This window comes from Dermacentor andersoni, chromosome 8, assembly GCF_023375885.2.
Source record: "Dermacentor andersoni chromosome 8, qqDerAnde1_hic_scaffold, whole genome shotgun sequence".
NCBI classification, from domain to species: domain Eukaryota; kingdom Metazoa; phylum Arthropoda; class Arachnida; order Ixodida; family Ixodidae; genus Dermacentor; species Dermacentor andersoni.
The window spans coordinates 55,838,593-55,982,771 of record NC_092821.1 but is presented as its reverse complement, the minus strand read 5'-3'; the positions used below and the strand labels follow the sequence as shown (position 1 = coordinate 55,982,771).

The window sequence follows — 144,179 nt, the reverse complement described above, 5'->3', positions numbered from 1 at the left end:
ATAATGTCTCCTGTTTTAGGCAGGCACTCGGGTTCCTGTCCTGGTTGTAATGCAGTGTATCATTCTTTCGTCCTTGCCATCTTCTACAATTACATCGAACTCTAAATATTGATTTTCCTTCAACATGTTTGTTAATATCTCAAACGCTAAAGCGATAGCTAGCTTCCTATGATAAGCAAGACCCGGAATTGTCACACTGGATTCTGACCATAAGTAAATCTAAAAAAAAAAAAGCATTGGCTACTAAAGAGAGCACAGCAACGAGATAACAAGTTCAGTAGGCGCACTCAAGTGTCGATTGTAAATGTAATTGCGCTACATGAAATTAAGTCTTGATGATTTAGGTTCCAAAATGAAGATCTTGTTATGAGGCGCACGGTAATGGAAAACTGCAGATTTATTTTCAGCAGCTCGGGTTATTTCACGTCCACGGAATGCACAGTATACGCGCGTTTTCGCATTCTGCCCCCATTGGAATGCAACTGCTGCGGTTGTGATTGGACCCGTGACCACGAGCTCAGCAGCGCAACACCAAAGCCACTGGGCTACCGCAGTGCATTGGGTTCCACGACCAGAAACAAACGTCAGTGTACGCAGCACTGCTTTTGAACCCCCTAGAAATGTAAAAACAAAAATGTAGCAGTTTCCCCCCAATGCTGCATGGACCACTGCACGAACAACTGCACGAACCAAGGTTCGTAGTTTTATCGCCTGAATAAACTACAGTAAACATACACTTACTCCGCAAATTAGCAAGGACGGGGTCACGCGCGCACGTGGAAACATGAACAGATCTCATTCAATGACCGCGAACACTCGCTGTCACAGCGTCGGCGTGATGAACGGCGCGAACAGAGCGGACAGAACGCTTCTGCTGCCTCGTCCTTCAAAGCGTCTCCGAAACTTGAAATCAATAGCCGAGGACATCAATAGCATGACGCCATTTTGCAGTTGCGCTGCATCACGCGCGAATATGTTGTTGTTGAGTGGTTCTGAAATCGCTGCGTTAGGGGCGATTGCAACCAGGCGTTGCGACAAGTTACGGTGGGAACTTCTGGCCGTGCTTTGTGACTGCGACGAGGGGGGCCGCCGCCAGCAGCAGCGTGTCGCCGATTTCGTCTTTGCCACATCGAGCAAGTGCAGCTCGCCGGACCGTCACAAGCGCCCGAAGTGTTCTGCTTCTTTCATTGTGATATTGGAGATCGCAACGGACAGAGACGACCAGATGCATACGAACGACTACCAGCGGGGAGTGACCTGTGCCATATTTTTCTTAACGTCTCAGGTAAGCATATCAGCTTTTGTTCCGCGTTTACCAACGGTGCGTACTCGGCCCTTCCGGTATGGCTACATTTTGCGCTACGTTTCTCTTTGCAGTTCACAGACGTTTCTCAGGCATGCGTGCGCGTATGTATGCTAAAATACTACTGGCAGACGGTAGCCTCAGGAAAGCATCTGAAATTGTTCCAAAGCTGTACTGCCAGGAGAAACACCGTTCTTAACGACTCTAGTGACGAGTGGCCTGTCGCATCGAAAAATTCCTAGAATATCAAGTACTGCGTAACTTGAAGTGTAGATACAATACTAGCACTAGTGTGACTTTCGCTGGTGAAGACAGGTAGTCGAAAAAACAGCTTGTGTATTCTGAAGATTTACTAGCGCTTTAGGTATATTACCGCGAATAATAAAAGCGCTACAACGCTGTACGGCAGTGTCAACCGATGTGGCAGCACATATATTTTAAGAGCGGTAAAGCGGTTGCATGCACAAGCGAACAGACACAGCGCTATAAAAGCGCTGAAACAGAAAAAATTTTATGTGCATTTGGCTGTAAGTAGAAAACACATTAGCTCACAATCTTACCCTATATATAATGTATTATTTTTTACGTAATCATTATTTTCACGGTTGTAAATATTGAAAAGCATGAATTTGCTGCAACATATATATAGTAAATCCTACTAGGCTTACAAAACCTGGGTATGTTATGTGGTGAAATTGTAATATTGCTACTGGATTTTATATTGAGCCCGGTGTTTTATGAGAAAAAGGACCTTTTATATGTAGTTTTATGTTAGTGCGTATATTTGCCAAGCAGAAATGAGTTGATTGCAAAGTTGTGCCTTCCTGTATGCTGCATATGAACCCAAGTTTATCCTGTCTTGGCTATTGTAATGTGCATACAATTTTTGACATATACAGCTGTAGTTGGCTCAGTCGCTGCAGCATATTTTTAAAAGTAGAAGGCTGTTTATTATTTTGCTGTTTCCACGCTGACGTATCGGTGCTGGGGTTTCGGCGCGAAATTCAAATACTGATGCTTGGACCTTCATTTTCTCATCTAATAATCAAACAATTTTTTTTAAATGACTGCCTGCAGGGTTCTCAAACAATGCTTGATTAGTCTAGACTGATTTATTGTTTCGGTTTAGTGTCCCTTTAAGTGCCGTTTCTGTTTCGTCGGGGTTCTAGCTTTGTCGTAGGACCTAACTGTCTGCCTTTATTTGTATTGGTAGCCATGTAACACTGGCAGCTAAATTTTTATTGTACATTGTGACATGGTAGGACTAAGAACATTTGTGCAAATTTGTTGCAGGTACACTCTGGCGGCTCCTACCCCTGCGTCCTACCACCACCCTGTCCTGACTATGTCCACTAGGGAGTTGGGAGCCTATGGTGGCTTCTGCCACTGCATCCTGCCACCACCATGTCCCGACCACGTCCACAAGGGAGTTGGCCGCCTTAGTGATCATGCCAAGTAGACTGACAGCCGACAGAAAGATTCAGGTAGATACCTGTAATTAAGCGGCGTCTTTTTGAGTGAAGTGGCTTGTAGCCGCTCAGCAATGAAAGAAGTAACTTCGAAGCAGCTTAGACTCCCTACTATCTGTGCAGGGATGCTCAAGTCCATGCATGTTGTTTTAGCTACCAAGAGGCTATGTGTATTAGACGAAACGCGATGTGAATTTTGAAACTACAAGAGACCACTTGTACAATTTCTTTCTTGCTTAACACAAAAACTACTTTGATAAAGCTTTACCAATTTCAGAACAATACAATGTACTCTCATACATGGTATTTGGCATAAATTTACTAGGGCTGCCTCAATGGTAAGTCGGCCGATAAACGTACACCAAAACTGACTTCTTTTCCAAGTTCATCCTCCTCTCTGCACTGCTGCATAATGTATCTTTCTGAAACCAGTTCTTGCACACAGCACAAGTCCTAAACACGCGGATTACATAAATTTGCAGCTTTTGCTGTAGGTCACTTCTGTGAAAATTACTTAATAAGCCATTTTGTCCATTTTTAATCAGATATATTAAACAGCAGTGGCTAATCAGCAGTTTTTGGTGTAAGGCCTTTCTTCATTGTCATTAAAATTTGGCCCTCTTAATGAAGGAACCAACTTTTTGGCTATGCCATTTTATGACGCTTAGTTTGGTGCGTTACACAAAATTTGACATAGTGTTTACGCCAGTAAATTTGTTTTTTGCTTTAAGTATTGCGTGAAATTGAGATTTGTTCTATATTGAAGGGCCCCCAGTATTCAAAAAGAAATTACAAGTGGTCAAGTGCCAGGTTGAAACAGGTGGCATGGAATAGCCTACTTACACAAATAGGGAGGGTCATGTACACTTGACTTTATGTTAATATACTATTATTGATCCACAAAAGACAAAATGAAGGATTCCATTCTATAGGCAGATCTTCACATTCATTTACACTTTTGCCCATTTATATACCTTGAGTCTGGTGACTTGTGTCTGTTTTCATTATCTGCTATGTGCAGATGGTAAACTTCAGATTTGCCCTATGGTGCAGAATATTTTTGTGCTTATATATTTGGATCCATGTTTTTCAGGTTGCCTCAAAATTTTACCCAAGCCATCCCACACACTCGGGCCAGGCCTCTTGCGAACGACGTATAACCAGGCTCAACGCATCAGTGTCGAGTGAGTCCAGTTGCACCTGCTGTGCAACAAGCGCGCCACACTTGGTGACCCCTCTACGTGTTCCATCAATTTCACAGCTGCACCTCAGCTTCTATCTATTCAAACAGCATCAGCAGCTGTGGTCACTTATCGAACCATGGATCAATGTTGGGGTGGAATGATTTGAACAGACATTCTATTTGTCTCTTCAAATTTTTTGCAAATACTTCTGTTATTATAATTCATATGTTTCTTTAGTACCTAGTTTTAATAGTTCCTTTCTCTTAGAGTTCTCACCAGCAACTCCTGCTGTTATAATGTACACCTGTCTTTATGCCCCCTTTATCATAGTTCTTTTGTACCTGTGGATATAATTGATAGGTTCTTAGTTCTTGTTGTACAGAAGGCTAAAATGCAAACTTACGGCATTTTTTCTTCCTTTGGTAACTTACAGCACTGCAATGTGTTCAAGAAATGTAACATAACTCGGGCTCTGGTATAGGATAAATTTAAGAGCAATATACAGTACTTATTTCAAGCACCCAGTATTCTTGAAAAACTCAAGGTTATAGGAGCACAAGAAAGAAAATATTAAACTAGAGAAACATGGGTTCCCCTCATAAGTCTGGTAACAATGTGACTTCCTTTCACTGCAAAAATACCAGTGGTACTCACATACGAAGTTTGAGACATGAAAGCTGTGATACCCTTGGCATTTCTCCGTGCTTATTTGTCACACTGAGGAATGTCAAAAGCAGCATAGGTTTCATGCACACATTGGTTGTATTACACCTTTTGAGTATTGCATTTCTCAACCACACAAGTTTACAGCAGTGCTTTAAATAGCACATGTATTTCCTAATTTTGAGAATTTGTAAATCAAAGATTAACGCTACAGATCATGTAAAAATAATTTTACTGACTATACGTCCATAAATGCATGCTTCTTCTGATGACCTAGCAGTGGCATGTGGTCGGGGGATGAATGTCTTTATTTCATACTTGAATATTGGCTTCCAGGTCTGGGTTAGTCTCCTACACTGAGTATTCTAGGTCAGAGCCCATTTACTAGAGGAAAGTGAATTAAACTAGGAATTATAAACATCAAAAGATCTTGTTTGGGACAATAATGTGAAAATCAGCAAGGTTCTTTGTGCATTCATTTCCAAATTTGTGAGATTATATTTTGACTGGTTTCACTAATGCGAGAATATTTGTTTATTCTCACACTACAGTTGGCTGCTCCCACTGGCATACAACCCCTTTAGAGGCTAAAAATTCGGTGTAATAATAGGCTGTTTTTTGGTTTTGCGCAATCAGTGTTAAGGGATCGAAACGGTGACATAAAACAGAATACAGAAAAATGACTAAGGAATACGAGCAGGGCGTGGGGCTTTTTAGGCAGATGCGTGCGTGTGCTATTTATAAAGCTCCCTATGGTATGCCTGAAGGCATCTTCTAACCCTTTTGTAGAAACACTGACACCCACTTATTGGGGAAATGCTCCTCGAAACAACTTTTTTTGATTACTTGTACTAGAGATTTCAATATACTGCCATTCATAGGGAGTTTTATGTAGATTTGAATTGTAATTGGTTTTGTGTAGCTGGTGTTTTTAGTTATGTCCTACAAAGTGGCAAAATATTTTTATGGGCACTTTCTTGTGTATAAAAGTTTCGCAAACAGTTTCATGCTGTATCTTATTTAGCTAGTTATATACCGCAAAGTGGCGATACCTATCCAGACAGCTTGTACAATTACTGGAAGTAGGCAAAACATATTACGCCGCTCTAAATAACTTTTACAGATTGCAATTTCAATTAGATATCAGTATTCTCCATATCTTGAAGAGTATGTATTCCAAATTTAATTTGTGTAGAACAATTATAAGTGCACAAGATCATTCTCATGGTACTGTGAGAAAAAATTGTTGAAGTATTCTCAATAATTTTTTTCACAGTACATGAGATGCATGCAAGATTAGTAGGCAGGCCGGCCTGCCAGCCTGCCTACTAATCTTGCATACTTCTAGTGACTGTGCATGCTGTTTGAATAGATATCGGTACTTTGCCGTCTACACGGAGCTGAGTTAGCTGCAGCACACTGCTTTTCGTGAAAATTTTATACACACGAAAGTGCCCGCAAATATCACTATGTATTTTGCCATTGTGTAGGACATAACTCAAGAAGCAGCTAAACAAAAACTAATGGAATATATGAAATCAACATGAAGAAATCTACAATTGGCTCTCTTTTCAAACCTCTAGTACAAATAAAAATATTTTGAGTAATATTCAATCAGCAAAACGTTCCCCTTGCTACAGTGACCTACAATACAGCGACGCAAAGTTTAAGGCAAGTCCTCTTGTCGAAGCGAATCTGGGCTGTCTTCCCAAGGGCTTGTGTTAAAGACGGTGAATTTTCCTGCATTTGTGAGAAGTGCAATACTAAAATGCTTGTGAATGTGCAATTGGCATTGGCATTCCAACAGAAAAAAGACAGTTCTGTGAAATGTAGGATTGATTATAACTTTGTTTGACATTTACATTTTGACTTCATATATTTACTTTGTGTTTTGTACTGATTGTTGCAGCGGTGACTGTCACTAATTATTCATCATAACTGCTTCATGACACTGCGACGATTTTCACTAACAGAAATTTATAGCAGTTGCAGTCGTTAGAATTACAGTACTCAATAGCGTCTATTTTGTAAGAACTCAGAATAGCACCAGTTCTGAGATACACATACCCAAAAAGTAATGATCAAATAGATTTCTCTTCCACACAGAATTGTCCCACAAGGCTTACAGAACTCATTGTTCGTCATTTTCTACAAGGCGATTATGCGCCAGATGTAATTTATGCTCAGTAAATGCATAAATGAGTCATGTGAGGTGTCTGACTTTAGGTTGCAAGTTCGAACTTCTTGTAATCTTGCTTGTTTTTATTTTGTTTCCTTTGTGAGCATGAGTGACTTGGTTGCCTTGACACATATTGTCAAAACTGTTTCTTCACCACTGGGAATTACAAAAGTTCATTTACACATAAAATTCCCAGGTACTGATATGGTAGGCTTCGAGCCTAATTCTCTTATCTTTGTCCCCCTAACAAGAGTTTCGCTTAGAATTTGAAAAAAAAATTCACATCCTGCTATGGTGTGAGAGTTGTTTTGGGCAACAAGTGAACTACGCAGCACCTGTCCTAGAGTGCGCAACAAGGCAGAATGTGACGCCACATCGCAGTGGTAAGTTAAGCACAGATGTTTTATTTCACGCACCATTAATGTGGCTTATCATCTGCTCCTGTTTTGTTTTGTGGGAAGACATTTTTTTGCACCAATCTCACCTTAGCGTGACACCAGAGAAAGGTAGAAATCAGGAACTGGTATTCACACTTTGTTGCCCACAGTGTATTATCTGGATGTGTTTCACTCTACAAAAGACTACTGTGGTAGATAATCATAAAGACAAAGACAAAAGAATATAAAAGAGGTATTTGTCAGTCATCCTTCCATGACCTCCAGTGTTTGTAGAAACACTTCTTTCTCTATATGTGCCAAGCCGTAGGGAGGCTTTACGTAACTCAGTCATGCTTTCCAAGTTAAAAATCGAAATAAGGACAATGACAAGAACATTGTATGAGTGATTTGTAAATGTGGCACCTAATGTAACTTATTTATGTATGTGCTGAGTGTAGATTACAGCCAGTGCATAATCTGCTCTTACAGGATGACATGTGATGAGTAAAGGAAGCCTTCCTCACATCTACCTCTTTGTTTCTTTTGGATCTTGGTGCACCTTGTGTATTGTTACAGCTGCGTGCATGCAGCTGGGTATAGTTTGTTGATGTGTTCTGCTTGCTCCCGTGTCCTCATCATTCATGTGCTCTCTTTGCCGTAAACAAAATACAGCTACCTGTGCTACATATTTTGTCAGCGTGTTTGCATTATGGCAAGTTTTGTATTAGTGGTTATTGCAATCTGTAAAATTGTCTGTGTCAGCTATTATATTTCGTTTTGGAAAAGTATGGTTGTCAACATAAACGATTAGTATAAATGTTGCTGTATTTATTTTTGTAATATTGTCAGTTATGAAGTTTTTATACACTGTTGGATGTTGTATGACAGAATAAGATTGATGCGCAACTTTTTATTGTGGTATTTTTCAGATCAATTTTCAACTGACGCTAACACGCACAAGTTGCGTGGGAAAAGTGCCAACAAGAGTACCATGAGGTAAGACAGCTGTTTTTACTGTTAGATTGGATTATCTATTACCAACCAGTTGCTTTCAGCAAGCATAGTATGATGGATAGATTATGTAATCTAAGCTGGAATATTGTTTTTATTGCACTTCATTATCGGGGTCTCCTTTATACATAAGTGCAGCCGTTTTTATTTGTTATGTGTAGCTTACTTGCTTAGGATGTTAAATCGTGAGTTCCAAATAAAAACACGTCTCGAAGGACAGTGAAATAGGTTTAACTTATAAATCTTTTGACATATTATAAGAGACTTGTGCAGTGGTGAATTGAACTTCTACATGAGTTACATACTAGTTTGGGCTCTCATTCTGCTTCTGAGTGGCATTGCAGTGTCATGCATATGCACCTGCAGGCTACATATCCTCCTGAGACCCCGCTATGGGGATTTGTCCAATATATTGGACATTCAGAAGTGAGACAGTACTCCTGTGACGAGGCTTTCATCCTCCTAAAACCGCGCTGTCCAACTTATTGGACGCCTGCTTGCGCCATCTATGCAGCATTTATGAAAATACATCGTACAAATTCCCACCGAAACAGTTCCACAATGGCGGCATTCAGCAGCGCGGCGTATTACGGCAGCTGCCGGAGAAGTAAGCACTATTTCTCGTATTTCTACCAGCTTTCAAGGCATATCTTTGATTTTATATTAAAGTTAATACAACAGCGTACGCGCGGAATACGAAATTTAAACTGTTAACGCGCTTACTTTTTTTTACGCTTCCTTTGATTTCGCGTGTCCATTACGTTGGACGCTAGGACTCAACCCGGTTATTTTGACCGCGCTTTTGCGATGGCCTTGTTATGAAAAGCAGGCGAGTACTGTTAGCATTTAGCCGCTTGTCGACGAAATCGCGTCTCTTTTTTGGGGGGAGGAGACCGGCCTCGCGTGTCTGATGAATTAAGCCGACAACTTTTCTTTTTTCAGTCTATGGCTAGGACCCGCAAGGCAGCTGTGGCAGGCCGTCTCGTAAGAGAAAAAAAAAACATATCGATATCCCTCAATCAGATGTTGTGTGCATGTACAACGTCAAGATGGGTGGTGTCGACAAGGCAGACCGAATGATAAATTACTACAGGATAAAAGCACGCGTTAACAAGTGGACAATCAGAGCCTTCTTTCACCTCTTCGACATTGCCCTCAGCAACTCCTGGGTGCAGTACACGCGGGACATACGCTCACTAAAGAAATCGCGGAAAGAAATACTCAAATATATGCAGTTCCGCCAATCTGTTGCTGAGACTCTCGTGGCTCAAGGGAAGCAGGATGAAACGGAGAGTGAGAACGAAGCCGAGTGGCATCTCCCATCAAAGCAGGCTCGACTGTCTCCTCGAGAACCCCAAGAAAAGAGCACTACCCACTGCTCAATGCAGGCAGACACTGCAAACGCTGCCCGTTGCAGACTACAGGGTTGCGACATGAAAACAAAAATCTTTTGCACCAAATGTCGGCTCTTCTTCTGCATCACAAAGGAAAAAAAGGCGTTTTGAAAATACCCACATGAAGTGAACACAAGAGAAAAATTTTTGTTGAGACGAGGAATGCTCTTTTTTATGTACTTCATTCACTACTTTCTCTTTCGAGTTATTAAAATATTTTTGCACGCGAGTTTGAGCGCAATATCTGCGGTACGTCATTACGTGCGCGCTGGGTGAAAAAAGACCGGGTAGCATCCCAGTGTCCAATATATTGGACATCGCGCTGTGCTGAAACTATCAGGGCTATTGAAAAAACATTTAACACTTTTCACCTTCATAACCCTACTGACCTATTCTGAAAGTTTGGGAAAAATCTGTGCACCCAAATACATCCCGGGTCTCAGGAGGATATTGGACGTTTATTTAAGACTGTTCTGCTTGGTTGGCTATTGATTCCAGTTTAATAGTAATGAGAACTGTCTTGCTTTCATAGTGATTCTGTGCTGACAGATACATTTGAATTTTTCAGAAGACAATAACAAAGGGTGATGAAATATTACCTTTTTGTTGCTAACCTGCCATGTCCTTTTTGGCAAGTTTGCTATGGATTCTTTCGTATATGTTGTCTTTTCACAGTACTCATCTTGAGAACTAGCCATAGTCGTGTGTACTTACAGCAAGAGTTGGTGACACATTTTGAAAAGCGGCTCGACACTGCCAACCGTGAGTCAAACGACTTGCATGGATTAGTTATTTTACTCTATTTGCAAGAGTCCTGCACCACGCACTAAGGTTAGCTTGACACACACTGCTGGGGTCATCGGATTCATCAAGAATAGTTACCCGAATCCTTCAGCAGTGGTCATGTGACCCTTTATGTTGAGTCGTCTGACTCATGTAGAATAGTTACCGGGCTCCCTCAGCACTAGTCGTGTAACCCTTTTGAGAGGGTTAGGAGACTACTACAATAGAGTGTGCATGACTATTGTGTGTGGAGTCACGTGACCACCTTGTATCGAGCACAGATAGCCTGGGGACTCTCTGCCAAAAGAGAGTTCGGGCGTCTGTCACAAAGTGCGTCGTATACTTGGCGAGTCCAGACTCTCCGAAAAGAGTAAGAGACACTCTTTTTTTTTTCTTAGTGTGTAGGTCCATGCACCAACACGCCTGTCGAGTTTTCCAGAAAAAGCACGACTTACCAAGTCAAGCAGATGCTCGAGGGTGGGATTAAGGAATCTTACATTAGTCTGTGCTCATCACCGGCTGCGCTGCTAAAAAAGAAAGACGGCAGCCTGAGGTTTTGCGTTGATTGCGGGAAACTCAACCACGCCACAAGAAAAACGTAATGCCGCATATATCATTGCTTATATCGCATTCAGCACGCTTCTTATTTTTCGTCCATGGACGTGCGCAGAGGCTACAGGCAGATTGAAGTGGATGAGCGCGATCACGAAAATACTGCCTTTATTACACCGAACAGCCTGTATGAGTTTAAGGCTCTCGGCTTGTTTTCTACGCAGGCTTTTCAGCTACTGATCGAGATGATTTTGGTCTAATTTATTATTCAAAATTCCCTAAAGTGGCAATCTTGTCTCGTGTAGTTAGATGACGTCGTAGTCATCTCTACGACGTTTGAACAACAGATGGAGCGTCTTAAAACGGTCTCTCAGGCCATCGGCACGGCTGGTCTCTCTTTAAAACCTGAAAAATGTGACTTCGTCTATGACGAACTGAAATTACTTCGCCACATTGCTAGTAATGCTGGCACTTGACCTGGCCAATAGAAAATTACGGTTGTTGCCTATTTCCCGACACCTATAAACAAGCCCGAAGTCCGACACTCTCTAGGGATTTGCCCCCACAACCGCCGCTTCTTTCAGAATTTTTCACACTTCGCTTAACAAAAACCTCGGCTTACAAAGGCCGACGTCCCTTTTGTTTTGGCACGAGATGTACAAGACGGCATCCGCGAGCTCTAGACTCGCCTGCAGTCTTCTCTATTTGTGGACCACTTGACGCGGATGCCAAAACAGAACTACGCACGGAAGCAAGCAACGTTGCCATAAGTGATATTCTTGTGCAGCTAGAGCAAGGTGTTGAACGAGCTATTGCACACACCAGGCGCACTTTATCATCTGCGGAGCGAAATTATTGTACTAGTGAGAAGTTTGGCCATCGTGTGCGCCATCAGGAAGTTTCGACCTTACTTGTACAGCCGGCCTTCCGTATGGTAAGCGACCAGAATTCTCTGTGTTGGCTTGATAGAGTGTTCGATTGTAAGACTTCGATTTTGTAATTGTGCCTAAGTCAGGGCAGAAACATAGCAAAGCTGACTGTCGGTCTAGCACCCCCATCAGCTCTGGCAGCACCGATCTCGAACAGGACTGCGGTTTTCATGCTGCTCTGGCCGTATCTCATCATCATCATCATCATCATCATCATCATCATCATCATCATCATCATCATCATCATCATCATCAGCCTGGTTACGCCCACTGCAGGGCAAAGGCCTCTCCCATACTTCTGCAACTACCCCGGTCCTGTACTAATTGTAGCCATCTTGTCCCTGCAAACTTGTTAATCTCATCCGCCCACCTAACTTTCTGCCGCCCCCTGCTACGCTTCCCTTCCCTTGGAATCCAGTCCGTAACCCTTAATGACCATCGGTTATCTTCCCTCCTCATTACATGTCCTGCCCATGCCCATTTCTCTTCCTTGATTTCAACTCAGATATCATTAACTCGCGTTTGTTCCCACAACCAACCTGCTCTTTTCTTATCCCTTAACGTTACACTTATCATTGTTTTTTCCATAGCTCGTTGCGTCTTCCTCAATTTAAGTAGAACCCTTTTCGTAAGCCTCCAGGTTTCTGCCCGTGCGTGAGTACTGGTAAGATACAGCTGTTATACACTTTTCTCTTGAGAGATAATGGCAACTTGCTGTTCATGATCTGAGAATGCCTGCCAAGCGCACCCCAGCCCATTCTTATTCTTCTGATTATATCAGTCTCATGATCTGGATCTGCAGTCACTACCTGTCCTAAGTAGATGTATTTCCTTACCACTTCCAATGCCTCGCTACCTATCGTAAACTGATGTTCTCTTTCGAGAGTGTTAAACATTAGTTTTCTGCAGATTAATTTTTAGACCCACCCTTCGGCTTTGCCTCTCCAGGTCAGTGAACATGCATTGCAGTTGGTCCCCTGAGTTACTAAGCAAGGCAACATCATCAGCGTATCTCAAGTTACTAAGGTATTCGCCATTAGCTCTTATCCCCGATTCTTCCCCATCCAGGTCTCTAAATACCTCTGTAATCATGCTGTGAATAACATTGGAGAGATCGTATCTCCCTGCCTGACGCCTTCCTTTATTGGGATTTTGTTGCTTTCTTTATGGAGGACTACGGTGGCTGTGGAGCAGCTTTAGATATATTTCAGTATTTTTACATACGGCTCGTCTACACCCTGATTCCGCAATGCCTCCATGACTGCTGAGGATTCGACTGAATCAAACGCTTTCTCGTAATCAATGAAAGCTATATATAAGGGTCGCTTATATTCCGCGCATTTATCTATCACCTTATTGATAGTGTGAATATGGTCTATTGTTGAGTAGCCTTTACGGAATCCTGCCTGGTCCTTTGGTTGACACAAGTCTAAGGTGTTCCCGATTCTATTTCCGATTACCTTAGTAAATACCTTGTACGCTACGGACAGTAAGCTGATCGGTCTATAATTTTTCAAGTCTTTGGCGTCCCCTTTCGTATGTATTCGGATTATGTTATCGATTTTCCAAGATTCCCGTACGCTCGAAGTCATGAGGCATTGCGTATACAGGGTGGCCAGTTTTTCTAGAACAATCGGTCCACCATCCTTCAACAAATCTGCTGTTACCTGATCCGCCCCAGCTGCCTTCCCCCTTTGCATAGCTCCCATGCCTTTCTTTACTTCTTCCGGCGTTACTTGTGGTATTTTAAATTCCTCTGGACTATTCTCTCTTCCATTATCGTCGGGGGTGCCGCTCGTACTGTATAAATCTCTATAGAACTCCTCAGCAACTTGAACGATCTCACCCATATCAGTAATGATACTGCCGGCTTTATTCATGCCTATTCCTAGTTTCTTCTTCACTGCTTTTAGGCTTCCTCTGTTCCTGAGAGCATGTTCAATTCTATCCATATTGTACTTCCTTATGTCAGCTGTTTTACGCTTGTTGATTAACTTGGAAATTCTGCCAGTTCTATTTTAGCTGTAGGGTTAGAGGCTTTCATAGATTGGCGTTTCTTGATCAGATCTTTGGTCTCCTGCGATAGGTTACTGGTATCCTGTCTAACGGAGTTGCCACCGACTTCTTTTGCAGACTCCTTAATGATGGCCATAAGATTGCCGTTCATTGCTTCAACACTGAGGTCCTCTTCTTGTGTTAAAGCCGAATACCTGTTCTGTAGCTTGATCCAGAATTCCTCTATTTTCCCTCTTACCGCTAACTCATGGATAGGCTTCTTATGTACCAGTTTATTCTGCTCCCTCCTCAAGTCTAGGCTAATTCGATTTCTTACTTTCCTATGGTCACTGCAGCGCACCTTTCCGAGCACGTCCACATCTTGTATGATGCCAGGGTTAGCGCAGAATATAAAGTCTATTTCATTTCTAGTCTCGCCGTTAGGACTCCTCCACGTCCACTTCCGGCTATCCCTCTTGCGGAAGAAGGTATTCATTATCGGCATATTATTCTGTTCCGCGAAGTCCGCTAATAGCTCTCCCCTGCTATTCCTAGTGCCTATGCCATATTCCCCTACTGCCTTGTCTCCAGCCTGCTTCTCTCCTACCTTGGCATTGAAGTCGCCCATCAGTACAGTTTATTGTGTTTTGACCTTACCCATCGCCGATTCCACGTCTTCATAGAAGCTTTCGACTTCCTCGTCATCATGATTTGATGTAGGGGCGTACACCTGTACGACATTCAATTGGTACCGCTTATTAAGCTTCCCAACAAAACCTGCCACTGGTGGGTGGCCGTATCTGAACTAGCCCAAAAGCAGCGAGAAGACATACAGCTGCGACCTCTCGTCGCCCAGCTTGAGGAACGCACCTGAGGACCTCGTCGAGAATTCGCACGTCACATGTCATCATGCTGCCTCTGCAACGGCGTACTCAAGTACAATGTCCAGTCAAATGACAGCAGCTACGTTCGTGTTGTCTAGGGCTCTGCGTGGAGATCCTGCGCGCCTGTCACGACGACCCTTCCTTCGTCTGGCCACTTGGGCTTTACACGCAGATTTACATGAATTCACCAGAAGTAGTGCTGGACTAAATTACGGAATACTGTGAAGCACGATGTGAAGACGTGCCGTGATTATCAACGCCGCAATGTTCCCCTTATGTGATCATCCAGTATTCTGCAGTCTCTTATTACTCCAAAAGTTCCCTTTGATCAGGTTGGTATCCACTTACGGGGTCAATTTCCGGCGTCTTCCGCTGCCAACCGATGGATTGTGGTCGCCACCAACTACGTTACCTGGTACTGCGAAACCAATGTAGTTCAGTGCGCTACCACCTCCGAGATTGCGTTATTATTGTGTAGTCATTACGGATCGCGGCATAGCCTGCACAGTACAGCTTGTACACGAAGTCATGCAATAAAGTGACCCTCTGCATCGAAAAGCTAATGCATACCTTCCGCAAACACATGCCTAACCAAGCGCTTAAACACGACAGTTGCTGACATGCTGCCCATGTACGTCGCCGATGACCACAAGAATTGGGACGATGAACTTCCATTCATCACATTCGCTTACAATACGTCGCTTCAGGAAACCACAAGATTTGTCCCTTTTCGTCTACTGTACGGACGCGAAGGCACCGCTACCTTGGACGCAATTAGTTTGCCTGATACAAACATACGTCCTCTTCCAGATGCAGACACGTTCTCCGAACTCGCAGAAGAAGCTCATCAGCTTGCGCCACCGTGTTTTCACCGTAAGCAAAGTTGTGATGCCCACCGTTACAACCTAGGCCCCAGGCCCCAGGGGGTCCTGTACATCCCCGGTGATCACGTATGGGCGTGTAGCCCTATACGTCAACGAGGTCACTCGGGAAAAAAGCCTCATTCCATTGCTTTGATCCATCCGTATTTTTACAAAGCCTCAACGATGTCGAAAACAGATTGATCCCAGCAGACTCTTCACGGCGCTCCCACCGTAAGCCTGTGGCCGAAATTGTGCACGTAGTCCGGATGAAGTCCTATTGCTTGCGATGACTTACTTGTTCTGCACTCTCTCGTGTTGACACTTCGTATGTGCTTCTTTCCGTAGTTTTTTTTCTTCTCCACTTTTTTCTGACCTGGCTCAGCCCTGTTTTAGCATCGCGATGATGCATTTTCAGGGGAGAGAACATTGCCACGCGTGTTTTGCATGTTCATTCCATAAACATCATCATCAGTAGCACACCCATTACTTCGGTTGTATTGCATGTTCACTTCATAATCATCGTCATCAGATCGGGCGCCCATTTTCGATCTGGTTGTGGGCGGAAGACAGCGGATGGACGGATGGAAAAAAACTTTAATGGGAAAAGGACCTGCGAGGTTGCAAGTCCGGGCTCAGGCCACCCGGGCATTATGTCCGGTGAGGCATAGCCTTTCCACCGCTTCGCGGGCCCGCTGGAGAGCACATAGTTGATCGTCTACTTCCGAGCTACTCAGAGCGCTTAGCCATCGCTCCTCGAGAAGGTCCGCTTCTACGTTGTCCCCTACATATATTGATGTGATCTCTGTGCATTTCCATAAGATGTGTGCCATGTCTGCGTTTTTGTGAGTGCAGAGCTTGCCGCTCGCGTCTGGGTATTGTGTTGAATTTACTCTGTTTAAGTGTACTGGGTTTCGCAACGTTCTGGTTTGCAACCTTCTCCAATCTCTTTCTTGAGACCTGTCGAGTTGTTTGTGGTGTTGTGGGTATGCTTGTCTTTATTTCGTGTAGTTTGTCAGTATGTCGTGGTACGCGACCAGTCTGTCCCTGTCGTCTTTTATCGCTTCTTAGTCGTCGTCACCTCCTCCGTCTTCTCCATCGGCTCCGCCGCAGTCCTTCCCCCTTCCCCGGTTGCGGGGTGTTGGGCCATGACTGTCCGTGCCGCGGTGGCTTAGCTTTCGCGTGCCTCGGTGGTGGACCTTCTCGTTGAGGTTGGGAGGGGAATTCATGGTTACATCTGCCATATGTTCCGGGATCCATTTGAGGTATTCGAGTGCAATATTGCCATTCTTGAAATTTTCTGTTCTGCGGTTCAGGATTTTGGCGGCCTCGGTGGTGACCCAGCCCTTTGTGAAGTTCCTAATAGCCGTGTTGGAGTCGCTGAATATTGTTGATTTTGATTACCTGATGGCGCAAGAGCTGGGAGATTGTGGGGTTTTCAAATTTCATAGCTAGCATAATTTATTTAGGTGTATATGATTGCTAATACATTCAAGATGGGGGCCTCTTGCCAGCTGACGTAGCCAAAAAGTAGGCTCGTAGAGCTACCCACATGTACTTATAAATTTCTTGAAGTGAACCTCATGCAGAACCATGAACATCACGCTGTCCTGATGGTCGATGAAATTAAGCTCCCTGCGGGCCTCTCATGTGACCAAACTACTATTATTGTCACCGGTAAAGCCACAATACTCTTGACAGATGGGACTCTTTCACCTGTTGCAATTGCCACGCACGGCTTGTTTTCAAGTTGTGGGTGTGGCACAATTTTGGAAACAGACTATTGGTATCATTTGAAGGGAAATTCGTTGAGTACTGGTACTGTCAAGACAATTATTATTGAAATAATACAAGATTGTGAGACAGAAGGTGTGAGAGTGGACGCAGTAGTAAGCAACATGAGCGGGGAAAGCATGCCACTGTGGAGGCAGTTCGAAGTTGTTGGCAAACACTCGCCTCCTACAATATCTTATGCTTATTCATGTGATGCAAGCCGTAAAATCTATTTTATAGCAGATGTTTCCCACCTCTTGAAAAACCTGAGGAATCATTTGACCCGAGGGCTGTCCATTTTTATATCCCCTTACACAGTGCTGAAATACAAACTGCATTGTAACGAGGTCAGCCTTGACCACTTCTAGCCTCTGGTTGAGGTTGATCCCAAGCATCAGTTAAACATTCCGCCCCACTTGAAGGCAACTTTCTTACACCTTGGCATATTTAAAAGAAATCACAGCGGATCTAGCGTTCACACGTTTGAACCATGGCACCACAGGTGCTTTATGTTTTCTTGTGCAAATAAAGAGACTTGCCTCAAATTGCACTGACAACAGTATGGTATTGTGAACTAATTTTCAAAATCCTGAAGATAATGTCGTCTTGAACCACCAAGCTTGTAATTAGTAAGCTAGATGGCCAGAAGTCTTAGGATACAGTGACTTTTCTGACAGAAGCAATTTAATTTTTTGGAGAAATCAATAGGGTGGGCTGAGAAAGCTGCATGGAAACCAGTGCAAGCAGGTGCAATTTTGGTTTGCAATGTTTCCCTTGAATCGTAGGATTACAAGCTTAATGTTAAAGGTTTTTTTTGTCCTCTTTAGCCGGTTTCGTCAAGATGCACTTGAAAATTTGCTTTTTGCCGTACGGTCGAAAAGCCCACTGCCAAAGCCAATTCAGTTTCGCCATGCAATCAATTCTGCTGCACTGTCACATTTCTGTAAGCCAAGCAAGCGTGGCTGCTGCACTGAAGGCAACGCACATTTCATTCTTTAGCTAGGGGCTGCGCTGACCAATACAGGAAGAAATGTTAAAACGCGCTTGGCACCTTCCCTGATGAGGTTGTCGACCTGAGTTGTTTCTAACAGCAGTCTTTTGATTACCTCGCAGGGTATGTTGTGTACAATGTGATAAAACACTACTTTCTGCGATCAGCGCAGACAAGCCATAACATGTGATAAGATCAGCATATTTACTCAAGTCGTACACTGAAACTACCCATCTTTCGTCACCCTACGCATGCTGTTACTGAGCTACCGCAAGTGGCAGAAAGCTTCTTTCGAGGAAACACCGACAAAGTTTTGCTCAATGTAGTAAGCATTCCCCAGCTTTAGGTTTCAGTTCGAGCAAGTGTCGCATCCAAGAAGTGTTTTCCTGTATGCTACAAAATTGAAGAAAGGTTATTCAAGATGTTTTTCCTAACAAGGAGTCGTATTGTTTGGTAGAAAAAAAAAAGAACCAGTTTAGAACTGAAAACAACACTACAAAGTACGGTAGTCACAGCATTGGCAAGCAAGCTGCTACTACTAACGCTAAATAATTCCAGTAAAAAGGTGCTTAGGGGGAGGGCACATTCATTTGATTGGTAAAATGAGTTGGTGCTTTATTGTGGGCGCAAGCTTGTCCAACAAAGAGTTTATCAGCGTACTGCTGCATCTGCTTTCACTACATTGCAAAAGTTAGGGCTGGTTAATTCACAATCTCCAGAAGATGTCATGCGCATGTTTACACTGTATTTATCTTGCAATGTATGAAGCCAGTGTAGGAAAATATGTGTGTTCGCCGTCCTTGCAGTGGTCGCCTTGTACTTTAATTACTAGTGTTTTTTTAAACAATGACAGTTCACTGCACATGGTATCCGCCATGGTTGTCATTTAACAAATGATTCTTACAACAAAAGGACATGTGCCTTTCGTGTGTTATAACTCTGTGTGTTCATTTTTAGTCATTGTATTTGTATTTGCACTAAAAGACTTCTACAGATCATTCAGTTAGTCCTGGTTTGCTTTTGCAAAGGTAGTTTTGCTATTGTATGGTCTCATGGCTATTTGTGTCCTTATTGCATGAGTTTTCGTTATCTTCGCAGTGACATTGTTTACAACCTATTTATTTGTTCTGAATCATCGTTTCTGTTCTTCAGTAGCGTTTCGAAGAATATAAAAGTACCCGCTGCCTACGATGCGCCCATTCTTTGTTCAAAAAGACTTTTAGAGGCTCAATTTCATTTTTGCTGTACTTATTGTATATCTCGTGTTGCATAAAAGTATGGAAATAAAACATCTTATGGAAACGCATGCTCGTTGAGTGGGATCTTTATTCTTCATCGCACTGCAGCCACTGCATGCTCGCAGTATGTGTTCGGAACACAGCACTGAAATAGAATGACCGTGTGCATGGTTGAGGCTTTGGGAGACAATGTTTGCAGATCTTGTGCTACATTGTTTTAGTAATAAAAAGGTTTTAATAGCTCATTTGTTTAAAGACACTTAAAGTTTAAGCGCCATGCATGCAGCTTTCTAGGGCTATTATAACCATCTCTTATATATGCCTTGTTAAAACGTGGTAGCGAACTCTGCCCTGAAGGTAAGCATAGGTATGCATATAGCTTTCGTGGTGCGTACCTTTATTTTTTTATTGAAATGATTTATCTTTAAAAAGCTGGTTTTCGTTTTGAAGTTCAAGCGTTAACTTTGCTGTCCGTAGGCATAGCCTTATTGTTCAACCCCTTGCCCAACAACTTATGTATGTGCTCCGTTTGTATTCTTCAACCATAGTCGCCTAAATTGAACTTCCATGTGGGAATAGTTACGACGATGCACAGCTATTTTTCAATGTGTGAAGCTTTTGCTGTGAGCGTAACAAGCAAGTCGCGGGTCGGAGCGTCAGTGGAAAACACCGCAGTTTAAATTGGAGTTGTTTTGAGAGCACTGAGCGCGAACGAGCGATATTTCCGGCACTAGCAGTGACGGGAAAGTGAATAAGCAGTCGTACGGGTCTCTACTTTCACAACACAATAGCTAGGTCGTTTTGCAGCGAATGCTTTTCATGAATATCAACTATCACGATCATCAACAATCGCGGAAAGGCCCATCAAGGTTCTCGGAGCCGCACGATATGAGTGCAAGCTTCGCCGTACAGCCGAAAATGGTGAACGGGGTGCACACATTGTTCCGTGGAAGGGCGAAAAGAGGTTACATAAGTGTGAATTCTCCTTTTAGTTCCTTAAAAAAGAAAATGCATCGAAGGTCGAAAGTGCAAATTAGTGGAACCATTCCACTATTTTTTCCAGTCCGTCGCAGTCAGTAACCCGAGTAGCCGCGAACACTGAAGCGACGCGGCTTAACACCACCGCAGCCACGCAAATGTTTGTGGGTGGCGCAGTAGCCAGCATGGAGTCTCCGCACATTTTAATTTTAAACTACTTTTGATGAACTATGCGACATCCGCGCCATATACAATGAATCGCTGCGCTTGAAGCGACAAGAAAGGACGCGATAAGAAACGAAATGGCATTTCAGGGACGCTCCGAATCGTGCGTGGCTTGCCGCAAGTCTTGCAACGTCATGTAGCGGTACGGAAATGAGCCGATTTGCACCGGCTGATTCTGCGCCACAGCTGAGGGGAAACTGCATCAATTTATAGCGAAGCGTTCCACGCAGCCACATGTGGAAAAACAGCCATGGACGGAATGAGCAGCAGAGGCGGCACGCTCCCGGCCTGAAAGCTCCAACGGCCACTATCAAGGGGGCGTGACCGTCGACTTGTTTTCGCAAGAAAAAGGTAAAAAAACAAAAAAGAACTGTTTAGGAGAGCCGGTGGCAGTGGAGAGAGAAATGGCGGTACTTATCGGAAGGTATAGGAACTTTAGGATGCTATAGGATGCTCGCGTGCGCGGCTGGGATTCTGGCAACACTAAAACGTGGCGCTTGCCTCCGCGCATCCTGGTCAGCGCCTCCGCGGGCTCGGATGTATAGTTTTTGCGTATGGCACGTGCTGTGTTTGCTGCACTATGCGACAAAAGTGCAGCTGCTGGGCTGTCGAGGTCACCTGTTTGCCAATGATAGTTTAAAGTTTGCAATCGTGCATACCGTGAAGGCAACGCTTGGAGATGGCGTCTCTACAGCGTGCTGCCACGTATGCGAATAAAGCACATATAATTGCGTCAGAAAATTGACTCCAAAACGTGCGCTCACCGTCGAGGACACCCAGGATCGAAATGAGGTGCAGACGGTGAATGTATGTACAGATTGTGTACAAACAAATATATTAGTTATATTACGTACAGCCTCGCAATTCACAAAACTTACACTATCGCCACGATGCGATGTGCCATGTGCGGCCACCATAATGCTCAACCCTCTCAGGCATTATGAGCAATGGCGCACAACAACGCCCCATTTAAACAGGTGCCCCTTTGTGTTCTGCGGACTAGGCAGAAAAGCAGCAGTGGTGCGTGTAAGGTAGCGTGTAACATCAACTCACCACTCTCGTATTCGACTTAAAATTACACGTTTGCTGACAACATCACCGCTAATTAATGTCAATCAAAGCAAAGAGCACACTGAGCTTCGGTTACGTCAATTTTCACAGTATGTGGGATCCGTCCATATCTTTTTGTACAACCCCGTACACTTTCCATCCTCGCGGCTGAACTTTGTTTAAACATACATTTATCAATATTTTGATGCCACACAAATGTGACCAGACCTGTCAGGCTTGTTTGTTTTTTGCAAGGGCTCAGTGTATACAACGTGGCAGAAATTGATAACCAGCACCATCGATTGTTCTAGAAAAATGTCTAACCCTTACATAGTAGAATTGCGTGCATCATACACAGATCTATGACCTAAGACACGTGTCAAAACAAATGAGTCTCATGAACCTACGGCACATTTTTGGCGTCCAGTAGGCAAGTGCATGGAATAAATTTGAAACGGTGTAGTTACCAGGAGGTCGAGCGTTTTGTTTAGGAGCTTTTGTGAACGCGGACGCACACCCGTCATGAACGATTGCTGCAGGAGCAGCTTGACGCATGATGCGCATAAAATAAATATGCTACTCTCAATGCTCTCGCACTTTTAAAATAATAAAGAACAGTTTTCAGCACAAGTGATTCGGACGTCCTAATCAAGTAGGTAGACGCAATAATTAGTGTTCCCTGCCGAGGATACCACACTACCTGCATTTCAATGGGAAAGGGAGCACAAGCACACCAATTAAATCACCGTGTGCAATATATAAATTTGTAGAGAAACGTCATAGATGTTTCCGGCACACCCAGTGAATCCGAGACTCATCGGGACAAATAATTCCAAGCAATGTGCCTCAGTTCGGCAGATTCATGCACGGAGGCGATACTAACATGGAGACATTCTTGAATACCGGGGATGTGTGTGAAATCCCAATTATAATCGGCAGGTAGCCAGGTAACCCCTTTTATTGTTTTTCACAATGTTTTACGTCACATATATTTCGTACATTGATAGGCGCTTTCCAAGTGTGGCAGACAAAGAATAGTTGGTGTCCTTCTATTTAATCCTTTCGTGGAGCAGTTCTATGCAATGTGCGGCCCACGAGCAAACTTTAGAGGCCCGTGGCCACGCTTTTACGTTTTGCTGGTGCGGCCATCAGGTGGTCGTTGTGTGATTCGAAAAACTACCGTTTCGTCACTAAGCACAATACACAACTTTAAGGTCTGGAAGCGTAAGCCACAATAAAAAAAAGCGTGGAAGTGGACATCGTTTGTCGGGTGCCGACTATACCAGATGGACCACCACCATATATATTCTTAAGGTTACTGACTCTTGCGCCGCACTAACTGGGTAGCGTCCATAATTTTTATTGTTATGTATTCTACTTTCTAAAAAAAAGCAAGCAAGCGTTCTGCCCAACTCAGAGGCAGCTGCCATCGCCTTTTGTGTATTTTCTATATGTGCCTAAACCTAATAATATTGTTATAATACTATCATTAGCTTAATTCAATATCTAATTTCTTACTATGTTGCCAATAAATATTCTCCGACAACAGGGCGAAAAAAGTAAATGCGTTTTATAGCATGTGCCCTTTAGGAAAAACGTAATGCTTGCGACGAACCAAATAAAACTACAATCAGCTACACAACCTCGCACGAAGGACGTTCTAAAAATGATATGGTTTGCTTTTCAGCAGTTGCTGAAACGTCGTCTAAAGAGGAAAAAAGAATATTGTTTACGCTATATACATTCAAATACGAAATATGGATTCATTTTTACACAGATATAGTGCTTACACCAATGGGGGTATTATTGCATGTTACAAAAAGCCAGAAGATTTAACTAAGAGTGTAAATTATATCAGTATTCCCACAACGGGGACAATGGGGAGGCTACTGGGGTCGCTTTTGTTGAAGAAGAGTAAAGATAAACAGAGTGCACAGTTTGACACCGAGGCATGATCGTCTTTTGTGTCAAAGTTCAAACGCTCGACTTGGGTTTCGAGAATTTTTCTGTAGCGTTGCTTATGCGTGCTAAGATACTTTTTCGCGTTCTAGGTGGGGGATGAGTGGTAGTCGACACGTTGCGCTGATGTAGTCTCGAGTTGAATGCGAGCAAACGTTGTTTGTGACAGCATCTAGCAAAACTCTCAACAGCACAAGGAAGCTTTCCTAAAAATGCCGGGTCTCCCACTGAACTTGTACCAACATTTAAAAGAACCACAATAGCTCTAGAGAAATCATATCGACAGCATAGGAGCGGCAGTCGTGTGTACTTACAACCGGGATTTTTTTCATTACGCAGTATTATTTTTCCTGTTACTTGTCAAATTTTTACTTATTGCTTGAATGGCAAACATGTCAATTACAAAGTTTAGGGCACCATAAGTAACCTCTGAATCAAGCATTCATTCGTGCTGATGTGCGCCTTGTTGTCTTTTCCAAGAAAAACCCGCGATACACACGAAATATGAAATAGATGCGCGCTCGCGCGCCGCTACTCAAGCGCCTCCAAGCAACCTTGGAAAGAAATTCGGCTGTGTTCGCTTATTGTCACATCGTAAAGGCTTCGTCATGTAGGATAGCTCGAGAGGTTTCGCGACCTGACCAGCGTGGTGCGATAAGCGTGAGCATCTGCGGGCGCAAGAACGTTGTGCTCTTTTGACATGACATCTCGTTACACAATATGACATCTCGTTACAAATGACATCTCGTTACACAATAAAGAAAACAACACTCTTATTCCTAACAGTGAGTGTGCTGAAGTTTTTAATAAATTTTTCTAATCCGTATTCACGGAAGAAAGTGTCACTAATTTGCCCATTGTTGCAGACCTAGATTACCGGTACATGGAACCTATTGACATTACTATTGATGCTATTGTTCAGCTTATTAATAACTAGAAAGTTTTGTGTTCAGCAGGTATTGACAATAGTAATTATAAATTACTAAAAAATGCAGTATCAGTATCTAGCAAGTTTTTCTTTCACATTTTTCATCAATCTTTAATGACAGGTCAGGTAGCCCAAGATTGGAAAACAGCCAAAGTCATACCCACTTTCAAAGACGCTGACAAAAACTTAGCCGAGAACTGCTGACCGATATCACTAACATGCATATGCTGTAAAATGATGGAACATATTATTGCATCTCATGTTTACCAACATCTAGAATCGGACAACTTTTTTTTTCATAATCAACATAATTTCAGGAGAGGTTTGTCGTGTGAAACGCAACTGCTTGAATTTATGCCAGATTTACATTTTAACATTGACTCAAACCTTCAAACTGACAGCATCCTTCTGGATTTTTCTAAAGCTTTTGACCGCGTAGCTCATTGTCACCTGTTTTTGAAGTTATCACCATTAAAACTTGATTCACTAACTCTATCCAAGCTTCGAAATTTTCTGTCTAAGAGGCAGCAGTTTACTTTCGCTAATAGCTTCTCGCCCCTTTCAGATGTTTCATCCGGCGTACCACAAGGAAGCGTTCTTGGTCCCTTACTTTTTCTGATATACATTAATGACATACCCAATAACTTATCATCATGCATGCGCATTTTCGCTGACGATTGCATTATCTATCGTTCTATTAACACCTCCGATGACCACCTGATCCTCCAAAAATGATCTTAACCAAATTATTTATTGGTGACACCTGGCTAATGACTCTAAATTATTCAAAATGTAAAGTGATGTCCTTCACCCGCAAACGCATTTACTTGGACTATTCTTACTGTTTTAAAAATGTCCCAATATCTCGGACCTCATCATTTAAATATCTAGGCGTAAATCTTTCAACAAACCTCTCCTGGACTTCTCACATTACCACCATCTGTTCCAGTGCTTCTCGATTACTGGGTCACCTGCGGCGTAACTTTCGGAACTCACCTCCACTTATCCGCAAGCTCGCATTTCAAACATTTGTTCGCCCTCGACTTGAGTTCGCCGCTCCAGTCTAGTCTCCCCACTAAAATTACTTAATTACCATGCTGGAATCAATCCAAAATAGAGCCGCACGTTTCATTTCCCGGAATAATGACTACCCTTCTAGCGTAACTCAAATAACGATTCACCTTTCACTTCAGCTGCTGATGAGTAATCGTCGCGACATAGCCCTTTTGTCATTATCTAATAAATACGCCCACCACACTAACAAACGTTCCCTACACCTAGAAACGTCAACGCACACGTCGCACAGATTATACAATCATCATAGCTTCACGCGCATCTACGGTAAAACAGAAGCATTTAACTCGTCTGCAATCCCCCGTGCCATTCGGCTATGGAAGAACCTCCCCGACAACATAGTTGCGGAAACTGATCGTGAAAAATTCAAGCACTCACTGAACTCGCTTAACCCTTGTTAATCATAAATATCACACTCACTGTTCTGTGTTATTTTTTCTGCATTTTTCTTGCACTGTTATACGTTTGTTACAAACTTACAGAGCTCCTTTTCATTGTACTCATATGCAGCTTTATGTAGCTAATATGTTTCTCTAACTTTTAGGCTCTGCACTTGGCTGCTGTTTTTTTTTTTTATTATTGTTGTTACTGGATTGTATGTACTTGATTGTATGCCCCCTGTTACGTTTCGCCTACGACGCGCGGTATAGCCGGCGCGGATGCAACGGATGCCGGGGCTTCGTTCAAAGCGGCGGACATTTTGGCCCGTTCAGCGCCGCCGATACGCCTCCCCGCCAAGCGCGTCCAGGCATGTTTCAGTGCTACGTGTCTTCAAGTGTGCGTGTGTGTGTGTGTGTGCATGTTCGTGCCCACGCATGTCAAAGCGCGGCAGCCGGGGAGAGGAGCTCCCCAAGTGTGAAGCGAGGAGGTCTGACCGGCGCCGGCTCGGCGGATGCGTCACTACACTCGTCCAACATGCCTCTCCGCCTGTCCGTGCCTAGTCACGTGCGCCTCTATCGAGGCGTTCCCTCTTGCCCTCAACTCGGAGAGTATAAGAGCAGCTGCCCCCGGACGTCAAGGGAGAGGCTCCGATTTCTTCTGTAGAGTAACGTGCTCTCCCGTCTCTCCACTTCGGTCGACCTGACCGCCCGCTCTTTTGCGATGCTAGAATAAACAAGTTGTTCTGTTACCAGTCGACTCATGCTTTGCCGGGACCTTCGGATGCTTCCAGTTGTGCCCCAGGCCGCCAGGCCAACGCTACCCTTGGGGCTTGCGACCCATTTGCAACAACACGTGCCAGCGGTGCGATAGCAATAACGGGAGTCAGCGCTGAGGTTGCAACAACTGTCTGCCAGCGGTGAGATCGCGACAACGGAGGCCAGCAGCGAACATATGCAGTTGACTGTATGCTGAGCAGCACAACGACCATCCGGGAGCAGTGCAACGAGCCCTGTGCGATGACTGGTTGCCTGCAGCGGAACGACTGCGTTCAATTCCTGGCTGCGAGGTTTGGTGAGTGCGGGACTTTCTTCTTCTGAGTTTTGCCAGGCTTTTCTTAGTGTCAGAAACAGAGCTGGTAATTGTGGTTGTCGTTGCTGCCGGGTTAGTTTGCGGCAAGACAAAGGGAGGCAGTAGAGAAAGCAGCATTCAGAGCAGCCATGGATTTGAAGTCGTTGCGCAAACCGAAATTGCTGGAGCTTGCAAGAGAGTTGGGTCTGGATGTCTCAGACAAACTCAGAAAACCAGAACTGCTAAGGGCTATTCTTGAGTTAGAAGCTGAGGATGACGAGCTGTCGGAATGCCTTGAAACCATTCAGGAGAGGGAGACGGCAAAAAGACAGGAGCGCGAACGAAAAGAGCAAAAAGAGAAAGAAAAAGAGGAGCGCGACCGTCAACACGCTTTGGAAATGAAGCGTCTCGAGGTAGAGATGGAACGCGCTCGTAATGGAAGTCAGGCACACGGTGCAGGAGAACGAGTATTGTTCAATATGACTGACCTGATGCGGCCGTTTAAGCTTGGAGAGGACATTGGTTTGTTCCTGGTTAACTTTGAGCGAACGTGCGAGAAGCAGGGGTTCTCTCGGGAAACGTGGCCACAGCGCTTGCTCACTTTGTTACCCGGCGAGGCGGCCGACGTAGTCGCTCGCTTGAAGAGAGAGGAGGCAGAGGATTTCGACTAAGTGAAATCGAGTCTGCTAAAAAAGTACAGGCTGTCAGCGGAGGCGTTCCGTCGAAAGTTTCGGGAAAATGAGAAAGGCAAAAGTGAGTCATATACAGAGTTTGCCTACAGGCTTATGTCAAACATGCAGGAGTGGCTCAAAGAAGAGAAAGCGTTTGGTGACCACGAGAAAGTTCTGCAGTGTTTCGGGCTGGAACAGTTTTATAGTCGGTTACCTGAGAACGTGCGTTACTGGGTCTTGGATAGGCCAGACGTTAGTAGGGTGGCTAGAGCCGCTGAGCTAGCCGAGGAGTTTGTGACGCGTCGGGCTCGCGGAGCTAAGGACGGTCACAAGGGTGAATTTGGCTCCAAGTTTGAGAGGCCAAAGTTCACGCCCATGAGAGCAAGGGGGGACACACGTAGTTCGGATGCGAGTGAAAACAGTCCGACTGAACGTAAGGAGACGGCGGCAACCGAAGCCGAACGCAGAAAGCGGTTCGAGGCGAGGCAAGCGCGCGTGTGTAATACGTGCCAGAAGCCGGGTCACTTTTCGGCGCAGTGTCCAGAAACAAAAACAAAAGTCTTGTTTTTGTCATTATGCAGCACTGACGAGAACATGAAGCTTCTCGAGCCTTACATGTGAGACCTCCTCGTGAACGGGAAAGAGTGCCGAGTGCTTCGCGATTCCGCAGCTACAATGGATGTAGTTCACCCCTCTTACGTAGAACCCGATATGTTCACGGGCGAGTGCGCATGGATCAAGCAAGCCGTGGAAGCTCATAGCGTGTGTCTGCCCGTAGCAAAAGTGCTTATTGAAGGACCTTTCGGAGCACTTGAGACGGAGGCGGCAGTGTCATCTATGCTGCCCCCCCCCCCCCCCCAGTACCCGTACCTATTTTCGAACAGGTCCGATCACCTCCTGCGCGAGAAGGGGCTTTTGTTTGGTGAGGCTAGCCTTCAGGCCTTAACCAGATCGAATGTTCGGGAGCTCGCTGCAAAGGCGGTAGTTGCGGGGCCGACGGTGTCGAACAATGAGAAAGGGTCAGAGGCGCAGCAAGCTGATATTCAGAGCACGCCCGAACTGAATAAAATTGAGCCTGTAGCGTTAAAGGCACCAGATACTGGAGAGGAAATGCCCGACACGGGAAAGTTAGAAGAGCTATCTGCAGATTTGCTCATCGCGCTTACGTCAGATGGACTCAATAGGTTGCTAAAAGTCAGCCGGTCGGCTTTGATAGCCGAGCAGAAAAAGGATGGCAGCCTAGAAAACATACGCTGCAATGTCAAGGAAGGTACGTATCGCCAAGAAAAATGCTCGTTTTGTGGAAAGAGGTGGGATCCTGTACCGGAAGTATCTAGACCGCAGGGGAGTGGAGTTCGATCAGCTGATCGTGCCTCAGTGCTACCGTCAATATCTGTTGCGCTTGTCGCATGGGAGTTCGCGGTCCGGACACCTAGGAGTTAAGAAAACTAAGGACCGTCTCTTGCAAGAGTACTATTGGCCAGGGTGTTTTCGGGACGCAGACCACTTTGTGAGGACATGTGACACCTGTCAGCGGGTGGGCAAACCAGGGGACAAATCGAGGGCGCCGTTGAAGTTGGTACCTATCATTACGGAGCCTTTTAGACGGCTCGTTATTGATACAGTAGGACCTCTGCCGGTAACAACCACGGGGCACAGACACATTTTGACTGTGATCTGCCCAGCGACAAAGTTCCCTGAAGCAGTGCCGCTTAAAGAACTCGGCTCAGTTGAGATAGTCAATGCACTGCTGTCGATATTTGCGCGAGTTGGTTTTCCTGCGGAAATCCAATCAGATCAGGACACAGTGTTTGCTAGCCCTTTGACGACAGCCTTTCTCGAAAGGTGTGGGGTGAAGCTGTTAGACAGCTCAGTGTACCACCCACAGTCGAATTCCGTTGAGAAGCTCCACTCCATCATGAAGCGCGTGTTGAGAGCATTGTGGTTTGAACAACAAACTGACTGGGAGCTGTGCCTGCCTGGGGTGATGTTGGCATTAAAGACCGCGCCGCATGCGGCTACGGAGTTTTCGCCAGCTGAGCTAGTGTACGGTCGCTCGCTGCGTTCTCCGCTTCGCATGCTTCGAGACGGATCACTGCCCTCTCCAATGGCTGCAGACCATCTCTCCCAAAAATGGCCGCCTCCTGCGCTGGAGCCTCGCTTTGCAACAATATTCCTTTGAGGTGCGTTACAAAAAGGGGAGTCTCAACGGTAACGCCGATGGCTTAAGTCGAAGCCCCTAACGTAAGAATCAGCCTCAAAGTTATTTGTTACTGATGTTTTTCTTCCTGAGGCAGGATTTTTAACATATTGCTTTTGTGTAGTGTTTCAAAGTGATGACGTGCTTTCTAGTGCAATTTTCCAATTTGTGGACGCGTTCTGAGTGCTGCTAGACTACTGTAAGGAACTAGGCAGTAGTATAAAAGGGGAAAGAGCCTGGCAGGACTTGGTGAGGGTTGTGCCGTGCTTGCTGACGGAGCGGTTGAGTTTCGGCGTAGTTCTAACGCTTGCCGGGAACGAGAGAAAAATGGCAACTCTCCCGAAGTCACTTTGCAGTGTCCTGTGTGAACCTGAACGTGAGAACGAGGCCTTCTCTGTGCGCTGCGCTCAAGAAACGCCGAGGGACGACCGACTTCGGTTATGAGCATCATCGAGCGACATCCCTCCGGACAGCGGATTCAGTCCCCTGACCATCGGGATCTCCTTCCCCCGGCGGGGCGGTCTGTTACGTTTCGCCTACGACGCGCGGTATAGCCGGCGCGGATGCAACGGATGCCGGGGCTTCGTTCAAAGCGGCGGACATTTTGGCCCGTTCAGCGCCGCCGATACGCCTCCCCGCCAAGCGCGTCCAGGCATGTTTCAGTGCTACGTGTCTTCAAGTGTGCGTGTGTGTGTGTGTGCATGTTCGTGCCCACGCTTGTCAAAGCGCGGCAGCCGGGGAGAGGAGCTCCCCAAATGTGAAGCGAGGAGGCCTGACCGGCGCCGGCTCGGCGGATGCGTCACTACACTCGTCTCAACATGTCTCTCCGCGTGTCCGTGCCCAGTCACGTGCGCCTCTATCGAGGCGTTCCCTCTTGCCCTCAACTCGGAGAGTATAAGAGCAGCTGCCCCCGGACGTCAAGGGAGAGGCTCCGATTTCTTCTGTCGAGTAACGTGCTCTCCCGTCTCTCCACTTCGGTCGACCACGACCGCCCGCTCTTTTGCGATGCTAGAATAAACAAGTTGTTCTGTTACCAGTCGACTCATGCTTTGCCGGGACCTTCGGATGTTTCCAGTTGTGCCCCAGGCCGCCAGGCCAACGCTGCCCTTCGGGCTTGCGACCCATTTGCAACAACTCGTGCCAGCGGTGCGATTGCAATAACGGGAGTCATCGCTGAGATTCCAACACCCCCTTACTCAATCCCCATGTAGGGGCCTTTTAAGGTATATTACAAATAAATAAATAAATAAATAAATAATGAGGCACTTGGGATTTAGTTAACCTTCGCGTATCATGAAACAAAGCTACAAAAGAAAGTCGACCAATGTTAAAATAGGCGGTGCGGAAAAAAGCACAAAAAAAGAAAAAAAGAGGCAGCTATCGGTACAAAACAAAAAAGAGCTACTCAGGCACTTATTTAAATAAGAAAGTGTACCAATAGCACAAAAGCTGCCTCAGCGGCCCACAAGCAAACATCCAAAGGTACAACTGGTTTAGTCATTTACCCTTTCTATCTTGAATTCCGGCGAATAGGAAAAACAAAGCAGTTTTTTGCCTATATTTATCTTTATGGAAAGGTTTCTTTTTTATGTAAGGACAGGGAGACATTATGAAGGTGCTATTAGATCTTGCCGTTGCATACGTTGAGTAGGTTGAGGAGTATTTTGCGAACTGAATGTTTATATACATTAGTTAAAGTGATAACACGAAGTAAAAAACAGTCGTGAAATAGTTGACGGCCGGCAGCAAATCGGACGCTGCGGCCCGTGGCAAGAAGAACGAACTCTTCTCCCTGTCTCTCTCTTTTACCTCCTTCGGTGTCTCGGGGTCACGTCATTTACGGTCAATCGTCGAGCCAGCTCACGTGTCATCATTTTCCTCCAATGGTAGGTGCCCGTGCAACTGCCGTCACATTCGGCCAATGGGGACGCACCAAGGGCTCCATTGTCCGAAGGTTTACTTGCCTCCGGCGTCGCCTCCTCGCCTGGAAGCGCTCAGCTGGAGGAGACGAGTTGTTCCCAAACGACTTTCTAGAGTCGCAAAACAGCTTTTCTCGGGACCAAGATCAACTACCTGGAACCGTGCCAGCCTCCCGTTGCACTTTCGAGAAGAGTCAAGCAGGGGGGGGGGGGGGGAAGACAATAGCTCGACGTGCGGTGCCTGAGGTGGGGGTCGCCAACCTGTCTTATGGGTCCGGTAACGTGGTAAAAGCAACACGGCGCACCATAACTGGAATGCGAGGGCGAGTGGATGTGGTCGCGGAACTTTAGTGATGCCAGGAAAAAGGTCCGCATCCAACAGCTCCTCCTCGCCCCGGAATTTCGGAATGGCCAGTGAACTCAATTCGCTGCCCATGAGGAATGCTGATGGAACATGTAGTGTACTGGTGACGAGCCTAGTGTGACGAATTTCTGGATCCTGGGCCTTGGAGAACGTACGAAAAACAAATGAAACAACATAGGGCTGCACCACCTGCAAGCGGAGGCTTTTTACCCTTGACTCGCCAGGCTATTACTATGTCGAAATCAACCCTGGGTTTTCTTTTTCCCAAGTTTGATAAAGCAGTTCCAACCACCTTTCTAAACAGCTTTCCATATCTCCCCAAACGCCGACAAGGACAGAGTAGTATTGTCGTTGCAAAAGAAACGGGAAAAGGTAAACAATTATGAAAATAAGTTTTATAGCTATACAGAAGCAACGTTTTAAACCAGTATGGCTTCCAACCAATAATAACACTTCCTACCTCGTTAGAGAAAGAAAGGAAGGTAATATGTCGGTTTACCGAAACAACCGGCTCAAACATCCGCGTTCCCATTTAACTTGCGCCTTTTGTAATTGACGGTGAAGTTATTTTCCTGGAAAATACGACTCCATCTGAGCAAACGCCCGTTCTTAGAGGACATGCGTCTGAGCCAGGTCAGAGCACAGTGGTCGGTCTCGAAAGTGAATTTCGCTCCAAACAGATAACACGATAATTTCTGGACCACCCAAACTAAGCAGCGTAATTCTTTTTCGGAAGTGCTGCACTCCTCCTCTCTGCACGTAAATTTTCGGCTTGCATACAGTACCGGATGCTCCTCCGCGTCTTTGCCTACCTGGATGAGGACGGCTCCGAACCATCTGTCACCAGCGTCACACTGCACGATACTATATGGTGCCCCGATGTAGCGCGTCGCCGTACGGCGGCGCGCTACATTGAGGCACCTTCCTTTGAATAAGCGGGGGTCCGAAGCACTGCTCCTGAGCTCAGAACCTGTTTCAGGTCCTGAAATGCGCTTTCTTCGGCCTCATTTCGTCGAACTTTTTCGGGCTCTGCCTTTCGGAGGGTGTCGGTCAGGGGGACTTGCTACCCGCGAGAAATTTGGGATGTATTGCTGGTCATATCCCACGAGCGCCAGAAAGGCTCTGACATTTGTCTCAGTTCGCGGTTAAGGAACGTTATAGTGATAGGCCCTATCTTTTGTTCGGAGGGCTGCCGCGTTCCTTGTCCTACATCATTCCCTAGGTAGGTATCTTGCGAAAACCCGAAGTTGCACTGTTCAGTCTTTACCGTGAGACCCGCGTCTCGTAGACTTGCCAGCACTTTCCTTAAGTGCTCCATGTGATCGTTGCAGCTGGTATAAAAAATGGCCACATCACCTAAGTAGGCGATCGCGTAATCTTGTAGGTCTTTCAAAACAATACCCATCAGCTTGGAAAAGCTAAATTGTGCGTTCTTAAGCCCGAAACATAACATTAGTGCTCGAAATATGCCAAGCGGGGAAGTGAATGCCGCATAGCGACTTGAGCGTTCTGACATGGGCACCTGCCAGTACGCCGTAACTAAGTCGATTATTAAAATGTACCGGGCTCCACCCACCCGTTTAACTCGTTCTCCTATGTTAGCTATAGGATAAAGTTGATCCCTTGTAATCGAATTAAATTTCCTATAGTCCACACATTGACGCGGCTCTTTCCCGCTCGCCTATACGAGAATAATCGGGGAAGTGTAATCACTGTTTACTGGTTCAATGATTCCCAACTCAAGAATTCTGTGGATTTCTACTTCCATTATTTCTCGCTGACGAGGTGAGACCCGGTACGGCTTGGATTGGATGGGCTAGTCTGATGTCGCCCTAATCTCATGAGTAATGAATGTCGTTCTCCCCGACGAGTTACTGAAACATTGGCGAAATTCCTCAAAGAGTATCCGTAGGTCACTTACTCGATCGGCATCGAGAGCCAGTCGATTTACAGACAGATTCAGGTTTTCCTCTATGGAGCGTTCCGCATCTGTCATTGTCGCTAAAACTGGAAGTTAGAACGCTACTTCTTCAGACGGGTTTACCACGATCTTCGCAACCTCTTCCCTTGCACAATAAGATTTCATTAAATTGCAGTGATAAATGACTCCTTTATTCCTCTTTCCGGGAACTTCTAGGGTGTAGTTAGTCTCCGATATCTTCTGGATAACTTTTACGGGTCCGTCCCACTGTACCTGAAGTTTGTTTTTTCATGATGGCCTTAGGATAATGACTCTGTCGCCTACATTAAATGTTCGCTTATGCGCATTTCTCTCATAGTACGCCATGGCGGTTTCCTGGGCCTCTTTTAGGTTTGTTTCAACCAGTTCGCGTGAAACACTTAGGCGATCCAGCAATCTTAAAACGTAACTCACCACCGTCTGGCTTTCACCTATTCCTTCCCACATTTCTCTTACATTCTGAGGGGGGGCACGGATCGTACGATCGTACGACCATACACCAGCTCGGAAAGAGTGAACCCCGTGGCGTTATGTGGGACCGTTCTCAACGCGAACAGGGTTGCGGGCGAACAGTCCTCCCAGACGGCACAATGCACGTATAGCACAATGTACGTAACACTCTCTTAAGCACTGAGTGCATCTTCTCACCGCTGTTTTACAGTGGATGGTACACATAGTTTTGTATCAGCCGCACTCTACACCTTACTAGGAACGTCGTGGTTAAATTACTTGTGTATACCGTCCCCTGGTCTGCCTGAATCTCTGCAGGAAAGTTAATTCGCGAAAACGCGGACAACAAGGTGTCGACTATCTCGGCGTAGCTCATTTTTTTCAAAGGAAACGCTTTAGGACACTTCGTGGCGGGACAGAGCCTTGTCAAAAGGTAGTTGCACCCTGATCTGCTCGGCTGCAAAGGCCCGACTGTGTCGATCGCCAGCCGACTGAATGGCTCTGTTATTAAGGGAACCAACTTTAAAAGTGCCTTTCGTTTATCTCCCGCCTTCCCCACTTGCTGACACGTGTCACAGGACCTTACATAACGTTCCACATCTTCAAAGCATTCTCGCCAGTAATAATCTAACAAGAGCCTCTCCTTCGTTTTGTTGATTCCTAGATGGCCCGACCAGCCAGTTGCGTGACACAAAGTCAGGAGATCCGCCCGATAACTGTACGGAATGATTAACTGATCGAGGATACGGCCTCTACGATCTCGGTAGTGTCTATACTGCAGTCCTCCCTTTTCGTGGACGGTAACGATGCGCCTAGCTGTGCTCTCTTTCGCGTTGTAGTGTAAACGTGTCAGGGTCTGGTCGCTCTGGTGCTCCGCGCTGAGCGACTCCCTCTCCACCTGGAGAAGCCTGTCAAAGCCCCCAGAGGCAGGTGAAAGCACATAGCTGCTCTCCCTTTCTGTTACTTCCACTGACGATCTTTCTTCGCTACGCGAGTTTTGCACGGGGATCATTTTAATTGCACCTCTGCTGTCTCACTGTTTTCTTTTTCCTCCGTTGTCCGAGGTTTTACTAGGAAAGGCGCTTCCTTGCGTTCCGCCACCGCTGCGCTGGAATCCTCGGTCAGCTGAGCGGCGATTTGGTGTGCTCGCGAGCGGGTTAATGCCTGCACCCTTCCTTCTCCGAAGTCCTGACCGCACTCCAGTAAGAAACGCTCCGAAGGGTTTTAAAAGAGATAAAGGTAGTCCATTGGTAGCGCCTTCAAAACACCTGCCTCGCTGTCTACTTCTACGAAAGGGCCGGAAATTGTCACTCGTGCTATTGGCAGACACACGCTGTGTTCCTCTAGCACTCACTTGATCCAAGTTACCTTCCCTGTATAGTCCCTGGCGTTTATGAACTAGGTCCATAATTGCTCCACTGTCCCTTAATACATTACAAGATTCTCCGCTAATCTGTAGCTCCTGGTGGTGTGGACGGAGAAGCTCCAAGCTTTCGTCGCGTCCGACCACGTAGGAAAGCACTACCGGCTTATTTTGCAATCCGAGGCATAGTGACCTAGGCCCTGGCACAGATAACATCTGACCGGTCGCCTCTTCTCGAACTCTCCCATATCAGCCCTCTTTGTCTCCTCCTCCGGAGAGCTCCTAACTCCTTCACCGTTGTTCCCTTCCTGAGTTTTTTTCATCGACTCGGCCCAGTCGGTAGCGTTTACCTGTGTCTGTTTTTTGTGGTGGATATACTTTCTCGGATTATCCCTTTGATTTGAACGCTCGTCGTCGGTAGTGAGTTTTCGTCCCATCACATATGCATCGGGTAGCAGAGCCGCCTTATCTACCGTGTCTACGGCATCTCTATCCTGCACCCAAAACCTCACTGACTGTGGAATGCTGCGGTAGAATTGTTCGAGGCAAATACACACTATAATTGTGTCTCTACTTTCGTAGACTTCTACGAAAATTGTGTCTCTACTTTCGTAGGCCACTCAACAAGGTTTCTTTTCAACCCGTACGCAACTCTGAATAGCACTCGTCGCTGTTTTTGCTCTCTTCTCTGAAAAGTTGCCTAAAAGCTTCCAAGGAGATTCGGTACCCCCTCAGCAGCGCTGCCTTTACTTTGCCGTAGTCTTCTGCGTCATTCGCCGTTAACCTTGCCACTACGTTTGCTGCCTCACAAGGCAACAGATTCACCAACCACTGAGACCAGGTGCCCTGAGCGAAATTACACCTTTAACAAGTTCTCTCGAAATGAACGAAGAATAAGGCAATGTCCTCTCCAACCTTGTACGGTTTCCTCCACTGGTTCATCCGACATGGCTTGACCTCGCATGATCTGCTACGGTTGTCCCCTTCAATGCCAGCCGCTGGATGCGATTTCTGAAGTTCAACCTGTAGCTTTGCCATTTTTTTCTCGTGCTTTTCCCGTTCTCGCTTACGCTCACGCTCACTCTCACGTTCTTGACGCTCACGCTACCGTGTTTCTTGTATCACCTACCATGTAATCTTAATGCTTTCATCATCATTGGCACTATTTTGAATCGCCTTTTGTTTTTCATCTTTTCGTCCGCCTCAACTCCCAACTCGTCGCACGATAACAAGTCTGACCTCGTCAGCCTTCTAAGATCCATGTCAGCTGCCCCAACTGGTGGTTAGAACTGTTTTCCTTAAATAATTTGTGGAAACAAAAAATATGCAACAAATTCCCGATTCCTAGAACTATCAAAATAAACACGCAAAATTTGAAGTCTCGTGAATAAAAAGGAAAAAAAAAAACACGCGCTCAATCACGGATGCAGCACCACACCACCCGATTCATCGGTCCGCTGTTCCTGGTTCCTCGTGAGTTCCTGGGTCGAAGGCTGTTTCTTCTTCGCTGTTCCCAGTTCCTCAGGACTTCTTTGGACGAAGGTAGGTTCATCTTGCCGTTGCCACCAGTTTATTAGATCTTGCCGTTGAGTGCGGGAGTTGGACGACGTTGAGGAGGCTTTTACGAACTGAAGGTTTATTTACATTATTTACAGTAATAACACAAAGTAATGAATAGTCATAAAGTCATCGACAGCCGGCAGCAGATCGGCCGCTGCGGCGCGTGGCAAGAAGAACGAACAAACTCTTGTCCCTGTGTCTCGCTTTTAAGCCCTTCGGTCTCTCGTGGTCACGTCATTCCCGGCCAAACTTCGAGCCAGCTCAGGTGTGATCATTTTCCTCCAATGGTAGGTACCCGTGCAAGTGCCGTCACATTCGGCCAATGGGGACGCTCCAAGGGCTCCATTGTCCATGTGTTCACTCGCCTCCGGCGTCGCCTCCTCGCCTGGAAGCGCTCAGCTGGAGGAGATGGGTTGTTCTCGAACAACCTTCCAGAGCCACATAATATCTTTGATCGCGACAAAGATCAACTACCTGGAACATCTGCCAGCCTCCCATTGCACTTTCGGGAAAAGTCAAGCAGGGGGGGGGGGGGAGGAAGACAATAGCTCGACGGGCGGCCCCTCAGGTGGGTGTCGGCAACCTGTCTGATGGGCGCGGTAACGTTGTAGACGCGCCCCGGCGCACCATAACTGGAATGCGACGGCGAGTGGATGTGGTCGTAGAACCTTAGTGATGCCAGGAAAAGAGTCTGTACCCAACAGTGCGTAAAACTGTTACATTTTACACCAGTATTGTGCGGTGATAATATACTGCCATTTATAGCACCGGCTCAAACAGGTTACCGTCTGAAGCAATACAGTACTTGCTTCTTTCCAACACTTGTGCTCTTGCAGCTTTGACCAACGACGTGGGAATCTCGCGGCAGACTCGGCGTATTTTTCCCTTTCAGACGTTTGGTGTGGTAGTTTCGCTGCTATACACGCGATCTTTCACGTTAGCCCACAAGAAGAAGTCCAGCGGTGTCATATCCGGCGTCCTTGAAGGCCAGAGTACAGGTCCGTGCCGGCCAATCCACTGTCCAGTAAAAACCTTGTCGAGCCACGCTCGAGGCTGATTACTAATTTGCGCAGGAGCACCATCGGGTTGAAACTGTTGTATCGTCATGGCACTGCAGGTGCCTATGAAGCTGGGCGCACCTGCTGTAATCACTTTCTTCCCTTATACTCTATTTGTCCCTTCCCCTCTTTCTTGCTGTGTGCTATATATTGCACGCGATACATGTAATAAACGTTCTTTGCTCGGTTGATCTTCTTGGGAGTACGTGGTTACTTCGGCAACCACACGTTCCGATGGTGGCAAGTGTAGCGTTTCAAGAGACTTGATTTACACGGTCCTTGAGGCTGCCGTTGACGTATCGTTGCGTCTTTTGTGTGTTGTCAAAAAACATGGGTGCCATGATGTTGCCATCAAAAATACCGCATAACACTTTAAACGACTACTGGTATTGATGGGGTGTTCATGCCAGCCAGTGGGGAATCCTATGACTCCGGTAGTGCGTGTTTCGAAGACTAACTTGCGCATTTTTCGAGAAGTTAGCCTCTTCTTTCCAAAGCACGCCAATGAGTAAGTCCAGTTCTTCACATTTCGTGGAAATACAATTGGTAATTTAGTGTGTTTTCAAAATCTCGGTCATCAAATTTTTGATCATGTAAATGCTACGGGTGCGTATGGACTTTTTTTAACTATCCTCCACAGTGATGACTTCGAGGTTCCGGTCTCTGCACTGGCGTGGCGCGCACTACCTTCAGGTTTAGCAGCAAAGAAAGCCACAACATCCATCCGTGTCGCGTTCTTGTGAAGCCAACAGTCTCGCAAAGGACTTCGTTCTAAGTATTGTTGACAGACAAGGGCGTCCTTCACGATGCCACATCTGGAATAGCTTCGCTGCCTTTCTCTTGTCGCCCTGCGCCGCCCCGAGAGCCAGGATCATTTTACCCTTTCGACCATTCATGAAGGGCATGACTGTCTTCTTGGAGAGGTCACTGGCGTGGTATCGTTAAGATCTCACTGACACGTCAAGCAAAAATGATTTACGTAGTCGACAACAGCATATGCTGGTCGTACAGATCCGCTAAAATACATGCAAGCTTTGTTTCAAGTGCTAAACGGAACACAATGAAGATACATTTCGGCCGCGCCTATCCACAGAACAAGATCCGTGCGTGAAATTACACTCCCAAGTTGGCCGTCATGGTTTCGCGACTTCAATATCACCCCTCCCGCCCCAAGGCTCCGTTACGCTTATCAATGCGTAAACGGTGTATTCTGATGATTCCGCGACCATCACATAGCGTCAAGCCCTGTATCGAGCTGCCGCCGCTAGTACAGCCGTGTGTGCGGGGCTATTCGATTGGGAGCGGTTGAGCAGTGGCACGTCAGCGCGTATCTACTTCATATTTTGGATGTTTCGCGCGCTTCCGTTTTTCTTATTGGAAAAACCAACGAGGAAAGGCTGAGCACGAAATAAATGCTAGATTCGGAGGCTATTTGAGGTGCCCTACAACTTTGTAATTGATATGTTTCCGAGTCAAACAATAATATAAATGTTCGCTAATTAAAATCAAATAATTAATTCTTCGTGATTGAAACATACTGGTTGTATTTACACACAACTACCGCTACTATTATGCCGGTACAATTTCTCTACAACTGTTAGGCTTTTTTAGAAGCTTGGTCCAAGTTAACTGGGACTCCAGGTGGAGTTGTCACAGTTGTATGGCTTTTCAGGAATCGCGTCCCCACATGCGTTGTCGCAGCAGCTGTGACTTGTACAGAGCTACCATATGCCGAGCGAACAACAGACTCGACACTATCTCGTAGCATTTCCAATTTCGCGACATTTAGGGCTTTAAGCATCAATCGCGCACTGTGAAATGACCTGCCTGAGCTACAGAAGCATTAGGAGAATGTCAGCTCACTTTTCCGCAATTGCGCCAAAAGCGGCTGTGGTCAGCGAGGAGATGCTGGCCAGCGTGGCTGGCCTGGGTAAGCTCCACATTTTCGAACACTCATCAGCTTTCTGAACAAACCATGAATGCTATTGCGTGGCCGGCAACTTCGCTGAGCTGATATCTGTGAAATCTTGTCGCCAATTGAAAGTACAGCTGAACTAACCATATTTCGTGTCAATGGATGCTACCGGCTGTTCAACATTCCTCGGGGAAACAATAAATGTTACATAGGTGCTTATGAAGTTTGTCGTGCAATAATAATTGTTGATTACCAGACTTGAATAAAAGAGTATAAGATGTCTAAATTTATGTGCTTAGAGTAGACAAATACTACTTCAATATTCGTAAAGGTTATGTCAGTTTCTGGAGTGGAAATGTCTTTGTATAACAACGTTACCTTCTTATCATCGTTTTGTTTAACGACTAATTTACAATTTAACCCATGCGTAGCTGTTCATAGAAAGCCTGCGTCTAAATAGGGCTTTTCGTCTATTTTGTTGCTGACCCCTTCCTATTTGAAGGTATTGAAATAATATAAACTTCAGCCTTACCTTGACAAAGATGTTAGAGTTAACGGGAACCGAGTAGAAGGTGACAGTAACCTGCAGAGAGATTCACAGCGGTACATCGAACAAAACAATGAACACTCCTTTCATGTATGTAAAATATCTGCTGTATGGGAAGTAAAAAAAATACAAGATGCAGTCCCTTAATAAGTAACGTCATCACTCCACTGTGTCTGACATCTTTGATGTAACCAAACAATTAACGAGTTACCTTCTGAGAGTGCAACTCTGGGGAAATCAGCAGGTAATAATAGCCGGGATACAAATGATGCGTCGCGAAAAGTATATTAGGTGGTAAATGTACACATATTCAGAAATAACTGCAGCTTCATATGCGTATTTTTGCAAGGGCAATATTTCTCGCGGTACTTGTTAAAATTTGTCCCAGCTCAAAAATTTCCTTTGGTTGCCTGTTTTCTTAATTACTTCTTAGAAGTGTTTGCTTATTTGCTATATATGCAGTGAATGTTATTTTTTCCTTGCGTAGGATGCAGGAAAAATGAGTTTATGATGTTGACCAGGCCTGCTATAAATTACAGTAATTCCACTACCTAATCAGACAGCATGAAGTTCAGCCTCCGGTACTATCAAAGACCAACATAATCTTGTGCGTTGATTGTGACAACAAGAAAATAACATGACAATAATGCATTATGCTAACGCAGGACCAATTCGGTCTTGATAACGGCGGCGTCATTCATTTCTTACACAATGTTCTTATGAAATATTCGGTTTTCCAGATTTTTAAACCTCCGTGAGCCTTTTGCAGCGCTAACAACTTTCATAGGTGCGCTCATTGAATTAAGTTCAATTTAACTGAGGAAGCCAAAAGTTTCGCGCATTTCGAAAGAAACCATGGCACTAACCTTAGAGGGTACCAGCGCATACGTAGTAGTCTAGTGCGCCGTAATTCACGTTCAACAACCAATGTATTAGATAGGATGACTGCAGTGCCAATTTCACGATAAAGTTCTCCCTAACATTTCTGACTCACGTAGTTCCGCTTCCTCCTCACGTTGGCAAAGATATGCACCGCTTCATGGGCCAACCTGCCATCGATATCGAAATTCATGTTTGCGCACCCAGGTAGTGGCTCGCGCAAATATCTACTACATACCCCAGTTTGTATAGTTTATGGAGGTTATGGAGTTTATGGAGCGCTAGTATTGGCTAATACGCTATCACTGCTCAGCAGCTTTATTGAACAGTCGTTACATGACCAGAACGTTACGCATACAACCACTTTATTGGCGTTTTTTCTCTTCTGAATGAGCAGCTTCCAGCGGCACCAGAACTTAGATAAGTTGTGGGGAAGGATGTGGCCTGAGCGAAATTTCATTGTTGTGCCTAATTCACACGTGAGACAGAGCTCATGTCTAGAGTGTGTGCAAGAAGCGCCGGTGTCAACTGGCCTGAAGACAAGGTGTTTCTTTTTTTGGGGGAAATTTCGCATTGATTTAGGGATCGTTGATTCTAGGTGTCTGCCCACTTTTCTAGAATGAAATTAGGCAGTTAGAGGTAATGTAGTTCACATTAGTGAACAAAAAAAAACGTCAAAATAAAGCTTTGAACAAGAACGACGAAGCAAGCTGGCATAAGAATATGTGCAGAGCAGTAATAATGCACAATTAGCGAAAGGAGACAGAAAGTAAACAAAATTACGAATATTAAAAAAAACACAAAGTGCTACCAGAGGCGTGGCTTCACTCATTAATATCTCTGGGGCAATCTTGGAGATAGTGCAGCTCAAAAATGTGTGCCCGTACCCAAGGTAATGCAATCTAAAAAGCAAACAACATGATATATAAATTTCCCCAAGAACACAATGTATTAGATGTAAATGCTGTTTACTCACCTTTTTATTATGAGGGTTAATGTCTCTACTATGGGATCTACTTCATTTATTTTTCTTGATATGCGAAACATGCTGAGCGTGCTTGGACGAGACCACTCTATTATTTCTGTAGTAGCGTTGTCGAACCTCAAATTTCCCAATAATGTACTTGCAACTAATATAGTGAAAGCATTTGACAACGACAGGAACTGCAAGCTGTTAAGCAGTTTGATGCTCATTGAAATTCGAAAATGGTCCCGACACCACAGTAGTCCTTCCTGATTTTGAAATGCTACGGTTAATTTGTAAACGTAGGATTGCTACATCAAGTAAACTCAAATTTCTAGCTTCTGTAGGTGGGATTCAACCTATTGCAGTCACGTCCAATTTTCAGGGCAGAGAATTTAGAAAAATTTAGAATGCCTTTTGGAAAGATAAATACAGCAAGAATGTAAATGTATCATCATCATCACCGTAATCATCATCACCACCATCCTAAGCGTATTTTATGCCCACTGCCGGAGAAGGTCCTCTACCTACGATCTGCTATTACCTCTGTTGCATGTTCTACAACACAATGCTCTTTTCAGGAGCTATAGCTTGTAGGCCTACGAAACTATCCCTAATTTTCATTCCTAAATTATCATCATACGCGCAGATGTGCTCCGCAGTGGAGGCAACGCTGCTGACGCGGCGCTTGCCATGGCAGCCTGCATGCAGGTTCTTCAGCCGTATGCCACCGGTATTGGAGGTGACTGCTTCGCCGTGCACTACGACGCCCGCACAAAGAACGTTCGCTGCGTCGATGGATGGTGAGTAGCAGGGGAGCGCGTGCGCAGCTCTCATGCCCTCATAGCTTGACATTTGTCAGTGGGTTAGTTTCTATATAACCCAAAAGAATGTTCTCGTTCCGAACACGCCAAAGTTTTGATCACGCTATTGACATGGAAAACAGAAACTGAGGGGTCCGGCTTTTGTGAGGCACGAGCACACGAAACTAACAGATATTGAAGCCTAGGAAAGCATAGTACAGAGTGGGTCAGGCTACCGATAGCGGCAAGTTATTTGTTTTGCTCATTTTCCTTTAGCGCATCACTTCTACATTATACATAAAAAGTCAACAGTGTCCTCTTCCTTTTCCTTGGCATTTATTATGTGCCGGGTACATGTGGCTTATGCAACGGAATAACGAATAACACAAGACAAAGTACATTATTGCAGATCCTTCGAAATATCACGCGGCAGAACTGCGGCGGGAGGCTGTTAATGCTGCTTAGTGCTGTCCTACCACTTCGCTGGTTTTGTGAACATGTATATTTCTAGAAAGAGTAGTACCAACGCCACTGGGTACACTTCACCTCGATAAGCCACAGTCATTCTGGCGGGCTCACATATTTCAGCGGCTACCTAATATTTATTAACGGCAGTGTACCGCAGATACTGAGAAGTAATATTCAAGAAACGTTCCACAGTAATCCGCATCTGGTTGAGCGGGTGACTCAATCATATCTTATCCGACACGCGAATATTGACTTCTCGGTAGCTGTAATCTCATTAACGAACGCATTTAATCAAACAAACTAGTCCCAGTATTCGCAGGAGGGTTGATGTCGCTGAACTATAATTTAAGCTGTGAGAAACGCTCTCCTACCGATAGCAAAGCATGTCATGGTCGCTCAAAATATATCGGGATTCTTCTAGGCAGGCTGGATGTTTTTTACAGCCATACGCGCCTGGTAAAGTTCCTCAGGGCCTTATTGCATGTGCGAAACTCTGAATGTACGCCGCCCTTCTTCGAATGTGTCTACATACCTGTCTTTGTTCGTATATCTTAAATGCCTAATCTGTCCAACCTTCCTCTGAAAATTTATGCCAATTTTAGAGTTCATCACACCGACTGCTAAGAGTTCATCTTTTTGTAGTTGTAGTTTGCGGCTGCGGATCTGTGTCTTCTGAATATCATTATCCTTCTTCATCAACTTAGTTATATTCCTTCGCGCGGGAAGCTTTTAAACTATGCGCCACAAAAAGTTCTTCAAAACGTCAAGCACAGAACTGACCCAGTTGTTAAACGTCCGCTTTGTGGTTCCATATATAGGATCCCATACTATGCCGAAAAGGCTAGTAACTGTCACACACGTTTATGACAACAGTTTTCGCTCACACGAAAATACTGACATCCTGTTACAGTACTCAATTGTCACATAACTACCTTTTTATCTAAAAACCTTTAACTATGAGGCTTTATGTGCCAAAACCGCGCTCTGATTATGAGGCACGTCGTAATGGGGCACTACAATTATTTAGAAGAACTGGGGTTCTTCAACGGGCACCTAAAACAAAGTACACGGGTGTTTTTGTATTTCGCCTCATGGAAATGCGGCCGCCGCGGCCGGGCATTTTTATTGGGAACATGCGAACCATAGGGTGTAGCTTTGCTCGTATTCAACTCAAAGAAAAGGCAAAGTTTGAGAAGATACGTCGTACTGATGTCTTAAGTTTACCTAGAATACGTATGTTTCCTGATTGGATAGCGTTTATGATTAAGAACCTGCAAAGAGACGTAGCATACAACAAAATAAGTATTATAGATTTGGCGCTGGAAACCTCAGCTTAGTTTTTGCACACTAAAATTAGTCGAGCAATTTGTAACGTGCGTTTTGCTCTGGGTGTCATTCGCCATCTATGTTCATTCCTAGGAGCCCGCATGGTCGTAAAATATCCGGTTCTTCTCTTCTAAGGTATATGTTTAAGTCTTTATGCCGGGACCCTTTCCCACAAGTTTATTACAGGCGTGGACTGTCGTGAAACATCTTAAGATTATTAGAGCCACGCGTGCATAGAGATGCTTCACAAATCCACGAAACAAATAATTGATTTCTGTGTGATCACACCAACAACCACTTAATGAATACAAGGCACGCCTTAGTTGGGGACCTACCTACCGCGGATGCTTATTGGCTTTAGCGCTCTGCTGCTAAGCACGAGGTCACAGGATCGAATACCGCCTACGGCGGCAGCATTTTGACGGGGGCGAAATCCAAGGAACTCGCGTGCATTTAGATTTCAGTGCACGTTACAGATCCCCAGATGGTCAAAATTTTCAGAGTCCTTCACTACCGCGTGCCTCATAATCAGACCCTAGCTCTGGCGCGTAAAGCCCCATAATAAATTTTTTTAGATGGGGACCATTGACTCCTTTTGAGCACTTGTGATTCTTTAACGTGCGCCTGAAAAGTACACAAGCAATTTTGCATCCATTTCCAGCACCTATATCTATCTATCTATCTATCTATCTATCTATCTATCTATCTATCTATCTATCTATCTATCTATCTATCTATCTATCTATCTATCTATCTATCTATCTATCTATCTATCTATCTGTCTGTCTGTCTGTCTGTCTGTCTGTCTGTCTGTCTGTCTGTCTGTCTGTGTCTGTCTGTCTGTCTGTCTGTCTGTCTGTCTGTCTGTCTGTCTGTCTGTCTGTCTGTCTGTCCGTCTGTCTGTCTGTCTGTCTGTCTGTCTGTCTGTCTGTCTGTCTGTCTGTCTGTCTGTCTGTCTGTCTGTCTGTCTGTCAAGTTGTTTATTGACAGGGTGCGCAAGGAGAGAGAGACCAAACTCGGTGTGGTAGTAAAAAAACCTGCGAGCAGTCCGAACCGGCTCCGTGCGTAAAGTGCTGGTGATGCGCCTGACTGACCGGCACTTCTTCGTTACATTTCATACGCTGAAGATGCCGCGGGCTAACCGGCGCTTCTTCTTCGTTACACCATGTTTGTATGTATATGTATGTTCGCATCTAACCATTTTCCCGGCTATCTGGCTCAATGGGTAGCACGTGGTAGAATGGTTAGTGCATCGGGTTCCTGTGCTAAGGCAACAAGGTCCCAGACCAAGATCGGTTCAACTTGGCTCACTGACTATGTCATTATGTATGTACATACATGACTCTCTTCAACGAAGCTCTTTCACGCTGGCACGTGCCCCTATAGATGCGGGACTGTGTAGGCATCGGTGTCCAAGAAACCCTTTGGCGTGGACTTGAAGCCCTAGGTATGTGCAGCTTGGTCTGTTCTGACCTTCGATAATGCTCTTTAACGCCAAGTTGGGTAACTAGATATATGCGCTGAAAATTTGCCGCTACAAAATGACTAATAGGTACCTGTAACTTTAATGGATGCGATGCGAAATCAAACCCATGGCACAAAGGTTCCTCAAGTAAAACGCCCCGTCTGATTAGCAGGCTGTGGAAAAAATTCACTGGTGTATGTGACCCTTTTAAATGAATGCTTCGCCGAATTGGGTCATTGAATACGAATCAGTCAGTGTGAGCAGGCAAACGAGCAATTCTCAGTGTTCGCCGCCACTGGTATGCCGCTCGTTTCGTCTCGAGGGCCACGAGTGGACTTCTCGGCAGCACACTGAATATAACAGCGTGTCCAAAAAGGGTGACAGAGCAGCCCGATTGCCGTATGACGCACTTCCGATCACTCACACGCACCGGTGCGCTATGCATTTTGGACGCCACACCAGCCTTCGGTATGGCGGCGCTGTGCGCCGTCGAGTGTTCCTAGTGTTCTTAGCAGCTACCCAAGGGATTTTGCCTTGATGTGCTGAACCTTCATGTCGACTATGAGGGCGGGTCTACTTGGTGCTACAAGACCAGTCGTACATGCATTGACTATGGACTCTCATCGCAAGGTCTGGTACGTTAAGTCAGGGGGATGCACATCAATGTATCACGGCTGGTCAGCGTAGGAAGTGATCTAAACCGCATGCGTATAACTATATCTACATCCACGTGGCATATGGCACGCAAAGAAAGACCCCCAGGAGTATGCCGCCTGCCAATAACTGCCTACGGGGCTATCGCGGAGGAACTTGACGAGCACCTGCGGTTGAAAAAACGTACGAACTGTGAAGAATATATCAGGCGACAGAGACGGAGTATGAAAATTCATGAAACTCACACGAATACACCCCTTGGATTGCGTTGTAAGGGATGCTGGAACCCGGAAGTACACGTGCATTTGCAAGCGCGCAAGGCAGCAAACAGGCACCATTGCAGAGCTGTCATAGAACTGCCCGCCGACCAATGCCAGGACACTTAGATTTTATACGTCCGACGTAAAGAGGCCCCGCAGGAAATTGTGCAAAGAAATGTTGCCGAATGTGATCACTGTCGGCTCTTTCAGTCACCGTGTCTCCTAAAATAAATCTGCTCGATGAACGCTTGTGTTTGTACTGTGAAAACTGAGAATTTATTTGTTCCTTCTCCCCTTTCATTTCCCTTTTCCTGTTCTCCACTGTAGGATAGCCTACCGAGCGCAGCCTTGTTAACCTCCTTGCCTTTCCCTTATGTCTTCTCTCTTTCTCTCTACCTCTCTCTTTCTCTCTGGCCGTATCTGCGAATATCATCACGAAGAACATAGAGATGAGGACACCGGCCACCACGTGTCCTATCTCGAGGGACACCTTGCAGGCAACGTGAAGCAACTGTTCGCATTCCCGCCTGCACAACCTCCGGCCTCCCATGCAAGGGCACTGAAGATGGTGTATACAAGTGCAAGTGGGTGATAACACCACTCGCACTTGACCGAGCCCTTGTGCGCATTGGGGCCTATGCAACAGAGGGAATGGACAATATACCAGTGGGACTGGTGAAATGTTTGGGCAATACAGCCCGAGAGTTCCTCGCCGTTATATCTACCGGCATCCTGCATGGTGAACCCATTCAACCAGACGGGCAATGCGGACGCATGAGGTTCTTGTTCAAGGAGGCTGGAAACACAGGGGTGCTAAAGTACTACAGGCCACTCAGGGTCACCAGTGTGTTAACCACCTGTTCGCGCAGGTAGTCAAAAAGTGGATCTGCGCATGGGCCGAAATTAATGGCGTTCTTATTCAAAAAGCAGAACCGCTCACTGGAGGACAGTCTGTTTGTGCTTAGCCAGATGGTGGAGGGGGTGCAAAAACAGCTGTAGAACTTAGTGGGATGCTTTGTGGACGTTGCGAAAGCGTATGACAGGGATCCGCAAGACCAGATGCTGTGCCGCTTGGTCGAAATAAGCATGTAGAACAGATCGACTAATCACCTTCGTAAGATGTATGCAACAATCGCCGTTTATGCCTGCTTTAACGGGCTCACCACGAGACCGGTGGCAGCACGCAGAGGACTGAAGCCAGGGTGCTTTCTCTCCCCCTTACTTTATGTGGTACACATGTCGGTGATGAAGGCTGCTCCGGAGTGGCCTCCGATTCCAGTTGAAGCACATGGTGGATGGTCAGTCGATTTGGAGATTGCTGGGGCTGTTTGCGGAAGACAAACTGCTGCTTGCCGAGAACGTAGAGCACGCATAACGGTCGGTCCCTTTGGCTACTGCCCACCTCTCTCGGCTGGAACTGAAGTTGAATGCAAGGATGTCTATGGTGCTGCAGTCCTCCGGTTCTTAAGAGGAAGCCTTAGATCGGACCAAACTCCGACGCGGCCTATTCAAATACAAGTAAAACGCAAAAACGTTTTTCTGAGATAACCCGTCGCCGATATTAATTAAATGCGTTGCATTTGAGAGAAAATGTGTAATTCTAGTGACTGTTGGAAACGGAACTTCGATTTATGTCCTGAATATTGTTAAAAGATTTTCAAAAATTCGAAAGTACGAAAAATATAGACGCAGGCAGTTTATCAAAAATAATAGCTCTGCATTACGAACTGATATCGCCGTTCTCTAAACGGCATCCATTCGATCATTCAAAGCAGACAAATTCCTTCTGTCAATTTATGTCTTATGTGAATTATTACGTTTCTTACAAGGGTTCTGCTAAAACTGTATTCCCATATTACAAAATTTTTATAGATTCATGAGTAACATAAGAATTTTATACGCTTAAATGTACTATCAAATGCGATTCACATAATTGTGATATTATTATTCCTTGGTGTAGTAAAAAGTTGTAAACTTGGTAGTTTCGTTTCCTGAAAATGCTAAATTTTTGAAAATTTTTAATAAAACATTGACGACCTAAATCGAACCTTCCGAAACACAGACTCACAAGATTTTAAGTTTTTCTTATAAATGCAGCGAATATCGTCAAATTAGGTGCAGTGGTTGCCGAGAAAAACGAATTCTAATTTCACACAAATTTGGATAGGAGCACGCGAGCTAAAGCTTCCTCTTAAGGTGACACACTCATGATTCTTCCCAATAATACCACTATACCATGGTTAACGGAATGCCGTTTCCTTGGTGTAATGCTTATTTCGTCATAAAAGACTTTGGAGGAACACGATGACCACTTGAAGCGGGCTTCTCAGAGAGCATGCAATTCGCTGCGCAGACAATGTATGTGGGCTTGGAGTGGCCCTTGAAGGTGGTACGCGTGCTTGGTCTCAACTTTGTTAATGGCGTTGTATGCCTCTCGGCGAACATGCGAGGATGAATAGAACGCTGTCAACGCAAAGATGGGAGAACATTTATGGGTTGTCATGGGCGCGTCGCTGTCGAGGCGTCTCAGGGCGACATCTGCTGGCCTTCTTTAGAGGCAAGAGACGCGACCAGCAAGATTTCATTCGACGGCCGTCTAAGGGTAATGAACGACAAAAGGCGGGCTCGAGAAGTGTAAGGATATCTACATTTCAAGGATGTGCAATCTCAGTGTAGTAGACGCCTGTACATTATTCAACGCATATCTGGGTTGTTCGCTCATCTTGTGCAGGAACACAGCGAACCCCAGTGGGCGAAGGCACTGAGGGCTCAGGCTAGGCTAGAGGAGCCGCGTTAGGGCAATCCGGAATGCTTTATAAAGGAAAGCTGCAATCCTACAGGACCCACAAAACAACCATTGCAATGGAAAAGGTATATGATAACGGCGATCGGGGCGGTCTTTGTTTACAGGCTCGCGCAAGAACTCTACACGCTCTTGTGTATCAACGGCGCTGACCTAAAACGGGAAGTAATGGCAACGAAGTGCCGGGCGTGCCGAGAAGAGGAAGAGGACGCGTATGATCTGGTTCTGGGCTCCAGAAGCCTCACGCGAGCCTAGCCGCAGAGAGAGGACCACGTTACTCGAATCGCTGGCACTTCCCGTTGTCGTGCAGCCATAGGCTCGTGATGAAACCGATGGTACTCCTGAAGCACTCGCAATAGCAGTGTACACCACAAAGAAAAAGCTGCAAAAGTGGTGGAGTGTAGCGAGTGCACGTCCTTCAACTGAAGTTAGATCATACAGTCAATATGACAATTAGGATATTGTTCCGTTTTACTGCTTTGTATTTTTCTCTTCTTTTGCGACATTGCTATTTCGTTGTTTAATACTTGTTATCATGGCTAGAAGGCAGCACTAGCGCCCGCCCGTTCTAGAAGGTTAAAACCAACATTAACATCGAAGCGCGACAGTGGAGTCTCGATGCCGTGTTTGCCTCATACATAATTTGTTTCAATGGTGGCAATACGTTGTGTGGCTATATTTATTCAGTGCTAAAGCACTGCCATTCAAATGTTTCTGTAGAATTTTTTTGGTGCTCGTTTTCTCGCGCTGTTCTTGATATGATAGAGCCACACCAACTAGCCCAGCTCCCAGTCTTTATGCAGAATCGCTCATTAAAGTTCTACTAGCAAATACAAAGGCGATTAGAGCACGCCAATTGCGGGAATGAGCACCTTAATATAAAGGTTACAGTCGGCGGACTGTAGGCTCACCTCAGTAGGAAGCAAAATAAATCTATTTGAACTTTAGTAAGCCTTCTTCAAAAGTGACCGAGACTTAAGAGTTTGTAGAACACCAGCAAAAGAAAATCGCCTTACAGCGTCATTGAATATAAATGGCTGTAGAGAGCATTTTCGAGGAGCCACCTCACGGTCTTCTGGTACTACCCCAACTACATAGAAAGTGTATTCTGAGGTGCACTCAAACATGTCATCACTCGCAGTTCACGACATTCCAGCAAAAACCACACACATAAGAACACCTAAACATAAAGTGTCGAATTCACAAACCTTTCGTTCGTAAGTGTTGTTCTTCATTGGCTGATCGCATACGCTAATGATATGTCCTACATCATTATTAGCTGGCAGGAACGCTTTTAGCGTAGGAACATTTTGTGAATGCGGGCCCAGGACCCGTATTCATGAAATGTCTTACGCTATAATGTTTAATAAGCAAATCTCAGCCAGTCTGGATGGTGCAAGTATGTATAAGCGAAGCAGGATAGCCAATAGCAAAGAACAGTTACGAACTGAAACGTCCGTGAACTAAGCCCCAGGGGCCGAATTCGCAAAGCTTATTGTTCTAAAGTACTCTTTTTCCATTGGCGGGCCGCCTTCTGTAATATGTGCAGCATCAGGATTGGCGGAATCCTTTGTTTCAGAACAATTCTAGCGTAAGTGCATTTTGTGAATACAGGCTCAGATTTTCACTCGTTCATATATGTATTGTGGAATTATTCGGGATAACTGAGAACATTAAAAATAATTGTGTGGTTTACCATCCCGAAACTAAACAGTGGGCAGTGAGGGACGCCGTAGTGAATGGCAGAGACTCAATTTTTACAGACACGCAGAACACGGTACTGAAGTCTTTTCGTGTTCCGCCATCAACGAGAAAGGGCTGCCGCGGTCGCAATATAAAGAGATGACCTCGGGCTCAGCAGCGCGATGCCTTAGCGGCACCTTGTTTTTTACATCCTCTTTCATTAACAATAATTTATCGTTTCATTATTTCACTTATTAAGCGCAAGTAATTTGCTCTATGTGGTACTTGGCGTCAAGATTTGTTATCTTGTTACGATATGACTAATAAAATATCGGGCCCATTGGTTAACCCCCTTTCGTCTCGTTTGATACTCTGCAAAGGCATAGGAAGGCATAAAAATAGCTACGATACTGACAAATGTGCTAAAAACATTCATAGATTGAACAGCGTCAAATACCTCGCCAAATACTGCAGGTGACAAGCGTAACTCCTTGCCAGGCCATAGCGAACCTTTGTAGGCCAGCCTACGCCAAGACAGTGGTAGTGCGAGCACGAAACGTGTACGCGTCTTGGCGTGGAAACACAAAGGTTGCTGTGGAATCTGGATGCTTGGCCGTGCATAGGCGGCTGTTTAGGTCAATCAGGTTAGTTACAGGTGTTCCCGCTATCGCTGATTTTTGCCACGAAAGAAGGGCTCGCGGAGACATATATTTGAATGCCCTATAAGCGAGTTAGAGCTGCAACCTGGCTTACTCAGTCGCTAAAGCTGTGTGCAACCAGAATTTCATTAACGCTATATCAATTCCACCTTCCAGTCGATAGCGTTTGAGCGGTACTTTCTGCGCTTGAGAATGGTTGTCATGCTATGTACATAACACACGTACAAAACACGCAGCGGCAGGAGCCCAGCCGCGCTTACGCTGGAGATGGTGGAGTCCAAGAGCAACTACGACTGGACAAGCGAGAGGTACATGTACGGCTTGCAGGCGACTGTTCCCGGTGCAGCAAAGGCCTGGTTCCACATCAATACTCGTTTCGGATCTGGAAAGGTGAGTCTTGGTGCGTGAGGGCTGTCAGCGTAGTCACACCTATAATGAAACTGGTATTACAATGCTTGAGTGGTGAGTGAATCAAATCATTTCCCGGTCCTCAGTGAAAGTACTCTAGAAGTTTGAGAAAACTACAAAAAGAATAAGGCATAACTCTATGCCAATTGTATTCGATTATTGAGGCAGTGCCCGAAAAATTTGCATCGAACAAGTGATAACAATATAGCCGCTATTTGTTTTTGCTAAATCATTGAACAAAAGGGCATAGTTTTGATTCCCTGTGTGCGATTCTGTAATAAAACAAGTAGTTATTGTTTGTTGTGTGAATTACACTACAAACTCATTACTAACCTGTAGACTTGCATTGCTAAGTGCCTACGTTGGCCATCCAAAAGTACATGGGTGGCTGGTGAAAGAAGGGGCTAATTTTTGACCACTGTTTTATTTTCAGCTTCAATTTCCAATAATTGTGATAAGTTGTAATTTGAAGATCACTGTTTTTCGTCACAGCAGTAGAGGATGCATACGTCAAAGCTGCAAAACCCTATATTAATTTATTTATTTATTTATTTATTAATTTATTGTACCCTCAAGGCCCGAAGGCATTACAGAGGGGAGTGGGAAAACGGGAAGTATAACAATAAAGTACGGAAAATAAACAATGCAGCGTGTTAATAATTACTAATTATACAGTACTATGTAATATCTTGCCCAGTATTTGTAAGTACGACAGACAATGTAAACAAAGTAGCATCTTGATAATTCCTGTTAGTACAATGTTAACCAGTGTCGTCCTTAGTCGCTTGTAAGTACGGCAAGTAAATGAAATAACATGTCAATAATTCCTAATTATACAATGTTAGCTAATGCTTCACGAAACAGTTTGTTGCCGACAATGGATACAATTTCACAGGGAAGGTGGTTCCACTGCCGTGATGATCTGGAAAAAAAGATTGACTGAAAGCGTTAGTGTTGCCTGTTTGAAGCCCGACCTTATGGCGATGATCGATGTGGCTCGATAGGTAATGAGGCTGAGAAATGAAGTTACTGTGAAAGGAGGAATGATAATAAAATTTGTGAAACAGTGTCAAACGTGCTATTCTTCTACGAGATGAAAGTGATGGAAGAGATAGATTGTCCTTCATTGATGTTACGCTAGCGGTACGGTTATAATTTGAAAATATGAATCGGACTGAGTTATTTTGGACAAGCTCGAGTGAAGAAATAAGAATTTCATGGTATGGGTCCCACACAGCTGCAGCGTATTCTAATTTAGGACGCACTAACGACTGGTAAAGTAGTAATTTTAAAGATCGTGGTGCTTTGGAAAACTTGTGGCGTAAGTAACCGAGCATGCTATTAGCTTTACTTATTATGTACTCAGTGTGAATGTTCCAGGCTAGTTTTGCTGTTTTATGAACTCCTAATTATTTGTATGAGTTAACGGGTTCTAGAGGAATTTTATTTAGATAGTAAGTAGGAAGAGTACTGGTGTTCCTCTGCACGCGCATAACTTTACATTTATTAATATTAAGTTCCATAAGCCAAGTGTTACACCAATCAATCACATAGTCCAAGTCAGACTGAAGAGCATTAGTGTCGTCGTTAGTAAATATTTAACGATATATCGCGCAATCGTCAGCAAACAAGTGAATTTGAGATGTCAATGAAGAAGGTAGGTCATTAATATAAATCATGAAAAGTAGGGGCCCTAGTACTGATCCCTGAGGCACACCAGAACGAACCTCAGTCAATGATGAATCATAATTATTTGCAGTAACAAATTGATGACGGTTAGTAAGAAAATACTCAATCCATTTCAGCAGGTTACTGTCAAGGTTTAAAAGACTCAGCTTGAATAGCAGCAGTTTGTGGGAAACCTTGTCGAATGCTTTGCTAAAATCTAAAAATACACAGTCGGCACAGGAGGCGCAATCTAAAATACAGTGTAATCTATGAGTGAAAGATATTAGTTGGGTATCACATGAGAATGCTTTGCGAAAAACATGTTGAGCAGAGGTTAAAAATGAGTTCGATTCAAGAAAGTTAACGAGATTGGTAAATATAACATGTTCAAGAAGTTTGCAACAGGTGCTGGTAAGCGAAATCGGGCGGTAATTCAGGGGTGAGCTTTTGTTACCAGACTTATGCAACGGCACCACCTTCCCTATTTTCCATTGAGCAGGCAGAGTACAAGTGTTTATTGATTGCAGGAAAATATTAGCAAGTATTACAGAACTGTATGTGTTAGTGTTTTTCAAAAATTTACTATTAATGGCATCACAACCGGGAGCTGAGTTTAAAGGCAAATCATCAATCAGCTTAGCAATACCTGCAAAGTCAAGAGCTATGGGTTGCATAATGAGATAGTTGTAGTGTTCTGTGTGTGGTAGATCAATGTTCGATGAAGTGGAAAAATTATTTGCTAATGATTCACTGAGAATGTTTGCGCAAGTGTCACCTGGAATAACTTCAACTGACTCATCTTTCAAGGTGATCGAGCTATCAGAAGACGGGTTAATGACGCGCCAAAATTTTCGGATATCTGTCGTAAGCATGTCAGGTAATGTATGGGATAAGTAATTGTCTTTAGCAGGTTTTCGTGCAGTTAAGTACAGATGATTGGCAACGTTATAGGTTTTCCAAGTTGTTTTACTTGCAGATGATTTAGCTAAGCGATAGAGACGTTTTTTTCTGTTAGATAGGCGTTTTATATAGGATTTGTACCAAGGGGATTGAGGATTAGAAGTGATGATGCGATTAGGAATGAACTTTTCAGTTAATAGGCGCACTTGGTCTACAAATATATCCTAATTTGACTGGACCGTACGGTTCTCAAAATCAACAAAAAATGTTTGAATAAATGACGATAGTTGATTGTTAATGGCTTGAAAGTTGGCTTTCTTGTAATCGCGTATTACTTTCTTAACTTTTGTCCTTTTGGGATAGGAGACTTTTAGACCGAATGTAAGTAAAGTATGGTCGCTAATACCAGGTAGGTATGTTATAGAGGAAGCAAGTTCTGGTTGATTAGTTAGGATTAAATTAAGCGTGTTAGCGGTTCTGATTGATGATCTGGTAGGCTGAGTCACAAGTTGGGAAAATGAAAACAGGTAACACAGTTCACCGAAATCTTGCCTGCTAAAAATATACCTGCTGATTGGATATGGCTTCATTGCTGCTCACATTTCTAGTTCACAAGTGAGACACCTGGCTTAGAGGGAAGTACAAAAGTTATACTTTCAGTGTGATAATATGTGGGATCAAAATTCGACTGCTCGTATAGGCAATATTCGACTGCACATCTAATAATGTTGATTTTGGCAAAGGCGCGCCATCTACAAAAGAAAACTTTTCATAAATGGATATTAATTCGTACACCCCTTCAAAGACGTACCAAACTGCAAGTGATATTGCTGAAGCCAGTAATACCACCGATGGTTATTAGGTGATTGCATATTTGACATTGCGAGGAACACGCCCCTGAGCTCCAGTATAAATCGGATAACGTACATAAAAGGAGCTCTATTGCGATCAGTTTCCACAAAAATTGAAATTACTTGCACACTGATGCCAATGAAAAACATGGTCATCATCATTATCATCATTTATCAGCCTGGTTAGGCCCACTGCAAGGCAAAGGCCTCTCCCATACTTGTCCAACTACCCCGGTCATGTACTAATTGTGGCCATGTTGTCCCTGCAAACTTCTTAATCTAATCCGCCCACCTAACTTTCTGCCGCCCCCTGCTACGGTTCCCTTCCCTTGGAATCCAGTCCGCAACCCTTAATGGCCATCGGTTATCTTCCCTCCTCAGTACACGTCCTTGCCATGCCCATTTCTTTTTCTTGATTTCAACTAAGATGTCATTAACTCGCGTTTGTTTTCTCACCCAATCGACTGTCTTCTTATCCTCCCCCCCCCCCCCTTAACGTTACACCCATCATTCTTCTTTCCATAGCTCGTTGCGTCGTCCTCAATTTAAGTAGAACCCTTTTCGTAAGGCTCCAGGTTTCTGCCCCGTATGTGAGTACTTGCAAGACACAGGTGTTATAAACTTTTCTCTTGAGGGATAATGGCAACCTGCTGTTCATGATCTGAGAATGCCTGCCAAATGCGCCCCAGCCCATTCTTATTTTTCTGATTATTTCAGTCTCGTGATCCGGATACGCGATCACTACCTGCCCTAAGTAGATGTATTCCCTTACCCCTTCCATTGCCTCGCTACCTATTGTAAACTGCTATTCTCTTCCGAGACTGTTAAACATTATTTTAGATTTCTCCAGATCAATCTTTAGACCCACCCTTCTGCTTTGCCTCTTCAGGTCAGTGAGGATGCATTGCAATTGGTCCCCTGAGTTACTAAGCAAGGCAGTATCATCAACGAATCGCAAGTTACTAAGGTATTCTCCATTAACTCTTATCCCCAATACTTCCCAATCCAGGTCTGTGAATACCTCCTGTAAACACTATGTGAATAGCATTGGAGAGATCGTATCTCCCTGCCTTACGCTTTTCTTTATTGGGATTGTGTTGCTTTCTTTATGGATCTCTATGGTGGTGGTGGAGGAGCTATAGATACCTTTCAATATTTTTACATACGGCTCGTGTACACCCTGATTCCGTAATGCCTCCATGACTGCTGAGGTTTCGACTGAATAAAACGCTTTCTGGTAATCAATGAAAGCTATATATAAGGGTTGGTTATTTTCCGCACATTTCTCTATCACCTGTTTGATAGTGTGAATATGGTCTATTGTTGAGTAGCCTTTACGGAATCCTGCCTGGTCTTTTGGTTGACAGAAGAACCATGCAGGATTCCGTAATGGCTACTCAACAATAGACAATAGAGAAACATCGTAAATTCTCTCCAGTTTCTCGCCGGACAGGAGCGGCGAGCTCCGTTTAAGATTTGCATTACCAGCGCAAACATAGCGAAAATGTCATAAATACACACAGATCTTGCCTTTTGCTATGGTAAATACAAGTAATACACATGTATGCATGTTGAAATTGCGGAAATGGCTCGGGCAAATGCTATCACTCAGTAAATGTATTCCTGCAGTTGCTAATGTAGACACGTCTGAGCCGCTATGCCGTGGGCGAGCATGATGCTCCCTTACTCAAGTCTACTGCACGGAGCAGTGCTCAGTGTCCGAGACAATGAAATGTGCTCAGGACACGGATTATTTCTATTAAATGCGTTTATCACCGGCATTGTGTATAGCAGCAAGGATTTAGAATACACACATTGGCATCCCTCCTTGGTAGCAATGGCCTCGGCCGGTGGACACTCGTCATGGCATTCTGAAGATTGTTTTCGCGAGGTCGTCTGCCGTGAAACAAGATTTTTCCACGTGCGTTAAGGTAACTCTTTCCTGTTAGAAAATTGTATTAATCGAAGGAAGAAAATTCACAACGTACACTTGTGCAATAATTTCAGTTCTTATCAGCATAGCTGAAAGCTTGGGCAAAGGGGTAAGTTCACTGTGCCGTTCTCTGGGGCGACCTTGCGCCCCGTTCAAGAAAAGTAAGCTAAACACGCATAGCAATATACGGCGGCAATACCACTATCCTACCGCGTGTAAATATCGGTGGTAACAGGAGAGTAATACGGCTGGAACCATTCTACTTGGAAACATCTCTAGACTGCGGGGCAGATGAGGTAGTGGGAGCGACGGAGGTGGCATAGTATATCAACGTAGTCATGGCCTGAAGCACTCGGTGTGAGGCTTAGTACCAAGACAGGAGATTTACTGTTACCACAACATGACGGGACGAGACAACAGTACTACCAGAGTTCCTGGAAAAAAGAGCGCGTCTAGCTGTGGTTGATCTTGTGAACGTTCATCTCAAACGCGGTCAAGTGATTCCTGTTTTCAAAAAAGGTGATCGCACGCTTCTACAGAATTATAGACCCATTTGCGTTCTTCCATTTTTTAATAAAGTTATTAGAAAACGTATAGAAAAGCCTCTAACAAAATAATTAGCCAAATTTACTATTCCTATCCATTCCCAGTTATTTTTTGGCTTTTAAACTTGTCTAGCACTCATAAATATTACTGATTACCTCAAGAATTGATTGATGAAGATAAATTTGAAGCCTGGATATTCATTGGCATATCCAAGGCCTTCGACACAATTAATCAGACAATTATCTGTGCAAACGTTGAAGCAATTGGAATAACCGGTGCGCCTCTACTTCTAATCCGCCGTTACAACATAGAAAACAAGTCGGTAACATTTATGGGCCCTATATTGAAGAAGCTACTACTAATATTTGTGTACCACAGAGGTCCATATTACGTCCCCTACTTTTCCTTATTTGTATTAACGATCTGCATAATTGTCTCCGTTCATCAAAGTGCGTTCTGTACGCTTACCACACTACTGTATTTAGTGCTAACAATTGTGTAACCACGAAGATCTCGCGGAAATTTCCACATGGTGCAAACTTAATAAGCTCCAGATTAACCATATTAAGACCAGTTTTGTCTTTGCCTCGCTTCAGCGGTCGCCTAAGCTCCTTCAGTCTATCTCCATCAAAAATAACCTAACCACTGCAGTTGATCATTGCACCTATTTAAGCATGGAATTTGATCGCCACCTTGAATTTCACTTTCAGATAGCTAATGTCAAAAAAAAAATGTGGCATAAGGAATACGCGTTTTGATCAAAGCACGAATAAATATTTCTGATTTTCTACTTTCACGTCACATTATTATGCCTTTGTTCATTCTCATATTACCTACAACATTGAGTCATGGGGCAACACTTACAACAGTTACCTAACTTCGTTGCAAGTCGTTCACAATTGAGCTATTCGCCTGATAACATATCCACATCGTAACATAAGGTCAAATCAGCTGTTACATGCACATATTTTGATTGTGACATATCTTATCAAATACCACCTGGGCATATTCGTTTTTACGGCATTAAACAATGAAAGTCCAGCAATCATCATACCAAAACCATCCCTTACTAATATAAACAATACTAGATTTGCAGGCAATATGAACTTCATTTTACCCTTCGCTCGCACCAACGATGGTAAGCAGTCATTACACTTTTCATCTTTATCTCTCTGCAACACATTGCCATTTCGTTTAAAGTTCCTCAAAGCTCACAGATTTCATACAGAAATGAAGCACTTTATTTTAGCTTCCTCCAACTTTCCTTTTTGAGTGTACTATGTGTTGTATTTTTTACTTTAACTTTGTTTCTGTATTGGTCTCGCGCATTATTTCTTACTTTTTTTCTTAAGCTCCCTTTGTAGTTTCACCTTTTGTTGACTATTCCGAAGGCTTGTTATTGTTTAATGCAATCATCTGCTGCTTTTTTGTTCATTGATCCCTTGTCTACTAAAAACCGTAATTAACGTACATTTTACATGTTGCCATTGTTGTTTGTATTAATAATTCTACTATCCATGTATAGGAACTCCCGGCTCAGTTTCTAACTACAGGACATCCTTCTGTATACGCTAATTATGTAATTATCCCCATTTTTGTCACAAATTAACTTATTCTGATTCTGAAGTGGTTCTCGGTAGGTTAGATGGCGAGCTTGGGTAATTTTCCTTGCTTCGGAAGCACAGATGATGACGTCAAGTGCATATTAGCTGACTGGTAGTGGGCCAGGTGTAAGAGACATGTACAGTTACATTATAGATTCTCCCCAAGATAATAAATAATAACGGCGACTAACTGGCAGTGTCGTGGTACAATGAATTGTGTGCAAATGTGACTTCTGAAGGAGTAAGTTACTGTGGTCGGAGCAGACATACATTTAAACCATGTTTCTAAGAATTTCATTCAGATGCTCCCTAAGAACTATATGATTGTTCGTTGTGAGCCATTGGGAGCTTGTTCTGTGTTGAAAACGACAGCACGAGGTCGACGATGGCCTCTAGAAGGCATGTGCGGCCACAGTCTCTCAGGAGTTAGTCTGGAGGTTCATGTTGCAGAACCACATCTTGCAGCGAAGAAACGGGGACAAATGTGATACTGATTATTGGAAGCGCATATCATATTGACCGCTAATAGAGACGGGGACAGCGGAAGAGAACACAAAAACAAAAGCGCTCAGGGGAGTGATCTTGCACGTGGGGTAACCTGTGGGCACATCGACCCACATGTTCAAAGTAGTTGCTAATGGAACGGGGACAAGTAAGTTCAATCCTACAGGCGAATGAAGCTCACGTGGCATCATCTTCATCGTCATCATCAGCCTGGCTACACCCACTGCAGGGCAAAGGCCTCTCGCATACTCCTCCAACTACCCCCATCATAGGCTATTTGTGGCCATGTTGTGCCTGCAAACTTCTTAAAGGGAAGCTGAAACACTTTAAAAAAATGAGTTCTCTGCGGCATTCTACAGTTTTTGGTCCATTGAACACGTATATGTAGTTTAAAAAGGGCGGAAAAAACGCAAGCGGCTGTTTTTTGCAAGAAAACGCGCACCAGCGCCTCAGGGCATCGCGCGAACGCCGCTGTTGCCCGTGATTGGTCGGGACTGCGGTGACATCATTTACGGGGATCACCGGTTGGCGCGGCCGTTTCAGAGCGTAGCACGCTGTTCTGCTGGCCTGGTTTCACAGATGATTCGTAAGCATTATGGAACGCTCTCGCTGTCTCGGACAGCTTGTATTTTCGCCTTACATGTTCGAACCGACAGTCGATACAGAAAACGAGGGCGGCAACGACGATGTTGAGTGTGCCAATAGCGAAAAAAATGTGTGCACCTTGGGCGCTATAACGTAAAGCTATTCCAAACTTTTCTATTCCAATTCTGCTATCAGTCCTCCACAATTGGTCAAAAACTTTTTTAGACCACCCCCACTTCACTTGTCTGTCACGCGACGTCACAAAAACCGCGATACCTCCCCGTCTGATATGATCTGTACACACTGATTATGCATGATTTGACAGAAAAAAGAAAAACAGTTATTTCTGATTCGACTCCTTTTCGCCATTAGCCCTCGGCTACTGGTAAAACGTTTTCGGGCTGCACCCACTTCACCTGCCTGTCACGCGACGTCACAAAACCGCAAGAACTCACGCGTCAAAGTGACGTGTAGGCGATAAAGATGCATTAATATGCCGAACAAAACTGAATTTTCTTCGGAATAGCCGCAGGCTGCCCCGTTCCGAAAGGAATAGAAGATGGCTGCCGCCGATCGCTCAGACGCTGGCTACTCGGACATGCCGAAGAGCATGGGTGTATTTGCGTATAATATAACTTTTTGCGTGGCCGTGTAACGTTTTCGAGCACTTTCGGCACGTTTACCCCCTCATTCTGCCAACTCTTCTTTGCTGAGGGTCCGTTTTAGCGTCATTCTTGAGCTTCCGTTGCATGCCGCCGCGATTTTCGACCAGCCACCGCAAGCTAAGTAAGAAAAAGCCGACCAATCGTAGACGCCGGCACCACCCTCTTCGTCCGGTTATCGACTTTCAGTGCAGTGGCTCGGCCCCATCGAATCCCTCTCCACTTGAGCGTTCTCCTTGCCTCTTGTCAGCCAATTAGATACGACAAGCCGCTCAGTGTAGGCAATGTTATTCGTTTTTCAAGCAAACAAAAGTGACCTCCTATGAACGAGGAGAGCGTTTGATTGGTCTGTTCAGACAACCCTGCGGGTGACCGCCCGGTGCTTGCGTTGGTGGTTACGCAAATTTGACGTCAGGAGATTGGAATAGAAATATATTGGAATAGTTTTACGTTATAGGGCCCCTTCTCGCGCATTAGAAATATTAGCTGGTACGTATGTTTTTTTTTCATGTAGCTGCACGTTGCAATGACAGGAGAAGAAATGCGCTAAAGTGTCACTGGGAGCTTGCTGCTGGAATGCCGAAGCACTAACTTCTCATTAAATTGTAAACACGCGTGCAATTCCACGATGTCAAGCACCTTGTTGCTGCTTGGCTAAAGTTCGGCGCTTTTTTTTTGCGTGTTGATACACGATCGCGAACATAAGTACCGCGTTTCAAAGCGCGCACATAAAGTGCTGCGAGGTAAAGTCATGGAAGTTGCTTATTATACACATCCAGATCGAGGTGGCCCTGCAGGGCGATTATATGTGCAATATTCAGAATATGGTTTGAGGACTTTGCGATTGTGGCTCGATCAAAAATCAATATGTGTGCTGCATGCTAGTGTTGACATACAGATATTAGGCAGTTTTAGCACCGCCGTGTGGTAAACGCGGTAACTTTACGGTAGCTGCAACCGTACGTCGAATGTCGCTAGGCAAGCCTAGCAACTCTAGCAACAACGCGTTTCAGCGTTTGGTCGTAAGGCTATCCGGCTACGCTAAAACTGTGTTACCAGACGTCCATGGCTGCATATGTTCGCAATTCTCGAGTGCATCAATGTGGGCACCGGAACACCGGAATTGGAATACCGATTGCCCGTATCGTTGTCAAGCTCCGACGATAGTCACTGTCGTGGAAATGGTCCGAGCACAGCACAGTTGATTTCGTCGGCCCTAAATTCTATCTCCTCACCGCACGGACCCACTGCGCTGCTAGCTTCTTGACCTTCGGGTACATGTGAAACACCACATCGTCTCGCCCGCCTGTGTTCGCGCAGCCGAATGCTGCACAGAACGAGGGCATGTTGGGCGCCCTTGGCGGTAGGCACTCACGCAGCACAGAAAGGAAGCACAGCTTACGAAAATCGCAAAAGAGAGCACACGTCAGCGGCGGCAGATATCTCGTAGCGTCGTTTAGTAAAGCGCAGGACGGAAAGAAACACGCCAGCACATGTCAGCATGCCTGTCCGCCGGCACGCTCCCCGGGAATGACGTCATTCTCGCCGGTCCTCTCCTCAGGCTGCCTCCTCACCCGGCACTCAGGGAAGAGACAGGGGCGTGTCCACGGAAGGGATTTAGAAAGGAATTTCTCCCCCTTAAATTACCAAAATTAAGAAAAAGACTTCAGAACCGTAAATTAATTGGTCTGTTCTTCCCAACCCCAGCAATTCATGGAATTTAAAAACCGCTACAGCTTCCCTTTAATCTCATCCGCCCAGATAGCATTCTGCCGGCCCCTGCTACGCTTCTCTTCTCTTGAAATCCAGTCCGTAACACTTAAGAACCATTGGTTATCTTCCCTCCTCATTCCATGCCCGGCCAATGCCCGTTTCTTTTTCTTGATTTCAACTAAGATGTCAATAACTCGCGTTTGTTTTCTCACCGAATCTGCTCTCATCCCCCCCCCCTCTTAACGTTACACGCATCATTCTTCTTTCCATAGCTCGTTGCGTCGTCCTCAATTTAAGTAGAACCCTTTTCGTAAGCCTCCAGGTTTCTGCCCTGTAGGTGAGTACTGGTAAGACACAGCTTTTATACATTTTTCTCTTGAGGGATAATGGCAACCTGCTGTTCATGATCTGAGAATGCCTGCCAAACGTGCCCCAGCCCATTCTTATTCTTCTGATAATTTCAGGCTCATGATCCGGATCCGCGGTCACTACCTTCCCTAAGTAGATGTATTTTCTTACCACTTCCAGTGCCTCGCTACCTATCGTGAACTGTTCTCCTCCGAGACTATTAAACATTCTTTAGTTTTCTGCAGATAAATTTTTAGACCCACCCTACTGCTTCGCTTGTCCAGGTCAGTGAGCATGCATTGCAGTTGGTCCCCTGAGTTACTAAGCAAGGCAATATCATCAGCCAATCGCAAGTTACTAATGTATTCTCCATTAACTCTTATCCCCTATTCTTCCCAATCCAGGTCTCTGAATACTTCCTCTAAACACGTTGTGAATATCATTGGTGAGATCATATCTCCCTGCCTGACGCCTTTATGTATTGGAATTTTCTTGCTTTCTTTATGGAGGGCTACGATGGCGGTGGAGCCGCTTAGATATCTTTCAGTATTTTTACATACGGCTCGTGTACACCCTGATTCCGTAATACCTGCATGACTGCTGTGGAATCGACTGAATCAAAAGCTTTCTCGTAATCATTGAAAGCTATACATAAAGGTTAGTTATATTCCGCACATTTCTCTATCACCCGATTGATAGTGCGAGTATGGTCTATTGTTGAGTAGCCTTTATGAAATCCTGCCTGGTCCTTTGGTTGACAGAAGTCATGGTGTTCCTGATTCTATTTGCGATTACCTTATTAAATACTTTATAGGCAACAGACTGTAAGCCGATCGGTATATAATTTTTCAAGTCTCTGGCATGCCCTTTCTCATGGATATGATACCTGATACGAAAAGTGGTTAATGTCAACCTGTAGGAAGTGTGGATTGTGTTTTGCGGCGTTGGAAGTATCTATAAGAAGCAAAGCATCTTCGGGTGGAGCGGACAAAGAGGGGCGCAGGGAAGCATCAGCGGATGCAGTTCAAGTCTTCAGGGAACGGTTTCTTGACTTTCTTGTTTTTCTTAAACATATCTTATACACAACGTGTTTTCACGAACAGTATTTTAAAGCCAAGCTTTCTTCGCCCACTTTGCAGGCTTTGGCCTCGATACTGGATGGCTTGCTCAGTATGTCGAACGAAGTGTTCGTGTGTTTTCCTCTACAAAGGTAAATTTGCGCCTAATGTAAGTACGAGCGAATGGGCCCACATAAAGTGCAAGTTTGCGAACTTCGATAAGCTTCGCAACAAATATGCTTATACAGATAACGTAGACTATCATTTAACTATAAAACATGCCGAAAAATTAACAGAATGACGACTTATGTTGTCACGGTGCACAAAACATACGTGAAAAGGACATTTATTACGAAAAAAAATCTGCAAGTCAGACGCGCAGGTTGGGATGGATGTGAAACGACGCTTGCGTGAAGCGGTTCCTGAAAGGCTACCATGTTGCCACTTTCATTTTTACATCTTTGGGGTAAAGGAAAATGGCGCACACATGTGCTCTTGCGTATCCGTGCTAGACGATGTAACGCATGTTATATAGGCTTGTGTTTCTTCAGTCCTTCTAATTTATTTTAAATCTGCGAGCGGCTTCTTGGTTGATCCCCTGTTGCGGGGACCTGTCATACTGTTGAAATCAGAATGATCACCAACACGGGGCAATGATCGCAATGTGCAAGACGGCATTGGCATGATGCGCCATCTGTTTCTTGGCGAACCCCCGTTGTGTGTAGATAAGTGTCATAGTATGAGAGTCATCCTCATGCTAACGAACGGACGCATAACTTGGCCAAATTCTCGCTTTGGGTATGTCTCATAGTATGCGAATCATAACTAGAAACACGCAGCCATCGTCGAAAAATGGTAGCGATGAGCACGCCAGAATTGCACATGCGGTTGTGGTATACAAAGCAGGCGAGCATAAGCATGCATTCAGAAACTCCACCAATCCTTGCTGTAGCTCATCATCATAAGCGTCGTCGTCGTCGGCGGTGGTGGCGGCGGCGCCGCGCACTCACACAGTGCGGAGATGGGGCAGCATTGCGTGGGAGGGGGGAGGTCATCGGGTCTCCTTTTGTCTAGGCCGCTGATGACGATGGCGATGCCAGAGGTGCAGGAAACGGCGGAGGACTCCGCGCATGGTGGGCCCCTACGGGCACCATCTGTCCGCCGGACCGTATAACGGTCATGCGCACGCGCTGCTCTACGCAGGCCTTTGAGGACGACGGGCACTTCTGGAATGGTCGCCGTTCCATGGGACGTCTGTGCGTTGCGTGATGCCCGTCCCGTGGCTTGCTCCGCGTCCGCTGCTTCATATAGATGCTTCCGCCGCCAAATTCGTGATCCCATTGGTGGTTCTGAACGCCGTTGGGTTAAACGTGGGAACGGGGACATAGATGCGTGCCTGTGTCTCGCTGGCGGCGGTGGCGGCGGCGGCCACAGCGGCAGCGCCAGCCAATGCCTCATTTACTAGATGCCTGCCGCGTGAGCCGAGAAGCTAGTTCCTGCCCCTCTCCTCTTTAATCTTCCCCACCCGGGTCGGCTGCGTGCGCTAGTTGTGGTGGCCGTTGCCAACCTAAATCACGCAGCCCTGCCTCCGAGATTTTAACGGCGTCTCTTGGGATCCCGGAGGCTGGACCCGTGGTCTCTGGTCAACCCATTGGTCGAGCACGTGCAAGCCGTAATCGTCACTTCCTCCGCAACAGGAAGTGGGCCGCCTGCGAGCGCCGTCTCTCCGCAACTACTATGAATTACGGGAACCTCCGCTCCAATGGGAAGACTAGCGACGCGGCAGGCATCTCCTAAAGGAGGCATTGCGCCAGCAGCGGCGGCGGCAGCAGCACGGCAGCAGAATAACAAGCGGCGCAGAATAACAAGAGGCAAAGCTCAAGACGACAGTGCTTGTCCCAGTCGTGTGATCCATTACTTTCTGCCCTTCAAATCTACGTCCTATGCACTGATAACTGGCCAGAAAGCCGACTTCATTTATATATCCCCATATTCACTATATATTCCCTTCTGTCAACTAGTGCATGACGATCGTTTGTGCTGTGTACTTCGGTGAGCAAGCAACGCTTTAATAGTCTGTAAGAACGACGTACATTTCTGCATAAAGCCGAAAGTTGTGCTAGTGGAAATATAGATTAGGGTTTTTACATGTTCGTAGCACTTGATGGAAAAATAGTTAAGTACAACATGACAGCCAGGACACAGGAAACTACAATGTGTTCTGGAAACGTTCAAAGACGAGTAACGCAAATTTATACGTGAAGTTCATCGCATTTGAAAAGGCGAGGAAAAAACATACCTTTTTTTTCATAATCAATTCCCAATTTTGTGAAGCTCATGTTCTCAAATATGTTCATTAATTTTCAAACTCAGTTTAAACTCACCCTAACATACAGGGTGACTTATTTTCTCGGTTGTTTTATAATAACCAAAGGAGTTTATCGACCCCAAATTCAAGTGCAGACAGCTACGGGTGGCTCCACCGCAGAGGCAATATGCTAAGGTAAATGCATTTATTTTGGAAAATTGTGCTCGCGCTATGTTTCTTCACCACTTTTCTTCCTCATCTTGTTGACTGTGTTTCTCTTGCATATTGAAGATATCTATTTATTTTTCACTTCAAGAATAGAAGGTCTGGCTGAATGCTTAAATTGTCACAGGAAATACAGCGCCCTTAAGTATAAAAGATACACGTTCAGTTGCAGCAGGACAGCCTTTTCTTTATAAGCGGTTCTTTGTCAGTTTTCAGAATAACAGAGTATACGTATACGTGCACAGGCTGTCACATCAAGCTATTACAGAGAGGAAGAGAAAGCGAGCAAAAGAAAGGCAGGCAGGTACCACAGAAAAAAAGGTCCGTTTGATATCCGACACAGTAGGTGAGCAAAATGCCGAAAAATTTTCGTGTCCGCTTTCAGAAGACGCGTCCCCAGTCACTCCAAAGCATTTAGTCAACAAAATTTATTGAGGATCACAAGTACAAAATTTATAGAAATGTTAAGATATGACGCACACATTAAAATCAACGTGAATCGTAGATTTAGTTGAGTGGTTATTTAGTGTTATACAAATAAATGTTGTCCATGAGGTTGCATACATTCTTTTATGTAAAGTGGAATAGTATGTAAAGTTTATGTTTAATTACCACAATGGCCACAACCTTGTTCTCAATTTCTATGTTTATGAAATGCATGGTTAAGAAGTTGACGCAAAATGCAAAGGCTAAATCTCTAAATTATGTATTTAGGCTGCCGGTAAATCAATGACATATTGTAGATGGTGGTAACGCTTTTAGGGAAATCGCGAGAACATTCATTCGTGCTTTCAAGACAATTTTTCACTTAGTTAATTAGTAGAAGATATTGGGTTAACCACGCCATGCGGTTGTACAGGGGCGTTCAAGGGTTACTGAGCGGCATGCTCTAAGGCTTATGGCATTTTGGACGTCCTTAACTTCGACATCGATGGAGAATACTGCTGCCGCGAAGCTGCGCAGGAGTGCTGTATAGGATGCTCTTATTCCTCGCTTGCCTAAGTTTGCTCGATGGGAGTCAGAGAACACAGCGCAAAAGGAGCAGGCAATAAAATATCTACACAAAGAAACGTATTTCAACACGACCGCACCTTCCGCGTGCCGCTTCCTTGTTTCAAACGCAGAGGGCTACGCAATGTTCGGCGGCAGCGCCACCTGTTATTATCAGCGCAGCCTCGTATTGTCGCAATATCGTGACTGTACCGTTGTATATCTACATCTTCGGCGCAAGTCACTTCCCGCGCCCTACTGGAGTGCCTCACGGACGTGTCTCTTCTTTCGGAAATGATGTATCCACCGTTGCCTCCCGCTACAGCGCTATACGTAATAAATTCCAGATTGTTTTAAAGTACAGCCTGTGCACATCTTGCACATATTATATGCCTATAGCCTATCCTAGAGCGCGTAATACAATGCATTACAAAACATTTTTTTTTCTTAAGTTACGTACAAGCTAATGCATTGGATGGAACGATAAACAAATGAAAGAAAGGACCGACTGTCTGGCCACATGACGTTTTGTGTTTCAGCCGCCCGTGAAGTGACGCCCAAATGATGATAACCCAAGGGTAAATAGAGACCATCATCAGCATCATCATCAGCATCACCCTGTTTTATGCCCACTGTAAGATGAAGGCACAGGACAAAGCCCTGGGATCTCCAATTACCCCTGTCCTGCGCCAACCGATTCCAACTAGCACCCGCGAATTTCCTGGTTTCATCGATGCACCTAGTCTTCTGCAGTCCTCCACTGCATTTCCTTTCTCTTGGTACCCATTCTGTAACCCTAATAGTCCAACGGTTATCTAACCGGCGCATTACATGATCTTCCCACCTCCATTTTTTTCTATTTATGTCAATTAAAATATTGTCTATACCCGTTTGCTCTCTGATCAAACCACTCTCTTTCTGTCTAAGATCTTAAAGTGATGCCTAGCAATTTTCGTTTCATCGCTATTTATGCAGTCCGCGACTTGTTGTCAAGCTTCTTTGTCACTCTCATTGTTGCAAGATTCTTGTACTCAAAGGTTTTAACGGTTCTCTTAGGCGGAGCCTCCGAGAACGTAATTGAGGACAAAGCCGTTGGTTTCGAAAACACATACAAACTTTTAATAGAACTAGAAAGAGGCTTAAAATAAATAGAAGGAAACGAAAAGAATAACATAAACACTCAAACAGACATCACGGCAGTAAGAAACACACATGGGGCTAGTATGCCGTTAAATAGTGCGCGTGTCCGGGCTTGCCACGACGGCAGGGACACATAACAGTCTCGACGCGTAGACGTGGCGACAACCTGACAAAAGGAGTTGCGCCGGTCTCACGAAAGGTCGGGCTATAGGATGGTTGACCGGACAACCAGAGCGTCCTTCCTCTGGCTTGCAGTTAGACGGCAGGCGGCTTGGCGGCACGAGCACATGGCGGTGGCGTTCTGGCCTGGCAGCTGGGCGTAGAGCTCGGGCCCGTAGCTCGACTGCTCTCGTCCTGCCCACGGGCACAGAAGCTCGAACGCCAACCTCAGGCAACAGGCGGCACGACAAACGGGGGCGGCGTTCTGGCCGGGCAGCTGGGCGTAGAAGTCGGGCCCGTAGCCCGACTGCTCTCGTCCTGCCCATGGGCACAGAAGCTCGCCGGCTTTGAGCAGCTGGCGGCACGCTCGGGGAGACTGGCGACGCGCAGGAACGGGTCGGCAGGAGGCCCCGGTCGGGTGAAGTCCTGCTGGCTCGAGTCCGGAACCCGACGGCCCGTCTTGAACTCCCGGTCCGGTGGCTGACCTTCTCCTGGCGTCGCTTCCTGGAAGTCTCTCGGTGTCTCGCCTCTTCTGCGAGCGCACCACGCTTTTTCTTCTGCGCTGGCCGATTAGTCATTTTCCGATTGACTGCCTGATGCCCCGTGGTCTTTCCTAATTGGTTGGCTTTTCTTCTTTTAGTTCCTTTTCTTGCCCCGCGCGTTCACGTGCTAGACGCTCTTCGGCGTTGTCGTTTTCTCCTTCCAGCACGGAATTCACCTCGGTGCGCGCACTCCTTCTCTGCTTCTGTCCGTCCTGACCACCGCACCAGGTCGCGCACCACACACATCACATAATCCTTTTTTTCTAACAAATTTTTCTGAAGAAAGACTGCCGCTCAGTGCGCGACATAGTTCACGCATGCTCGGAACACTACAGTGATGGTCCGTTCACGAGAACGCACTGTATGGTTCCATGGCACAGTTCACTGAGCAAAACGATAAGAACAATCACGGATGATGCTAATTTAAAGAAAGCACAACAAGTGAAAAAAATGGTAGCGTCAAGGGCTATCGCAACATACTAGTAAGAAGGTAATCTAGAGGAAGGTCACCATATCCGAGGTCAGAAGTCCGAGCGAAGCCATAAGTGAAACAGTACGGTTCCTTTAGGTGACCCTTTCCCACATCAACCAAACTAGACATTTATCTGCTCAGTCAGAGTACAATGGCCAGTCCGCGATAATATCGCTCCAAGCATCAATGTCTCTGCATGGTGTCGACCAAGTCACTGCCTGTGTTCTAAGGTAGTCGACGTTGTATTGTTTCATTGCATCATCAGTGCCAATGGTCGAACCACACACGAGTGTTGAGCACACAAAGGATGTTCTGAATCCTCAAAGCCATGTGTTGATTTCGTACACAGGCATGATCAGTCCCAAGTGCGCATAGCAGTTGCTTTTGTCGGATCGGAGGAACGCAGTAATGACACCTCAATACTTTTTGTGGAAACCAAACACTGTTTCTCAGAAGCCCTGATATCTTTAAGTTCATCTTGACCATGGTGCGAACCCTCCGACGTGCTATCTTTAGCCTGTAGGAGGTGCTCAGTTCTAACTTTTTCAACCACGCCCATGCATGGCAGCTCTGAACCCTGCCCGAACCAGTCAACGCCTGCGCTGGGCTCGCGCAGCACTGGTTGAGGTACGGAAGCAATATGCTCCTTGCCTTGTGACCAAACATACCCTTTGAAAGAAATAGTATCTTTGGCTAGAATGGCATGATTACAACTTGTCTTTCCTTGAGACACTTTTTGCTCGCCAAGGCCTGACGCGATGTCGGAGAGAGCCCTCGGTTCGCCCTTGCACTGCTGTGCTGCATCCTCAACAGTGGAACTCGTCCCTTCGGAGCAAGCATCCGTGAATGCCGTGATGCGAACGCGCACCCTGCGAAGCTCTTCCTCCAGGCATTCCCTCTCAGCTGCCTGTTCTGCCGCTCGCCTGTCGCGCTCCCTCCGAGCTTTCCCGCATATTATCAACCATCTGTCTTGCAGCCAGCTGTTGAAGTCTGCCCCATGCAAACCCAGCCGCTGGGCCACGGTGACCAAGTCCATCAAACACACCTCTGGCTGTTTCTTGTCCAAATATGCGCCCTCAGCCTCTGCGACTTTTAGCCGCAATTGTAAATTTCTCTCCCCAAACGCAAGCTCCTCCTTCCTAGCCTCGCGTTCGGCTGCGCGCTCTTCTCGCGCCCGCGCTTCCTGCTCATCTAACCATTCCCTCGACTCCGCAACTTCCAGCCCCATGCGTTCGCCTAAGGCTAATAGGTCTCGTGGTGTCGTGTGTTAGCCATAGTTCCTAGCCGTTAGAAAAAAAAAGAAAATCCAAACGAACGGCTTTGTCCTGGCGCGGACGCCAACTTGTGATGCAAGGTTCTTGTACTCAAACGTTCTGAGGGTTCTCTTAGGAGGAGCCTCCGAGAATCCAATTGAGGACAAAGCCGTTGGTTTCGGAAAAACACACAAACTTTTAATAAAACTAGAAAGAGGCTTTAAAATAAATAGAAGGAAATAGAAATCATAAAATGAACACTCAAACAGACATCATGGTAGTAAGAAACACACTTGGGGCTAGTATGACGTTAACTAGTGCGCGTGTCCGGGCTTGCCACAACGGCAGGGACACATAACAGTCTCGGCGCGGAGACGCGGCGACAACCTGACGAAAGGAGTTGCGCCGGTCTCACCAAAGGTCGGGGTATAGGATGGTTGACCGGACAACCGGAGCGCCCTTCCTCTGGCTTGCAGTTAGAAGGCAAGTGGCGTGGCGGCACGGGCACACGGTGGCGGCGTTCTGGTCGGGCAGCTGGGCGTAGAGCTCGGGCCCGTAGCCCGACTGCTCTTGTCCTGTCCACGGGCACAGAAGCTCGCCGGCCTTGAGCAGCTGGCGGCACGCTCGGGTAGACTGGCGACGCGCAGGAACGGGTTGACAGGATGCCCCGGTCGGGTGAAGTCCTGGTGGCTCGAGTCCGGAACCCGACGCCCCGTCTTGAACTCCCGGTGCGGTGGCTGACCTCCTCCAGGCGTCGCTTCCTGGAAGTCTCTCGGTGTCTCCTCCTTCCGCCAGCGCACCACGCTTTTTCTTCTGCTCTGGCTGATTAGCCATTTTCCGATTGGCTGTCTGACACCCCGTGGTCTTTCCTAATTGGTTGGCTTTTCTTCTTTTAGTTCCTTTTCTTGCGCCGCGCGTTCACGTGCCGCACGCTCTTCGGCGTTGTCGTTTTCTCTTTCCAGCATAGAATTCGCCTCGGCGCGCGCACTCCTTGTCTGCTTCTGTACATCCCGACCACCGCACCATGTAGCGCACCACATACATCACACTCTCCAATTCTCTGCCCCGTATGTCAGCACTGGTAAAATACACTGGCTGTACACAGTTCTTTTTCGATGATAATGGTAAGGTTCCAGTCAGGAGCTCACAATTTCTGCCGCATGCGATCCAACCCATTTTTATTTTTTAATGAATTTCCTTCTCAGAATCAGGGTTCCCTGTGAATAATTGGCTTAGGAAAACGTACTCCTTCACACCCTCTAGAGGCTGACTGTCGATCCTGAACTCTTGTTCCTTCGCCCGGCTATTCATCACTATTTTTGTCTTCTGCATATTAATCTTCAACGCCACTCTTACACTCTCTCTGTTAAGGTCCTCAATCATTTGTTGTAACTCGTCTGCACTGTTGCTGAATAGAACAATCTCATCGGCAAATCGAAGGTTGCTGAGATACTCGCAGTCGATCATTACTCCTTAGCCTTCCCAGTTTATTAGTCTTGAATACTTCTTTCAAACACACAGTGAATAACATTGGAAAGATTGTGTCTGCGTGTCTGACCCCTTTCTTTGTTGGTAGCTTCCTGCTTTTCTTGTGTAGAATTAAGGTAGCTGTAGAACCTCTGTAGATATTTTCCAAGGTATTTACGTAAGCGTTCTGGTACTCATTGATTACGTAATGTCTTTATGACGGCTGGTACCTCTTCTGAATCAAATGCCTTTTCATAATCTATGAATGCCATATAGAGAGGCTTATTGCACTCTCAGGATTTCTCGATAATCTGATTAATTACATGGATGTGATTCATTGTAAAGCATCTCTTCCTGAAGTCAGCCTGTGCCCTTGGTTGACTAAAGCCCAGTGTTGCCCTTTTTCTATTGGAGATTATTTTGGTGTATATTTTATATAATACCAGGAGTAAGCTAATGGGCCTATAATTTTTCTATTATTTAACGCCAGCCTTTTTGTGGATTAGTGTAAAACTTGCATTCTTCCAGTTTCTGGGACCCTTGCAGTCGATAGACAGTTCGTATAAAGAGCCGCCATTTTTCCACGCATTATGTCTAGTCCATCTTTGATTAAATCGACTGTTAGTACATCTTCTTCTGCCGCTCTTCCTCGTTTCATCTCTTGCAAGGCCTTTCTGACCGCATTGTTAGTTATACGGCGAGTTTTTGTTCCTGTTCATTACTGTTTCTAATGGAGGTATCCTGACCCCTCTGCATAGTGTATAGGTCAGATGAGAATTCTTCCGCTGCTTTTATTATTCCTTCGATATTCGCGATGATGTTACCCTACTTATTTGTCAGTGCATACATCTAGGTTTGTCCTATGCTAAGTTTCCTTCTCACTGATTTTATACTCAGTCCATTTTTTGCGGCTTCTTCAGTCTTTCGCGCGTTATAATTTCGAATATCACTTATTTTCGCTGTGTTCTTCAGTTCTGACAGTTCCGCGAATTCTACCTTATCTCTTGAGCTGGATACTTTCATCCTTTGTCGTTTCTTTATTAGGTCATTTGTTACTTGAGAGAGCTTATCTACAGGTTGCCTTGGTGCCTTGCCTCCCACTTAAATTGTTGCCTCTGAAGCCAGCCTAGTTAGGGTTTCATTCATTAGCTCTACGTCATCATCATCTCGCTATTCTAAGGCTGAATATTTGTTTGCAAGTACCAGCCTGGATTTGTCTGTTCTCATCCTTACTACATGTAGGTTGACCTGTTTCTTCTTGCCCGATTTTGTTCTTTCTCTCTTCAAATTGAGGTGAACCCTAGCCCTCACTAACCTATGATCACTGCACTTTACCCTACCTGTCAGTTCTGCCACCTGCAATATGCTGGGTAGAGCAGAAATTAAGATGTCAATTTCATTTCTTGTTTCACCGTTAGGGCTTTTCCAGGTCCACTTTCTGTTGCTACGCATCCTGAAAAAGGTGTTCATTATTCGAAACTTATCCCTTTCTGCGAATTCTACCAGCATCTCTTTTCTAGCGTTCTTAGAATAGAAACCGTAGTTGCGAATTATTTGTTCACCAGCCTGCTTTTTCTCCCTTTTGTATTGATGTAGCCCATTACTACAGTATACTGAGTTAAACTTTTCTCATCACTAATTCAATATCTTCATAAAACTGATCTACTTCCTCATAATCGTGACTGCATGTTGAAGCATAGGCTTGTACTACCTTTAATCTATGCCTGTTATTAAGTTTGATTACAACTACAGTTGCCCTCTCGTTAATGCTCTATAATTCGACAAGTTTGCCAGCTATGTCCTGATGAATTAGGAATGCTACCCCTTACTGCTTCTTATCTAGGAGACCTCTATAGCAGAAGACATGTCTGTTATCCAGCAATGTATAAGCCTCACCAGTTCTTCTAATCTTAATAAAGGGGATGATATCCCAAACAATGTGTGATAATTCCTCAGAGTCCTGCTAAGCTTGCCTCACTCAAGTTAGTTCGGATGTTAAACGTTGCAAGGGTCAGCTTCCATTGGCGGCCTGTCCGGATACAGAAATTTTTAGCACATTGTGTTGCGGTGCATGTCTGACCACCGCCTTGCTCAGCTGCTCCGCAGCTGCTGGGGACTGATGACCATTGGGTAACTGAGTGAGGCATTTGGGCGGGGGTGGCTGAATACTGCACCAGGCAGTCCGATTCCTGTTCTGGTGAGGGATTGTCTTGTTGAAGCTTTGTGGGTCTTCCAGATTTGGTTGTAACTGAATTAGTATAGCCCCACTCGCTCTCGGCATCTTTTCCCCGTGACAGGCGTCACTCCAAGCCTGCAGATGTTGGCTAGATAAGCCAATGACAATGGAGGATCAACCAGGGTTAAATTTTGTGTCTTGATACCCTTACTTTATTCATCTGAGGGCGTTGCCGGAGCTCGTGATGGTACCCACATTCGCCAAGCTCGGGCACTCCTGCTTAAGAATCCAGGGGCTGAATTCCCAAAGCTTTTCGTTCGTAAGTGCTGTTTATCATTGGCTAGTCGCCTTTGCTAACAATAAGTACCACATTCCTATTGGCTGGCTCAGACGCTTTTAGCGTAAGAACGTTTTGTGAATACTCGCCCTGAACTTTTTGTACGCTTGAGTAATGTGCTCCCTTTTTTGAAGATGATGGCGTCTTGTAAACAAGAGAGGGGTCTTAAAAAAATTTCACCTCTTGCTATTTAAAAATTTGTTGCAGAAAAGCGGACGCCAATAGTTACCAAGCTGACTTTCTTTAAATACAAAGAACACGTTTTGTCGCTACTGGTGAAACTTAAAGGAGCAGCATTTTCTATACAATATATTTCTCTCACAATTCTGCAGGCTACAAAAAAGTTGACTGAACTCGCGAAAACTCATAACTCATTTAAGACTTCAGCGGACAAGCTCTGTATTGACTCGTAAACGTACGTTTATGATAGCTTCACTAACGCCATCTTTTTGATAAAAAGGTAGTTATGCCGTGACACATGTGCGAGCAATGACCTAAAAGAAAAGCCTGTTCAAAGGGTCTTTAATTATTCCTGTCATTTCAATAATAAAAATTCACTAATCCAATTTTTAACTAAATACCCTCTGACACATATTGCAATTTAGAAAGTCTGGTGGGTGAAACGGGAAGGAATATTTCTTTGAACAGAATTGTGTGGGTGATACCACTTGCGAGATATGCGCCATCAAACATTCTTAAAAATGCACTGTCGTTCCATTTACTTTCTTAAAAAATCGTCATTTTATGCACTGAAGCAGAAAGGTAACTGAAACGCCAATGAATTTTCACCAAAATTCGGGAAATGTTATCTCGGCACAGGTGTCATGCTCAGATTTTGGTCCAAGAGGATCCGCGTAGCAACCTCTCCCGCTAAAATTTGTAACTAGCCGCATGTGCCATCAGCTTATTAGCTAAAAGATCAATATTAATGAAGTTTGCAATGACTTGATTAGGCATATCAATTTTGTGTATGTGATGTCTGCTTCATTGAGTGGTCTGGCACAAGCACTAGAATTGTGCTATCTTCCACAGGCAAGATCTCAAAAAAATTTGAAAGTGGTTGCTGAAACAACCAGCATGCAGGTGAGTTCGAAATTGCAAGAGAGGAGGCAGTGTTTTGTTGGGCATTAAGAAAAATCTTAGGTCATTCCTCTTAAATGACGGTGCCGATAATGAAATTGTTTGTGTTGCCAGGAAACTATTTTCCATGACGATCTTGTTCGGATGTTGTTAACGTTCTTCTGATCTGAGTGGTTTTTTTTATTAATGAAGCACGCATTAGCATAAGCAAGGTCTGCCAGCTTTTTCCAGCTGAAGTTGCTTGCCTGTTGGTGATTTGAATTTTCTGTATTCGAATGGGCCATGCTATCGTCTCCATATAATGTCAACAGAGTTCATCAACTTGACCTTTGACTGCGACTTCTTCCAAACTATATCTCACACAACCAGTAGCTTCAATATAATAGACCCTATACTCACAGCATCTGATGAAACTGCAGGTTACTTCAAAAACTTGGGTGGATTTAACAGTTTACATCAACTCACCTTGTATATTTTGTCTATTATTGCGAATGTGTGCAACGAAATAAATTCGCCGCTTTTTTAAGCCATCACATCGGTTATAAACATTGCCACACTGGCCAAGTAGAAGCTTTGTGTGAGAATCAACTACTACCATCTTTTGTAACCAATGAGCTGAAGAAAAATGTATTTTAATTAGGAACAAGTAGCCGCGTTAACTGATAAGTGCATTGCCTGCATTAAAAATCATAATCATAAATCTTATCATTCGTTTACAAAACCTCTTCAGCGCACGAACAAAAAAATGGTTATGCAGGAACGTTAGGTGCGTTAGGCACAACTTCATCGTGGAACTAATGGAAAGCCTATCTGAAATCGTCTTCCATTCCCCAAGTGTCGCAAAGGATAAATATTTTTTGAATGGCCTGCCACAGATAGGAGGAAGAATCCTACAAAGTTCGGTCAAACAATCAGACCTACCCGCGAGAGTAACCGCGTTTTGTCGCATGAGGACAACGGAATCCCTCTTTCTGATAGGCGATCCTCAACAGTATATAACTAGTTTTTCACGTTCGTATTCACATGAAAGGACAGCTAAAACATTTAATCTGTTCCAGATTTTGTCAACGAATAACATCGCGGTCGGGAAAATTGAAATTATGATGTTTTAAGTGCAAAAACCACTTCCTGATTGCAAGGCGCTCCGTAGTGCATGACTCTGGAAATTTCGACCACCTGGGCAGATTTAGCGTGCACGTAAATCTAAGTACACGAGCGTTTTCGCATTTCGCCTCAATCGAAATTCGGTCGCCGTGGCCGGGATTCAATCCCGCCACCTCGTGCTCAGTAGCCCAACACAATAGCCACTGAGCAACCACGGCTGGTTCCAGTCGGGGGCATAGCTGCTGTAATAATGTTACAGTATTGTCTTGGGGCATTGCTGAAATCAACTCTAAGACATTAAAAAATACAACTTTTGTTTGAACAAATATTCTGTCTCATATACTGAGGCAATAAATGTTGTCTGGTATGCTTGCCTACGACTGAAAAATAGAAAAAGTGGTTCGGGCCTACAAAAGTGGAAGTAAAAATTTATGTGAAGGTTAAAGGCCCATTTCGCTTACTTGTACTTTCTGCAAGATTCTTGAACACGTTATCTCTTCATACATTTATAACCATATTGAAAATTACTTTCTTTTGCCACATTCACCACGACATCGGAGAAGGATTTTGGTGTGAGACAATGTGCTGTTTTTACAACAGGCGTACAACAGGCATGTACGTTAGAAACAGGCGCACTGAACTGAACTGAAATTTATAAGGCATCCGACCGTGTCGCTCGTTGTCACATGGTATCTAAAACTTCTGCGCTGAAATTTCACTCCAGAATCTTGTTATGGCTGCGCAGCTTTCTTTTTATTCGTGAGCATTTTATTTCGGTTAATGGCTTCAAGCCTTCCCCATCTGATGTTACTTCTGATGTGCCAAATGGCAGCGTCCTCGGGCCTTTTCAATTTCCATTCTGGATTTAAGACCTTTTGAACAACATATTCTCTCGCATACGAATGCTTTTGGAGAATTGCATGATATATCACGAGATAAATAACAGTGATGATGTTCTAGCACTCCAGCGAGATCTCGAGCTTGCGACTGAATGGTGTAAAACTTGGCTCATGGCTCTATACACACCAAATTAAAAAAAAATGTCGTTCACTAGTCAACCTATCCTATCGCTGTTTTGCTGTCACATTGACAACAGCCTTGTATCCACATCTGTAAAAGATAAGCATTAAGACGTTAACCACAGATCGAAATGAACACTGTCTTAGCAAATTACGCGTGTCTCAGCCAATGCTCCCAAATCGTTGGCGGGGGAGGGGGGGGGAAGCGCAACTTGCACAATGCACTTTTTTTGCCTGGGTTATTTCACTTGCTTACTTAACGTTGGGTGGACCCCGTTGAGTACTGCTCTTGAGTCTTGTCAGCACATTATTTACCGTATTGAAGTGCTTGAATTACATCAAAACAATCTTCAGTAATAAATTCAATCCTTCACATACAAAAGCCATAATGGGAAATATGGCTCTACTGGAAAGCGGTTAGCTTTCCTCCAGGGCCTGGAGTAGCACGTAAGGCGAACAACAAAGCTAACATATCCAGCATGTCTTTAAAGCAGGTGTTTCTCTCTCTCTCTCAGAATAGGGCAAGTCGTCTAGTTTTTGTAATTACAGTGCTCAGTCAAGCATAACTAAAGTAAAAATTAAACAATCGCTACAGACCAGAAACACTTGTTATGATCTCGCATTGTTGCCATTATTACAGTAAATCATGCTCCATTCAGCAAGGTAAGGATACCACATCTTCACAACACCCGGATTGCAAAAGTACTTTGGCTTTGCCCGCATATACAGTGTCACACAGACACCTAACTTTCCACCACTGTCACGTGCTATCCGCCTAGGGACAATCGTTCAGATGGCATTGCTTCGCATACTAATCATGACGCTTTCCGCAATAACCTATCCGAACATTTTTTTGCTCACAAATATTAGTTGTTTCGTTTCTTTTGGTCTTCCTTTTTGTCTTCCTTGGACAAACTTTGTGCATATATACTTGCTTGTAATTCTGATTACGCGTCCTTTTCACCTTTTCGAGTGTTTCCAATGTTGCTGCTGCTCTGTTATTAATATTTTTAAGAAGACTCTGCTAACATCTTTCGTTCTTTCTTCTATTGCCGGTGATGCGTCATTGCAGTCTTTGTGTTTATTGTTCTTTCCGTTACGTTAGTTAGCCAGAGTTCTCGAATATACCTTAGTAATACAAGCAACGATAAACTTCCTTTTTTACACTTCTGCTTGTTTGCGCTTTGCTGTTTTACTTTATAATTTTCCATGATTTGCCATCCTATATTTGTTTAAACAATCAAACCCCGGCCCTCAGTCCCCAGCGACTGCGAAAACATGACCGGGGTAGTTGGCATGACCGGGGTAGTTGGAGAAGTATGGGAGAGGCCTTTGCTCTGCAGTGGGCGTAACCAGGCTGATGATGGTGATGATTTGTTTAAGATTGCGTGATCGTTTGTTTCTTGACGATGTTTTGTAGCAGAAATGTCGGCAGGCGTAATTCAACTGTACCGCGTGCTTACCTCACTCAATGCCTCTCTGGAGGCCTGTGAGCTATTTCAAAATAAGATAAAAAATAAGAGCTATATTTTTTTCACTGTCACATTGCACGGATTCTACATCGGTTCTTCTTTAACGCTTGCTCTTTCTAAATGAAGGATTGATGTGCATCTGTTCTAGTTAATCTTGCTCAAAGCATAAATGGTGTTCCCCTTTCACGGTCCTAGCTGTTGTTCGAAGCTTTCATTCAAATTATGATGCCACCATTCTTCACAAGCGTTTCCTGCTCTCGCGCTGCAGCTGCCAGAACAGCTGCTATTTCCTCTCCACGCTTCGATGGGCTCATGCTCGCCACAACGAAGTTATCTAAAACTGCGTTGTTCCAACTGCAGCCATAGAGCGTTTTGTTCAATGCAGCAAGTGTTTTTACATCTCATTTCCGGCGCTGTGCTCTGCAGCTTACCCACCAAAGCAAGAACAAAGCAAATCATTGTGTTGACTTTTGTTCTATTTACCTGGACGCGCACATGGTGAATCCTGGCATACAAAAACAAAAACGGATACAGCAGCGGCACTGCCTAACACAGGTCTGTCATCTACTGCAATCAGTTTTGCGAGAGTTGGTCATTCACAATGTAAAAAAAATTACCGACGATTACGTTACTTCCTAATGCGAAATTTGAGCGCAGCAAATAAGCTGTTTCACCTTTTCGATAGATTGAGGCAAAGAAATCGAGCAACACATGTATGCGCTATCACAGAATTTTTTTTTTTATTTTTCACACGTATTCCTTTAACAAAGACTCCACTAACAGTTCTTGACAGTCATGAAGGAAGCTTTGTGGTCGGAGAAATAGACTGATATATGTTCGACTTGGTACACCAATGCTTGATTCTCAAAGACGAGATCTATACAAGTGCCTCGCGAGGTTGTCACAGCCGTGGGACGCGTTACGAGCGAGAGGAACGGGATGTTCTCCCGCATAAGTGTTAGGAAATTGCTGTTTGTCTTTATGTCAAGCCGCCACCGATCTGGCTCTCTGATTGCCACCGCACAGGGCGAACGGCAGCGGCAATTTCGGCTCGGGCGGTGCACATATACAGATCCGCCGCCACCGATCTGGCTCTCTGATTGCCACCGCACAGGGGTTGCATTGGAGGAGGAGCGAAGAAAGGAATTAAGTTCGAGCCGGCGCTTTGACAACCGGAGACTCGCAGGAAGAGGGGGGAGGGGGGCGGCGTGTACACCCAGCGGCAAACGATGGGGGCAGAAGCGCGCGCAGCAAGCGGACAACACGATAAAGGGAGGAGGGAAGAGATAGCAGCGACTGACTGATGCCGCTGACGCCGATAGTGAGTCAACCCCAGCTGCGGAGTTGGTTTCAGGGACAACGCCGCCGATGCCGACACAAACAATATGATACCCTCGCTTCCGCAGCGCTAAGAAGCAGGTCTAGCCGTGGGAAGGTGGTCACGTATTCGTCGACGTGCCGGGGCCTACGGGAAATAACCGGCGCGTCGGCAACTGAAGAGCACCCTATCCGCCACACAAGAAGAGGGGGGGGGGACCCTTTCCTCCTCTTTCTGCATGGTGGCGACGGTGTTCTATGCAGTCACGTTATCTTGACTCTCTAGCGGCGTCAGCGGCATCCAGCGGTATCAGTCGGTCGCTGCTAGCGCTGGGGGGATGAAAGGGGGGCGGAGCTGGTTACGAGGCCGACGACAACGCCGACGACGACGCGAAACCCAGGAACGGACGCCAAAGAGCTGCGCTCTAAAAAGCATGCCAACTATACCAAGGAACATAAGGAGAAACCACCGTATGGTAGAAAGAACTTTATTTAGGTCCTGAGGGTTCAGTCTGGGACTGATGCGGGCCGCTCCCACGTTGGGAAAGAGACGACGAGCGCCTCTACCGTCACACGGACCCTCTGGTCAGCCCTGAGTTGGTCCGCCAGCACTTCACTGTGCAGAATTCGCTGCCACCACTGTTCACCTCGAGAACTATCACCGGCCAACGCCAAGCAGCGCCAAAGCCCGTGTTCTAAATCAAGCAAACCCCCACCCTTAGTACAATAGACTGAAACCCCGCAGTCCGGAATAATTTTATTCATGATGACCGGGTTAAGGTACGTTCGTGTCTGCAGAAGCCTAAATGTAACAGCCTGTGGCCTATTTATTTAGAATGTGGCAAGCAGAATCTCCTGCGCCCTAAGTAATAGTGATTGGTAGATGTCCTTCTTTTTTTTTGTCCGCGCTGCACCAATATCACGCACAAATTACCCAGTTTTCAGTTCTTCCTCACCGTAGAGGAGTTGCAGAATAAAAGTAGCAACTGTCAAGCACACAAGGCACCGTAACACTTTGATAGATGCATGCTAGAAACATAACAATCTGGCAAGTATAGACAAGAAATATATACCAAATTGGACGAGACTGAACAACAACTGACCAATTCTAGAATTATGCTCAAAACTTCGGGATGTCATTAGTAGAATTTTCAAATACTAGTGAAAGACCATTTTTAAGAAATTATCCGAACGAACAATTCACTAATCGAAGTTGTCGAATATTCGTCACTATTGGTATAAATAAGAGAATACACGTCTAAAAATCAAATCATAGACAAAACTCCTGACTCTTCCGAATGATACTACTGACTGGAGCCGAAGGATCTGCTTTGATCAAACGTATGGAGCAGACCAAAAAATTGGTTCACTTAATTCTGTTCCTTTAAACAGTACCCTTATGTTAATGTAGCGGAGAAATGTGTACTCTCCTTTCAAGCAATGTGGCTTACTACTTGGCAATGTTTCCACTATTGCAAATAGTTTTTTTTTTCCATTTACTGTTTATACAATGTGGCCATGTTTGCATTTTGCTGAAAAGATAATGCGGTGCTGCTTATTACATCTTCGTGTTTTAACGAACACTGCGTTTTACATGAACATAGGGGGCAAACCGAAGGGCCCAATTTCATCAATAATACCAGGAAAAGCTTACAAACAAAGACACCAAGAGAAACATCGGCGAAATTACATTTACTTACTATATGAAAAGAGAAATGATAATGTAACGGCAATGAAAGTCATTATCATTAAATTATCATTTCTTTAGGTCAATTAGTAAGTACAAATAATTTGCCCTTCACTTTCCTTGGTGTATTTGCGTTTTGCGTGCAACTTGAGACGTACTGTTCCAGTAGTTGATGACAGCCATTATCATGGTGCTCCCGTTGAGATAAAATATCAGTGCTTTCTAATTTACAAGCTCCAGAGTTTACCGGGCGTCCTGTTCTAAACGGCATTGGGGATACCAAACAATGCCCAAAATAACGGTATTTCAATTATTGACAAGCGGATGCCACGGAACTCTCGACTTTCATGCTGTTTAAACAGAGGAGTGTATTGGATTTGATTTGAATTCTCATGGTAGCTTTTCTTGAAAATTCGGCTTCGAAACTACGCGAAAATCGTACCAATAGGGTAAATTCTTCGCAATGTAGATGAGCAGTGAAAGATCAATATTTGTACTTAATGACCAACCACTACTTTTATATAAGAGAAAAAACATAATTTTAGGGATCTATACCGATGCTACGATGAAAGAATAAGAAAGGAATGCACGTACACCTTCATTTTTTAACTTTAGCCCTGGCTAACCGTAACCTGATTTCGCAATCTCAACTCCCTTGTATTCATATTAAGCGTGTTGTCCTTTTTAGTTAGGCTGCAACTTAGCTATTCTTAAGCCGTAATTACCTGAAATTATTTGGTTTACTTCATTTGGGAGCCCTTGTTCATTGCGCCATGAATCTGTAATTTATGCTATTATTCTATAAGTACTGCAAAGGCAGTGGTTTGCTGGCTGAATAAAATCAGTTTTGAGCAGTGCCAGCACTGCAGAAACAGAGCTTGTTTGTATACAGCGATCGCTGGAAGATAAACAAGCTCGTCCTGACAAAAAATATTTTTGACTTATCCCATGCTGGTACATTTCAATTGTGGCCGCTTTATCGTTAGCTTTTTCTTGGGACCATTATTTGACAATCTATATAACTTGTGAATCGGCAGTATCGCTGGTGGCACATGAACTGTTATTTATTCATGTCATTTATAGTCGGAAAGCACCGTCGGGTACCCGACTAACATAAATCCGAAACATACTGCTTCTACTAAAAACATTTCTGTAGGAGCCATCCAACGGAGAGTTCGGATATGAGCCCGGTCTAATGAAGAAGCTGAAGGGGATCCGGAACCTCCGTTGCTTTAAAGAAAAGCATTTTTTTTTTTACCTGCTATCCCGTGGCTTCACCTCGGTCGGTCATTCGCTCGTTTGGGCTCTCAGTGATTTGATTCCTTCCCATTTGTAAAAGTAAGCTCGTCCTGCGGCAGAATTGTGACCTCGACCCGCCAGCATAGCAGCACAATGTTCAAACTGTTAAGTGACACTCGCCCGCACACTTCTCTAGTACCAACTCCAACTCTCTCTTGCAGCAGTTCGCTGAATGAGGATTATGAGGAATATAGCCATACTGTGGCACATGCCCAAAACTGAAGACTGGCCTAGAAGCGCGTGGTACATATCATTCCAACGTGAAGAAACTCTTTGATTTGGTGGCCAGGTGTTCTGACAATAAGGATTTCTGTACTGTGACACATACCGACACCGAGGGATTGGTCAAGCAGCATGACCAAGTGTTTCTTTATGATGGCGATCTCAATAATTTGGCACATAATAACAAAGAGAGATCGGCCAAGAAGCGGGTGGTACATATCCTGCTACCAACTAGCTCTTCGAGATCATGGCTGCTTGCTGAACATGACTATAATTTACGTACTGCGGCACACACTCACAACGGGAAGCGGCTAAAGAGCGGCCTGTACCTTTGAAAAAATAAAAATAAATGAATAACAAATACAAGCTAATCAAGGATTTCGAGCATTTGCGTAGCACGGGTGCACGAAAGTACATGCGGGCCACTTTCCGGTACAAAAAAGACGCGGGAGGTAAATGGGCAAATTTACAAGAGTTGATTAACAGCTTCACTTCACATGGACTACAGCATACAAGTTTGATATGCATCATGTTTTCTTTACGTTCGGTGTCTCACTGACTGTTATCATATTTAAGCCGCACCACACGCACCGTTTTAATGAACAATAATTGTGGGCACCCATCGACAAAATATTAAAAAATTCGCTAAAATATTTTTGGCATGTACTGCGCATATGATGGTCACCAACCGACTAAGCTTCGAACAAATATAGTTATCCTGCCAAATATGGCGTGTGCGCCAGTTTTCTGGGATTTAATTAGAAAACGCGGTAGTAACAAGTAACGAGCAGTACATAAAAAGCAGTGCGAATTATGTGCTGTAGCTAACACACATGCAATAAGCTTACCATTCTTTGGAAACTTCATGCACTTTGCGGTATGTCTGTCTGTCAGTTTACTGGCCTTTGTGCATACATTTCGGTCTGTCATTTATGTATGACACTTAGCTTGAAACAGTCTCTAGTCTATGGCCGAATGTATTGAGTATGACAACCGTGTTCAAAACCAACAATCGGAACAAGATGGGTCAGTGGGTGTGAAATACTGGTCATTGGGTACTCTTTAAAGCACTTCTTGTACACGAACTACAATCATATGTTATTAGACCTAAGAGATGTGCCTCTCTTGTATGAAGTATTACACTACAGCTTGGGTGACTCGGCAAGAGCCGGCAGGTATGTACCACTCTTCAAAAAATGTTTCATGGTAACTTGTGTCACTGTGTATACCATTCGGTATATGCAATTCTTCATATTACTCATTGTAAAATATAAATTAAATTGTGATTAACTTACGCTGGAAGACACGCACAGCATAGGCAAGCCAGAGAACTCGACAAGATGGCCCGTATCTTCAAAATCTGTGTCTTCAGTCCAAACTATTTCTTTGTCTGCGGCATAATGTGTCAGAGCGGACATCCCAGTCTTAACGCCTTCTTTAGCTCTGGCTGGTGATACCGCGCGATATTATCACCACCAGTTACACACCCATCAGAAGTTAGATTACTAATCACGCTAGCGTGGCCAATCAACTCCAAACGATCGATGCACTTTGTTATTTTATTTCAGTTACAATTATATGGACGCTCCAGGCGCATTTCCGCCATGTCGTCCCCGTCGCCGGGACGTTCCTTATATAATCTAATGAGAAGAAAGGGGGTTAAGCGAGGGGCTCTATTATCATTATTCATATCATAAGAAGCCAACCAACAAAGACACCAAAGACCACATAGGGGAAATTACTTGTACTTACTAGTTGAATTAAAGACATGAAGTATTAATGGCAATGAAAGTGGTTGACACAACTACTTTCCGCAGGGGCGATCGTGTCCCACCAGGGGAAGTTGTTTTTTCGTCCAGTTTTATTGCCATTTATTTACCATTTCTCTAATTCAATTATTAAATAGAAGTAATCACCCCTATGTTGTCCCTTGTGTCTTTGTTTGTTGGCTTCTTAAGATATCGTATATAAAATAAGCGCGATAAGAATGCTGCCGCGTGTCATATGATGTAGGTGCATGCGAAAGCTTGAGAGCGTGAGCCGAGAAGATCGGTGGCTTGATGATGTGGGGTATTGCTCGAGCCTGGATGGATGCCACTTCTATTGTTTCTTGCTAGATCATTTATTCCGGCCCTAGGCCTGTTTTTCGCATCAAGTCGTATCCAAACCAATGAAATAAAGCATTCTTTGTATGGCTACAACGCATAACTTATGGCAGAAGTGTCTGTAGGAAAGCGGCCTTCCGGGCGTAGCTGTGACATGAAGAATGTGTTCTGACCCTTTCTAGATCAGCGAAGTAATGCTTACAAGAACTGAAATATTGGGGTGTTTCTAGGTAGGATGAATTAGAACACACAAAAAAGCCCTGTTTACTATACCATGTATTTCAAAACTATAAAATTCATGCAAATTTGCAGAGATGTGCTTGTTCGTATGCGTATTATTCTATTAAAAATGTCTGCATTTGGGAACGTTCTTGAATAAATTGTTCTATTAAGAGACATACCTTACCTGTCTTTGATGGAGTACTCTTACAGCCCTTTTTAAATGCCTGTCATCCTCAAAAGAATCTGTGGTGCCACGACAACTCCAACGTGAAGCTAGGATTCATTTATGAAACCAACCACAAACATGAGCCATTTATTCACCTTGCACAGAATTTAAAATGAAAAGTACATTGAACATTCTTTGTGCATATTGCACATTGCGGCCGAACCAAGCCGGCCTTATTGATGCAACTGGTCTTTTTGATGCACAGGACGCAGAAAGAAACCAGAAAGAGATCAAGAGGGATCCATGTGCCTCCATCGTGATACCAGTAATCGCATACCCCATTATCTGACGAGAACGTTTATGTACAACATGCTGTATTGTATGTCTCCATATTGATTGTGAGCTGTAACGGTTAAACGTTTACCGATGTAGTTTGTATAACAACAATAAATAGTGCACATAAAGGCAAAATAACAAGGTGTTCATAATAGGGAGACATTTATTGCAGTTATGATATTGAACAGTTGTCAACTACTGGCAGTATGTCGCTGATGGCGAGCTCTTTTCAAACAACCTCTGTTCGTAATGCTATCTACATTTAACCGTGGACCTAGAAAATTAGACTTGTAGAAAGCATCGCGCTGTGATTCACAGGAATCCTACTTTTTGCTGGCGCCTGTATCACGCAGCTTAGCATGAAGGACCTCTTAGCCCCGGCAATCAGATACGCCGAGAGCGGATTCCCTATGGATCACGTGAAGCAGGGCAGCTGGCAGACCATGCACAACGGTCTGAAACGATTACCCGGTGGCCGTTATTTCCTAAACGAGGACAACAATGTGCCCCCGCTTGGTCAAATATTGGTCAACAGGCCACTGGCAACGCTTTTGAAGGCAAGTACACGGAAATCAGCGCATCACTTTTTTTACTTTTTTATCTCCTCGATCAGCCACACAATAAATAGTGGTTGTGGTGTTTGACTTTTGATCATTTAGCATGTGTTCTGCGTAATATTTCCTTTTTGATCTGTGAATGCTACTTGTGTCGCTCCTATAACTCCTTACGGTGTTATCGTTTCCTAAATATTGCTTCATTGTATCTGTTAGTAGGCCTACGTTCAATCTTTTTGGAGATCTTGAGTGATATTCTTGAGCATGTTTTGACAAGCCTTCTTGAAGCTGCTGCAGCTTTATATTCCCGTGCTTCTAAAGCTTGACATCCTGCGCTTCCCCCATTCATACGAAAAAAGGGAAGTTCCTGTTCCTGTTCGTGTTTTTCGTAATTTGTATGACAATACTATATCTGCATTCATGTCAATTTTTTCGCCGCAGTGCGAAGTAACTTTGTATAAATAGTACCGTTTATCCACATATTGTTTATATTTTTTATTGTTCATCTTGTACTTGTGCACGCATTGCTACGTGATGTCAAGGAAACCAATAAGGGACACAGATCTAGTCAAGCCGATTTTATGGCTTTTTGTCTGTGCCCCTGCTATCTGTACGTTGTATAGATACAAATAAAGTACAAAGTTCAAAGTTCAAGTATGCGAATGTACTTGAGGTTCGTATTTCATGAACGTATTTTAGCCATAAATTTAAAAAATTCATAACTAGTTGTGTAACGCTTTTATTTCCCGCTGTTACCACGTGTGCACAGTGCTTGGTGAGCAGGACTTGTGGTTCAATCAGGCGACAATGTCTGCATTCGTGAGGGGACTGTGGGATTGCACTGTCTCCGTAGAGACAGCATTAAATGTCTCTACAACAGGTGGCGTAACTGAGTCGAATCATAGAAACGAGCATATTATCCGTAAATGCACCAAGCTCATATGGTGTTTGATTTCACTACACATGAACAAGCAAATCCGTATCCTGTGGCATATGAAACAAGCAGTGCTTCAAGACGCAATAGTGTTGACGTATATACTCTGCAGTTTCATAATGCTATAGGTGAACCCTCGCGGACAGACTGTATCAAAGAGTGCACATTCACTGAACTATGGCAAGCATATAAATCATACTTGGAACATAGTCTTGATCTGCCAGGGTAAAATACTCCAAACGTAAATAATAATCACCGTAAGAAAAATAAATCAGCTGCTTATCTAACTTTGCGCATGGATCAAAATGCACACACCGCCTAAAGTACACAATGAAAGTGGTCTCAAGAATGAAGGAAAACAAAGATGCCGCTCGCGATTGCGTGCCCACAAGTGAAAGATTGTACAAACTAGGCGAGAGAGAATGCTGACGCAAAAGCCCCATCAGTTGAATTATGCTTAGCATAGGCCACCAACCTCATTTGCCGACGCCTAATTGGCACTGCCTGTGAATGCCTGCTGATGTGGCCAAAATACCTGTCGATGCAATTTACAGGTTGCCTTCAGCACACAAATATGAGATATTCGGTTCGAAAAACGAAGCATACTTATGTGAAATCTAAAGAGAGTTGTGGAGGTGTTAGTTATGCGTTAAAATAATATCAACCCAATGACTTCGATTCACGCAGGTGGAGCATTGATAAAACAGGCCAAGCATTGATAAACGGCTTTAGAAAACGAGTGAAAGACGCAATGTGTCAGAGCTCTTCCTGCTTTGCGAGATATCTGGGAGTTTTTCACAATGGGTTTCTGAAGTACCATGCATTTTATATCCCTATCTGCATGGTAGTGCTAACTTGACATGCCTCGGAACTATACCGTATGATGTCGCCTTCTTGTATTGTATATGATCCGGTGGCTCTCTAGCCCTACCTTACGAACCTGCTGAAAAATCCGCCGCAGGACAGTGAAACTAATCAATAGAAACAGCATCAAACTTGTGCTGAAGACTATCCCATTCAGAGGCTGTACATAATTTGGCAGTTTCGAAATTACCAGTGGCAGTCGTGTTGTTGTCTTTAGCAATGCTCGGACGGGAACACCATGCCCTGTGAATTCGCATCATGAAATATTGTTTCAGAAATCAATATTGCGCCGGTTCTTCGCAGAGGCTAGGCCAGGAGGGACCGCAGGTGGTGTACAAGGGATGTGTGGCTGAAGGAATCGTGGACGCTGTGCGCCGGGCGGGTGGCGTGCTGTCCATTGAGGACCTTTCTGATCACATGGAGTCTACTGAGCCCCTTGAGACAGAGCCCGCATCCACCATGTACCGAGGAGAAATTGCAGTGCATACGACGACGCTTCCGACACAGGGTGCCGTGCTCTTAGAGACCCTTAACATACTCAACATGTTCGATCTGAAAGGTACGCTTTCGTAAATGTGGAGCAGCGACCGCGCAACCCCTTCCTCCAGTAGGCCAACGCTGTGAAAAAAAATGAAGCAGAACACATTACGATCATTATCTTAGCGCAGAAGCATTTTGGAAAGCAACACTCACTATATGTATAGTATAGCTTTTCTTGAGCTCTTTCTAGCGCATCTCGTTTGTATTCTCCCTCTAACGATCATTGCTATTGAAGTTTCCTGACTGCCTCAGCTTTTGTGGCGTCCGGGTCCATTCGACTGCAGCATGTCAAGGCTTCCGTTCTTGAATCTCTTCTGCTTAAGGGAATGGCGGGGGATCTTTTTGTAGGACCCATCTCAACTCCTGCGGCACTCGGTGTGAGATTCGTAGCGTCGCACACACTCGCAACGCACAGAAACCCGTCACGTGCAACTCGTAACAGAAACGACAAAGTGAAACAGCGAAATAGAAGGTCTAGGCAAACAAATGCTTTTGTATTAAATTCAGTCAGCTTCCCCTGAAGCACAACGCTCTTTAAGAGATAGCAAAATTTAGCTTTTACTTAAGCATCTAGAAAGGTGCTCTAGCATGTCGCTCATTCAAAATGCTGGCGCAATGCAGCACGCAAGGCAACTGAAGCTGCACAGCAGAAATGGCACCAAGGCAGCTGCTATGCGTTTCATAACGCTCGCGTGATGAGGAGTGCCTTGTAGGCGTCGAATATTGAACGTGCACGAGATAAGACATTTTAAATGTTTTTGTGCGCAAACGAACAGGGACGAAGAATAGGAGCAACACAAGGACGAGTGCTTTCCTTGTGTTCGACACAAGCGCTCGTCCTTGTGTTTCTCCTATTCTTCGTCCCTGTTTGTTTGCGCACACAAAGTTTTAAAATGAATCTGTTCCAACTAGGCCGACTCGCAGTTGTGCTTGAGATAAGACAGACAGAAAGGTCTCACCGTTTGCAGCTTTAGATTTACTGCCTGTTCCTTTAGGGCTACTGTTTGCCCACGGGGTCTCAGTAGGAATACTAAAGCCTCTACGCAAAGCACTCAAGCCAGTTAAGCAAGACAGAACATTGCCCTGGCTCTGCTGCCGAGTCGGCAGCGCGAAGCCTTACAGTGCGTCATTGCGTTCCCTTTGTTTCCTAGTTATACCGCCCAAACGCACCAACTAAACTTCTCTCACGTCTACACAAACCCAAATCACCGCGAGCTGTCTGTGCAAGCATCAATGATACCGCGACATAATGACGGAAACAACGGGAATAGCGAAGAGTCTATATATTTGGTATCCATAGAATAATTAAGCAAATAAAAAGAAATTGCTCGAATGTGATCCTCTTGTGAACATTTATACTACATGTTTTCAGAAATAAAAGAACGGAGACGACGCGCTTTGATTACTAAGTCGATGAATAAAGCTCGGACCTTAGAAAGTGACAGCAGTTACCATAGTTACAATGTGAATAGGAATAAATAATTGCACATGATTGCCCTTAAACTTCCGCCAGCGTCCATTTTAGTCAGTACACCACAGAAAGAGCCTTCACTGCGTTTCAACGCAGTTAAGTGCGGCAGAAATTGGTGGGAAGGAAAGTTTGAAATTTTTAAAAATATTTTAAGTGTTCAACTGTATAATGGTGGGTTCAAATTTTGGTTCCAAAGCACAGCAGTCTCACTCTCTAACGATTAAGTCACGGAATTCTTTCTAATGTCGGTCATCCATTAGGAAATATCAACAAAAAATCTTAAGCACTAATGTGAAAAAGACCCGCTCTCTAGCACAACCTTCTAAAAAAAAACTGTGTATGCAATTTCACGGCAGAAAGCTTCTTACCATTACGGTGGACGTTACATAGATCATTGTTTGAACAATCCAGCGGTACACCTTACAGCTAAGCACATCTTTATTTACATTCCCTGGCTGTCGCCCTCAGATTTACAATATTAGTGTTCTTTACCAAGTGCGCGTAACCAACGCGTGTGTGAGACCTTTCATTGATATTTGTACAAACGGTAAATGCAAATGTCATGCAAAGCTATACGCCGATTGCGGAAATAAAAAATCTAACCAGGCACAGAAACAGGATTGAATACAAAGAAAATGATATTTTAAAAACACGGTGTTTAAAACCTACTGTGTCGAAAACATCGAAAGTTCGGCCGACCTCCACAGGTGTCGTAACTGTATCTTGCCATGTTCCTAAATAATCTTCATTCGTTTATTGAACAGTTTGAATGACGTTACCTCGAACACACATACATATACATATATATACATATATATATATATATATATATATATACATATAATACATACAGGATTTCCATATTGTGTCTCTGACATCACCCATGTATCCGAAAAATACATTGGTGATTGATCTAGTGTTTTGTGAGAAACCAAAATACCGGCATATAACGTTTTGAATGCTTTTCTTTGCACTAACCGCTTCGCTCTGAAAAATTATTTAGAGTTTGTACCAAAAAGCGAAGCAATCAAAGTGATAGCCAGGTTACAGAGCAACGCACACTCTAGATGGTTCGTGCTCTGGAGAACGGAGGGCTTCTCCTCGCTGCACCTACAATAGTCAGCGACTGCGGCGCCCCCACTACTGCCGGGAAAAAACCCATCAGCTGGGGAGCCGTGCAGGCGCCACTCCGGCACTGTGCTTGTGGGTAAACTGGTTTCGTCGCTTTTGGAACCAGAGCACAGCAACTCTGTATACTCCGTTTCATACTTGAGTTAGAGTGCTTCGGAGGCCACAGACTCTTTTAGGTGCGGAAGCACTGGCCCATCTCCAAATGCCAGCTTGCTAACCCCCAAATTCAAATTCACCTAAGCCCAAGTTTTCAGTTAGCCCCTACCCAAATTTGTTTTGACCGGTTGACCGGCCCCCAAATATCAACTTAGCCCACCGAAATTCCAGTTGGCCCAACGTTGCTATAGGCTTCCCCACGCAGTTTATACAGCGCTCTATGTATCCGTATGTATATCCATAAATGCGATCGTATGTGTATCTCCTGTCATCGATATTTGTTTTAGAGCGCAGCTGCTAGGCGCCCGTTCCTGCGGCGAGCTTCGGCGTAATCCGTTGTAACCGAGTGAACGAGCACAGCGAAAGATAAAAGCGATCGTGGAGCGCAGCGGGGAATGAAAGCCGCCGTGCAACTGAGCCATGAGGCGGTAAGCGGAGGGCATGACGGAAGGGTGAAAAGAAAAATGCAGAGCGGCAACGTGGGCTACGAGATGGTGCCAGAGTAGCGCGCGTAGTCTGGGACGGGGTCGCGCGGCGGCTGCTGTGAATAGCGCCTGTGCATTACCCACGCACTGGCCCTTACGATCTCCTGATAAGCGAGGCTGTGGCGCTACAGTTCGCTCCGTTTGCAACGTCCCACACAAGATGGATTGCTCGCGTCAGCGAATATATTGTGAAATGAACACTTTTTTTTTTTACTTCTATGTGCCTTATAACCTATAAGGATCGCAATAATCTAAATTTTCACTATATAGCGAGTAACTGTGTTTCTTCTCAAAAAACGCATTTTTATGCAAATACAAGCCATTACACTTCTCGCGTAACGGACAGATTTTGGTAGGGTATTCGCGAAACAGTGCTTACGCTTTGAAACGTTGGCGGCGGTAAGTTTTCAACCTACGACACCACGTTCAGAAATCGAGTATCTTACCCTCTGGACGAAACACCCACGCTTACAGAAGGTGAATGCATCCAAACCATATTGCTACGGCAATGTTTCGAGTATAGAAAGACTGTATTTACAATATATATACAGGCTGACTCAGGGTGGTTAACATGGCTGACCACCAACAACCCGCAGCAGCCAGCGTCTCCGATCTTCTTCGTCCTCTCTCTTCTTTCATCCTTCCGTAAAAGGACCATCGTGGGTAGGAGCCACACGCATCGCAGGCTACAACAACAACAACAACAAAAGGACGCCCGGGCGAATAATTGCGAGCAAAATATGGCTTCAGCCGCGAAACGTGCACGACGTCAACAGGCGTCTGACTTGAGGATGCATCAAAGTGTAGGGGCGAAACCTCGTAATTTACTTCAGCTTGGCGTAGGACTTCATCAGGCCCTGTTTAGCGAGATAGAAGCTTCTGGGAAGAGGCCAACCCGATGACATGGTGACCAGAGGAACACTCAAGCACCTGGCACGAACTTGTCATCGTGATGGCAGCGGTCGTAACGCTCTTTTTGTATATGCTGCGAGGCTAATAAACAAGATCGGGCGACTTTTCGAGACATGTGAGCGCTATCGATGACTTCACGAGCGTAATCAGTTGCAAAGCTCGGCACAGAAGGGATGATGGTGTGAAACAGCAATGTGGGATCGCGACCATACAAGAGGTAAAAGGGCGAATATCCTGCAGTGTCATTTCGAGACGAGTTATACGCGAACGTCACGTAAGCTAGCGTGGCGTCCCAGTCGCGGTGATCATTGGAGACATATATCGACAGCATCTCTTGATTGTTCGGTTGAGACGTTCCGTAAGACCATTCGTTTGTGGGTGGTAGGCGGTGGACAGCTTAGGTTCAGTGGCACAAGACCGAAGGACGTCGCCGAAAACTCGAGATAAGAACGAGTGACCGCGGTCTGTAACTGTCGAGGTGCACCGTTGTGGAGAATGACGTCATAGTGGATAAAATCGGCGACGACTGTTGCAACTAGTCGGCAACGCCTTTGTTATCGCGTAGCTTGTCGCGTAATCGCGTAGCGTGTCTCGAAGGGAATACAACCAGCAGAGTGCGTGATGGTTGTGACGACCGAAAACGTGTGGCCCCACAAATATGGCCGGCGCCTGGCCACAGCCCAAACTAAAGCCAAGCACTCCGACTCGGTGATGGCGTAATTTCTCTCGGCAGGTAACAGCAAGCGGCTGGCGTAAGCTATCACGCACTCGGTACCATTCTGTTTTCGGGCGAGAACAGCGCCAATGTCATTGTCGCTGGCGTCAATGTTGACTTTGGTCCGTGCAGATGGACCAAAGTGGGCAAGTATGGGAGGCGTGGCCAGACACCCGATGAGAGCATGCTCCGGGCCACATCAGAATGGCGTGTTCTTCTTTAGAAAATCTCTCAAAATCCGAGCAACGTCGCCGAAGTAGTTGAGGAAATGACGAAAATAAGAACACAGGCCGACGAAGCAGCGCACTTCAGAAGCATAACGTGGCAAAGGGAAACTGCGGACGGCGCGAACTTTTTCCGGATCTGGTTGGACACCGGATGCTTCAACGAGGTGTCCCAAGGCGGTAACCTGACGGCTCCCGAATTGACACTTCGTGGAGTTCAGTTGAAGGCCGGCTTTTCGGAAGACCCCAATAATTGCAGCGAGTCGGGTAAGGTGGCAGCGAACGTGGCAGAAAAAAAGCAAAAACTTAGTCAAGGCAACAGACACAGGTGGTTCATTTGTAGCTTCGCAGAATAGAGTCCATCATACGTCCAAATATCGCAGGAGCATTGCGTAGACTAAAGAGCATGACTTTGAACTGATATAAGCCATCCGTAATGATGAAGGCCGTCTTCTGGCGGTACATTTTATCAACTGAAATCTGCCAGTAGCCGGATCGAAGATCGATAGACGAGAAGCATTTAGCTCCATGAAAGTAGTCCAATGCGTCATCGATGCGTGGTACTGGGTACACGTCTTTTCGCGTAATATTAAGTGGCGATTATCGACGCAAAAACGCCATGTACCATCTTTACTTTTCACAAGGGTGACAGGCAAAGCCAAAGGGCTGGCTGATGGCTCGATGACCCCTTTGCGGGCCATTTTGAAACCTTGTGACTGGATGACTCGACGTTCAGCATGCGATACGCGATAGGGACGCCGACGAATAGGATTCATGTCTCAAGTGTTATAGGGTGGTCAACAACAGATCTTTGGCCTAAAGGCCTGGCGCCTAAATCAAAGATGTCACTGCACGATCCATGCAGGTGACGTATGTCCGTGGACTGTGCAGAGGTGGGGTTGGGTGCAATCATTTTCGCGAAGTCATCCGTTGAGGAGCCAGAGCTATGAGCCGCAACTGGCGCTAATGAACCACTCTCGGCATTGAGACTCAATGTTAAATCGGGAACCCCTAGAAACGCTCGCCAAGAACATTCCGGCCAGAATCACTTGAGGGCACAGGCTGAAATTCAGAAGCGGTAGAATGACGTTGTTATTAGTAACCGTGACGAATGTATGCAGAACAGCAACGTTCTGGTTCAAAAGCCCGTCCATGATGGGGATAAGTACATAGTCACCGTCAGGAACTTGTAGCTGGGCGGTCGAAATGACGTAAGTAACTGTATCGGGTGATAGACGCACATCGTGAAGCGCGCACAAGTGTGGTGGGGCGGTGCTCGGAGAATCGGCGAGTTGAGTCAGTTCCAACTGAAGAACGCCGGTCGCGCAGTCTATGAGAGCAGAATGAGTGGATAAAAGTCCAATCCAAGGGTAGCGTCTTGAGAGCAGTTTTTGATGACAGCAAAGATACCAGAAGTAGGGCGGCGGGCTATAATTAAACGCGCAGTACACATTCTAAGAACAACGAGCACGCCGCCGTCGGCCCCACGAAGCACTCAGGCAGCGTTTAAAGGACCTTCTTTAAACGTCTATGTAGTCTAGCACTCATCACAGATACGTGGGCTGCAGTGAAGACGAGTGCTTGGACAGGTACGTCGTCTATTTTAACGGCTATTACACTTCTCCGTGTAGGCGCAGACAAAGGATGGCCTGCGGTAGTAGGCAGTGCAGCAACACCTCGGGGGCTGCATTTCTTAGTTTTCCGAAAGGTTGCGGCCAAACGCGACAGGGGACGAAAGGCGACGTCGCTGCATTGAACGGGAGGTTAAGCGACGTGTTTGTGGTGAACGAGACTGGTGTCCGCGCGACGATGGTGAGCGGCTGTACCACGTGTTCCGAGCAGAGTTGCCACTGCTGTTAGGCTCGGTGGTGGGCAAAACTTTGCGGGTATTTCCATCAAAACGGCTCAAGTTGGTCGGTGTGCGAGGTGTTCAGGGCCACGAGTTGCCACAGTATCGGGTGGCATGACCAATGCGGCGACATGTGAAACAGACCGGCTGGTCATCCACAGTTCTCCACTCATTCGGGTTGCGATAACGTGGGGGAGAAGCGTCGGGTTGGAATGAAAATAGTAGAAGAGCGTACGTTAGCTCTGGGATTGGCAACAGCACACGCAGAACGTAAACCAATCTTTTCATGTTCCTGGCGAACGAGGGCTTGTACGAGAGGAACGGACAAATTGGTAGCATCAGGGCTATGCGAACAGAAAGCTGCGGGCGCCATCGCACCCAGTTCACGTCGAACTATTCGCACCAGTTCATCTGATGGCGATGCCTGCTGCTGTGCGGGTCGATCTTCACACGTCGACGTTGCGGCAGTATTGGGAAGTCCGGCGAATGGGTGCAAGACGCGTCGGCTTTTGGCCTGTTCGGATTGTCGGCACTCTTTAATAATATCATCAACTGTAAACCAGCTTTTGCACATGAGCATATTAAAGGCGTCGTCAGCAATGCCCTTAGGCACGTGCCCGACATTCTCAGCTTGTGTCATGTCGTGATCGGCTTTACGACAAAGTGCCAGCACGTTCACTAAGTACGAGACCTAGGACTCCGTGGGGATTGGGCACGGGAGGCCAGTTCCTGCATTGCGACAATTTTACGGCCGGCTCGTTTGCCTAACATCTTTGTGAACTTTTGTTTTCATTGGTCCCAGCTGGTTAGCTCCTCTTCGTGGTTTTCGTACCACACCTTTGCCATGCCTCTTACGTATAACAACAGGTTAGCTAGCATTAGCGGTGAGTCCCATCTGTTGGTTCAACTCAGTGCTTTGTACATAACCACCCTTTCTTCGACATCGGTGCCATCGGTCCCACAGAAAGGTCCAGGATCCTCGGGTTGCACAAGCACAACTGAAGGTGACAGCGATGTGACTGGCGATGGTAACCTTGGACAACGACGTTGATCCCCCGTGCTCACCGTCTATCATAGTGCGGACGGTGCGTGATGCGACATCCACTGTGGAGCTATGGTTCCAGCCGTGGTACCCCACACCTCCCACCAATATGTTATGGCGATGTTGCGAGTGTAGAAAAACTATATTTGCAACATATATACAGGCTGAGTCACAGTAGTTAAGATGGCTGACCCCCAACAACACGTACCAGCCAGCGTCTCCGATCTTCTTCGTCCTCTCTCTTCTTTCATCCTTCCGTAACAGTATGAATCGGTTGTACCGGCGTTACAAAACAAATGTCAAAGGAGAACAGTTTCTATGGTGGCTGGAATAATGTCGTGATTGTGGAATTAAAAAAATAGCCTTCCTAGAACCTCTCTCTACAGCCGACTTGGAACAATGTAGACATTCGAAAAATTCCGATTTGGCAAAAATTCAAGTAATACATGCGAGATACCCGATGTGTTTCGGTGGGTGCGAGACGCTCCTTCCGTTAGGTTCTTCCTTCGCCGACAAAAAGCGACCAACCTCTGAGGGCTCATGCACTTCGGGTCGCGCAACACAGGAAGATGAGCAGTTATGGGGGTTATGTTGGTCTCGGCATGGTTTATATTTGTTCAACGCGGATGGATAGGGTGCGAATGAGCGATAGGGACCTCACTTATTGGAGCAATTATGAGAACTTTGCTAAGTACGGATGAAGTTGTTAAGCTTGGCAACAAGTCTGATAAGGACTTTAACAGTTGATGAAAGTCAGATCACGTCCGATAAAGTTGATAAGGACAGAAGACGGTTGATGAAGATTGGATTGATTGCGATAAGGCTGGTAACGCCCGATAAGGGGTGATAAGGATCGGATCAACTCCGGTAAGGGTTGGTACCGGAGTCGAATTCTTATAAGATTGCTAATGACTGATATGGATTTATAAAGATTTATAGCGGTCAGATCAAGTTCGATAAGGTTTACAATGTCTCAGGATTGCATGAGGATAAGCAAGTCCCAGAATGCTTACGCATACTGAGACAACTCCAGTAGAGTCTCTGCCATAATTTTTGCAGTGGTGCGTTCGCACTTTAAAGCAGTTCGGTGTTTTCTAATCAACTTTGTGAAAATAAATGAATGAATGAATTTATTTCCATAAATATACAAGTTTATGGAGAATATAAGGAAAAAAGTTACAAAAGAGCAACTTGAGTAGTCCTTAATCCTTCTCGTGACAGCAGCAGCAGAAAACAAACACATGGCAAAAAAGGGGGAGGGTAAGAGAGAAAGAACAAAAACAATAAACGTTCTCATACAAGTGTACATACAGCAGATAGCACTAGAAAAAATACATAACTCAATAAAAAGAAGCCTACTTATACAAAGGTTAAAGGCTAATAGGCACCAAAGTAATTTAGTAACTTGTTTTTACTGCAAGAAAAGACATCAATACCATCGTTCAATAACTTATTTAATAAATGAGGTAAAGGGTATGAAATGTTTTGTTTCGCATAGTTGGTACGTAGGTATGGCACAAACCAATATTCCGGAAATCTTGTAGCATAATAGCTTCTATTTCGTGTCAAGTTGGCTACAGACCTGACGTGGTTAATGTTTTTCTGGCATTCCTTACCATATGTTAAGGCTAAGCGAAAATTCAAGAGATCAGGAGCTTTAAGTATCTTTAAGTCTTTAAATAATGAATTAGTTGGAAAGTCAAATGGCACTTTGCACACAACACGAATGGCTTTCTTTTTCAGACGAAAGATACGATTAATACTAGTGGCAGATGTTATGCCCCAAACCAGGCAGCCGTAATTTAGGTGGCAAAAAAATAGAGTTATAGAGCAGAAGTTTTACCTTCTGTGGAATCTGTTTAATAGTGAAAAGAATACCCGAAACTTGAGAAAGCTTGTTTGTTAAAAAATTAGTATGACAGTTCCAAGACATGTCATGATCAAAGAAAACGCCTAAGGTTTTAATGGAATCTCCGAGCGTGATTTTTGAAGAGCCAAGTTTAATGCCATCCTTCAGGAGAGCATTCTTATTCTTGGCTTGAAACAAAATTGCTTTAGTTTTTTCTGTGTTGATTTTCAACCCACCTTCGACAGACCAAGTATATAATTTCTTAAGCACACAATTCGCAACTGTAAGCAGTGTTACAGCATTACATGAGGAAAACAACGCGGTTATTCCTATTCCTAAATGTTCCTATAACCTCAGATCTTAATTAACAAAGTAATTTAGCCTTAGAAACAAACTAGCCATTTACTCATATGCTGCTAACACGTTGTAATAGATCAACTTGCTTGTTATTATTTTTATTTGCAACCTGTGGCGAGCAGCCAAGCATAGACGGAAAGCGCAGAGTTAAATTTAGGTGACCTTACTTTATGTGTAGATTCCACAGCGTTGCACCTAATGTATGAAGGAGAGCAAAATTACTTTTCGGCTCTACACGTACGGGAGACTCATATACTTCTATAATGCGACAGCACGACAAAACACCTTCAGATGAATGGCGAAGGTAATACGTTAGCTTAGAATCAATAGAGCGACACAACGTATTGCCACAGTCGGAATGAGGCATGTATGAGGCGTATACTTCAGCGGGACTCTTCTGTAGCGCTTTCATTAGAACACTCGGTGCCATCTAGCGCCGCCGCTGCGAAGCCGGCGGCTGGCGTCCAGAATTTGTGGCGCGCTCGTGCGTGGGAACACCGGGAAACGCGCCATGCAGCAACCGGGCTTCTCTCTCGTGTTTCTATCTGGGCATGCCGTGCTTTCTAGTGGCACTGCCGAGAAGTCTGTGTGCAGCTTCTGAAACGAGAAGCTTGGCGTGCCACTGCGTGCTAATACTGAGAAGGTTTTCTTCGCTTGCCGCAGACGCAGGGGCACATACTCAGTAACAGAAGTTGGCGAGTTCATTTAGAAGCGGCGCATACCTAGTGCATGCGTGTCGGAGCCTGCTAATGCCACGGGTTGCTCTTCTTGAGGATCTCTTGTGTGGTGGGTGTGATTTCACTCTATATTGGACAAATTTAAGCAATCTTTTTCGTGATTGCACAATGATACATTCAAAGTGTGCCATACGTAGTTACCTAAACTGAAGTCAAAGACGCTCAATCAAGAAAGCCACACACTTACTGGCACATGCCTAGTAACCTATGTTGGCATCAAAGATGTTCATTGTGGACTAGTGCAGACCGAGCTTCCATAGGCACTACTGCAAGTCGGTCCAGAATAGTTTCTTCGAGCAGCGGCACCTACCCCGTCACGCGTCTACAGCGACCCATGTCGGCAGAAAATAGGTTCATTCAAAAGCATATTTACTTGCAGCGCCAACGAGGCAAGATGAACCAAGAAGAAAGAAGTAAGGCGAGCGCTAACTCAAGACTAAGAATTTATTTCTTGCAGATACCGCATAAATGGGAAAACTGAGAAAATAAAGATGTAGCTTTAGGGACTCGTCTGCTAGCTACCGTACTTCGTTGAAAAGCAGGACGTATGTACACATTGCCACATATTCAGTGGTCTAAAATCATCCCATGGTTGGTTTCGCACCTCGTTACCTCCGTATAGCAGCCCGATGCACTGGAAAACAGACGACTGGAACAGTGACTGGAAAACAGTGACCAGACGACTGGAAAACAGTGAATTACATTTGATTTACTCTATATGCGTAATGCGCACAAGGAAAATGCAAGAGAGTTATAGATACTTGCGAACATGTGTGGCAACGCAGCGACAAATCAAGGCTTAAAGGAAGGAAACCGTAATTGCGTGGTGTCAGTCCAAGATCAAGGCATACCCAAAGTTTAGCAATATAATTACCTCGGCGTATGCATAAACGAAGGAAAGCCTTGCTCAAGCCTCACCAAGATAATCTTTAAACAAACGGGAAGCGGAACGCAGAAACAATGGGCAAGATTGCACTTTGCGGCCACAGTACATATCAGGTGGTTTGTGTAATCTTGAAAGGAGTAAAAGTGCAAACCCTAACGCTTGCAAATCTCATTCTGCGCTTAACATGGGACATCTTGTCGGTGCTAAAGTTAACGAAAGATCGGTAGGCCGGTAGGCTTTAGAAGACCGCGTTAAAAGCCCGAATAAAACAGTGCAGGGTGACATTGTTTCGGCCTCTTTTGAAGTCACAGATTGCAACCAAGTGTATGTCTATTGAAAGTATACATAGGCAACCAGGAGTCATCAAAAACAAAGTGAGAGAAAGAAAGACCATAACAAGGACGACAACGGAATAGAAAATAAAAGGTCATGAAATTTTACATGAATGTGAAGAACGAAATTAGAAGGAAAAACCTGTACCATTATACAAAAGGCAGTTAATCCAAGTAGTAGCATGAAGCAATAGGAGGTAAATTTAGCATCGCGCGGGCTGCTCAGAGGGCAGTAGCTTTGCAGCAAGCTTGTCGATCCCGGTGGAAGTGGATTTGTTGGAGAGAGCTGATTATGATCATAGAAGGAATAAATTATCGAACTCAAACTAGTGCTCACCAGGTGTTATGGGTCTACAAGTGCGCACTTTGATGTAGAAATTTAAACTTGCTCGAATTTGTTGCTTGAGCGTTATACACCTACGTACAATAAATTTCTGGCAGAAATTCGGGTAGCCTGACAGAGGGATAGCCAACTCCATCAACCATGGGGAATTGTCTGTCTTATGGGAAGACCAAGCACCGGAGATGAGGGAAATCGGATAAGTTCAAGCCATGTACGATCACGGCGGACTCGAGTGCCGCTGGGTAATTTTGGACGCCACCAGGAGAGTAATTTGTGTATGCTAGTACCCAGGGTATCTTCTGCAAAGCAACAACGCCCAATACCTAGAGGGAGTGTGCACAAATGCAGAATTTGATAGTGCGGTAACACTACCTGTAACACAAATTAAGCAGGTAAGTTTTGATGTATGTTAAGCAGGTAAGGTACGTTTCAGGTAACTACAGGTAAGTTTAAGCAGGTAAGAAGAATGCAACTTGTATTTTTGGTTACGTCATTTCTGTACCCTATTGGCCATGCCTCCTTTGCAGCATGCACATGACTTCACACGTACCCCAGTGCAGCTGCGGCCCTGATTGAGCCTACCAGATTTTTTTTCTTTCTACTTGTTCAAGTTACTACCAATAAATTCAGAACGTTAGAAAATCATTATAAGTTATCAATTCAGCACTCAGTAGCCGTACCTGAGTCGAACCGTGAAGCTTCAACACTAACCTACGGTGAAAACGAAGAACATGTAGTTCGGAAGCATGCCTTTAAATGGTTTAGCACTTTTCCCTCCTTCTTGACGTCGCCTATAAATGCTGCTTATTCTGTCCTGTTCTTCTTGCAGACTTGAAGCAAATCCCTGGTCAGTTCGAGCACGTTGTGATTGAGGCACTTCGCCACGCCATCGCTGATGGCTTACGATACGTGGGGGACCCTCGCACTGGTGGCTCACTGGATGAGATGCTCTCAAATCAGCGTGCACGTAACATTGCTACAATGGTGAAATTGGACAGGTACATACATTTCAAGACATAGAAAGCTCCTACGAAAGATCAGAAACTCTATGTGCTAGGGATGTAACATGTTTTCAGAGAAGCGTCCTTATTACACTTATATAAATCTGGTCAGCAAGGCTAGGACAATTCCAATAGAAACCGTTTTGAGAAGCTTACTTGTATTTTTCATTTCAATATTTAGAGGGAGATGTATTATTTATCAGAAATTATGTAACTCACTCTCTCTCTCTCTGAGTAAAGGAGCGCACCGAAGCTGTGAACAGCGGACTGACACTCATGCATCCCATGGCCCCGACACTTAATCAATATGCTACTTTGCATTACAGCGACACGTTTGATTTTTCTTACCACATTCCTAAGTCCCGGGACACGTCCACTCGGACAAGTCTTTGACAGAAATTGCGACTGAGCTACGCAAGCAACAGTTGCGAATGAACTATCTTCGTAGACTAATGCATCCTCAGTCTCACGTATGAAATGTTTTATAATCGGTACTCGACAGGGCAGCCTCCTCAAGTGCTAGGTAGCAACATATATTTTCTCAGAATATGACATGCAAATGCTAGATTGCTGTTTTAAAGGACATAAGCTTGTTCGCCAAATTCTTTTCATTAGCTTTCAGAAAAAGGTATCGTAGTGTAACTAGTAAATCAGAGACGTTGTTAATACCATCTCGTTAACGGTAAGATATTCGCGGTGCAAGAGGTTGATATTTTATTGTGGAGCTTAGAGGAACCAACAGCTACTGCGCGATTAGTTAGAGGTAACCGTTTGTTGTATATGTTATGCAAATAGTTACGTGTTATGCAATGTTACTGAGCTAAACGATGATGCTGTTTGCACAGACTTCCACTAAGCGCTGCCTAACTTGTGTGTACATCATCGATTTGCGCTGAGTATTTGCGCCAAGAGCAACACGGAATTATTTATTTCTACTTGCAGAAGAACGGAAACCGTTTACCCGGAAGCTGCACTTCCTCTCGAGAATTTAGGTACCACGTTCGTGGCGGCTGCTGACGAGGCCGGAAACGTATGTGGACTGATCGGAAGCCTCTCACATTATTTTGGATGTGCTGTCGTCGAAGAGCACGGATTTGCCGTTCAGGTAGGAGGCAAATACCACCATTGAAGAACATCAAGCGGAGGTGCGCTTTCGCTGTGTCCGTTTTGTGCCCGCAGGCCACGGATCGCTTTAAGCACTGGAAATGTTTGGTTTTGAAGTTGTACTGAGAACGCTTTCAAGAAATGTTTGTTGCGTTTAGCAGAAGAAAATATATGTTGCATGCGGTTGCATTTGAATTGCAGCTGGATTACTTATTCGCATGTGTACTTCGAAAGCGCGTTTTGCTTGCCGGCGGAAATTCATGGTGGAAATAGTCGAATCATTGAAGCTTCCCTATCTCGGTAAATTTTCCTATTGAAGAGTTGTTCATGCAGGCTTTCTTGCAGAGACGGGGAGCCGCATTCAACCGTGTTTCCGGGCACCCGAATTGTTTCGGGCCCCGAAAAAAGCCCTACCACTCGCTCATGCCTGTTATGGTGACCGACGCATGCTCGCGAGATTGGCTATGCACGATGGGCAGTATGGGTGGACTCATACAGACAAGCATCCTTGCCCAGGTAGGATCATAATTGAAACCATAAACCACAACTTGGCAACACAATGCAATTAATGTTGGGCTTGTAAATCCTATTTTCTAGAAGTAAATTTGATAAACAAACAAATATCTTTGGGTAGCTCTTGTTAGTTGCAGTGAAGTTCTCTTATAATACCCTTAGTTGCTGGTGATGAACGTATAATAACCTTTGAGAGAACAATGTTCGCCTCAGCCTCTACTCAATGTATTGAAAAGCAGCCTCGCTTTCTTTAGTGCGAGGCTTGATTTATTTGGGAGTGCTTTGTAGTGCAAGTTTTTATCAGGTGCGAAGAACATCAGCAAGATACAAAAGTGTAATTCAACGGTTTGATGAGAAACTTCAGAAGGAGAAAAGAGATAGTGACATGAAGGGAGGGGGTGCGCTAGGTGATTTCATAATTGTTGGGCTCCTGGGAAAGGAAGAAAAGTAAATAAATCAGGCATTGCTCACATGGCGGGCCAAGGTTTTCTAGAAAACACAATATAAGCACATATTAAATGTGAAAAGTTCAAAAGAAGAACTAAGAAAGAAAACGATAAGAAATCTTTCAGGAATATTAATAATTTAGTCATTTCAACAAGAATGTACTACATTCAGTGGTAAATATATAAATGCGAAACTCATTGAGTATAATACACGTTTGCTCTAAAATTATGAAAGTAAAGAAAGAGTAACTGTAGACAACTACAAATAAATAAATGAACATTACAGCCTAGACAGAGAAATAAAGACATTCATTAACGAGCATGAGTGAGAAAGAGTTCTTTCTTCACTGAAAATGGGTGGCCTCCTCAGTCCAGGCAGCCATTGGCCCTTGCTGCTTCCCTGGCCTGGTTCACCAGCTTTCTCTGGCCCTCGAAGTCGGGGGCCGCGGGCATGGCCTTCCAGCATTCTTGGCGGTCTTCTTCTGTGCTTTTGTTTTCACTTCTTGTTTGAGCTGCATGGCCATTGGGTTCTGCAAGACTAGGACACCCCATCCCCATGCGACAAATGGTGTCCGGCGCCCGGCAGGATAGGCAAAGATAGGAGAGTTGGGTCGGGTGAATTCTATGCATAATAATGCCGTGTACATAGGAGTTTGGAGACGCCGCAGAGCAACTGTCTACTGTGGTTAGACTGGGCTGTGACCGCCTTGAAGAAATAAAATTACAGTGCTCAATTCTAGTTCATCTGGGACCTGGTAGGGAAGCTTTGCGGTTTATATATTTTTTATTATACGTAATAATGGAAGCTCCTGCTGTACGCAGATCATATCCATCCACCCTACTCCCATAGCAAGTCCATGCTAGCTTGCTCTTCTTGAACGAGACTATGCAAAGAAGAATTTACAAACTATGCATTACCTGTACCTATGTATTATGCCTGAATAGCATATACAACAGCCACAAGCCAATTTTGCAAATAGAAATAAAATGAACAGAGAACAGTGTGCGCTCCCATTTGACACCTTGTGTTAATCACGATTTCTATTTATATGCTGAATTAAAATGTGCTATATTCTTCTGCTTATTATATGAAACGATTGATAGCGCTAGGTGGTTAGACGTATGAATAATTCCTAAGGTTTGTAATTTACTCATTTCATATGCAGTTGTGCCTGAAAGTAAAATGCCCATGCATATGAAAAGCCGGTGTATCATTTTACTATTTTTGCGTGCCAATATTTGAATTGAAATCAGTTTAAATAATATGTGTGTACTCACACCTATGAAGACAGAAGGAAGCAACTAGTGCTTCCTGCTGAAAACCTTTGAATGCCACGGGTCTCAATCTTGGAGATCGTCATAGAGATTGCCTATGGCAAGCTTAACATACTTAACAAGACCAGCAAATGATAGCAGGAGTGTGAACCAAAGATCTGTTTTGTTCGCGTCCTCACTTAATCTCCTGCAGTATCTCTACTTTTACTGCAAGGCTGCATTTAGGTTTTGCTTTACCATTGTTCGATATAAGTGAGGTGCCACCGTCATGGCAAGAAACGTTCCTAAGTCACTGAAGAATTATTTACGAAAATATTGACTATCCTTGTAGAACTGATCCACTGTTCAATGTCGAGATATTTTGTTTGAAAACATATGCAATCACCTACTACCATCTTTCAGAAAATGTTATCATTGATCTCTTGCAGGTGCTGCTTAACATGGTAGAGCTTGGTCAAGACCCGCAACAGTCGCTATCCAGACCACGCTTTCTAGTTGGGAGTGCCATGAGAGTACATCCAGAGTAAGCATTTAGTTTAGACATCTTGTTTGTCGAAAAGCTACAACGTCTTTTTTGCGAGAACATAACAACTTATATGCTCAACACCTTACATACCCCATACAACTTACGGGATGAAGCTTTCACGGATACTCGGTCTTCGTATATACTTCGTCTTTCGAGAAAATGAAAACCAACACATGCAAAGACTACAATAAAAAAACAAGAAGATTATGCTTCGGGGCCCGCACAGGTGCTGGGTTCCCAATGACAGCAAAGGCAATGGCTGTTGTTTAAGTATGGTTGAGATAGCGTAGTGCGTGTGCACAGATTTCATGCAGATCACCGCGTGTCCTCTTCAAAGCCTTGCACGTCGTCTGTACACGTAGTGATACTAATAGTAATCACGAAGGTAAAAGTTTGTCCGTGGGGACAATGTACGCCAAGTCTAAGTCTATGGAATGGCCTGTCTTATGGTGCTCAGATAATGCATCTGTGGTCACATCTTTAGACACATAATTTCATTTCATGTCATTTATTGCACCTTAAGGACCCGAAGCTATTACATAAGGGGGGGGGGGGGGGGGGGGGCGTACATCGAGTTTCCAAATAGAATACAATTAAAAGCAACTGGTGACAAAATTCAGAAAAGTGAAGCAAATCAAAGTAGCATACGGTAGTACGAAAACAAGGTAACAGCACGGTACGCTGGGTGTGTTTTGTCGTAGAGCCGGTGATGGGTTAGTTCGTGAAATTTTGGTCTTTCTGAGCATGAAGCTAGGAAGCGTTGTACACGAGGTTATTGTGCGCGAGAAGACCGAATTATTTATTGCCGATGTTCGGCCGCTTATGGGTGCGTCGGGACCTGCGCGTGCTAATCTCGAGGATAAGCTGAGTCGTGGGTTTAGTATTGCGTCCTTTGTACACGACTTACCAAACAAGGACTGAAGCAGGCGAAGTCTAGCGATTATGCGACGTGATCAGGCTGTTTCACATGGCGCGATTATCAGTCAGCGACAGAGTGAATTCCGTCGCTCAGCGACCATCGCGACGTCGTGGGCTCTCCGCGACTGGATTCCACCAAGCTGGCCGCGCCGTCGCTGAGTCGCAGAGATCAGCGCGATGTGGGAGGGGCAATATGTTACGAAACAAAGCGCCGTCAAAATAGGCGCTTTCCTGTTTCACGGCGCGGGGGTAGCTCTGTGGAGCAATGTCAGGCGCCAGTTTTAGCTATGTTCTTATAGGGCGTACCGACCAGTGTTTGTGGCTTAGGAGCTTCAAAAATATTTTTTTTTTTTGTCTTCCGCTTATACAATTCCTTTAAAAGAAGTAGTTGCACGCTATTCAGGTCGAGAGAAGCACGCCGCTTCAACATCGGGCACGTACCCACTCGATCGCCGCAGTCGTCAGCGTCTTCATCGCTACAAATTGCGCCAGCTGCTTATACATGCATACTGAATAGTAGCTTTTTCTTCTGTAAAAGCAAATACTCATCCAGGAAAAAAAGTTGCGGCTACCATGGTAACAACGAAACTAGAGTGTACTAAACGGAACCACCCCACCGATGCCGCACAAGCAGCACGCTCACACTTGCGGTGTTGTGCAGCGCCTCACTCCCCGTATCTGCAAGCTGTCGTAAAGTGTGAACGCTTTTAAATGTTAAAAAATGCTGTACTTATTCTGTTATCCAATAATAATAGGAAAATTTGAATATTTGACTAGTTTCCATGTTGTTTTTATTTAACGATGCAGGCATGGATACTTCGTGAGCAGGAGACAACCTTGCGCATCGCTGAGACGGAAATCGCGCTGCAGCATACGCATGTGAAAGCTGTCAGCGAAAATCGCTCTGCGACGTGCGCGGCGGAACGATTTTTTTGCCCTAATCGCGCCCTGTGAAAGAGCCTATTCAATTGCTGTAAGGGAGGGAGTCTGTTTAACAGTGGTTGTACTCATGTACGGAGAACAGAAAGATGTTATAAAACATGCTGCACGGTATGGTACTGCTTTTATTTCATTGGTGAGGTACGATTGAGATGGATGCCATATCGATGACACGTGCTCGAACTGTGGTCGCACGTACATAAAGTATGCCACTTTCTTGAAGTCAGTGAATGTGCACTTAAAATTGTGGGAGATGCCTCATGGTATCTATATGCGATAACCATGATTGGTATGGCGCTAAATGCACTCCTTGGTACTTAAGCTTTAGCTGAGCTGATAGGGGACGAATTAATGTGGCAAGGGTAGTTTAGGAAAGGTGTTTGCGCGAGAATGTTATCAATTTCCATTTCGACAAGTTTAACAGCATGAGCAATTGATTACATCATGCAGTGATATTATCTAAATCACGTTGCAGGGTAGTAATGTTGTCTAAGTTATGTATAGGCTTCTAAATAACGCAACCATCGGCGAAAGGCCAAGCTTTTCACTTTATTTTAGCGGGAAGGTCGCTGATACAGATAAAAAATAACCGTGGTGATAAACCTGCACCTTGAGAAGCGCCTAATGTTGCGCTAAAGAAGTGAGAGTTGCTGTTATTGGCAGTGGTAAACTGAATTAGATGTTTCAGAAAGTGTTTCAGCCAGTGGATTAGTTTCCGAGTGATACCAAGGGAACAAAATTTAATCAGCAAATTATTATGAGGTGCTCGGTCGAATATTTTCAAAAAGGTCCAGAAATATGGCATGTCTCGCACGTCGTTCATTCCTATAAAGCAGCAAATGAAGTGCTAATTCTGCCTGTTGAGTTTTGCAGGATCATTGTTTTCGGAAGCGGTGCTGTAGCGGGTAGAAGAAGCAAATCGATTCGAGATAGGCCATTAGGTTGGAAGCGATTATGTGTTGAAGCAGCTTGGATGTCATGCTACTAAGAGAGATTGGTCTGTAATTGGTGCCACTTTCTGTGATTCCGGTTTTAAAATCAAGGACCATTTTACTTATTTTCCAATTTTTCAGAACGGCCGAGATTTGCATGGTTGGGTAAATATAAGGCAGAGTATTTTATCAGTTATTTCGAAGGTTTTTTTTAGTAGCCTATTGTTAATGTTGTCGCAGCCTGCTGATGGCGGTATTTTAAGGCTGACTATTAGTTTTGATATACCCTGCCCGTCTATCTGAGCATCAGGCATAGCTATGGAGTAGGATTCTGGTAGATGTTAAAGGTCAAGCTCAGGATTGGCAGCGAAGACAGATGATAAGTGATTATTATGGGCTGTTTTTGAATGGTGAGGTTTTGCGTTTAACTTCGTATAAAGGGGGTTTGGTGGAAATAATACTGTAGTGTTAGCAAGCACGCGTGATGTAACGTTATCAAGCCCGCGTGCTAATGTATAGATTAAGCAAGACAGATTACACGTGTTGCACTCTTGCTATAATGTCCATTCATGAGACCCTTTTCTGTTTCGTTATAAAACTAGCAACACCAAGCAATCAAGCGTTCTTTGATCTGCCACTACCCGCCGGCTACGTTCCATCACTTCAGTGGCGACGAGAGTGGGACAGGACCGGCTGCCCGATGACAGCCAGGCCACCTGAGTTCGACGACACGACCAGTTGCTGGAACACGTACCGGGTCCGTTTGGAGGCCTTTCTTGAGGGCCACAGCATTACAGATCCAGGGAAGCAGCGTGCGCTTCTTCTGTCAGCATTAAGTGACAACGTGGTTCGCGTACTTCAAGGCCAGTGCCAGTCAGAATCGATGAGCCACCTGAGCTATGAGGCCGTCCTACAGCACCTGGACAACCACTTCGATCCCCAAATCAATGAGATAGCAGTGAGCTATGCTTTTTTCATGCGGAACCAGGCGGAAGGCGAAAAGGTACGGGACTACATAACCAACCTGAGACGTCTTGCAAAAGATTGCAGTTCCGATATGTTTTTGGATCGCATGTTGCGGGATCGGATTGCCTGCGGAATCCGTGATGACCAAGCTCGACGACACATGTTGCCTCAGAAGAAGTTGACTTTGGCGGAGGCAGAAGCTTTTGCTCTAGCAGCGAAAACCGCAGAATCAAATTTCCGGGCAATGCAAGAGAGGAGCTTCAGCGACAACGGTGCTGCGAACTTCATACAGAAGCACAGGGTAAATCCGCAGAAGTCCGGACGTGGGCATGGATCCATGACCGAGGCTACTCAATGCCGAAGATATGGCTCAAACCATGTTTCGGAAGTGTGCAGACACAAGAAAGCGACGTGCTACAAGAGCGGCAGGAAAAGACACCTGGCAAGGATGTGCTCTAGTGGTCGCGCTAACCCCTGAGGAACGTACGCCTTTGAAAGAGCTAGACGGCAGTGACGAAAGTGGAGACTAAATGCTCTACGCTTTGGTGGCTCACAGCTACAGTAGTAACGAGTCCGCACGGCCATTCGAAAGGGATTTCATCTGGGAAGGCCGGAAACTGCGCATGCTGGTGGATACAGGATCCACTATCAGCGTAATTCCAAGGACGGTATTTGAAAACCATCGCGAATAGTGGCCGACACTGGAGAAGACTTCACTACGGCTGACATGCTTCCTGGGGCGTCTGCCGGTCCTTGGCCGAGTGGCCATGAAAGTCGAATGCGATAATACGCAAGTAGACAGCTTGCTGGTGGTAGTGCATTGCGACGGGCCTCTGTTGTGCAGCCGGAACACCATCCAAGCCTTCCAGAATGCTGGCATGGTGCTACTGGAAGAATGCGTGCCGCAAAGCGTAAATGTGGTTCACTCCGACGTAGCCACAGCAAAACTTTTGGATAAATTTCCAGAAATTTTCGAGGAGAAGTTGGGGTGTTGCAAGGGGCCGCCCGTGAAACTACACAAAAAGGAGGCCGCTGTACCACGCTTTCTCAAGGCTCGACCAGTGCCGTACGCGCTTCGGGAAAAGGTGTCTGCAGAAATTGACCGCCAAGTACAGGAAGGAGTGCTTTCACCAGTGAGAGTTTCCGAGTGGGCTACGCCCGTCGTGCCCGTAGTGAAGCGAAACGGTTATATTAGACTGTGCGGCGACTTCAAGCTAACCGTTAATCCGGCGGCACATCTGGAACAGTACCTGTTTCCGAAAATTGAGGACATCTTCGCATCATTGTACGGGGGGGGGGGGGGGGGGGGAGTTGTTCGCCACTTTGGATTTGCGGTATGCGTTTAATCAACTTCCAGACGACGACGAGGCACGAGAAATGGCCGTGTTGAACACACACAAAGGGTTGTTTGCATACCACCGCCTCGCGTTCGGAATTGCATCGGCTCCGGCTCTGTTCCAGCGCCGCCTTGAATCCGTTCTGCAAGCGTTCTGCAAGGCCTCCCTCGCGTCAAGGTGTACTTGAATGACATCATTATAGCCGAAAAGCAGAACGACAACTCAACTCTCCGGCAAGTCCTCGAGCGGCTGCGCGACAATGGACTCAAGTTCAACCGTGACAAATGCAGGTTCCGCGAGAAGCAAGTTTCGTTCTTAGGCCACAAGATCGACGCAACTGGCCTACACCCTCCTGAGAATATGGAAGCCATCACCGACGTAACAAGACCGGAGATGGTGAGCCAGCTAAAATTCTTTTTGGGATTTCTCACTCATTACGCCACGTTTTTGCCTAACCTTGCAACCACGTCAGCCCCACTCTATAGGCTGCTGGCTAAAGGAGTTCTATGGCAATGGAAAGCCGAACACGAGAAAGCCTTCCAGACAGCCAAGCGCGCCATGGTGGCAGCGGAACAACTGGTGCACTACGACCCCGAAAAGCCGTTGCGGCTTGAATGCGAGGCCTCGCCAGTTGGAGTTGGTGCGGTGCTGTCACACCGAATAGGGAACACAGACTATCCTATATCGTTCCGTTCGAGGGCACTGACACCTGCTGAGCAGAATTACTCGCAATTGGAGAAAGAAACGTTGACCTTGGTGTTCGGCGTTACTAAATTTAGATATTACTTGTTGGCGAAGCATTTTACTTTCGTGACGGATCACAAACCACTGAGAGGACTGTTTCACCCGGCGAGGCCGATTTTGCACATGGCAGCAGCGAGAATTCAACGGTGGGCATTGCTACTGTCGGCTTACCATTATGAGCTCGAGTACCACCAAGGACAGCTAAATGCTAACGCAGATGCTCTCAGTCGCCTACCACTGCCGTGCTTAGGTGAGCGAGGAGGGCAAGAACCCATGGAATACGTACTTTATACGCGGAGCCTAAATTCCATGACCCTTTCCGCTCAGCAATTAGCGGACCTGAGCCGATAGGACGATACGCTTCATCAGATCAGGGGGTGGATCATACATGGCTGGCCGCGGCAGTTATCGGTAGCACAGCAACACCTGATGCCGTACTTTTCTCGCCGTAACGAGCTCACGGCCTGTCAGGATCTGCTTTACTGGGGCCATCGAGTAGTGCTGCCAGAGGGGGCGCGACAATGCATGCTAAAGGAACTGCACGAAAGTCACCCCGGTATCAGTGTCATGAAGCGCACAGCGCGAGCGTTATTTTGGTATCCTGGACTAGATAGGGACACGGAAGTGTTGGTTAAAAGCTGCCCTCAGTGTATACAATGTTGGCCCATGCCGGCTGCTGAAGTTCTGTCTCCATGGCCGGCGAGAAACAAACCATGGTACAGGTTGCATGTGGACTTCGCGGGCAACATCAGTGGCTGCCACGTTTTTGTGTTGGTGGATGACGAGACGAAGTGAATTGAGACCATACCTCTGAAGACCGCCACAGCGGAGCCGACCATTCAAGTACTTCAAGGTATTTTCGCACGTTTTGGCCTGCCCTACTGCATAGTATCTGATAAGGGACCACAGTTTTCAAGTGCCACTATGTCCAGTTTCTTGAAAGAAAGTCAAGTGAACCACATCAGAACAGCCCCATACCATCCTCAGTCAAATGGGTTGGCGGAACGGGCTGTACGGACAGTAAAGGAAGGGCTTCGAAAGAATCCGGCAGGTACCATTGCAGGAGCGACTAATCAACTTTTTATTTCGTTATAGAACGACACTCACTGACAGACAAAAAGGTGACAGATAATGATGGTTCCGGCGAACCTGTTCTAGGAGCAGCAAAAGCACCAGCGCGGTGTCAACCTGGCAGGCAAGTATGGTCACGTCAGTTTCAGTCTGCTCGCAAGTGGAGGCCGGCGACAGTAGTGTCCATGACGGGAGCACGCATGGTTACCCTGGAAACACCGGAGGGGCCGCAGCGGCGCCACGCAGACCAACTCCGGCCACGGCTCGACACAGGGTCGTCACCTAGCAAGCCGAGCGAAGTCCAGACCGGCAACGAAGCTAAGTGTAGCGCCGAGCAGGCCGCAGCTCATGGAGGTTCGGACGCACGGGATGTCGGCTCTCAAGCCGAAGACCAACAGCCACCACGTCGTTCGACTCGCCTACGGAAGCCCCCAGATCGTCTCACTTACTCCAGCTTAGGGGGAAGGGATGTAGTGTTATCAACACGCGTGATGTAACGCTATCAAGCCCGCGTGCTGATGTATAGCATAAGCAAGACAGATTACACGTGTCGCACTCTTGCTTTCATGTCCAGTGATGTGACCCTTTTCTGTTTCAATATAAAACTAGCAACACCAAGCAATAAAGCGTTCTTTGATCTGGCACTACCCGCCGGCTACGTTCGATCACTTCAAATACTGTAGAATATTTTAGGATTAGTGTTCTATTCTAAGCAGCAGACAGACGCTTCGGTGGCAGCAACGCAAAAAGCCCTTTATTCAAGGCAGCAGCGTACTTTTATAGATAACGCTGCATGCCGGTCAGGCAAATGTCATTCACGGTACAATCTTATCATACCGCCTGGCCGATACAGAACAGTAAGTACGCAGTATGGCGCGTAAATCAAAAGAAACAATCTTGCTTTTGCTTCGTCCAAATCTATGAGGCACTGTTTCGTCCACCGGCACTAAACCCTCCATCATTTGGATAGTGGTTTGTTTTAGCTGATCTAGAGAGGCGGTTTCTCCTGTTCAAGAAATTTTTAAGCATTTGTTAAACCAGGGATTCCTTGGATTGTTGTCAGAAGGATTGCAGGTATAAGTTTGTTTTTAATTATCATAATGTTTTATAAAGATCTCGGTTGGTGTACAGCCTACGTCTTTAATTGCAATTAAATTATGTGCTTCTGCGTCCCACAACAATGGTCTGATTATTAGGTATGCCATAATGGCGGGCACAATCTGGGGTTCTTTAATGTGCACCTACATCTAAGTACACAGCTGTTGTCGCATTTCGCCCGCATCAAAATGCGGCCGCCGTGCACGGGATTCGCTCCCGAGACCTCGTGCTTAGCATCAGAGCACTGTTGCAACTCAGTGATCAGGGCGGCTACTGTTTCTTAGATATTGTCACGTGGTAGTGACGGTTAAGAAGGCAGCAAAGCTGTGATTAACGAAACAAGCGTTTTATTGGGCGAACTTGTGCCCTCAAAAACAGGCTACACTTAAATAACTATGGTAGCGGCGAGAACGATCGGCGGTCGCCAAAATCTGATCGGCGGGTCAGTCGTGTCGGCTTTTATAGATCAGTCGTCGAATGTTCCAGAGTAATCGCTAGGACCCGCATGCCTTCCACAAAGTTCTACGCCATTCGCGTCGCGCATACATGCAATCAGATTACACAAGGTTTGGCGACAACAGACAGCGGATGGAACCATCCATAACATTCCAGAAAGCTCCGACACATGCAAGTGCGTCCCGCGCTGTGCGACAACACCGGCGGCGAAACGCGTCGCCTGATAAAGACAAGTACACGTGTCAATATGTACGCTGAATTTGTTTAGTGAAGTGTCTCAGTCCTTTATTTATAGACGGTAATCAGAATTGTTATAGTCGGGCATTAGTTTCCATGTTCGGGACCCTTACTTTTTTGTTAGCGTGAGAATTATATGAAATAAACTGTTATAACTTAGCCGATTTACAGCAGTAAGTCTAGAAATCTCATCAGGGCAAGTTTTAGTAATAGATTAAGTGTGCTTTCTCCTCTAGCGGGATATGTTATGACTTGGTGAGTGTTGCAGTGTAATGCTTAGTCAAATGAGTGTAGAGATTCTCTAGGTGGGTGTTTTCGGGATGCTGTTACAATCGTCCAATTAATGGGTGAATAAGTGAAATTCCCGGAGAGAAAGATGGGGGACTCGGGAAATATCTTTCGTGTTTTCTAACGAGCCCCGCAACTTATAGCAAAAAGGTTGTTGGCTGTCTAGTGCTCTGTAGCAGGCTCCAAAGATAGATTTCAGGGGTGAATTCGGCACACATATCCAGCTTAGCTCTAGGTTGTTGTCATGACAAGTGAGGGAAGGTTGTAAGTTGTTTTGATAGCTATTAGTATGCCACCTTTTCTCCTGCCATATATATCATGGCGGTATAGCATGAAGTCTGAAGATAGAAATTTACTATTTCTGATGTCATTCAGCCAGGTTTCAGTGAGCACAATGATATCAGCTTCTATATCGGCGATATAAGTGCAGGGGTGATAATGTTTGGGTATAACTCTTCGTATGTTAGTGAAGGCAATGCCAAGAAGAAAAAAAAACATGTTTGACGGCTTGGACGAGAGACCGGGGTGATTCTGTTTGGAGCGCGTCAGGTATTTCCTTCAATGGCGAGGCCGGGAGAAGAATCTGGTTATTCATTGTATTCTGAAATGTGGGAGCATTGCTTCACGCCATCAGTGTCTGCGTCGTTGAACAATGTTTCGTTTTTTGCCCACGGGAAGGCGATCAAGTGCAAGTTTGAAAGGACATTTCTGGGGGGGGGGGGGGGGGGCGGATAAATTTAAGCACATTTCTGCATGCGTACCGTGTGGCGGGTGCTAAATAAAACCTTACAGCATAGGTATTACCTTTTGGTTAGCAGCCGCAGGCCAAGATTGTCTCTTTCGTCATCAGATGATTCAGTTTCGCAACAATTGGCCGCTTTTTGCCTCAACAGAAATTGGCAATATGGTGATCACGTTCAATATTTTCCGCGTATAGTTGTATTTTTAGATGTCCTTGTTTTTTCCTCTGAAGCGTCCTGTGTTTCGTTTACCAGGTTTTCAAGAACAGGAAAGAGAAAGTTGTTTCTGCGCATTCGTGTTCTTGTCAAGATTAGCAGCTTTGAGGATTTCTATGTCGCATTTAATTTGCTCAGTATTGTTTGGGGTGTCGTCAGTTACTGTATCCTTTTATGACAATTCCAACAAGGTTAATTGGTTGTTTAATGATCACAGCAATTTGTGTTGGGTAGTTTCAGCACCAATAATGTCAAAAAGAATTGTCTTTTCTTGTTCTTCCATTTGCTCAATAGTACTTAGTATGCACTCTACTTCGCGTCTCCCAGCTGGGCCAGTGTTGAGTTCCATATCATCAGAAAGTAGTACAAAAAGCTGGCACAGAAGTTTCAAGGCTACAGCATCGCAACAGAAACCAAAGGCGCGACACCAGTTGATGTCATAGGGGCGTGGCACCGTAACTAAGAACGGGTCATGGGTAGGAAATTCGTTTGAGATGTCGATGTAAGTAACCTGGAAGGTTAGAAGCGGGATAAGCATTATGAGGCGTGCTGTGTTGTGCCCCATCTGAGCTGGGCATCTTGTCCGGGTATGTAGGGCCCACACAGGTGCGGTGGCTGGTGACGTCATGGATGAAAAGTTACCAGGCGACAGACAGTATTCATGCTCGATATGAAACGGTACGTACGTCCGGTGGATCGACTGGTGGGTGGGGGATGACGTAGTCCATTTAATGCGGAGCTTATACTGACTTGACTGTCCAGTGGAAGGGCTACAGTCAGGGACAGCTGGTCCGGCAGTAGGCTAATCATCAATCTTACAATGCATCACTGTTGATCTTTGCTGCATTTTGTGCCGTGTTCGTGTTGAAGTAGCGGCGTCTGTTCTGTAAAGATTGTTCTGCAGGATGTGGAGTATTATGCAGCAATGCGTGGAAGCGTTGTAGGCACATTTGGTCACACATGTTTCTTAAGCTACACCGGCATGCTTTGTTACATCTAAAGTGAAGTTTTCTTGAATTTCATGTTTTTTTCTTGTATTTTGGCTGCGAAGCTGTTCGCAGACAGTAAAATGACGAAATATTTAGTTGGCTACGTGTCCCGAAACACACAGCTCGAGAACAATGTCCTCTTTTCCAGTCACAATAATTTTCCTTTCAAACGAAGTGTCTACCAATATTGACAGCCGCAGTGATTATCGTATGACATCATATGCTTTGCAGTTAGCCTGCAAGGAGGCGCGCCTTCTCTTTTAATTAACGAATTTTTTTTAGTTATTGTGATGAATAGAGAGCCGTGCTTCTTACGGAGACTCAGATAACAAACGCTTTAACGGAAATCCACCTGGCAGGGAGGAACATGATCAAGTTAAAACTAACTTCCGCTAAGAGTATATTAGTCTGAGCGTCTTGATGTTTCGGGGCGTGTACGGGTCCACACTCACAATTTAAGGAAACGTGATGGCTGCTGTTTATTTGTGGGTGAGTTAGCGCAGTGCGTGTGCGTAGATTTGACGCAGATTGCCACGTGTGTTTTTAACCGTATGGCGCATCTACTGAATGCGCCGTCATACTAATAGCAATCGCGGCGACAATAGCTTGTCCGTAGCTATAACGGTCACGAAGTTCCAGTCTGTTTTACTAACTGTTTTTTGTAACTATTAGCCTAATAATTCTTCGCTAACATGCACCTGCAGTATTATGAGCATACTCTTTGTTCAATACAATCAATGTTTCTCCTTCACCGCAGCTCTCCACTGGTTTTGGAGCCGAGCTTTGCGCAGGAGGCACAGGTGACACTAAGACGCCGAGGTCACACACTTAGCGTCAACCATGAGAACCTGCGCTTTCACCACGGGGGCCACGCCAACATCCTGGCTCGGGCAACACACTGGTGGTCCAAGGAACAAGCAAACCAGCAGCCAAACCCCAATGGTTCTATCTGGTGCGGAGCGGAGCCTCGTATTAACAGTGTTGCCCTTGGTTACTGACAAAGACCAATAATACAACGGTGCAGAGGGTGGCAGTGGTAACATATTAACGCTTAATAAAGTTAGCCAACGCAAATGTAACCTGCTATGAGAGTAAATAGCATGCAATAAATATTAGGGGAAAGTCAGGCGGAACCCTTCTAAAGATGACTGTGGACGTTTCAATCTGTTGTGCAAGCTGCACATGACGACCATGCAACGACCGCGATGGCAGGACGATTCACTATGAGCCCATAACAAGTGACCCCAGCTATTAGACGACTTCATCCACTGGATCAGCGCAAAAGGCGTGACGAAGACGGTATAACGAGAGACGGAGGAGTGATTATGAGGGAACGAGCACGGCAGCATCATGTCCATGAGCGTATACCTAGTGACCCCAAGCTAGTAGGCAACTTTAGTCACTGCATAGACAGATAGACAGAGGGTCAAAGGAAGCGATCAAGCTTATGTGCCGAAGTAACAAGGCTCGAACCAGCAATAGAAATGACTTGGGTCACTCAGTACGTGACAATGTTTACTTACGTGCCATCAGTATAGTGTATTTTGTTTTCACTCTACCCATCGCCGATTCCACGTCTTCATAGAAGCTTTCGACTTCCTGGTCATCATGACTGGATGTATGGGCGTAGACATGTACAACCTTCATTTTGTACCTCCTAGTAAGTTTCACAACAAGACCTGCCACCCTCTCGTTAATGCTATAGAGGTCCTGTATGTTACCAGCTACATTCTTATTAATGAGGAATCCGTGACCTAGTTCTCGTCTCTCCGCTAAGCCCCGGTAGCACAGGACGTGACCGCTTTTTAGCACTGTACATGCTTCTTTTTGGCCTCCTAACTTCACTGAACCCTATTATATCCCACTTACTGCCCTCTAATTCCTCCAATAGCACTGCTAGACTCGCCTCACTAGATGACGTTCTAGCGTTAAACGTTGCCAGGTTCATATTCCAACTGCGGCATCTCCGGAGCCAGGGATTCTTAGCCCCCTCTGCTGCGTCGCAGGTCTGACCGCCGCCGTGGTCAGTTGCTTCGCAGCTGCTAGGGACTGAGGGCCGGGGTTTGATTGTTGTCTTCATATAGGAGGTTGTGGCCAAGTACTGCACCAGGGTGGCCAATCCTGCTCTGTTGAGGGAGTGCATGTGCGGTTCTGGCCACCGGGATCAAGCCACACTCCAGGCCTGTTTATGCAATTTTATCAACATGCGGATTTTTTTTTTAGTCCAGTGGAAAATTGCGCGGCACCGGGATTCGAACCAGCGACCTCTTGCACGCGAGGCGGGTGTTCTACCTCAACGCCACCGCTGCACCTTTATGCAACGAACCCATTCAATGCCGTCATGGGTCACTGTAGATGCAGGACTGGGTCACTACCCCTATCCGAAGGATCTCGTTGATGCTTACTTGGAGTACTTGGCATATCCCATTTGGTCTAGGCTGGACTCTAATGAACTCCATTGAGGCCAACTTGGTTCACTGTGTCTGTGCCAGTAGGCGTGTGTCCTTCTTCAATGAGTTTATTTTATGCAACTTGGGTAACTAGTTGTTCGGCACAGGCACTCTACAAACAAAGAAATATCTCTTAAATTTCTCCGATGCTGATATCAAATCTACGTTGCAAGGGATCATCAATGACACTAGGTCGACGACTTATCAGGCTACGCCACATATGCAGTGGGTTGCGCCGGTTTTCAAGGAACACCTTTCACGCCAGCGCTTTAGCAAGCTGTGCCATAAATGCAATGTGTGCCCATAAACGGACACTAAATGTTACTATGAAGTCAAGTTAAAGTGATAAAGCAATGCTCTAGAACGTCTAAGGCGTCAATATAATCGCGAATAGAGCTTTACTAACCGAGAAATTTAGGTAAATGCATGACACAATTTGAGACTCCCCAGCGACATTTCGGTACTCGTCCCATGACGAAGGCACTCCTCATCATAATTTATATCACTTGTACTCAACTGCTCGTGTTAAAAAGATCATTTCATTAGAATATAAGACAGAAGAAAATGCTGCTTGTCTACTTCTAATCGCTTCAAAGAAACAATAACATTTTGACGTTACCCTTGAGTAGTATGGGTGATCGAAAGGTTTCGCTTTCGCTCGACTCTGCGCGCTGAACATTGAGCCGCGCGCGCTTTGCGTTTCAGTTGTTTCGTTATCGCGTCGTGCTGCGCTGGTCCTGCTGGCTCGCGAAACTTGCATTTGGAACAAGCAGCGAGAATGCCACGTCCGTGTGATGTCGTGGGATGCGCGAACGGTCCGCGGAACTTGGCCAAGAGCAATTGCAGCGGTGAATCCAACGTTACTTATCACTGTGTGCCAACGAGTGAACGTCTCCGTTCGGAGTGGTTAAGTGCCGTACCTCTTCCACAGCGCGTTGGCAAAGAGCCGAAAAATCGCATAATGTGCACGATGCACTTTCGTCCAGAGGATTACGAGTTCAACGCCGACTTACTGAAGTCATGTGGAGTGCCTTTCAAAGCAGGCCGCCGTCGTAGCAGTACGCAACGAGGTCGGCAGCGCGAGCCCTCAGCAGCAGGTGACATTCATCAGTGCTTAAATCGTTGAAGTCGAGCCCAGCATCGCGAGCCAATGTGTCGTTGTTAGGGTCGTCCATTGCAACGAGCGTCGAAGTTGACGTGATAAAATAAAGAACCAGCTTATCGTCGCGCGCTTTCCCTTCCGCTAGCCACCATAGTTCCGCTTTCGCGCTGCTATCAGCCCTGTATTGGCTCTGTTTCTAGCCGCGCCTTTACGTTTTGCGCAAAAAAACCGTAGCTCCGCCAGCGGGCGCCGTTTTACTCCCCGACGGAGCAACGCCACTAGGTACTCGGACGCTTCAGAACGCATTTTCTCGTAATATAAGTCTCTCCTTCACACGAAAGAAGCGTTTCGAGGTTTCTGGGATGGTATTTAAACAGTCCACGTGGCCGTAATAGTAACGTTTTGTGTCCCTTTAAGTATCTCGCCAACCTGCGTCACTGAGTACTTGCCACTGAGTATGCTGCAAGAGAAGGAACTATTGTCAGTATTCGCAGGCAACCGCGCGCCACGCTCCTCGTCTCGCAGGCCACGCGCGTACCAACAGATGAGGCAGCGTGTCCAGAAAGAAGCTCGAGAGGGCAATCTATTGGCTGCATGACGCACTACTCTGCGATTGCTCGTACCGGCACGTCATGCATTTCAGAGGTCATGGTCAGGCTCTGCTGCTCAGTTTCCTTAAGGAAGAGCTAAAGAGGAATCCCGCTGCATTACACGCGTCATATATAACTAGTTTCGATGGTGAAAATACGTTGTGTTGCTATACTGTTTCAATGCTAATTGCTTTAATGTAGACTGTCATGGTGAGATGGGTTCCGTCGCTTTTTTTCCCTACATTTAATCCAAGCTGTGCAAGCGCGACTCCAAATGCGTCATCCAAATGAAGGGACATAATGAGAGGGCCCATTGAAATGCAATATAATATATTCCTGTAAATAAACTCCGACATGTTCATAATGAAAACGTCACAGGAGCGAAATTTACTTGTTTATCTGTGTAGTTAAGTCATAGATGTATGTCACGTAAAAAAGTAATATACGTGCTATTGTAATTACAATCTTCATTTCAAATCTTCGACGAAACAGTTGTTATGAATGATTGAAAACACGGAAAGAAATGATTCCAAATGATAAAGCTGATTAAACCATTCGCAGTTCCTTGACGTCAATATCTAGAGGTCTGTGTAGCAAGTCCGCAAGCCTTTTCCATATATATGCCTTGTTTTCGGATCGGAGCGTTAAATAGCATATTTTTTTCTACGAATATCTTAAGCACGGGTAATTTTTTTCAATATTGCGTATGCCACTTTAGACTCCCGTGGCGCTCTCTTGCTTCCGTTAGTATGTGTGCGTGTCAAATACAGTAACGCTAATTAAGCAAGAAATTTTAGTTCAATGGTGATTGGACTGCAGTAGACTTTCGACCATCCCTACCTCGCGTCTTCCATGGGATGAATAATGAGAATAATGAACAAACCATCCTGGAATAGTTTACACCCTTACACATGCAAAACGAATGCTTCCATTAATATAACAGCCGATGCACAGCAACACCCACAGACAACAATATATATATATATATATATATATATATTGCTACGGTGGAAAAGGCGGACAAGGTCGTCGACGGTGAAGACGACGAAGTGGCACCAGCCTCTCAGGATTCTCGGTTGCTTTTTATATAAGCCCTGTAAATACATCGTGCAAATTGTTTTATACCCGTCACATTTTCGAGGAGGTGCGGTGTTCGCGTCTTCGCCACGGAGCTCCACATCGGATGTCTCACCCAGCCTGGGACCATGCTTTCAGCGGAAAGCACCGCGCCTGCAGCTGCAATGCCGATTACGCATACCCAGTACGTTGCTCTACCTGAGCTGCAAGATCCCGGCAAGTTGAGCGGCCTCGGTTCTTTGACGTAGAAGAATGGTTGAAGACCTATGGGCGCGTCAGCGAGGTAAGCAGCTGGGATCCGACCATAATGCTGGTCAATGTAGTGTTCTGCCTCGATGGAACACAACAAACGTGGTTTTCCACACAGGAGGAAGAGCTAACCACCTGGGACTTGTTCGAAGAAAAGCTGTCCGACGTCTTTGACATTCCGACTAGTCGACAACTAGCCGCCAAGCAACAACTTGCCACGCGTGCCCAAAGTGCTACCGAAACGCATGTCTCTTAATATTCAGGATGTCCTAGCCCTCTGTCATAAAATCGACACGTCCTTGCCAGAGGCAGACAAGGTTGGCCACTTTATCAAAAGCATCGCGGACGACGAATTCAACCTTCTGGTCTTTAGAAACTTATCAATTGTCAACGCCACAATGAAGGAATGCCATCGCTTCGAGCAGGCAAAGAGTCGCAGTATATAGAATCAGTTTACACGTCTTCCAAATACTGCAGCAACCTCTTCCTGCACCCACTCCACCGACCAATCTAGCTCGTTACCACCAAGCAAAACATGACCCGAATTATACGCCGCGAACTCGAAGCGACGTTGCCTGCTTCGCCTCGCCAGACTTCTTGGAACAACACTGCTCAAAAGTTATCGCTGATCCAGTCCGTGGTTCGAGAGCAAATCGCTAATGTGGGTCTTCCCAACGCCTGCTCCTTCAGTCGCCCTGACATCCGTACTGCTCCTATGCCTCGCTCCTATCGCTGTCCACCTCATAGTGTTCGTTATCTCTACACTATCAGGAATTCATCGGACTGGCGTACACCTGACGACAGGCCCATCTGTTTCTGCTGCGGCCGAATCGGTCACGTTTCCGATCACTGCCGTAGCCATTGGGCATTCCCAACGCGAAACACCTGCCGGAATTCAAGTTCGCCCTGTGGTTCTTCACCCCGCCGCTTCTACAACGCTTACGATGCCACTACCTCGACTAGCCGCTATGCTCGCTCGCACTCGCCTCAGCGTCACCAGCCACGTCCATCCCAGCTTCACCCTTCGCGTCGCTGACCTACCCAGGACCGTTGAAGAAGGAAAACTAGGCAATGCGGAACCTCGAAGTGGTGCTGCAATGTCAGATATGCTGCGAAATCCTCCTGTGTCGCTGTTACGAGACATAACCTTCTTGACGTCCAAGTTGATGGCACACCCGTCACCGCACTCATAGATACCGGAGTACTCATATCGATTATGACCAGCCGCCCACGCTGCCATTTAAAGAAAATTGTTAAGCCTGCCGTTACACGGTTCGTACGAATTTTACGTACGAACCGTAAGTTAAGTTCGCACGTTCGTCACCGTGGTTGGAATGTGCACTGCACATGTGAGCCTTTCCGGCCGCCTTACTGTCGCGCTTTTCACTGCGCTTGACCAATGATCCCATGACCTCATACTAGGCCTAGACTTCCTCTCCACCCATTCAGCGCTCATCGATTGTTTCTCAACTACAGTGCGTCTTGACCTGCCTTCACTGGACGTTCCTCCGACACCACACGAAATTCGCCTAAGACCGACTGATTTTGTTCCACCACAGGTCTTGACATACAACGAAATGTCGCCTTCTACGCCAGTTCACGATGGTGATTACATCTCCGCTCGCATAACTGCCATTGTTCCCACCCACAAAGTTGCTGCCCCGCATACAATACTGAGGGTACCAGGTAATCGCACGTATCTCACTGTGGTGAATTTAGGCCTCGCTAAGAAATCTCTTTCCAAAATATCAACCTGGCTATGATCACTGCTTTTGAAGTTAGTTGCGTTGAGACTATTGCCGTTGACCCTTCCTGTGAGCCTTTCCGGTCTGCCGAATGTACTGACAACGAGATTAGGAAAATGATCGCCCCGAATCTCACTCCTTCGGAGACTGAAGTGCTGTGCAGTCTATAACTTTCCTACAAGGATATATTCGGCCTGAACAACCGACCCTTAGCCAGACGTCACTTTTCAAACATCGCATACATAGATGCGATAATCCACCCATCCTACGGCGACGCTACCGAGTTTCAGCTTCGGAGCGTCACGTCATCAAAACGGAAGTAGGCAAGATGCTAGCGAAAAACATCATTGAGACGTCGTCAAGTCCCTGGGCGTCCCCTGTCCTGTTGGTCAAAAAGCACGGCTCATCGAGATTCTGCGTCGATTGCCGCCACCTCAACCGCATCACGAAGAACGTCTACCCACAACCTCGCATCGATGACGCCTTCGATTGTTTATATGGGACAGAATATTTTTCGAACATCCACCTAGGGTCCGGATATTGGCAAATCGCAGACAATGATGTAGATCGTGAAAAGACCGCCTTTATAACGCTGAGAGTCATTACCACTTCGAAGTTATGCCCTTTGGGCTATGCAACCCTCCGGCTACCTTTGAGCGTATGATCGACTGATTAGTCCAAGTATTCAAGTGTTCCACTTGTCTCTGCTACCTAGATGATGTTATTTTGTTCTCGCCCTCATTCAGCAAAAACATTGAGCGCCTTTCAGCTGTACTTGCCGTTTTTCGCAAGGCCTGTCTACAGCTCAACTCCAAGAAATGTAACTTCGACCACCGTGAGATTGCTGTTCTTGGACATGTCGTCAATGCGACTGGCATCCGACCGGACCCAGAGAAAATTCTCGCCGTGAAATAGTCCCCTGTTCCACGGTCCCCAAAAGATGTCCGAAGTTTCGTGGGCCTTTGCACTTACTTCCGCAGCTTTGTTAAAGATTTTACCACCATAGCACGCCCTCTCACGAAGCTTTCGAAGAAAAGTGTGCCGTTTTCATGGGGATTCTATCAGGCCACCTCCTTTTCTCGCCTTACCACCATGCTCACCACCCCACCGATTCTAGGACACTTCGCTACTTATGCCCCTACAGAGGTGCGCGCCGATGCCAGCGGCCACGGAATCGGTGCCGTCAAGGCACAAGTTCAACACGGCCATAAACTTGTCATCGCGTACGCTAGCCGTCTTTTGTCACCTGCGGAGCGGAACTACTCTATTGCCGAGAGCGAATGTTTGGCCATTGTGTGGGCAGTGGTGAAATTCCGCCCCTATTTATACGGCAGGCACTTTTCTAATGTAACGGACCACCACGCCCTCTGTTGGCTTTCGTCCTTAAAAGATCCCACATGGAGGCTTGGACGATGGGCTTTGCGGCTACAAGAGCATCCCGATTCGGTGGTGTATAGATCTGGTCGCCTACACAAGGACGCCGACTGCTTGTCCCGTTACCCAGTACACACGCCGCCCAACGCCAACATGGATGGTTCAGCAAGTGTTCCTTCCGTTTGCCAGCTGTTGGACATGGCCAACGAGCAACGCCATGATGCCACTTTGCGGACTCTCATTGACCGAATGGAATATACTCCTACTGATCTATCGTTACGGTGGTTCGTCCTCCACAACTGGATATTGTACCGCCACAGTTTTCATCCTGACGGTCCTCCCCTTCTCCTTGTCGTTCCTCAGCTTCTCCGCTCAACCGTGCTTCAGGAGCTTCATGACGCCACAACTGCCGGACACCATGGGCTTGCTGGCACTTGAGCCCGCGTGCGCCACCGCTTCTACTGGCCCGGCCTCGCAGGCTCCGTACGGCGCTATGTAGCTGCTTGCAAGCCCTGTCAACATCTCAAAAAGCCAGCAACGCTTCCTGCATGGTACTTACAGCCGATCGACAGTCCACCTGAGCCAATTTTTCAGGTGGGTTTGGATCTCCGTGGCCCTTTCCCCGAGTCCAGCTCCGGCACCAGGTGGATTGATGTCGCCACTGATTACGCGACGCGCTATGCCATCACCCGGGCACTTCCCACGATCTGCGCAACCGACGTCGCGGGTTTGCTACTCCAGGATATCATTTTAGTACATGGCTTCCCGCGACAGCTTACTGACCGCGGCCACACTTTCGTCTCCCAAGTCACCGCCGATACCTTACACTCATGTTCTACCACGCATAAACTAGCTACCTCCTATCATCCCCACATCAATGGCCTCACTGAGTGAATTAATCTGACCATTACTGACATGCTATCGAAATACATTTCACCCAACCAGAAGGACTGGGATGTGGCCCTCCCTTATGTCACGTTTGCCTATAATTCATTGCGCCACGATACAGGATTCGATGACCGAGTATGCCCGCGCCGCCATCCTCCACGCTGACCACGCGCGCCAGCTTGCCCGTACTCGTCTGTTAGCGTCGCAGGAATCTCAACGGCATGCTTACAATCGCCGCAATCGTCACACGTGTTTTTACCAGGCTCTCTCGTGCTACTTCGGTACACATGCCGCCGAGTAGGACTCTCCGAGAAACTCCTTCCGTGCTACAAAGGCCCTTGCCGTATTCTACGTCAAGTGACAAATGTCACGAAATAATCCCCATGACCTCCGTCATGCCACCCGGTTCCACATCACCTGACGTCGTACACGTCTCTCGGCTTAAGCATTACGATGCCCTTACCGACTGCTCCGTCGGAAGCACCGGGATGGTGCTTTTTCTGCCGGGGGTCGTGTTTCGGCGGAAAAAGAGGGCAAGGTCATCGATGGTGGAGACGACGAAGGCTGCTGTTTATATACGCCTTGTAACTACGCCATGTAAATAGTTTCATACCCACTACAATATATATATATATGTTTAATGTATGTGTTCGTGTGTAAATGTGTGTGTGCATATGTGTGTATATATGCGTGTGTGTATATATGTATATGTGTATTAGGTCATATTGTCAGCAGCACCGGTGTGTGCCCTGACCCCGACAAAGCCATGGCAGTTGCTCTGTTCACGATACCGAAGACAAAACACGATGTCCGCCGATTTTTAGGGCTTTGTGCGTATTAGCGCCGTCTTGTACCCAATTTTTGTTAAATTGCCGAACCTTTGCAACGACTCATCAAGAACGACGTCAAATTTGTTTGGGGCCCGGCATGATCCGACGCCTTCGACGACCTTCAGCGGCAATATCGACGCCTTCCTCTCGTGACAATATAAATGCTCGTTCCGTGATTCTTTCGCATTCGTCAAAAATTGTGGCACCAGGTAAGCAGCAATCGTTGCCGTCCGAAGCTCCACCAGATGCCATCAGATGAAAAAAACTTAATTTCAAGCATGGATCACTTTGGTATATTGACCTAACAGGAATATTGCGTGTAGAGGCGAAACGTGCGTAAGTGGGAAATGAGCGGGATTAGAGATAAATTCATTTTTACATACATTTCGTAGCAAATAGACTCCACCCAAACAATGTCATGAAATCTGAAGAAAATATCCGATTTTTAATCATCCATCTGTTCCCGGGTATTATATTTCCTGCACTTTAAGAGCACAAATACACAGGTAGCCGCGTTTCCAAAACAACTTGGCCACAATCGACGCTATGGTATGCCAAGTATACAGAGGTGGCTAGAACACAGGATCTCAGCCAGACCATGTTACAAGCTCGCAGAATGCCTTCCAGTCGCACTCAAAAGAAATTTGTGGGTGCAAAGCCTGTTTTCAGTCGCTGAGAAGACAGAAATGTCAAGTTCTTGAGCTCCTCGGCGTTATCTTTTATGGGTTCTGCTGGTACCAGCGACACACTCCCCGGCGTGGCATTACTCTTGGCAATCGCTCGTCGCGTTTTTGACAAGCGTGAGTACCGAAATAAGGTATATGTTGTTGCTAGGCCATGGAAAGCGTCACAAACTTGTCCCACTAACTCACCACGGCCAGCTTGCTTTTTTTCTAACAGCTTCACAAGCCCAGGCACGGCGAACATGCGTCAAAAGTGTCCGAAAATGTGACGAAATTAATTGCAATAATTTTGGGGGTCAGAGAATGTGTCACGAACTTATTCCGATAAGATTCAGTACAGACGTAACTGCGGCATACAGCCGAGCTGCTGCTCGCTAACTGCGCCACTAGGCAGAGCGCGGCAACCGTGCTTGAAAAGTACCCCAAAAGGTAGCCAAATTAGTTACGATAATGTCTGGGGTCAGAGAAAGCGCCAGAACTTGTTCCGGTAAGATTCAGTACGCGCGAGACTGTGACACGGCCGAGGTGCTTTTCATCACAAAGCGAGATGCGGCGAGCGTGCCCAGAAACTACCGAAATAAGTTATAATAATGCTTAGGCTCAAAGAAAGCATCACAAACTCTCCGAGTACGAGTAAATAACTCAAATTAACTAAGCCTGAACGGCGGAGCTGTTTTTCGATAATTCCGTCATTATATAGTGGCACGTGAACTCGGTTATCTTTCCCGGGTGAGCGCTTTTACCATCTAAGAAATGTTTTCGCTCAGCGCAGGACGCCTCTACATGTATGGGAAGTTTCTAGAATGTTATAGATCGTTCAATCCGCTGTCTGTGACCGAACCTTGTGCAATCTGATTACATGTGTGCGCGACGCGAAAAATTTAGAACTTCGTGGAAGGCACGCGGGTCCCAGCGATTACTCTGGAACATTCGACGACTGATGTATAAAAGTCGACGCGCTTGACCCACTGATCAGGTTTTCAACGATCGCCGACTGTGTTCGCCGTTATCGTTGAGCATTGAGTGTAGCCTGTTCTTCTGGGCACAGGTTCGACCAATAAAGTTAGTTTCGCCATTCACAGTTTTCTTGCTGTGTCCCCAACCGTGACTACCACGTGACAATAGGTTCAGTATTGTGCAGTAAGCCTAAATGTGCTTGAATTGTGTAGCAGACTGTCAAACAAAATTCCTCACCTTGCTGTAATTCAGTAGTGCAGCGATGCCGTGCAAAATGCAGACGGAAGGAAAAAAAGAAACGCCAGGAGCCCAAAAAAGAGGCTACGCCCATAAGAGACGGTCGCCAAGCAGGCGAGCTTCGCATGCGCAGCCTGCCTCGCTCGCTTCGGTGGCATGTCTGGCGAATGACACATGCATGCGGCGCGTCTGTCGTGCCACTAACTTGTTGCTAGGTGATACAAGAACAATAAGTGAGAAGTATAAGTTCATTTATACGCAAAACGTTTTAGTTTTAGCGGGAAAGAATAAAAAGAAATACAACGTTGTCTGTAAGTTCATTTCACATTCTTTTTTTCCGATGCTCGCGTCAACTATCGGTTAGGGTTGACATAGGTGTGGCGTGTTTCCTGTTGCCAGTTTTCACCGAGTGTTCACTCTTGTTGAATTTCTTTCTCTATGCTGATACTATGAAGAAACACGACTGCCTGTAACTCTCAATACAAACACCCGTACAAAAAAAAATTATTGAGAAGGCATTGAATTATTATTGGTCAATGTTGACTTTTTCATTGAGGAATTGTGGAAATTTTGTTGGAGAATTGTTGGGCTAACTGTTGAGCGGTCTGGAATATTGGCCACTGAAATTTAATTGAAACACCATTGGGTGTCTCAATGTTGAATAATTGTTAAGTTACCATTGAAATTTCATTGCGCTTAGACGGCTCGTTGTGTTCATTTTGTTGAATGGTTGTTGGATTACCATTGATGCTGCATTGAACTGGCGTTGTGGTAGTTCCGTTGACGTGTTGTTGATTTATTGTTGTCACAGCACTGAAAAGTACGTTGTGGCCCAGTTGAGATGGCATTGAAATTTCAGAAGTGGCCATTGAAATATGATTGACATTTCGTTGGGCTAGTGTATCTTTATTCATATATTGAAATTGCTTTGCTATTCACACTTGCATGCCCCGGTGCCTGCTCATAACTTTCACAAATACAAACAAAAGCCAAGGAGAGACTGATCAACTTGAAGTACGTTTATTTACACTAAAGATTCGTGCACATGAAACATTATTACAGTACATAAGGCACTACTACAGCGAACCTGGAGACAGGCTAGTACCTACAGCACTCTTAACAGCTTAGCTAATTAGAGCACTTTTTGGGGCCTTTTTCACTATACCCAGCAACTAAGTGGTACCTCAGTCAATAAAGAGATAAGGCAAGGCTAATACCTTGAACGATAAGAGAAAAAATAATTAGCACAGAAAATTGGTAGTAACACACAGCTAACACAATTCCAGAGAGCCAAATAGATGGTCACCTGCACTTGCAGTATCAAGTACCCCAGAAATAGTCATAAAGGATGGGAAAAGGTTTCAATGACTGGACAGCCAGATTGGTGAGACAGTGAAAAACGCAAATGAATGCGTATACGAAATACCAATGGCCTCAATTGCGCAGGTAAAATGTTATTAAAGTGCTACCAAAATTTTAATACATAAAATACATAAAAGTTGCATAAACATCGGGACAAAGCAGTAAGAAAGACGGAGGGAGATACAGCACCCGTGTTGAAAAAAAATTACAAGTGATATACATGCATATTTAAGCTCAAGACAATTGTTTCTCCAATATATATACAAAAAGAACCCATGCACTGACGGCATAAAAGAAGGTTCCTGCGCCTGGAGAATGCAGCACAGTACAAAGCAGCGTCATGAGAACAGAAAACTAGAGCTTAGTATGTTTAAAAAGTACGAATACTTGCATACCTACAGGCATGTGACATGTCATGCCTTGAATGGATGAAATTCATAAATCTTACACAAATAAAGTTGCCATCACTCTTATTGGCTTCCTCAGGGGACTCCTTGAAGTTGAACTAGAAAAATGTACATCAGTGTTAAAAACAGAGAAGGTAAGACCCTATAGCATTCTTCCTGAAATAAACAGCGCAAATATTTCATGTATCAATTCTATGGACACTTCGCCAATTCGGTGTACATCTATATTAGACAACCACACAAACAGAAACAAGAAGGATGAATTAAGGTAGGAACACACATGAACGCTGACTCAACTAGAAGTTTATTCATGAAGACAAAGATCTTAAACACATTGGCCAACTTCACAAAGAAAAAGCCATGGATGTGCAGCAGAAACAGCCCGGCACAACAAAAAAGGACCGAAAGAGATGTCCTGTGGTACATGTGAGTCAAAAACAACAAAACACATGAAAACTGAAAGGTTTGTCCTGTGTGTGATATTAACGAGAATTAATGCAGCAACTCTTTCCCACTAAGGGTCACAGAAATCTTGCTTTGAATTTTTCTTCGTGATCAATAAATAATTCTTCCATAAGTCCTCTTATGTTCTGGTCTTTGTGATGGAACAACCGTTCTTTCTGCTCTATACCTCAACACCAGAGGAGTTCCAGCAGTAATATTTATTGATTACAAACGAAACAAATACATAAGCAAGTTATCTGTTGCCTTTAGTGGGAAAGACTTGCAGTTCTCAAGAGTATTTCTCGTTGGGTAGTATTACTCATCGGAGAAATATTTCGCTTTTTCGAAAGATTTGTCCGATAGTTCTCGTTTTTCACGCACGTTTATTCTAAATGACATGGCTTTTTCATATTTTTTTCTTGTCGCTCGTGGCTGTTTCTGCCACGCATGCACGGCTCTTTACCTTTGTCAAATTGACCAGCGTCTTTATTACCTCTGTCTTCAAAAATAAACTTAGATGAACTTACGCTCGTGTGTCCTCCTACCTATTTCGTCGTCCGTCTCTGTTCGCGCTGCTGTTTCCAGTACGCACGTATCACTTGGTTAGGCTGGTAAACATTCTCGCAAGCAAAAGGAAATACCTCCCCTTAAAAGCTAGCCCGTCCTTTGCTACTAAAAGCCAGATCAAATCGAAAGTAAGCCTTCACAGTGTCCATGCGCGGCAGCTAGTACACCACAGAGCAGCAGAAAAAAATTGTTAAAAATCCCACTTGATGGAGAGTGGCAACAGAGATGCGAGCTTGCTAGTGAATCAGCCACATATGAACGGGTGTCTCTTGCATGACGCCAAGCTGCTCTTGACGTAGAACACTTTAGCATCTGGGCATTTGCTCCATGCGTAACCTGCGAGAAGGGAATGCGGACAAAAAATGAGATTGCGCGGATTCAGAATCTGCCACACACTGCACATAACTACGCACAAAATAGAAGTACACACTATACTGGCAAGTAAAAATTTGCGACTCTTGCTGTCTAGAAAAGGAAGAAATATGTTGCTACGGTAAATGTTAGCTGAGACACGCACAGCGATGTTTCACAGCGGGGAGAAATATTCCCCGCTCTCTCGCAGAACCAAAGACCACGCGACAGTGCATAGCCGATACCAAGCAGATATCGAATCTTTGGGTAGAAGTCCAGCAGCACGAATGACCTAAAGATACGCCGAGAGCGATGCGAGCGTGAACGTGCCTGTACGAGTGAGAACATGCACCGTTTCTTTGAAGCTAGCCGCTCCGGCGTGTCTCCGATCATCCCACGCGATTTGTGTGCAGAACGTCGCGTACACGCCCTTGCGCGTTTTGCGCGGTAGCGTCTGCGCAGTGAGCTAGCTTCATGCACGCGTCATTCTTCACCGCGCAAACGGTGCTCGAGGCGACAACGCGCCGAGTGGCGCTCCTTTCGCTTCCGCAAGCAACGCACATTCGGATCGGCCCAGCTCAAAGAGGCAGCAGAGAACGGTGGCATGTTTCGGTTATCGCCAATTAAAATTGTACAGTACGCCTTCAACAGAAACGCGCCGCGCTAGATAAAGATGCTTACTGCGGTAGTTTTGGCGGTGATAGGCGATAAGGCGAGCCCGTCGGCGGCTGTGTTCTTTGCCGAAGTCGTCACCACACCTCTGTTCATTTGCGCTATGTATCCGTGTACAGTCACCACGCGGAAGCTGTGACTAATCGGTTGGCCAACCCGCCGTGGTTGCTCAGTGGCTATGGTGTTGGGCTGCTGAGCACGAGGTCGCGGGATCGAATCCCGGTCACGGCGGCCGCATTTCGATGGGGGCTAAATGCGAAAACACCCGTGTACTTAGATTTAGGTGCACGTTAAAGAACCCCAGGTGGTCTAAATTTCCGGAGTCCTCCACTACGGCGTGCCTCATAATCAGAAAGTGGTTTTGGCACGTAAAACCCCATAATTCAATCGGTTGGCCGTTCTCCTCAAATCCCAAAGAGGCGAAATATATTTTGCGGTGCGCCGCATCATTAGGCGCAACCTAAATCGAGGCGCGCTTAACCGCTACGGCACAAAAGGTGATCACACTAACCGTATGGTATACGATGAGCCACTACGGATTAAAAAAAATAATTATGATGTCCTACGTGCGAAACCAACGATCTGATTATGAGACAGGTTGTAGTTGGGGACTCCGTATTAATTTTGACTTCCTGGAAATTTTTACGTGCATACAATGCACAATGCACGAGCGTTTTTGGATCCCGTTCCTTTGGCATGCGGCCGCCGCAGGTATCGTATCTACGACCTCGAGCCCCAAATTGCCACGGCGGCCGCCATAGTAACGAAATGCGTATCGCGCGCTTTCGCTCCGGGGCATACGGTTTGCTTGAAGAAAGTGAACGGTGTGCTTAACATCTCACGCTTGTCAATGTCAAAATAGAAAAAAGGCTACGTGCCCAAGAAAACGAGATTACTCACCTATCTGCAGAAGTTCGGCTGCGACTGTTTCGGGGTGCCTTCTCTCCAACGGACATCATGAACTCTGCCGCTCAGCTCATCAAAACAGCCAGGCTCGCACATCAGTCGAAGACTAGTAGCTGAGTCAGCCAACGACTTAAACGGATAAACGTCCCACTTATCGTCGTTAAAGCATTTCACTAAAATGTGCGTCATGATGACCGAAAAGAAAAAAACACTTTCATCAAAAAGCACGAGGCGTGAACCACCACGCAACGGCAACCAACTAACTGAGTCCGAAAGCCGTTCACAGCTTCACTATCGTATGGAGTTATAAAAGCCTTTCAAACTCAAAATAACCGTACGGGAAAACCACTAATTAAATAGTAGTAATTTTTCATCCACTAATCTTCATAAAGTTTTAAGAATAACCTATTTTGTAGCGTAAACAACAAATACTACGACTAAAATATGCGACTACGAAACTAGGGTAACGATGTGTACTGTTAAAGAGTGTGCTCAAAACGAAGCTACAATCGTTGCAACCGCGTGCGCGCACACACACACCCGAACGTTACCTAGACTTTGGTAGCGCCACCTAGAAGTAAAAATTACTACTAATTTTATTATCTTTACAAAAGTAACGCTACTAGAATAGTTTATCGCACCTTTGCAGATGACGAGGTGACAAGTAAGGTATGATAAGAGTCCGCTACCTGTACTTCTTTCATTTCCCTTTGGTGTTCTTCTATTTAAGTGAACATACGGGACCTGTCCTGCAGGCTTGGAAGGCGAGAGGACGACAGTTCGGCGAGGCTCAAATAAATCGCATGCTTCTTGCCAGGCGAGAGTCGGGAGCAGCCTCAGATACAGCGATTAGCTGCGATACTGTTGCGGCTGTTTCTGAATCAGAAGCTCTTTGAAGTCAATGGTTATAGCGGCTGCGCGCTGCGATCTCAAAGCGTGTTCGTTGTTTGATCTCTAGTACCACGGCCGTTGGATAAAAAAAGCTATATTTACTTTCCGGACGGAGGGTGCGTCTCAGGAAATTCGAAGATCTCTCACGTGTATGTTTGCAGCATGTGCGCCGCTTGGATCCTACGGTTCCCACAGCGCGTCGGATGCTCGAAGGTAGCGTCGTCGCGTGTCGGCGCCTGTTTTATCGCCGGCCGCGCTGCCGCCGTGTCTACTTTTGGGGAACTCCACATGCGCGTAGTCGCCGTGTTTGCGAGTGAACTTCGCATTATTCTGCTCCCCGAAACATGCTTAATTAGGATCGTACCAATTGCTAGATCATCTAGTGTATGTTAAAACGACGATGGCATTTGTACACCGGCGAAGAAATAAATTGTTACGAACTTGGGCGGTCATGAAGCTAGTCTACCGCTGCAGTTTTTACAGAGAGAAAACGGCTACGAAAGTGGGGCAGTCCCGGAGATAGGCGCTTGAAAGCGCCAGCTTTAGCGACAGCACGAGGAGGTGGCACGCTGCGCACGCGCCAAGCATTTCAGAACTTACTGGCTTTCGAACGAGAGGAGCATGCGCGCGTTCGTGGCCTAATGGTTAGAGCACCGGGCTCGACGGCCGACGTTCCATGCCACCCCATCGGTCACAGATTATTTTCTTTTTATGAAAATGAGGCGAAAGAAGAACCTACCTGCCGCAAAAAGGTTGGAACACTTCGCATTTAATTTTTGGTATGTCTTCATATGCGAGTCCTAATTATTGATACTGGACTCAACTGCGACACAACAAGAAAAACAACTACAAAAATGAACACAAATTACCCAATAAATTGTTTATTGAGAACACTCAACGGTAATATTGTTGTGCAAGTGTTGAGCGAACTCAATTGCTTTTGAAAATTTGTTGAAGTCCGTTGTTTCAACAATTCCCCAACAATATATCAATGGTTAATCAACAGTCATTTTTGTACGGGCATACACACTTACTGCAGTCAACAAAAATTTAAGTATTCAATTTTAGTTAATTGGACTGCTGACAGCGACAATTATCATCTCACTTTATGTCCCTCTGGCCGCAGAACTGATAGTTGGGCGAGTTGGTGCGAATTCATAGTGAAATATTTTGCGCGCACAATCGACAAAGACACAGTGAAGGGGGACACACGAGCGCTTACTCACAACTGCTTACTTTCGGAAAGATACACAACATATATACCCCAGGTATCAGCACTGAGCATGTGCAACAAGAGTCGTCAGTATAAACAGAAACAGAATAGAAACAGATTAAAAAAGGTTTCACCAGTATTTAAAAAGGCAAATCCTTTGTCAATGATTGCAACTTATGGTTGGCCTGTGCATTTTTCAGGACACCTTTTAACATGAAATGCTTCGGTGATTTCACCTGATAGTTAGTTTTTATCTGAAAACAAAGTGTCAGTCATAAAATACCGGATGACAGTGACATAGATTACAGCGGTTCGACAAGTGCGAATAGTTTTCTTTACCGAGAGAACGTTCATGTTCTTTTTGACGGCTGTTTATGCACTGACCCGTTTGTCCTATCTATATGTTGCCACTGGTTAACGGAAGCCGGTACACAACACCTCTTCTGCATTTTGTGAATTTTGTATCTTCTTTAAGACCGCAGCTGCACTTCTTATGTGGCCGTCTGGCCACATAGTTTATTTGCACAGGTGGTCTTCGCGTGCGCCCCAGTGCCTAATTTAAAAAAAGAACCATAAAACTTAATTTTGAATGCCCTGAATATTTTTGCAGGCTTCAATAAAGACGTTCGTGATCAGCTCTGGCCCGTTTCTCTTCCTTGTCCGCGTGTTTTTTGGCGCTGTTCAATATGACGCAAGCGCACCAGATAGCTCACACCGAAAATCTTCTAAGTAACGCACTGCCATTTTCGTGAACGCGCTGACTTTTTCTTCTAATGGATTTCTTACTGTTCCTGTTAAGCTCCATGGTTTTAGTAGTATCCATCCATTGCATTTACTTTATTATCTGTGCTTCCCCGACTTCCTTTTTGATGCGTCCTGGTTGCCTAGCTAGACTGGAGCTCCCAACAGCTGCGGCAGTGTTGTCGAGAGTATTCATGGACACAATCCAGTGGCGAGAGCCAGCAAGAGCTGCAGTCTCTAGAGTTATGGTGGCCCGGCCCAGTTGTCTCCGTGTAAGGGTTTTTCACTGCCAGTCATAAAAGATATCACCACAATTCATGTTCACCACTTCAGTAATACTCGCTTTTACGCACAGCGAGAAAATGCTACCATCATTACAGTGCGAAGAAAAGATGGCGAGCTCAGATCGGCTACTTGCGGAAACCCCTACATTTGACGTACGTAAAACTTCAATGTTGCTATTGAGCGACCGTACTTATATGTTCGCGCATGACTACACAATCTCCATTCATTCCCGACGTTGAACAATATACCATCAGGGTTCAGTGGATGTGGCAACAGGCGTCCAGGAGAGTTTTATTAGCGTGTGACGTGGGTCCAGAAAAACAGGGACAATTTCGGAAGAACAGAAAGCGACGCGCCTGCAACACGGTTGTAGGGAATATAATCACTCGATCTTAGCAACATTTCTGAGCAAATGTTTGTGCCGAGCTTCTTGCTTACTTTGGCTGAGTCTCGGTACTCTAAGGGAAGTCTTATGAAAAACGGCATTTGGTTTTATTTGGCGAGAGTCACACCGGCAGCCGGCGCCGTATGCATTAGAAGTGTCCGACAGCTTTCAACTTGCTATATTTGCACAAGTGCTCCATGTCACCAGGAAAAGAAGCTGATAGTGCGTTCGACCAGGCAAGGCCACCAAGCTAAAATAAGCTGTAAACGGACATAAGACATTGAATGAGCCGAATGTTCTAGCGTACATTTGACCGTGCCCAGGACTACCCGCACTGTTTGCTTACGCCTCCACAGCAGGGCTGATATGCCGGCCTTCACGTAAATGTACTTGTACAGCGCAAAGAAATGAACGTCGCTAGAAGAGCAACGAACGCACAGTGACATGTGTGTGTGTCCATGTCCTGTTCTCCTAAAACAAAAGGGTGCAGTTCATCATTTGCTGAACCACCACAACAGGCGGCGTTAGTATCGTTAGCGTACAAACTTGGCCGGTGTGTCGCTGGCGGGGCTTGGGAGAACCAGCGAGCCGAATTATTGTGTTGTTGTGTGTCTTTTTTTCTCAACAGAGACGTTTGTCGTGTGCGCGGCACCAAACCCTCAACGCCTTTTCCCACCCCAAGACTCTCCAGCCCATATCAATGCCACGCACGTTGTTCTGCCGTGATTCGAACATACAACATGTCCACAGCCTGTTCACCGTGCGGCTAATTAAGCCCTCCACGCAGAGACACCACGAACGACTGCACGTAATCACGGTTTCACCGGTACTGGGTTCACAATAATCACCGCAAGGTGTTTGAACCCGCCACCTCCCATATTCGGAGGAAGAAGCGTTCATCGTATCTTGTCACGAAGCTGGTCATCACATCGTTGTCCGTGGAGGTATATGTGCCTGTCGGTGGCGTCATTGCGTCGTAGATTGCGACAACGCGTACGCCGTAGTAGAAATGATCTGTGAGATTTGCAGGAGAACGTGCACAGTTGCGTCTGTACAGTGACTGGAGACATGGGATGGCCGCACTAAACATGTTCCTGTTTCAATGCGAATATAATTTTATTTGATTAGCATATTTAGGGCACGTCAAGCATCTTGCACGTGCTGTATGTATATATGGCTGCAACATAGCGCACATTCGACACTTGACTCGGATTCCCTCCCACCATCTTGCCTGCTTGCCAGCAAAAAGGCCACTTTCAACTTTTGCCAAAACTATTGTAAGACATCAGTCCTACTTGCCATCAGAATTTACGCCCGCTATACGATTAGCATATTCAGTGTGGTGTCTGCACCGACCGCAAGTGCGACTGACAATTCCAGGAATCAGAAAGAAAGCTGGAGCGCCATTGCAAGCTTTGAAACAAGCAAGTTTGGAGCACATTCACAACGTGCACAACGTGCATTCCGACAACATGTACACAGAGATGGTTCAGTAAAACTCCACAGCACTGCCGCTGCATTCATCATCCCGGCAAGATCTGAGGAAATCAAATTAAGAACTTCATTTGTGACCACATCGACGGGTGCAGAACTCACGGCGCAACGTGCTGCACTTGATTTCATTAAGCAGACGCCACCGCAACAATGGACAGTCTTTAGTGACTCCAAGGCAGCCCTTCCGTGCATACGAAGCGCAATGCGCCACGGACCCAATGAACAACTGACCTCAGAAATTTAGCACATATACCATCAAATGGACATAAGGGATAACAAGGGACACAAAATAATCTTTCAGTGGCTTCCAGGACATTGTAACATCAGCGGGAATGACCACGGCGACGAAGCCGCCCGATCTGCACATGAAAGTGATCAGCGAGTCTTCACTCCGCTTTCGCGAACAGATGCTGGGGCTGTGCTGCGATTGATGTGCCGTGATCGTACTTTACCCCTATGTGACTCAAATGTTTTGACCATGTGCCGGTTGCGTTTGTTGTCGCCGGATATACGGATGCACCTCGCGCCTCGGTTACCACGACGTGAACAGACCATGCTTTACTGTCTGTGGCTAGGCGTTGCATTTGCAAACTCATATGCTTTCCTGATTGGAATGGCCAAGAGCCACACGTGTGACACATGCAACATTGACGAGACGCTTGCACATATTATCGGTGACTGCCCGCGATATAGTGCTCAGAGACAAGTGATGTGCAGAATACTGGACCAGCTAGACAATCGTCCAATAACAGAACAAAAAGCTTTAGGCCAATGCTCCGCAAAACATCCGCAGTGAAGGCCTTACTCGCGTTATTAAGGTTCCTGCGGTCTACAGTGCTTCACGACAGACTAAGGATGCCGCCATCTACCGCTATGTAGTGTACGCGCTTTGTTCGTGCTTGTCTCTTGTTCTTTCTATCTCTCCCTTCCACTCCGTATCTCTTTTTATTCCCCTTAACCACTCCCCCTGCGCAGGGTAGCCAACCGGATCTACCTCTGGTTAACCTCCCTGCCTTTCACTGCATTTTTTCTCTCTTTCTATGGCTGCCTCTTTTTCTGTCTGCCTCTCTACCGTTTTCCTGCCAACTTGGATCACTGGATAGTCTAGGGTCTACTGATTCACAGCACCCCGCTTCTGTGTGATATCAGGGAACCGGATTTGAAGGCGATCGTCAGGCCAAATTGTATCATGGAAAGCTGACATTGCATATGTGCCGTATTTCCGCCAACTTAGGTAACTGAGCGTGTGCTAAAGCTTACGTGCCGCCGTACAATAAACCTCGTTCATATTGCTACGGAACAGTGTTTACAATGAAAAAGAGGGGAGCAGTGAGAAGACGACGACGACGTTTAGAGGCTAGCGCGGGCTGTTGCCTCTTGGCCTAGTGCGGCGTATTCCCTTGTAAATATACTTGTATATAGCCTGTCGTCTGCGTCTTCCTACGTAGCAATATGAACATAGATTACTGGGCACGTGGAACTAAGCATCTGCCACACTTCCATGACGCTCTTGGATTTCACTTCGGGTCGACGTGTGCGTGCGACTATGTATGTACCGCGCTGTTAATTTGGGCCTTGAATCAGAGAGCAAATTCTCCATCCGCAGAGTTTACGCTGATTTTGCGTTTTGGTCCCTTTGTTCTAAGCAGAAACGCTTCTGCTCCACCGTCGCGTCACAAAGTCTAGGATCTCAACGCACTTCGAAATTAGCGCTCGTGTATGCTGCCCAGAATCCGCGCCCAGCTGTCGTCCGTTTCTGAGATTTTGAAAGAGGAGAGCGAAAGTGCATGCGTGTGGGTGCAGCTTCTCGTTTGAACCGTTGGAACTCATTTAAGCGTTGAACAGCTGCATGCGTCCCGTGCCAAACATTGTTAAGAAACGAAAAGTAAGAATGCGTGCATTTCCAGCGCGAAACTGAGATTACTCAGGCGGGTAAACAGACTTAAGGAGAGAAAAATCTTGCTCTGACGCTTCGTATTGTCAAAATTTAATTTCAGGTTTGTCT

The 144,179-nt window shown here is 45.5% G+C and overlaps 1 protein-coding gene across 2 annotated transcripts; it reads left to right on the top strand.

The window, feature by feature from the left end:
* The first annotated feature begins 43,761 nt into the window (after positions 1-43,761).
* Positions 43,762-121,348, top strand: LOC126526254 (glutathione hydrolase-like YwrD proenzyme). 2 transcript variants are annotated; one of them, XM_072284004.1, is made up of 9 exons: positions 43,762-43,901; positions 53,456-53,609; positions 89,451-89,654; positions 91,753-92,008; positions 105,308-105,476; positions 106,422-106,584; positions 106,929-107,099; positions 109,246-109,340; positions 121,032-121,348. In XM_072284004.1, exons 1-9 carry the CDS (start codon positions 43,792-43,794, stop codon positions 121,270-121,272), a joined length of 1,563 nt encoding a protein of 520 aa, XP_072140105.1. In that variant the 5' UTR covers positions 43,762-43,791; the 3' UTR covers positions 121,273-121,348. The 2 variants fall into 2 exon arrangements, with proteins under 2 accessions (XP_072140105.1, XP_072140106.1); XM_072284005.1 differs by lacking the exons at positions 43,762-43,901; positions 53,456-53,609 and adding an exon at positions 82,084-82,298 and having other exon boundaries at positions 106,917-107,099.
* The last annotated feature ends 22,831 nt before the right edge of the window (positions 121,349-144,179 follow it).

Bases quoted from the DNA above. Each gene is read 5' to 3' on its own strand.
- LOC126526254 (XM_072284004.1), top strand. From the start codon at position 43,792: ATGGCAGCCTGCATGCAGGTTCTTCAGCCGTATGCCACCGGTATTGGA. The intron at 43,902-53,455 runs GTGAGTAGCAGG...CAAAACACGCAG, and splicing joins GTTCGCTGCGTCGATGGATG to CGGCAGGAGCCCAGCCGCGC. The intron at 89,655-91,752 runs GCAAGTACACGG...GGTTCTTCGCAG, and splicing joins CACTGGCAACGCTTTTGAAG to AGGCTAGGCCAGGAGGGACC.